Consider the following 101,389-nt stretch of genomic DNA (forward strand, 5'->3'; position numbering starts at 1 on the left):
TATCTCGCACCCAAGAACAGATGCTCTATGGTATATGGAAGCGCTTCATCATACTGTACACATTAGGTAGCTGGGGAAGTCCACCAATAAGAATTTAAAAGGGGTTTTCCAGGACTTTATACCCTAGGATAGGTCACCAGTATGAGATTGATAGGGTCGGTATACCGAGCATCTCTACTTACTAGTTACCGGGTGTAAACAGTGGAAAGCTCAGCTCCGTACACGAGTAGGGGCAATAGCGAAGAACTGAAGCTCGGCTTCAATAGCAGCCATGAACAGCCAATACTCTTATATCTGGCCACGGCCTGAGCTGAAAACCCCTAAATTAGTGGGGGTGCCGCATCCTGTAAGAGCTATAAGAATAGATCATCAATATCAGGTGCCCGGGCAACTCCATTAATATCAGTATATAGTTTGTACTATATTGTGTATTAATATTAGTTATACTCTTTGAGAACACAATAATACTACAATGGATTACAAGTTAAGACTTGTGGATTTATAACACTGAACATTGTGCAATTTGAGAAAAGTAGAGAAACATTGGAATCCAACATCCGCACTCCTTCCATTGACACTATGATGGGGCTGCACATGACTTGTAGTTCGTTAATGAAGTTGTCACTATAGAAATAGATTGTTTCCTTGTAATAACACATATTGAAATTCAAGTGGTTGTCTTCTCAAGAGGGAAGGCCTACACCCATGATGGTCCTCCTCAGTGGAGGGTGATGGCACTCATTGCAAATAACAAGTGCCACTTGTACTCCAATTCCTTTATGTAGCTTAATCTTCCAGTCGGCCATAGATATTAGATGGCTGCCAGTCAAAAGCTACCATGGCCCTCTCTCCCATACAAAGCAGTTTTTGCCCCTCCGAGCGCTCTTGCATCCTCTAAGAGAGTCTGAGATCAAACATGCCCGATCTACATCTCCCACGATTATCCATTTGGCCGGTGCCCCCATACACAAAGTCAGCAGAACCCGAATCAATGGGTTCGTCCAACATTTATCTGTGTATGGGGGGTGGGGAGTACAATATAGCAAGAGGGTTTGCATAGAGTCTGAATCAAGGGTGGGATAGGAGCTGCACACTCAAAATGTGTGCAGAATATTTTTAATTGATGTGATTGAAAACCCATTAAAACCGTTTTAAAAAGACTGTCCGACGCTAAAGACGTATTTCAAGGGAATGACGATTAAAAAACAAAAACACAGGCATACTCGCCTTCAGACACCCCTGTGAATCCAGCACAGGCCCATCGGCGGTTGGCGATGCATCTGGAAGTGACCACTGAGCCTATGACAATCCCTTTAAGTTTAGATTAAAAATTGTGTGTCCCCGTCAGTCCCGTAATGTACACAGGAAGGTCACTTGGATATGGCATGGCTTTATGGTAGGTGGAGGCCAAACCTTAGGGACCCCCAAAAATCTGAAACCAAAAGAGACTGCAGCACAGATTCAGCCGCGTGCTCATTTACTGTTTTTCAGTGCCACGGCAATGCTCCCTACCTGCAGTCGGCCCCATTAAATAGAGAAGTGATGCAGTTCCCTGCACTGCAACATGGCCGAATCAGTACTGCAGCCCTTTCAGTATTTCAGACCCGTGATAGACATTCACTTTAAGGATTTTTTGGATATTTTCCGAAAATTCATGCGATGTTACATTGCTATTAAAACATTTAAAAAAACGGAAGTTTATGAATTAGGACAACTGACAATCCTAAGAACAGATGGGGATATGTTGTCCTATTACAACCGAAATCCCGTTACCCCTTCCCCATAAATTCCATTACCAGAGTATTTTTCAATCCATTGTAATCAATAGTTTTTATTTCGATCTGCAGCATTTTTTTGGGAGATTGGTCCAAGTTCCCTACATAAGACTATATTTCCACAGGCTTCTATTCACACATGTAATATACAAGTCTACCACACCGCTACGTTTTACTATCACAGTAGTTAAGCACACTTCATTTTTTAGGATGCTGGCATGCCTGCAGCCAATGCCTGGTCCTCTCACGGATCCAAGACATAGATGGCCACTATTTGGTCCCTTAAGCAAATATTTTCATAACAAGCGCTAACATCTTCTTCACTTTGTGCTACAATATACAGAAAATAAACATTCCGTAAGAAATGCTGATAATATTATTATTCAGGCTGCTAGGAGTATGCACAATGCAAGAGTCTGCTGCAGCCATACAATACCTGGCCTATAAAGGAAAAAGAGGTTACCCTGTAGGTATCGGACACGAATCGAGGCCTAAACACCTTCAACAGGAAAATAGCAATGAAAAGTAAAATAAAACTTATTTTACTGTGGCGGGTTTTCTATCTATGCGCGGCCTTGTGATGGTCCTTTGCATAGGATGGCAGTGTATGCAGAACGCTGGGCTCTACAATAATACAGTTTGGCTTTAGTGACTGACAAGATTCCAGCTCCGGAGGAAGAGACTCAATATGGTTTCCAACCAACTCTATCTTGATGAGGTTCATCAAGTCCTCGACGCGCGCTGACAGGCTGGTCAGGCTGTTTTTTCCCAGTAGTAAATACTGTAGTTTGCTGCATTTAAACAGCCCATCTGGTAACACCTCAATCTGTAAGAAAAAGAACAAAATGTTAGAAATTCTATAAAACCAGGCATGGAAAATATACGGATGATTTGTCTCCTTGAGGCTGGGTACATACAGGCCTAGATTATGATGAAAGGCACAGCTCACTGACTAGCTGCTTAGCCTGAGCTGGGCTTGGGTTCACACAAAGCAGCCAATCTGAAGAGCCGAAGCTGCAGGGGGTGGGAGGGATCAGTGAGCTTAGCCAATGAGGAGACAGGAGGTGTGTCTCAGTCTACCTTAGACTCCCTGTGCAGTTTGTCTGATTGGGGTTTTCTTTAGTGCTTACTTCCTACAGATCATACTAATTACATAACATTATGAGGTTATAAATGGACAATCATTTTAAATTATCAATATACTTGAAATTATTGAAGTCAATCTGCAAATAAAGTATGCTCTCTAATCCCAGGAAAAAGCACTGCCGGCCAGTAGGTTTCTCCATTTTGTCTAGAGTTGGGTAGATCGGTCGCCAGACTCCAGCTCCAAGTCTTTGTCCACAGGAGACGAGGCTCACGAATCTCTTACCCTCCGGGATTCCAGAAGCAGCTCTTGATTAGCTGTGCTGGTGGGACATCATCTGTGCAATACGCCACAATAACCCCATCCAGCTAATCAACAGCGGCATCTGAGATCCAAGAAGGTAAGAGTCGTGAGCCTTTTGTCCAGCAACCAGAGACTACTCTTCTGGCCGATGGAGGTGCAATGTGTACTGGAAAGTGAAGAAACTCAAGTTCCTGCACCTATAATGCTGGCAGAACCCTAATGAAGAGAAACTGCTCACTCAAGAAAAGTGTTTAAGGCAAGTTACAGGGCATAAGAATTGTAGCATTGCCTGGACATGTCAGACTGGTATGTGTACCAAAGTTAAGTTATTGTAGGTAAGGTCAGTAATTGTGTAATGGGCCAGGTAACTTAATTACTAGTGATGAGCGAGCGTGCTCGGATAAGGTGTTATCTGAGCATGCTCGTGTCCTAATCGAGTATTTTCAGCGTGCTCAAGAAAAATGCTCGAGACCCCGCGGCTGCATGTCTTGTGAACGTTCGACAGCCACAACATATGCAAGTGTTGCCTAACAAACAGGAAATCCCTGCATGTGTTGCAGCTGTCGAACAGCCGAAGGGACTCGAGCATTTTTTAGCAAGCCGAAAATACTCAATTAGGACAGAAGCATGCTCGGATAAGTTGTTATCCGGGCACGCTCGTTCATCACTATTAATTACGAATGTAGAATACCTTTAAAATAATTTTGACTCTCCCAATTGGAATTCAATTTAGACAATCATGTTGGAGATTACATAACAACTCTGCCTATCCCGTAACAACACTTACTATAGTCAGATTATAAAATAAAAAGGTAGACTAGTTAGTCCAGAGAGCAAATACTCTCATAATAAACAGCTGGAAAAAAAAATACAGCTGTCCCGACAGGATGTGAAAAGTCTCAAGTACGTAGCGGAAGCACATCCTCTTCATTGATTAAGAATACGACCACCATCTGTCCCCATATGATAAAGGCCTTTGGTTTATATTAAATAAATGCCAAGAAGGAAACTGCCATTTTTGAGTATACAAATAAAGCTAACACTGAACATTACTAATAGAAGTATTGCAAATTAGTGCTCCTCTAGAAGGGGGAAAGAAGTATTGACCTATTGGAAGCATCCACCCAAGAAATCAATGCCCAACCCTAGCCTTGCCACATAACTTAGGATGGATAGACCTAAATATCCTCCAAAATAAGGAGTAACCCATCTGAAGACTGCTGTTTGGGGGTTTTTGCTCCTCATCAGTGAATTGCCTGGACTATTAGACTCTACTCACCTGTTCCTGGAACATGTAATACTTACACTATTGTTTGTCACAGCAAAATGCTGAAGATTTTTCAGAAGCTGGATCTCATCCGGGATGAAATTCAGATTGTTATGACTGAGGTCCAAAACCCGCAGCTTGTTGCACAGAAATAGCTGTAGTGGCATCATTTCTATATTGTTATGGTTGAGATAGAGCTGTTCGAGGTTGGCTAATGCTCCGATCTGTAGTGGTATGTAGGCAATCGCGTTGTGCCATAGTTTCAGGCAGGTCAGTTTGGACAGATGCTGAAAACTAATAATTTCTTCAACCGTTTTAAAATTATTTCCTCGAAAGTCAATTTCTCTAAGTTCTGCCAGACTAAAAATGGAATGTGGAATTCGCTCCAGGTCGCAGTTGATCAGTTCTAGGCTGGTCAGGTTGACCATTTTTTTCAAACTAATTAAGATTAATAGTCTGTTTCCTTCATTATTAATGCTAAGTTTTTGAAGAAATGGTAACATGTCTGTAACCACAGGTGGAATCCGGGGAATGCTGGTATTTAAGTGAAGGGTTGTCAGGTTCTTCAAATCCTGAAGGCCCTCAATGTGTGCAAAGCTGTAATCTTTAATAGCTCCCGATAAATACAATTCCTTCAAGTTCTTTAGGAGGAAGATCCAAGATGGTGTCTTTTCAATTGTAATAAACTTTAGATATAAAGTTTCAAGGTTGTCAGCTAGAAAGCTCAGTGCTTGTAGATCCACAGTAAGGGTTGAGTGGTAAATATGGAGTTCCTTGAGGTTGACCAGCTGTGTTACCATCGGTGTGATCTTGGCATCTGATATAAGGTCCAATTTCATAACTTCAATTTCGTTGAGCTCAAACACGTTGTCTGGCACCCCGCTTAGCAAAACAAGATGAAGCTCTATTTTGTCCTTGGCATTTCGGACCAGCTTATTACGCAGCATTTCCACTGTCCACTCGTTGTTGAGATTAATCTGTTTCAATCGGTTCTCGCTGACTTCAGACAGAAATATGGAGAAACGTTTGGCGTACAGTGGATCGTACTGGTCCGCTAAGTGAAGCATGAACGCAAAGTCATTTTGGACATCAGGGATGTCGCTGTAGTGACTCTTTTCTCGAACGGCTTCAAACGAATACTGTTTTAGAGAACTTCTCAACATCCACCACAAGCTATAAAAACAAGTAAACCCATACAAAAGCATGAGGAGAATGTAAAATGTGGCCAATACCTTGAAAATTGCAGCCAGAGAATAAACACACTGGTATCTCTTGTAACCTGTGAACGCTTGAATGTTAACTTTACAGTCAATCTCAAATGAAATGTGCGTCAAAAAATAAGACACGTATGAAATAATTACAAGTAGGGCAAACACTTTAACAACAATCTGCTTGAGATAAAGCCTATAAATGATGTCCTTCTGCTCAACGTGAAGACGGAACTTGCGGACTCTCTCGAATAAGGCCTTGGCCTGTTCACCTTCCTTCTTGTCCAGGACACTTGAAGCATCATCCTCCACGGCAGTGGCCTCGACCCCAAGTTGTACTGACTGTCTGCCTGCATCCGTGTCTTCACTAGTCAGTCGTCGCGAGGGTTTGTTTGCCCAGTTTCTCATGGTCTGCACAGCGACAGTCTCTGACAAAGCTCGTGTTGTCCATGGAGAGTCAAAGCATTTGTATAAAATCGCAACAAAGTGCTCCAATCTAGAACTTGTGCTGGGGTAATGAAGCCAGAAGTTGCTGCATACCGCAAATATTATAGTGTGAAGAAACACCAGATAGGGAAAAAACTTTGCAAACCAGTGCAGCTGTTTCTCATAGCAAACTGCATCAATATAGGAATATTGTTGGCGATGCAAGTCAGTTTGGATTCCTCTAGAGATGCTTAGATTTCCGAAATAATTGGTTGAAAAATTAATCTTTACGGTGTCTCGAAGCAGCGGATATGCACATTGATTGCCCACTTCCGCCTGACAAGGAAGGCAGAGCATTCGGCTTTGTGTTAGCTGAAGAGCACCCGCCAGAACAGCAATCATCAACATCACCGTTGTGATGTAATACCAAAACACGTCCCACCATGGCTTCAAAATGTGATACGATGAATTGGCATCTGCCAAAAATCGGAGCTCTGTTACAGTCAACATGATGGCAGGGGGAGCTGTGGCATAGAAAAAAAAATGAAATGTTAATGTGTGTGAAATGTATCAGCTCAAAATAGAAATCACTAGGGGTAGGATATGGTTAATATGTTTCTTTTACCAATCAAATGGAAATTGGCCATGGGTGGGCAGCCTTATGTCAGGCACTGCTTCAGAGAGTTTCCTCTGCTCTCACGTCTGACAATTCTAGACTCAAAAGCAGGACTCGGCAAACGGTTGCCTGCTAGTGATGAGCGACCGTGCTCGGATTAGGTGTTATCCGGTTATCCGAGCATGCTCGTGTGTGCTCGAATATTATGTTCGAGTCCCTGCGGCTGCATGTCTCGCGGGTGTTCGACAGCCGCAACGCATGCAGGTATTGAATGTTTGTTAGGCAAATCATGCGTTGCGACTGTCGAACAGCCGCGAGACATGCAGCCACAGGGACTCAAACATATTATTCGAGCACGCCGAAATCACTCGGTTAGCACCCGAGCACGTTTGGATAACACCTAATTTGAGCAAGTTCGCTCATTGCTACTGCAAACCCTTAGCAATATCCATTTGATCACTCACCTCCTGTCTGGACGGCATCGGATTGTAGAGGAATGTCGATCTGTGACAGAGTTGTGTCTACGTATCAGCACACAACTTTATAGGGTTAGTTTTTTACAGTTCTCTTTTTCACTAAACAATAAAGAATCGACCATCTCTTACTGAATTATTTTTGTAGGACTCGTTCTATTATTTTTTTACTTCTATGAGGCTGGGGTCTTTGTATGCATTTTAAAAGCAGTTTAATTTGACTAAAATAACTTGGGTCTTCAAAAAGATATTATTGTGATATGGTAATGCTAATATATTACAGCTCCATTGGTAAGGAAGGGTGTGAGATTTGGGGACCACATAAGTATATGTCAAAAACAAGAGAGTGTCTATAAGCAATAGTGAAACAGCCCAATTATAAATCCTATAGGGCGATGTTTACTAGAAAATCCCAACCTCTCTATATAGGACTGTATCAAAACTTGAGGATTTGATATAGAACCCCATAAAGATATAAAGGGCATTACTAATTTATAGGCGAGTCTATTGCGTCTAGGAGCTGTTAACCAAAGCGTCTACCATTTGTGTAACCTATAGAATAGACATTGGTAATACTGGTTAATTTAGACTGGTGATAATAAATTGCTCCAGAGAATCTAACTATTGAGGATTTCTAGAGGGAATATATTTAGTCCCAGAATATTTGATACTTTTTTGTTAAACAATCCAAATTATATGATGGGGCAATGTGCAACAGACTCGCCTATAAATGAGTAATGCCCTTTATACTGTTATGGGGCTCTATATCAAATCCTCATCATTTTTAATACAGTCCTATATTGGGAGGTCGGGATTTTCTAGTAAACATCGCCCTATAGGATTTATAATTGGGCTGTTTCACGATTGCTTAACGACTCTCCGTTGTCTATTTTACCATTATTAGTTTCCACAATATCATCTTGATATGTACTTATCAGGGTATAGTGGATAGACTGGAAACGCGCACGGAGGATAACGTTATGTATTTTAATAAATTGGTAATTAATGGATACATTTTAATTTTGTTATCCCACCACAGTCAGTGAATTCATTCATTATTTCGGTGGATACATAATTGTGATTTTTGAGGGTCCTCTATCAGTGAATGCTTTTCGTTGGAGGCAACACCTGGGACCAGTGCAGAGGTTTAAATGGCCAATTAATGGCATTGAAGTCACATTCGGGGACGTTCTACCTCTTCTGTTAATTTGAATAAAAGGTGCCGTAATTGTGCATGTGTGATACATTTATGATATACGTCCCTATAGACAATGAATACATTTTTTGTCTTTTTTATATAAAAAGGATTTCAAAATATATGTAGAAAAGTTTCCCAAATCTTATCCAAATATGCAGAGTAGATCCATGTATAAATAGGCTTGAGATGGAGATGATCTATAAACCCAAAATTCCGTATAACTAACCTGAGGTTACAAGGGAAGATTGACAAGTTCCTCAGTCAGGGGGTCTGCATCTTTTGCACAGTCTCAATATCTTCATTTCTGGTTTCATTCTGGATCATAGCACGACGCCATCTTACTCCTCCTGTGGAAAAAAAAAAGCCCAAACTTAGCAACTTTAAAAAAGGACGGACTTACTATAGACACTGATGGCTAATCGCCGACACAGGCCCCCAATGTCCAATCAATGGGAGTCCAACCACGGTGAACATCTCTGATCCCCAAAACAAGAAGGCACAGGCACTAAGAAAGAACTGGGTCTCTTGGACCATTTTTCTGCTCCTCTGATCAACTTTTTGGGAGGCAACAAAATCATTTATTAACAATAACAGCCTGACAATATTTAGTCCAAAAAGAGCCAACAGGAACGTGGCAACGTCGTAGTGATCAGTGATAACATCATCGATTGCACGTCCACATTAAAGGGTAATGTGACCCCGTTAGCTTCCAAATGCAGAAGTGAGCAGAGGGCAGATTAGCCCTTAAATGGAATATTCAAGGTTAAAAAGGTCAATATTCCATTAAAGGGCTATTCCCATTTCCAAGATCCTCTCCCAATATGTAGTAGGTATAATAACAACTAATACCAATTAAAATGTAGTGTGGTTCTTCTGATTAGCTATGTCACTTACCCCCTGTGCAGGGCATTGCAGTAGCTTAGGTATCCATGGTTACGACCACTAACAACTGAATGTCACTGCGGTCGCAACCATGGATACCTAAACTTTAATGTTCGGCATATGGGGTAAGCAACACAGCTAATCAGAAAAACTACCTTTCTAATATTATAGCTATTACATACTGGGATAGGATCTTGGAGATGGGAACACACCATTAAGACTAGCGATGAGTGGTCACGCACATGCATCCAAGTTGGGTTAGGTTTTTAACATGACATGTTTCTCAGTGTTGGCGGAGGCTGCAGTTTTAGGGTATGTCTAATGGTATTATGGCTTAATGTTATTTATTGCTACCAGCCCTTTATCCATATACCCTAAATGACCAAGGACACAAAAATGTTGGTTAATGCTTTATACGGTAAATAAAAAATGAAAGCAACACCGTGCTCAGTCCTGGATAATGTCCGATACATTTTAGATTTATGTGAGCCAAGTTGTTCTGGGAAGAGCTCGAATATGGGAACAATTGAAAGAATCCCACGGGAAAGACATCCATGTTTTATCTCTGCAGAGCAGTGCTACGTGGTAAGTCCGGGGACGGCCCCACTCACAGATGCATCTTTCAGGCTTTCCCAGAACACAAGTCAGCTGACATTCTTCTTCATCTTTTTAATCTTTTTTTTTTTTAAATTGACAGATCGCCCCAATAAATCCATTGTGGTCTGTTATATTGCTAGGATTTATCAAGGTCCAAAGCTAAATGCTGTGACTGCCATGATCATAGAGGGGGTAGCGGTGTTAGGAAAGCGCTTGCTCCTCAATCTCCAGTTGTTCTGGATAGGCTGCGGGTGCCAAGACTCCTGATGATTAGTAATTGCCGCTCTCCTCCAATGCTGAACATGGGCTCAATAGACTTATGGACCCTTTACAGATGCTGATCCAGGTCATTAAGGGTGCTGTCGGTGACTTTTACATTTATGGCCTTTTCTTAGGATAGATCATAAGTGTCTATAATCAGTAGAGGTGCAACACCCGATACCATCTGCCGATACTAAGGATAGGCCATCAATGGAAAAGTCCCGGAAACGGTCGATTAGCTACATGTAAGTCAATAAGTGGTCTTCAGACGGGCCGATAAACATTGGGCGGCAGATTCATTAAGGCATTTGTCAGAAAACTGATGTAAAACAGTTTGAAACGACAAAATTGAGCAAAAATTTTGCAACTTTTGGTGTTTTCACGCAAGTCCAGGCCACCTTTGCCAAAGTGGTAGGAGCAGATTAATTATAGGTCACACCACTTTACTGGGATAACTTACACCAGGAATGTTGCTCCAGTCGCTGACTGGAGTAGTGCTTGTGGCGAGGCGCTCCGAGGCACATGCCACAGAGGAGATTGGCTGCATTTATGAAGTGGCATGCTCCTCTAATGAGTTAGGTGCACCTTACCCCACCATACCCCTTCATTAAGTCTTGTGCGTAATTGACAATAGTGAAAAAGGTGCACATCAAAAGGCATGTGGAGATGCTTCAAATAGGAATTATTGACAGTGTCACTGGTAGCAGCCAGGGGGCGTCACACAGATTTCACCGCTGCCACCAGTTTGTTAGGGGACGCAATTCTGCGATTGGCTGACGAGTGATAGGCGAGGCCGCGTCAGCTTCCACTACTAGGCCGGTTATTGGGGAACTCGCAGAGAGCATATGGTATATACACCTACAGTTTCAGCTCATGGAAAACATATTATTATTATAGTATACAGGTAAGCTACCGTTAAAATGGATTATAACATGCACCACCATTTTATTTAAAAAACTTTTTTCTACTTTCCACCCCAAAATTTAGGGTGCATTTTATAATCTGCAAAATATGGTATAAAATAAAGGAAAATAAAAGGAATAACAAATGAAAATTACTACACCTGTGTCCCAGAAATGGCCGAGCTTAGTGGAGAAAAGTACCACCCTTAGGAAAACGGACAGAAGCCACAGCAAGTTGTACTTTCCAGTACTGACAACATGCAAAAAACCCAAATTCTGTTTTAAATTGGATCAAGGTTACGTCCTCATACCTTCCCCCTTGGTGAGCTCATATGGGGGCTGGTTGTGCGATGTGCTAGGTCTTTTAGAGTTTTAGGAGATCCTTTAACTTTCAGGATATCTTTGCCCCTTGAGGTCCGGGAGGGAGGTATTGTCATGTTTCCCATTGTGATTTTACATTTCTATAAAGATGAAACAAGGCATGAATAGCATCATCCATCAGATCGATATTTAGTTGGATGGTTTACAATGGCCTTACAGTGATGTGAGTGAATTAGTTATTTTCATCCCTTCGTTATGACGCCAAAAATATATCTCCCATAAATATCGGATATCCTGATGCAAACCCCAATATTCATCATTGACCATTGGCTCCAAAAAGTTTTTTGTCAGTACTTTGAACAGATGAAGCTCTTGCTTGGGAAGTGTAACATAGTAACATAGTTAGTAAGGCCGAAAAAAGACATTTGTCCATCCAGTTCAGCCTATATTCCATCTTAATAAATCCCCAGATCTACGTCCTTCTACAGAACCTAATAACTGTATGATACAATATTGTTCTGCTCCAGGAAGACATCCAGGCCTCTCCTGAACCCCTCGACTGAGTTCGCCATCACCACCTCCTCAGGCAAGCAATTCCAGATTCTCACTGCCCTAACAGTAAAGAATCCTCTTCTATGTTGGTGGAGAAACCTTCTCTCCTCCAGACGCAAAGAATGCCCCCTTGTGCCCGTCACCTTCCTTGGTATAAACAAATCCTCAGCGAGATATTTGTATTGTCCCCTTATATACTTATACATGGTTATTAGATCGCCCCTCAGTCGTCTTTTTTCTAGACTAAATAATCCTAATTTCGCTAATCTATCTGGGTATTGTAGTTCTCCCATCCCCTTTATTAATTTTGTTGCCCTCCTTTGTACTCTCTCTAGTTCCATTATATCCTTCCTGAGCACCGGTGCCCAAAACTGGACACAGTACTCCATGTGCGGTCTAACTAGGGATTTGTACAGAGGCAGTATAATGCTCTCATCATGTGTATTCAGACCTCTTTTAATGCACCCCATGATCCTGTTTGCCTTGGCAGCTGCTGCCTGGCACTGGCTGCTCCAGGTAAGTTTATCATTAACTAGGATCCCCAAGTCCTTCTCCCTGTCAGATTTACCCAGTGGTTTCCCGTTCAGTGTGTAATGGTGATATTGATTCCTTCTTCCCATGTGTATAACCTTACATTTATCATTGTTAAACCTCATCTGCCACCTTTCAGCCCAAGTTTCCAACTTATCCAGATCCATCTGTAGCAGAATACTATCTTCTCTTGTATTGACTGCTTTACATAGTTTTGTATCATCTGCAAATATCAATATTTTACTGTGTAAACCTTCTACCAGATCATTAATGAATATGTTGAAGAGAACAGGTCCCAATACCGACCCCTGCGGTACCCCACTGGTCACAGCGACCCAGTTAGAGACTACATCATTTATAACCACCCTCTGCTTTCTATCACTAAGCCAGTTACTAACCCATTTACACACATTTTCCCCCAGACCAAGCATTCTCATTTTGTGTACCAACCTCTTGTGCGGCACGGTATCAAATGCTTTGGAAAAATCGAGATATACCACGTCCAATGACTCACCGTGGTCCAGCCTATAGCTTACCTCTTCATAAAAACTGATTAGATTGGTTTGACAGGAGCGATTTCTCATAAACCCATGCTGATATGGAGTTAAACAGTTATTCTCATTGAGATAATCCAAAATAAGTGTATTTCTCTGCCTCTGAATAAACGAATACCAGTTTTGGTCAGTGTTTCTCAGAGTAGATTTCCTATTCTAATTACCTGGCCACTACAGGATGGCCCTACTTCACTGGAGGTTAAAGTGTCAGCTCTCTCTCGCTTCCCAAGTTATAATTAATCGCATATGTTCAATATGAGGGTGATGTGTCCCACTTCCGGAGAGATCTTTATGGATTTTAAGTTTTCTCTATGACAGACAGTATTTTAAATCCATTGGCTGCACCATGGCAAGTACAGTGTTACGTAACGTTTCGGGTGAAAAACCCTTCATCAGATATATAGGACAAGTTCACAGCATATAGATAGAAGCGACACCCCCTAGGCCTTGATACCATTGGATCCTGATTGTAGAATGTAATATGGAGTTTGGTTTAAAGATTTTCATTAGATGAAGATTTGAAAATATTATGTACATTGATAGATTAAACCATGAGAATTTGCATAATCAGCTTTTCTATATTTCTGCCAGCAGCACTGACAGAATTCTCTAATATTTTGGAGACTTCAAAGGTAACAAAAGATGATCCCTCATTCAGGATCTCAGCTACAGAATCATAGGCAGCGAGTGGATACAAAGAATTTTGCTTGTCTTGTCAGAGGACAGTAAACTGATCTTAATGAAAATGTGTAAATGTTTATTATCTGTATCATTCTGTGTGACTTTAATCATTTCTCATCTGCCAGTCACATGTCCACCAGGCGAGCATAACCCGCACTTACCCAATGGAGGGAGAGTGGGTATCACCATATTGTGCGTGCTGTTCCCCACATCTGGATTTATTCTTTATTCCTTGTATGGAGGGGCAGATGGGGAAATAGGCGCTTGGTAACGCACAACTGAACCAAAAAAAACGCCAAACGTATGCATCCATATGGCATACTGCAGTGACCCCATACAGTTTGCTTAGAGCCTTGCTACTGCTTTGTACATTATTTTGTAGGATTTCCCACAAGTTTCCCAGATAGTCGGCAATGTGAAATCATAAAAACACTTTTCAAATCCTTATCATTTGAGCACTAATGTTGCCCCAGTGTTCCCAAAAGCCAATCAACTGGTCACCTGCTGTACATCATTCAGGTAACCGCTGCAGCCATTCACTGGCCACAGGATGCTGACATGCGTGGCACATTACCACTGAGATCAGTGATTGGCTGTAGCGGTTAGGTATATGATGTTGGGCACATGACCAGCGGGGACCATGGGAGCGGTGGTGCTGACCATCAGGGGGATTAAAAATAGGAGGGAAAGAAGTATTTTATTATGTTATTTCATTGCCTGATATTGGGGGAAATGTTATCAAATCTGATAACACCCCAAAAGATAGACTTTGGTGTGGCCAACAAGACCACTTTGTTTTGGAAACAGTAAAGCAGTATGCGCTAAAAAAATTAAATGGATTTGTAAAAAAAGAATTCTGAAGAAATAAATGTATAAATATTTCAGATCATAAAACTGAGCAACATCTGCTGGTGTCATCCTGCGCTGAATGAGCAGATAATGTACATGTCATCTGTCTGCAGGAATTAGGATGTTTCCAGTAGGACAAGCTCCCACAGATCTCTACAAAATATCATACAAAAACAAACCAAAGAAACAACAACCACAGCAACCACCACAACAACAACCATAACCACCACCACAGTCACAACCACAGTCACAACAACCACAGCCACAACACCCACAGCCACCACAGTCACCACAACAACCACCACAGCCACAACAACCACCACAGCCACCACCGCAACAACCACAGCCACCACAACAACCACAGCCACAACAACCACCACAGCCACCACCACAACAACCACAGCCACCACAACAACCACAGCCACAACCACCACAGCCACAACAACCACCACAGCCACCACAACAACCACAGCCACCACAACCACAGCCACAACAATCACAGCCACAACCACAGCAACCACAGCCACCACAACAACCACAGCCACAACAACAACAACCACAGCCACAACCACAGCCACAGCAACCACCACAGCCACCACAACAACCACAGCCACCACAACAGCCACAACATCCACCACAGCCACAACAACCACTGCAGCCACAACAACCACTGCAGCCACAACAACCACACCCTGAAAGTGGCAGAATGGAAAAATACAAAACTAGGTATTGCAACATCATGGGCTTCATCAGTGAACATCTTGATGGCTTAGAAGGTTTCTACATTTTCGAACAGTAGTAATTATTGGGCCTGCCATTTTGACAATGCATGCGGTGCTATATTTTCCATAAAAAAAAATAAATTTGAATTTATAAAGCAGACTCCTCAAAGGGTATTTGATGCAACGACAGACATGGCTTTAATCCAATGTATTTACATGGGTCACTCAAACTTTTAACGGCAAAATTCCTCCAGAACGACAGGAGACGAAGTCATACAGAAAACAATTACCGAACATCAATCATTGCTGCACAGCTGGATCTACAAGCTATTGATTCATGGGGTGTACTTACATTTTCACATACTGCTTTCTGTATTTTGACCTAGTTTTTGGGTAAATACTTATTACACAATGTAATTTGTCCAGTGTTGTTCATCTGAGATTGTATTTACCTAATTTCAAGACCTTCAAAATGATAATATGTCCTGATCTGCAAAACTACAAAATTCAGAGGGTGTACTTCGTTTCTCATCACTGTATATCTGGCAGGATTCTGTGGAGCTCTGCTGTTCTTTGGAAGCTGGTCATAGGTTTCTCAGATGACAGCATGATCTTTTGCGTTTATGGAAAAGATATGAAACAGATTACAGCTTTCTGAAAGATGCTGAGTATGAAGCGAGTGAAGGCAGCAAAAAAAATTAAAAATCTTGGCCAAAACATGTTGCTGATACAGAAAAAAAAAAGGAATGAATCTGCTCACATGTATGACAACCTTCATTTGAGTAGGCCTGTCCTGATGACAAATTCTATTTAATTCCATCAAGATTACAAATAACTACAAAAGCAACAACATAGCAAAAAAAATATATACTAAGTGTATCTCAACTTATTCCCCAACTTATGAAATTTTTTTAATAAATAACAATCCTTGACATGTGATATAGTCCTTCGTCTGTGTACTGCCAAAACAACAAGACTTACCATCTACATGCCACCATGAGATGTGCTGCCTCATCAATCACTATGAAGTTATACGGGTCTGAGGGGGAAGGGGCATCCCAGAGGGGAAGGGGCATCCCAGAGGGGAAGGGGCATCCCAGAGGGGAAGGGGCATCCCAGAGGGGAAGGGGCATCCCAGAGGGGAAGGGGCATCCCAGGGGGGAAGGGGCATCCCAGGGGGGAAGGGACATCCCAGGGGGGAAGGGACATCCCAGGGGGGAAGGGACATCCCAGGGGGGAAGGGGCATCCCAGGGGGAAGGGGCATCCCAGGGGGAAGGGCATGGATTTTTCCCAGTTATTAGTTGAAACTACGTGTCTGCATGTCATCTGCCACTTTGTACAGGTTCACTGCATTTATTTACATTTTCTTACACCTTGTTGGCTGCAATGATGCTTGGATCATTTAAAGTTAGGCCGTGTTCACACACAGAGGTCATGCTGCAGCTTTTAACTACAACAGGCCTTCTTGTGTTTCTCTGCTCTTACAGAGACAGTTTCATCTGGAAACCTGCATGGCTGTTCATAATGGATAGCTAAAAAATTGTTTTTACTGTACAACTCTGTTAAACAGATCTCCTAGACCTAATGAGACTGGTGTAGTTACTTTGAAAATCCATGTCAGAATTAATTAAAATGAGCATTTTGAGTTTGGATAGAGTTAAACTTTCACAAGGAATTACACAGTCATTCGGACAAGGTTTTCCATATTAAAAACACCAGCCTCATCAGGTCTATAAGATATAATAATATATTTAATAATGTCTGAGTTTTGCATTGTAAGATCTGCTTATAGATCCACTTTAAAGGGACTCTGTCACCTGAATTTGGAGGGAACAATTTTCAGTCATATGGGCGGGGTTTTCGGGTGTTTGATTCACCCTTTCCTTACCCGCTGGCTGCAATATTGGATTGAAGTTCATTCTCTGTCCTCCGTAGTACATGCCTGCACAAGGCAATCTTGCCTTACGCAGGCGTGTACTATGGAGGACAGAGAATGAACTTCAATGCAATAATGCAGCCAGCATGCAGCCAGCGGGTAAGGAAAGGGTGAATCAAACACCCGAAAACCCCGCCCATATGACCCAAAACTAGTCCCGCCAAATTCAGGTGACAGAGTCCCTTTAACTAGAAGTTGAAAATCTGCAGTGGCCACCAGCTGCTGGGGTGTTCGGTTCCTCGGGCCACTTCATCTGGTCTTACCCCAAAGTATTTTGCTGTGTCCACTTGCACCATCACAGCCAGACTGCAGAAAATATGTAACAAGGCAATAACCAACAAGTGCGTGAATGTCTGTTCTGCTGGATAATGGAAAGTAGCCGAAGACTAGAAGAATAGCAAACTGTTACAGCCGCAGAGCGCCATGCTTGTATTATGTAACGGTTACAGGACACGGATATAAAGATATAAATCAATTTAAAATAAAAATAAACTCAGCCTGGGACTTGTGCCAGAGGATCGGGATGTTGGCCACTGCGCCAAGTCTTTGCTAACCACTAATATATCATTGGGATTTTTAGCATCTGAACCTTAAAGGTTTTTTTTTTCAGGATCAGTTTTCTTTTTCTACTACATTTCCCAAGGGTAAAAATAAAAATTATACTAATTCACCCTATGTAGGTCCACTGATTGGTACAGTGGTTTATCCTATCAGTGACTGACAGCTCTCTCTGCATGTACACTTATACACAGTAAGCTGTCAGTCACCGATAGGACCGCCCACTGGACCAGTGACTGACAGCTCACTCTGTGTCCACTTAGTCAGCTGTCAGTCATTGATTGGTCCAGTGGGCGGTCCTAAAGATCCAAGAAAGAGCAGATTAAATGGTGAAAACACAGGTTAAGCTAAATCTTATCTTACAAAACTATATATAGCAATCGACCTGCTCAGCTCATCCTGCTCTATAACATGGTGCCTGCAGATTGGATGGCATTTTCATGGTGACAGGCTCCTTATAAAAGCCAAACAATATGTAGCTCCTTATTACAGTCCAATTTAATTGTATAATTGTATAGTCAATCTGTGACCATATCCTGAAGATATTTGGGAATGCAGGAACTGTGATGGGAACTTCTAAAATATTCTGACATTTCAAAAGTTTAGCACAACAGGAGGAGTCTTGTAAGTGTTCCGAGTATTGTTGCTCTCCATCTTTGGCCACACTTACAATTTAGGTTCCCACAATGGTGCGAATTTGGGCTTTTAGACCCACAGTTTGGCTGGGATTTACAGATGTAACATGATGTGAAAAATGTGTCCATAATTAATATGACTTTATGATGCCAGACAGCAAGAATAAGATGTGCGTGAGCCTGCTAACAATCTAGATTTTATATGGATGTGTCAAATGTAGAGGTATTAAGTGGCCACCACTGCACTGGAAAGAGGTTTCTTTATCTGGTAATCTGATGGGTAAGTCTGGGTTTGGAAAATGCCAGGAGAACGTTACCTGCTGGTCTACATAGTTATAACAGTAAGGTTTGATGGAGGTGGGATAATGATGTGGGGGTTGCTTTTCAGGGGTTCACCCTAGGCCCCTTAGTTCCATAGAAATACATCTTAAAATTTCGGCATGCCAAGACATTTTGGACAATTTTAGCTTCCAACTTTGTAGGAACAGCCAGACTGAGGAAGGACTTTTTCTATTTTAGCAGGACGGTGCCCAGGGAACAAATCAAGATCTAAAAGAGACATGGTTGGGGGAGTTTGGTGTGGAAGAACATGACCATCAAACAAATCAAGACCATCTAAGACCTTTGGATGAGCTAGAAAAGAGATTGTGAGCCCGGAGTTCCCCCAATATCAGTGTGCGACCTCACACATATGCTCCTCAGGACACCCAAAAAATCTTGTACAAAGAGCTTAAAAAAAAAAAAAACAGGAGTGATTATAGAAAGGGGCCTAACTCCATGGTAATGTGCATGGATTTAGAAGGGGATGTCATTAAAGCTCCTGTACATGTAATGTGTATATGTCCTAATACTTCAGTCCTTATAGTGTGTAGTTTTGTGGGAAATGATTCATTATAAATATAGTGCCACATAGTGATTTTGGTTGCAACACCTGCCATGTGACTAAAGTCTGCTGGGTGTCCCTGCTGTATCGCAGCGTAATACAAGTGAATGTGTTTGCACTGAGACCCTGAGGACACTGCAAACCTAGAAGCAAATCACAATAAAAAACAACGAGGTAGGACTTCTTGCGACTTGTCTGTCATGGCCTGGTACGCTTCATAATGTGAACACAATCACTTGTATTGTAGCAACAACATCTAGGAACCTTAAGTGGCGCAACAAGTTTTTAAGATTGCACTATACTTGCTAGCAAATGCTAGAATGCTGACAAAGAAAAAGACAAAAAAAACAAACAAACAAAAAAGAAACAAAATAAATAATCCACAAATGAGAATACAGCCTTGTCTTACAATTCATATAAATATACACTGCTCAAAAAAAGAAAAGGGAACACTAAAATCCCACATCCTAGATATCACTGAATTAAATATTCCAGTTGTAAATCTTTATTCATAGTAACGTAGTTAGTAAGGCCGAAAAAAGACATTTGTCCATCCAGTTCAGCCTATATTCCATCATAATAAATCCCCAGATCTACGTCCTTCTACAGAACCTAATAACTGTATGATACAATATTGTTCTGCTCCAGGAAGACATCCAGGCCTCTCTTGAACGCCTCGACTGAGTTCGCCATCACCACCTCCTCAGGCAAGCAATTCCAGATTCTCACTGCCCTAACAGTAAAGAATCCTCTTCTATGTTGGTGGAAAAACCTTCTCTCCTCCAGACGCAAAGAATGCCCCCTTGTGCCCATCACCTTCCTTGGTATAAACAGATCCTCAGCGAGATATTTGTATTGTCCCCTTATATACTTATACATGGTTATTAGATCGCTCTAGTTCCATTATATCCTTCCTGAGCACCGGTGCCCAAAACTGGACACAGTACTCCATTTGCGGTCTAACTAGGGATTTGTACAGAGGCAGTATAATGCTCTCATCATGTGTATCCAGACCTCTTTTAATGCACCCCAGGATCCTGTTTGCCTTGGCAGCTGCTGCCTGGCACTGGTTGCTCCAGGTAAGTTTATCATTAACTAGGATCCCCAAGTCCTTCTCCCTGTCAGATTTACCCAGTGGTTTCCCGTTCAGTGTGTAATGGTGATATTGATTCCTTCTTCCCATGTGTATAACCTTAAATTTATCATTGTTAAACTTCATCTGACACCTTTCAGCCCAAGTTTCCAACTTATCCAGATCCATCTGTAGCAGAATACTATCTTCTCTTGTATTAACTGCTTTACATAGTTTTGTATCATCTGCAAATATCAATATTTTACTGTGTAAACCTTCTACCAGATCATTAATGAATATGTTGAAGAGAACAGGTCCCGATACCGACCCCTGCGGTACCCCACTGGTCACAGCGACCCAGTTAGAGACTATACCATTTATAACCACCCTCTGCTTTCTATCACTAAGCCAGTTACTAACCCATTTACACACATTTTCCCCCAGACCAAGCATTCTCATTTTGTGTACCAACCTCTTGTGCGGCACGGTATCAAACGCTTTGGAAAAATCGAGATATACCACGTCCAATGACTCACCGTGGTCCAGCCTATAGCTTACCTCTTCATAAAAACTGATTAGATTGGTTTGACAGGAGCGATTTCTCATAAACCCATGCTGATATGGAGTTAAACAGTTATTCTCATTGAGATAATCCAGAATAACATCCTTCAGAAACCCTTCAAATATTTTACCAACAGTAGAGGTTAGACTTACTGGCCTATAATTTCCAGGTTCACTTTTAGAGCCCTTTTTGAATATTGGCACCACATTTGCTATGCGCCAGTCCTGCGGAACAGACCCCATCGCTATAGAGTTCCTAAAAATAAGAAATAATGGTTTATCTATTACATTACTTCGTTCTCTTAGTTCATTACATACTGGAATGTGTTGAGAACAATAAAACCTAAAAATTATCAACATAAATCACAATTAATATCCCACGGAGGTCTGGAGTTGGAATGATGCTCAAAATGAAAGTGGAAAATTAAGTTACAGGCTGATCGAACCCCAGTGGAAATGCCTCAAGACAAGGAAATGATGCTCAGTAGTGTGTGTGCCCTCCACGTGCCTGTATGACCTCCCTACAACACCTGGGCATGCTCCTGATGAGGCAGCGGATGGTCTCCTGAGGGATCTCCTTCCAAACCTGGACTAAAGCATCCGCCAACTCCTGGACAGTCTGTGGTGCAATGTGACGTTGGTGGATGGTGTGAGACATGATGTCCCAGATGTGTTCAATCGGATTCAGGTCTGGGGAACGGGCGGGCCAGTCCATAGCTTCCATGCCTTCATCTTGCAGGAACTGCTGACACACTCCAGCCACATGAGGTCTGGCATTTTCCTGCATTAGGAGGAACCCAGTTCCAACCGCGCCAGCATATGGTCTCACAATGAGTCTGAGGATCTCATCTCGGTACCTAATGGCAGTCAGGCTACCTCTGGCAAGCACATGGAGGGCTGTGCGGCCATCCAAAGAAATGCCACCCCACACCATTACTGACCCACTGCCAAACCGGTCATGCTGAAGGATGTTACATGCAGCAGATCGCTCTCCACGGCGTCTCCAGACTGTCACATGTGCTTAGTGTGAACCTGCTTTCATCTGTGAAGAGCACAGGGCACCAGTGGCGAATTTGCCAATCCTGGTGTTCTGTGGCAAATGCCAAGCGTCCTGCACGGTCTTGGGCTGTGAGCACAACCCCCATCTGTGGACGTCGGGCACTCAGACCATCCTCATGGAGTCGGTTTCTAACAGTTTGTGCAGACACATGCACATTTGTGGCCTACTGGAGGTCATTTTGCAGGGCTTTGGCAGTGCTTCTCCTTGCACAAAGGCTGAGGTAGCGGTCCTGCTGCTGGGTTGTTGCCCCTATGGTCCCTTCCACATCTCCTGCTGTACTGGCTTGTCTCCTGGTAGCACCACCAGCCTGTGGATACTACGCTGACAGACACAGCAAACCTGCTCGCATTGATGTGCCATCCTGGATGAGCTGCACAACCTGAGCCACTTGTGTGGGTTGTACAGTCCATCTCATGCTACCACAAGTGTGAAAGCACAACCAACATTCAAAAGTGACCAAAACATCAGCCAGAAAGCATCGGTACTGAGCTGCGGTCTGTGGTCCCCACCTGCAGAACCACTCCTTTATTGAGGGTGTCTTGATAATTGCCAATAATTTTCATCTGTTTTCTATTCCATTTGCACAACAGCATGTGAAATTGATTGTCAATCAGTGTTGCTTCCTAAGTGGACAGTTTGATTTCACAGAAGTTTGATTTACTTGGAGTTATATTCTGTTGTCTAAGTGTTCCCTTTATTTTTTTGAGCAGTGTATATTATTTGGGTGGCAAAAAGGGAATGTTTCTCCTTGTGGAAAGTACTAGGGCATAAGAAGACATGCAATTCTGCTCTGGGAATTTAAATATGTAAATAGCCTCTTCAGAGGGAGAAGAAGACAAACTCTAGCATCACCTATTGGCTGTAGCAATCCAAAAGTGAATATCAACAACCCAAGGAGCCTTTCCATATGACTTCGGAAACCTAACCAGTTCTCCTGCACTGATGAGGGAAAATCACCCAGAAACAAGCATCTGCAAACAGGATAAAGGCCAATCCAGTTACTCCAAGTCATGTGGCAATGCTCATTAAAAAGGTCAGTATTAACATGTAGGATTGCTACATCCATTAGGTGGCACTAGAGTTCAAGTCCTCAATAAACATACATACATAATATATACACATACCTTTTTTATATATTGAACCTAGAAACACATCCTTTGGCAAGTAGCCAGAGAGGTCCCTGCTCTGGATCTTGTGAATGTGACACGTGTTGGTCGTAGACTTGATGTCCTTATTAGGGTAACAGCATCAATCATGCTACATTCCACCCATGTTATTTTGATGGCAGACTTTTTCAAGGTCTGATGACTGTCTTCGTAATACCTTGCTTAAGATGGGTGCCTAGAGTCCAGATCACATTCTCCCTTTTTCTGGTATCTGGACTTAGGATGGGTGTAATCCATTATACCAAACAATGTGCAGGTCCCAAGACAAATCACGGCCTTTCCAACACCAGGTTAGATTACCAATGAACTGGCAGGATGCAGCAGACCCCCATGAAATGTTATTTAAATGCCGCTGTTAAAAAGATTGATAGTGATATTTAAATAGTGAAATTGCATCGATGGGAGTCACCTCCAGTCGGTGAAGTTAGCCAGCATCTGCCTGTATGTAACACACCCGGAGTCTGGCTTGTATTAAGCAGTCCCTGCTGTCACGTAGGAGTCCTTCCGGATGAAGGAGTCAATCCACATACATCCTACATCAGGTCCTCAAATATGACGCTGACTCAGAAGCTGTTACATAGCTGGAATCTGCCTGTAGCAGCAGCAACCAGAGTCGGGGTCCTATCGGATCTATGTACTCATTTCATTGCACCCATCAATACCTGACAGCTGAATTTAAATAGCAAAACTGCAGGTGCGCCTAAACACTGGTTCCCATTGGTCTCACCATGTCGTGACCACTGGGTGCGGAAGAGCTGTCATGGCAATGGGTGGCCTGAAGTGAAGTCCACCCCAAGACTGCCAAGATAGCTGTCCTGCGCAGTCCAGTCAGGGCTTCATAGAATACATAGAAAAAGCAACCAGACCATCACAGGTTCAAGTTGCCTAGTGGAGACTCCAAATTAATATGAAAAAAAAAAAAACCTTTCAAAAGTTAAATTAAAAATTTTCACACCTCTTTTCCTAGTGCTAATTAGATATCATACATATTGAACAAGCTACCAATTTTCTAAGTAAATATATTTCTAAAGGTGCTGTTGACATAAAATTCTCACAGATGTCGGATCTCAACCCATCCAATCCACACGTGCAAAGAAATCAAACCATAGATGTCCATAAAATTAGGTTGTGTGTAATAATAGGAAATAAACATAAGGATGAATGACCTCGGGGAGATCAAAACATCCAAAACCGCGGAGACACCATCACGTGTTTCTCAACGCAGTGATCCAGAACACTGCCCCCATCCCTTATGGGAAATATACAAACGCATGTAGGATAGCTGCGGAGACACCATCACGTGTTTCTCAACACAACCAATGAATAGCCAGGTCCTTCACTGGGAAGGAACAACCACGGGAAGGGCAGCATCCAATAAAGGAAAACCACCTATGCCAAAACATGGTATCCATCCACAGACAGCTGTTTCGGGGTATTTGCCCCTCATCAGTGTGGAGTAGGAAACGACACAAGGAGAAAATAATTTACGCATGAAGAAAGAGGTGCAAAAAGCCATGGAAAATCTTGGCATCAGGTGAAATCTATCAGCAATTAGAAAGCAATCCTGCCACTTAGGTTGGGGCCATAATCCGGAAGTGGAGCAAAAACTGTCGAGCAATACCATGAGACGAAAAAAGAAAAGCAACTTTAAAAAAAAGATAAAAATAGTGAATTGGGCGCTTTCTGACTATGTCCTCAGATGTGAAGATCTTCCCTTGAGAGACATGTTTGATTCCTTGTAGGAAACCAGGAAAAGTGCCTAATAAGGATTATAGCAGGCTATTTTGAACAGGACAATTTTTGGTGATTTTTCACCAAGTCTCTCCACTCACCAAAGACTTTCCACATTGGGATGTGTGAGCAACAGATTTAGCATCATTTCCTATGGCCAGTTTCACACGTACGACATTCATAGAGTACGGACCGTGATGTCTGCTGGTCTCACAACCCGATCAACAGTCTCAGACATATAAAAGGCTGAAGAGTTTGGATCAGGAGATCTGTGGCCGGTCCAGACTCAGACCATGAATGTTGGAGGCATGAAGCAGACTTAAAAGTGATTCAAAAGGAAAAAGGTAAATAAAATATGAGAAAAACACGATCTATACAGACTTGAGTCACCAAGCCGCTAATTGCATCCTGATCTAGATGTAGATAGTGAAGCCAGAGATTTTTAGAGTAAAAGTACTTTCCTAGGTCTTGATGTGGACATGATGAGCTAGTTCCTGTCAAGGGCATTACGTGCTTTATGGTTATTGCTCGGCCATAAAAGCGTGCTTTCTGAACTGCAAACAGCAAGTACTAGAGCAAACTGTCCTGACTTGTAGACCATTTATTATAGACAGCGCTTAATGTGACTCTCATGCCCAGAATTAACATTGGCCTAGAAATACCTAATGTGTACACGACGTATTCTGGTTCCCCCGCCATTCCCAAGTTCTGCGGCTGCTTTATCTGCATCCAAAACGGCCCTTGCAGTTGTCCGGGGAGTGCAGTGATTACTGCTCATTCACTGCCAAGGGATATCCCAGCACCGATGCCACCGGCACTGCACTGTCCCGCCTGTCGATGACTGTTGTGGTTGTGTGGAGAAGTAATATTTCCACTTGGGCTCCCTGTGTACTGGGCCATTTTGGACACAGAAAAAAGCAGTCATACCCTACAGCATTTTCCAAGTGCTATTTAAATGTACGGTAGATATTGATACAGAAAAGATTAAACATTTTTGATAAATGTAGTTAAAATAAAAATTTTATTTAAACAATATATGTTATTTTCAGAATGCACCATATATAAAGAACTAGAGTCTCATGGGCCCGATACAAGAATTGGACCGAGGCCCCCCATCCTGATTGAATACAGTGGGAACGGAAAGTATTAAGACCCCTTTACATTTTTCACTCTCTTTGCAGCCATTTGGTAAATTCAAAAAAGTTCATTTTTTTTCATATTAATGTACACTCTGCACCCCATCTTGACTGAAAAAGAAACAAATGTAGTAATTTTTGCAAATTTTATAAAAAAGAAAAACTGAAATATCACATGATCATAAGTATTCAGACCCTTTGCTCAGACACTCATATTTAAGTCACATGCTGTATATTTCCTTGTGATCCTCCTTGAGATGGTTCTACTCCTTCATTGGAGTCCAGCTGTGTTTAATTAAACTGATAGGACTCGATTTGGAAAGGCACACACCTGTCTATATAAGACCTCACAGCTCACAGTGCATGTCAGACCAAATGAGAATCATGAGGTCAAAGGAACTGCCCAAGGAGCTCAGAGACAGAATTGTGGCAAGGCACAGATCTTGCCAAGGTTACAACAGAATTTCTGCAGTACTTAAGGTTCCTAAGAGCACAGTGACCTCCACAAAACTTAAATGGAAGAAGTTTGGGATCACCAGAAGTCTTCCTAGACCTGGCCGTCCAGCCAAACTGAGCAATCATGGGAGAAGAGCCTTGGTGAGAGGTAAAGAAGAACCCCAAGATCACTGTGGCTGAGCTCCAGAGATGCAGTAGGGAGATGGGAGAAAGTTCCACAAAGTCAACTATCACTGCAGCCCTCTACCAGTCGAGCCTTTATGGCAGAGTGGCCAGATGGAAGCCTCTCCTCAGTGCAAGACATATGAAAGCTTGCATAGAGTTTGCTAAAAACACCTAAAGGACTCCCAGACTATGAGAAATAAGATTCTCTGGTCTGGTAGTCAGTGGCTTCAGAACAACTCTGTGACCGTTCTTGACTGGCCCAGCCAGAGCCCTGACCTAAACCCAATTGAACATCTCTGGAGAGACCTGAAAATGGCTGTCCGCCAACGTTCACCATCCAACCTGACGGAACTGGAGGGGATCTGCAAGGAAGAATGGCAGAGGATCCCCAAATCCAGGTGTTAAAAACTGGCATCATTCCCAAGAAGACTTATGGCTGTCCTAGCTCAAAAGGTGCTTCTACTCAATACTGAGCAAAGGGTCTGAATACTTAAGACCGTGTGATATTTCAGTTTGTCCGTTTTAATAAATTTGCAAAAATTACTGCATTTTTTTTTCAGTCAAGATGGGGTGCAGAGTGTACATTAAAGAGAAAAAAAATGAACTTTTTTTGAATTTACCAAATGGAGGGAATGAAACAAAGAGTGAAAAATGTAAAGGGGTCTGAATACTTTCCGTACTAACTGTAGAGCTATACATATCTACTGTAGGCGAGCACTAAGTCCCTGACTCAGCAAGACTAGCGATTTGTACAGCAGTCTTGATAAAGTGTGCACTGGAGCAAAGCTCGCCATACACATTAGATGACTGATAGCCGGCACTCCCATACACAGGACTGATCCTGTGTTCTCTAGGAGACAGAAGGCACCAGATATGGTGGCAGTTATCTCCAGGAGAACAGCGATCTGATCTGATGAAGAAAGGGCAAAACGTACGTCAGGGTGGCGGGGACTGCACACAATCAGCGGCATCACATATAGACCTTGTATGTGTGTATTACTAAGTATAGCACACGTCAGTTAGTGTGATATATATCATCCAATTAGGTTTTCTTATGTACTGATTCATGAGTTGCTTACTTAGCTGCTATGATGCATAGCCTGTCCCCGTACTTCAATAGCAGCACCTGTTTTTATATTGTTATGATATGAATATTTGATTATTTAATAAATAATTATTTAGGTTTAATATACTCTCTTTGTTTGGGTTATTCGTGCCCTTCTGTATAGGTATAGCTGCATTCTTGAGTTGTGGCCCCTGTTACTTTGATGTGATTCAGTATGGAATATACATTCAGTGGCTGGTACTGTAAACTGCAACCTTGAAAAAAGCAACGTGTGAACAAGCCCTAAGGATCCAACTCCTGATGGAGGATTTCTACATCAGAAAATCAAATGTGCATCTAAGAAATTATTCCCTGTGTGACTACTACAGTTTCTGGGCAGAATCAGCCTTAATAAGGGACATGTAATTAATGGAAAGATCTGCAGCTGTATGAACAGCAATGGAGATTTCCCCTAGCAAATAATCGAAAGTTTTGTATGGCAGTTTTGTGGATATTAGTGCGGAACAGAAGAAAATAAACTTAGGCACTCAACTTATGCAAAGCTTTTTGTGGTTTTTAATGTATTCATCAAATAAACGTTTTGGCCACAGTGAGCGGCCTTCTTCAGTAACGATTAGTATCAGAAGATAAAAGCGTGGGTGAACGCAATTATATAACCGCAGCACGTTAGCAGTAATATGTAGGTAAAGGTACAATGTCCAAACCGGTGTGACCGGTGTATTATGGAGGCCCAGGAGGGACAGCGTTATACACCGGTTTGGACATTGTACCTTTACCCAGATATTACTGCTATAAACTGATGATGACCTTTGACAGTCTTAGTGCAGGAACTAAGGAGTTTGCCCCTCAGACCATGTGGGGTCATCACAACAGAACCAGACCCCAATCAGAGGACAATAAAACATTCCTTATCTAAGAACTGGCCCAATATTTATGGACATAACTGTTTATCACTCATGGTAATTCTGCTTCATGTCACCTGTCTTACCCATGTTTTTTTCTTTTTTTTTTGTTGTGTGATGTCTTGTGCATAAATATGTGATTCTCCAGAATTTCTTTTAGTATTTGCCTGATGAAGAGACCTGTGTAGTCTCGAAAGCTTGCAATTTGTTACCGGCTTTTCAGTTAGCCATTAAAAGGTATCAACCACTGAGGACTCTCAATTCTAAATATTTTTCTATCCACTGGCTAACACAGTACCAAGATATATATCTTTCCTGGACCCTACTTAGGCACCTTGTCTGGTAGTGCATACGGTGTTTCCTTATATTAGTGCGGAATAGGCCTAAAAATCAGCGTTGGAAAAATAAAAAATCCATTGGAACCTTGAAAAGTTTTAGTTACTTACCGATAACGGTATTTTTCGGAGCCCATAACAGCACCATGAGAGAGGGGATCCGCCCTTCAGGGACAGGAAACCTACAGGCACAAAAGGGTGGAACCTCTCCCACGCATCAGTTGGATTACAGAGCTCGAGAGGACCATCATGGTTAATGGCAAAAATATGTACAATACTCGAATGACTAACTATTTCACACAAGTGAACCTAATAAGAGAAAAAAAGTGTGCACCCAACGTGAAAAAAGGGAGGGAGTGTAAGGGTGCTGTCATGGGCTCTGAAAAATACTGTTAACGGTAAGTAACTAAGACTTTATTCGGTCGCCCATGACAGCACCACAACAGAATTACAGAGAAGTAATAACTACTTAGGGAGGGACTACAGCCTGCAGCACCCTTATACCGAAGGAGAGGTCTGAGGAAGCACCCAAATCTAACCTATAATGATTATAAAAGGTGGAAGGAGAAGACTAAGTATCTGCCTTACATATCTGGTTGATGGATACTTCCATCCTCTCTGCCCATGAGGCTGCCATGGATCGAGTGGAATGCACCCTCAGCCCTTCCGGAGCCGGCTTCCAATTGATGTATATGCTAGAGAAATAGCCTCCCTAATCCACCTGGCTAATGTGCCCTTTGACACTCTAAGGGTACCGTCACACAGTGGCACTTTTGTCGCTACGACGGTATGATCCGTGACGTTCCTGCGATATCCATACGATATCGCTGTGTCTGACACGCAGCAGCGATCAGGGACCCTGCTGAGAATCGTACGTCGTAGCAGATCGTTTGGAACTTTCTTTCGTCGCTGGATCTCCCGCTGTCATCGCTGGATCGTTGTGTGTGACAGCGATCCAGCGATGCGTTCGCTTGTAACCAGGGTAAACATCGGGTTACTAAGCGCAGGGCCGCGCTTAGTAACCCGATGTTTACCCTGGTTACCAGCGTAAAAGTAAAAAACAAACAAACCGTACATACTCACATTCCGGTGTCCTTCAGGTCCCTTGCCGTCTGCTTCCCGATCTGACTGACTCCCGGCCGTAAGGCAGTACAGAGCACAGCGGTGACGTCACCGCTGTGATCTGCTTTCACTTTACGGCGGCACTCAGTCAGAGCGGGAAGCAGACGGCAAGGGACCTGAAGGACACCGGAATGTGAGTATGTACGTTTTTTTTTTTTTTACTTTTACGCTGGTAACCAGGGTAAACATCGGGTTACTAAGCGCGGCCCTGCGCTTAGTAACCCGATGTTTACCCTGGTTACCCGGGGCCCTCAGCATCGTTGGTCGCTGGAGAGCGGTCTGTGTGACAGCTCCCCAGCGACCACACAACGACTTACCAACGATCACGGCCAGGTCGTATCGCTGGTCGTGATCGTTGGTAAATCGTTTTGTGAGACGGTACCCTAAGACTTTCCTGGCACCTTGAAAGGAAACAAAACAAGGCATTGTAATTACTCCAAGACCCAGTGACTGCTAGGTCTAGTAGGTACCTCCTGACATATAAAATTGTGGAGCTTCCTTTCTTTCTGGTTAGTAGAATTAGGAAGGAAAGAAGGAAGAACTATCTCTTGTGTTCTGTGAAATCTGGAGGCTACCTTGGGCAAGTAAGCTGGATCCGGCCTAAGCACTACCCTGTCATCCTGAAATTGTGTATGTGGAGAGAGCCTAGACAGAGCTTGGATATCACCCACCCTTTGCATTGACGTTAATGCCACTAAGAAGGTTACCTTGAGGGAGAGTACTTTCACTGAGGCAAATTAAATGGGCTCAAAAGGGGCTTCTGTCATGGTCGAGAGTACCAAGTTTAGGTCCCATGGCATAAACTATTCTCTATGTATGGGTCTGGACCTGCCTGCTGCCTTGATAAACGTGGAGACCCAGTAGTTATTATCGATATTGCAGCTGAATTAGGCCCCCAGAGCTGACACCTGTACTTTAAGAGTACTGGTTGAAAGACCCATATCTAGACCTTTTTGGAGGAATTCCAGGATCTGGCCTATCGGCATCCCCTCCCTGCTCTAAACTCTGTGGTAGCTAGAAACTTACTCCAGGTCCTACCATAGATCTTGGTCGTAATTGTCCTCCTATTTTTAAGAAGGGTGGCTACGAAATTGGGGGAAAAACCCTTATCTCTCAATAGCGCCCTTTCAAACTCCATGCCGTCAGGTGGAGTCCGGATGCTTGTGGATGGCAAACTGGGCCCTGGGAAAGGAGATCCGGAAGTACTGGCAATACCCAAGGGTTGAATAGTGACATGGTCCTCAGCCATGAGAACCAAGCCCTTCTGGGCCAAAAGAGGGCGATCAGTATAATTCTTGCCCTGTCTTCCCTGACCTCTCTCACCTCCCGTTGTCACAGGGATAAGGGGGGGGGGGAAAGGTGTAGGCTAGGTTGAAGTCCCATTTTATCAGGAAGGCGTCCACCGCTAAAGGATACTCTCTGGGGTTCAGAGAACAAAATTGTTCTACCTTTCTGTTTCTCCTGGTGGCGAAAAGGTCCACATCCGGGCGACCCTATAATTGCACAATCTGGTTGAAGATGGTACTTTTCAGCAACCATTCTCCCTGCCTTAGCAGGTTGTGGCTCAAAAAGTCTGCTCTGGCATCGTCTTTTCCCTTCATGTGCAGTGCAGCCAAAGACAGAAAATGCTTTTACGCTAACCAAAACAGGCACTCTGTTACATCCATAAGGGGTCTGGATCGAGTCCCACCTTGGTGGTTGACGTAGGCCACCACCACCTGATTGTCGGAGATGATCCGAACGTGATGGCCCTGTAGATGTATAAGGAGTCCTTTAACTGCCAACTCTACCACTGTTATTTCCTTCAGGTTAGAAGAACCTTCTATCTGTTGATGATCCCATAGGCCCTGGACTACGACTTCACTATGAGCCCCCAACCAGAAGGGCTTGTGTCCATGGTGACTACTTGGGATATGCGATTCTCCCAGGGAACCCCTCTGGACAAATTACCCCAGTCAAGCCACCATATAAGGGATTTTACCAAAGCCTGAGATAAAGTCAGCCGACCCTGCAGGAACCCCCCAAGGGCTCTATCATTAATTAAGACGTCTCTTTGCAGCGTTCTGGTGTGAAATTGTGCCCTCTGGACCGCCGGGATGCATGAGGTTAAGGAACCCAACAGGGACATAGCTTGCCTAAGGGACACGGTGGGATTGTTGGATGCTTTCAAAATTTGGTGACGAAGGCAAACCAACTTATCCGCTGGTAGGCAACACTCCTGTTTTTCCAAGTCAAAAGTAAGGCCGAAAAATTGTGGAACCTGTAAAGGCTGAGTCACACATAACGATATCGTTAACGATATCGTTGCAACGTCACGCTTTTGGTGACGTAGCAACGATCCCGCTAACGATCTCATTATGTGTGACAGCGACCAACGATCAGGCCCCTGCTGGGAGATCGTTGGTCGATGGGAATGATCAGGCCTTTTTTTTGGTTGCTGATCACCCGCTGTCATCGCTGGATCAGCGTGTGACGCCGATCCAGCGATGTGTTCACTTGTAACCAGGGTAAATATCGGGTTACTAAGCGCAGGGCCGCGCTTAGTAACCCGATATTTACCCTGGTTACCATTGTAAAAGTTAAAAAAAAAAAACAGTACATACTCACATTCTGATGTCTGTCACGTCCCCCGGCGTCCACAGGGTTAAAACTGCTTTCGGCAGGAGCGCTGCTAATATGCACGCACTGCTGCCGAGAGCTTCCCTGCACTGACTGTGTCTTCACCGCTGTGCTCTGCTTTACGGCCGGCGCTGACCCATTCAGTGCAGGAAAGCTCTCGGCAGCAGCACGTGCATATTAGCAGCGCTCTTGCCGAAAGCAGTTTTAACCCTGTGGACGCCGGGGGACGTGACAGACATCAGAATGTGAGTGTGTTTTGTTTTTTGTTTTTTTTTACTTTTACAATGGTAACCAGGGTAAATATCGGGTTACTAAGCGTGGCCCTGCACTTAGTAACCCGATATTTACCCTGGTTACCCGAGTGCTGCAGGGGGACTTCGGCATAGTTGTAACTGTTTTCAACGATGCCGAAGTCGTTCCCCTGATCGTTGGTCGCTGGAGAGAGCTGTCTGTGTGACAGCTCCCCAGCAACCACACAACGACTTACCAACGATCACGGCCAGGTCATATCGCTGGTCATGATCGGTGGTAAGTCGTTTAGTGTAACGGTACGTTAAGGGTTGTAGCCGGGACTTTTTTATATTCAATAACCACCCTAAATGCTCTAGAGTGGACATTGTCCTTTCTGCCTGAACCCAACAATGGTTCGCTGACCTGCCTACAATGAGGAAATCGTTCAGGTAGGGAATGACGAGTGTCAGCCATGGCTTCGGCGACTACCTTAGTAAACACCAGAGGGGCAACTTCAAGGCCAAAGGGGAGGGCCCTAAACTGGAAGTGATGAACCACATCTCCCATGGATACCGCCACCCTGAGGAACCGCTGGTGATCTATATGAATGGGCACATGGTAGTATGCATCTTTCAGATCTAATACCGCCATAAAACAGTTTTGAAAAACCAGCTTTATTGCAGAGCTAATTGATTCCATTTTAAAGAGGTGTATTCTCAGAAACTCATTCAGGGCCTTAAGATTAATGACAGTCCTAAATGAACTATCCGGTTATCGAACCAAAAAACAGAGAGGAGTAGAAACCTTTACCCTTCTCAGATTCCGTAACCTCTGTCAGGACCTCTTTAAGATGTAATTCACAGACTTCTGCTTCCAGGGCAGCCTGCTCTGAAGGAGAGGACCGGAGATGAGTCACTTTAAATTTATCTCGTGGAACCGAGGGAAATTCTAACCTGAGCTCAGATAATATTAGACTCTGAATCCAGTCACTATTGGTAATTCGTGACAAGGCTGGAAAGAAGGCAGCTTCTTATGATCTCGTGATGGGCTTCCAAACATAAACCCCGTACCTCTTTTCTTCCTCTCATCCCACCTAGCTTGGTCTCTGGAAGGCCTCCTACGGCTAAATCTCTTTCTGCTAAAGGGACGCAGATAGGAAGGGATCAACAAACTGGGAAACTTCTTCTTATCATCCCCAGCTTTTTCCAACAGCTCATCTAGGACTGGGCCAAAGAGGTATTCCCCCTCACATGGGATGGAAAAAAGTCTGGACCTGGCCTGAATGCCCCACGGCCAGCATTTTAACCATAACGCCATGCGAGCCGCGTTGGAAAGCCCTGCTGCTCTAGCCGCCATCCTGACCGAGTCTGCTGAAGTGTCGGACAGAAATGCCGCAGCATCCTGGATCACCGGCAAGGCATTCAGGATAAATTTCACGAGGGGTTCCCTCTTTCAATTTAGATTCTAGCTGGTCCAGCCAAACAATCATCGATCTGGCTGTACAAGTGGATGCCACCGCTGGCCTAAGAGACCCGGCCGACATCTCGCAAGCCCCTTTAAGGAAAGTGTCAGCTTTCTTATCCAGAGTATCCTTCAGGGTCCCTAGATCCTCGAAGGGCAAGGAGGACATTTTTGAAGCCTAGGCCACCGCCGCATCCAGTTTCGGGGCCTTATCCCAGTAATTTAAATGCCGGAGGCCAGGAGCCCTTTTTTGCGGCCTCTTCCATTCTCGGCGAACTAGGTCCTGAATCTTTTTGTTCAGGGGCAAGGATCTATGTTTCTTTTGATCCAATCCACCAAACATGATGTCCTGTACAGAACATTCCGGGCCTGGACTCGGTCATCCTCCATAGTCCCTCTGACCGCCTTTACTAATTTGTCCACATGGACTAAAAGAAGACAAAACGGCCAGAGTCTTCATCTGAAGAAGAAGATGAAGGGGAGAGATTGCGGAATACTGCTTTCCCCCGTAGTCAATAGAGGGGTCCGAATCAGAGAAGCCTGCTCTATGTCCTGACTCCTTGTCTTTGGAACATTCTCCCCGTGAAAGGGACCTCATGGACTCCCTCATTTCCGTCCTAATGATTTCTCTTAGGCTTGCGGTGAAGTTGGGCGTTTCCTCCGCAACCTGTGGAAGGGGTAACCATGAGGTACTGTATTCTACCTAGCGGGAGATACCCTCTTCCCTGAAGACCTCACCGTCTGCTGGACACAGGACTGACAATTTTTTCTGACAAGAGTCCTGCAGGGGGCATCTGCAGGCACATTCCTTGGGTCTCGTCTTCCCGGTACACTTCTTCCCCTAGCAGGATAGGAAAATAAGGGGAAGACTGCATCACTGACAGAACATTCATGAAGATCCCTTACCAGTGAAGCAGTGAGTAGGTACCAGATCACAAGGGTGGCATCTCTCAGCCGACGCTGCTGACTCGTCCATCCTGGAAGAGCTCCTATGGCTGGACCGACCACTTGCCTGGCCATCACCTGACTCCACTCGAGTCTTTCGCCGGGCAGTACGGGGCTTCTAAGTAGCATGCTGCTGAGTAGGGCTCTGCTGCTGCTCACCTATGTCCATTATGCCAAATGGCTCAGAAGCACAGATGCATGTGCATTAAATGCATCAACCCCCCTCCCCCTGGATTTTCTGGGTCAGCAGGTACTGGCCAGGGAGCGCTTCCTTCCCCCTGGACCCCGCACGCACCGAGCGTTATACCCCGGCGTCCTCGACCCCGGCTGCAGCCCCAGGCGCCGCCGAGCGCATGTGACCAGAGCTCTGAGAAAAAGCCGAAAGGCACCTGGACACACCTCCAGGCTCTGCTCCCCAAATGCGACGATATGGCAACCCCAGATGGGGACGCCACCGCGTCACCGCTGAGCCCCAGCCCGCCTCCGGATGCCTGGCCAAGCGTCCACCACGCCAGGAGCGCCCACTAGGAGGATACCCGGACCCAGGGAATACTTACCTCCGACGTCGGCCCTCCGGAGACGGAAATCCTCTGGACACCGCTCCACCTGCCTGCTCACTACCGTGGAATTCTCCCCGGACGACTCCAAGTATCTTGTAGGAAAGGGTCCCTGTCTGGGAAAGGAAACCAACTGATACAAAAGGGTGGCACCTCTCCCACGCATCTGTAGGTTTCCTGTCCCTGAAGGGCGGATCCCCTCTCTCTCGTGGTGCTGTCATCGGCGACCGAAAAAAGTGTACATTAAACACTGAGACCCCCCACCTAAAATAGAAGAGACCAGCTAGGAACAAGACAAAAAATGCTGCAGATCATGTTGAGGTTTGGAGACCTGTTGGCGGTTCATTCAGAGTTCACATGAAAAATAGTGCAGCATGCAGTCAAAACAATAGTTCCCAAATTGGAACCCAGATGAACCCTATTATAAGTTAATGAGGTACACAGATCGAAAGATTGGAAGTTTTGGTTTTGTTGTAGATGATGGTGGCATGAGTGGCCTCCAAGCTGCACTGGCACCAGCGCTTTTAGCTATTCCTCCGTCTATAGCAGGTGCTCCAAGTGTCTATTGGATGACTCCGTGGGTGCCACATTAGTTAATAATGGCAGAGGCATCTTCCAGGAATGCTTCTGGTGGATGTTGTGGTTGCAATCTCGTGACGCAACATTCAGGGTCGTTCAGTATCTTGTTATATCCAGCTGCTCTTTATAATAAAACCACTGTATAGACTTGGAAATCCATAACTTATTGCACACGTGACCGGAAAATTAGAGCATGTGCTACATACAGACTCACATGCATAATGCTTCCATGACTTTTACTGGCTTTTGTATCCAATTTTTCACGGCAGAGACGTACTGATCTGGAAGGAGATGAAAAACTTGAAAGCAGAAGTGGTTAAATCTACGGCCAAGCATTTCTAACGTCGTAAGCACATGTGCCCATAGGGCAGCCCCGGATGTACTGACTTCTGACCAGGACTGCACCCTACGTTGCACCCTCCTCTACTGAGGCACAGCAAATCAAGGGTGCAGAGAAGTCACCCGAACATAAGCAGCTTGGACCCTAAACGAGAGGCAAGAACGGTCCAGAAGGTCTCAGCTGGAGCTGAAGGAGATAAACGCCGCCACTCATCACTGGAAGAAGCCATTACATTCTGTGCAAAACTGCACACATTCCTAATTACAGGAAAGAAGCAGAGACATGGAGTTGTTTGCTTATAATCTGCGAGACAAGGAAACCTTAATGCTTCAAAATGATGTTAGCATTTCTGCATGAGGAGCCATGGACCGGGCACAGTGCAATGGGCACATTCTGGTTTGAGAAGCGCACGGTGACTGGTCCCATCATCGCAGACTTATAACAGAGGCGTACTGTACATTTAGTGAGATATCTTACAACATGTAATCTCCGGTCCTCCCTAGACCTCCTTCACACTTATGCTGTCCTCACCCAATCACCCTCACTTCTCCCGAGTGTCCCCCATCCTCTGGAGCCCTGTGCCCAAACACGGCCAATTATCCACCACTCGGAACTTGAAAACGCATCTCTTCAAGAAAGGACCCCGCTGCCACCTCACCACCACCGCAGCTGCCGCAACCCTCCACCCTACTGATTCCATCCCCATTACCCTGTAGACTGCAAACCCGCAAGGGCCGGGCCCTCTCCCCTCTGTACCAGGCTAGCACTGTTAGTTTGTTCACAGCAATCTATATTGGGTTTTGTATGTTACCCCTTCTCATGTACAGCACCATGGAGTCAACGGTTCTCTAAAAATATATAATAATCATACAGTTGATAAAGCAACCAAATCATAAGTACACTTTATGGGAAGTCTACCAGTAAGATCAACTCCCTCTCCCAAATCACATATATGGGGAATGCAGATCTTTAAAATGTAAACCTATCAACACCTTTATATCTTTTATCTGTTGCTGCATTCCCAAGTAATTAGTGTTTTAAGTCATATGCAAATCAGGTGTTAAGTACTTTGGGCGAGAGAGAACACTTACTGATACATTCCCTTTAAGTAATGGAGAATAGGACTTTTAAAGGGAACCTGACAGCTGATACATACCCGAACCACAGGCAGCATGTTTCAGGCATTGGCTGTATGATTTCAGCCAGGTATGTTTGCTGCAGTTTTGGCATCCAGGTCTGTTCCTTTAAAAGGCCAAGGGGAGCAGGTAGGTGAGTGCCTTTTCGACTAGTCTCTTGTACCGATAAGACCCTGATGGCTTGTAAGGCATGTATGTCTTTGAAGCTCTGCAGCGTTTCAGAGTCAAACACACCTGGCAGAGATTGTACAGCCAGTGCCTGATAAATACTTCCACTGGATCGGCCATCAGGTTCCCTTTAAAGGGAACCTGTCACCAAAGAAAACGCTATTGACATGCAGATATGGGGCTAATCTACAGGTTAAGAGCCCGCACTTAGCTGAATGCTGCAGGGAGAAAATTAACTCGGCAGTGTTGGGCTAAGACCATTAACCTGCAGATTAACCCCATGTCTGCACATTAATAGTGTTTTTTTTTCTAGTGTCAGGTTTGCTTTAATTTGGATATTTAGGATAAGTCTTCAAAATCAGGTCACTTATATGTGAGAAAGGTGCAAATCATACCAAATCACTATGCACCAGGCTGTGCCATGGACGCCTAGGTATGTGTATATGTTGCCTTTTTCAGGAGAATACTGCCTGAAAAAAAAAAAAAAAAAAGGTCTTAAAAAATGCCAAAAACAATGAACATATGTGCAACAATGTCAAAACAACGTTCCATACATATGTTCAGTTATTTGTGCTTCTTTTAAACCACTTCAGGCTTAGAAAGCCATGAAACAGATAAAAGAAGTGACCGGGCCCTTCTTCAGGCTGTAACTAGTATATATACACACAGTTTAAAGAAACAAAAAAAAAAAAACCCCGCCAGCTGTATGGCCACTGCAGGAATAATACCGCCGAGTGCACATAGTCTACTAGGGATGGTGCGGCCTATGATGTCTGCTGTGAGGATATGCATATTAGGCATATGACATCCCCACCGATCAGCTGGTCTCAGCACATCTCCATTCACTCTGTATTAGTGGCTGCTGCCAAAATCTGCAACGTGGCTCATACCCAAAGGAATTGGGGCCGCACTGCGCTTCGTGGTCCTGGCCAGTACATGGTGAGCAGAGCTGCTCCACTCACATCCAACCGCTGATCGGTGGAGGTGCCGCACACTGACTGAGCATCTGATGCTGCAGACAGGTCTTCAAAACCATGAGGATGGACAATTCCTCTAAATCAGCTGATAAGAGGCAGCGCCGGAAGTCCGACCTCCCCACCAAGCGGATGTTGATGCTCTTTCCTTAAAAAAAAAAAAAAGTCAAGAAACCCCCATAATTGTCAATGTAGCCAGTCTGTACATCTATCTGTGATTGATAAAGTTGCATCAAATTTGTATGGGACTGGAGGGATAACTCATGAAACTGTACAACAGCCCTGTCCTTGTTCCCCATAGAAACCAATCACATTGCAGCTTTCATCTCTTACAGCGCTCTTAAAATGAGAGCTGCACGGTCATTGGTTGCTAAGGTCAACCACTAGGTTTCCACTTGACAGTTAAAAAAAGACAGTTGCCCCAAAACAGCCAATCAGATAATTTCTTACGTTTTCTAACCTATGCTAGAAAAATGAAAGCTGTAAATTGATTGGCTGTAATGGCTCCATGTATCTCTGCCCAGTTATACCGGAGACTGACCACATATTACTGTTACAGCCTCCAGGGTCATGTTACACAGGAGCCTGAATACAGTCGTACTAGATACAGAAGGCATAGCACGTTTTGTCACTCGTGTATACCGCGCCGCACTGACTTATAGCCGGGAGGCGGCTGTGTCAGCATAGTAACGCCGGACAGACACACCTAGGAGCTTTCACTTACATGGCTCAGCTGACATCCATCCCATCTGTCTGTGGCCTCTGTCACTAGCTGCTTCCTACTCCCTTCACAAGCGCTAGACACGGCAGCCAATAGAATCTCGCTGTGATCCCAGTGCATCATTCTATTGGGTGCTCTGGCTGTCATTCAACTTGCATCCACCAGTGAGGAAAAAAAACGGGCGGTGCTCAGAGCTGAGCTCTGCTATTGGCTGATGCGGCCGTCACTCACACTTTCCTCCTATCAGCTGTGCTGTCACTGCAGTCCGCCCTCCCTTTCCTCTCATGCTGTGAAGTAGTTCACACACACACACAGGGATAGAAGGACGCAGCCAGTAAGTAAAGAATAGCGCTGTGCAGCCTTGTAGTGAGGCAAGAAGTGCTGCAGCAGCTGTGTCCTGCACTCTGCCTGTAGCTGGTGGGCAGCATCCTCTGTATGTTCTGGGATTGTTACCAGGGTGTATGGGGGGATCCTCCAGGTCTCTCATGCCTGGAGACTGGAACACCCCTTTAAGTATTGGGCATTGGTCACTATAAGAATCATGTAAGTAAATGTTTATTGTAGAGAGCACCTGACCCCTCTCCTGAGGATTATTGGGGACCCTCTCAGTGCCCCCCGGATCTATCGGTGCGTCACACTCAGGGTATGTGTGTATGGGGCCTGAGCCGTGTCGCCCCTTTTTCACCCAAAAATGCCAACTCAGGCTGGACACATAAGGGGGCACTGCCGGTGATTAGACTCCTACTGATTAGAGTCCTTCCCAGCTGGACGATTGCATCCTCCTATGGTTTATTGTGAACGGTGACCGTGTTCTGTAATGTCGGCCGTGGACTCTGGCCCGGATTCATCACGTTGTGCCAGAATACTGGGGTAAACCTGCTTAGAATGATTCCACCTCTTGCTCCGGCCCCAGACGGCTCTGACAACTTATTGAAAAGTGTGAGGAGCTTTTATCTTAAATTATACCCCCAAAAAGTGGCCTAAATGACATCAGAAATGTACGTGGCCCCTTGTCTGGAGTAACATTTTTGGCTGTGGCCCACAGGTGTTGGAAGAGGCGCAGCAGATCTCCTAATGAATTCTATCCTCCTAGGCCGGGATTACCGTACAGCACATTGGTGGCTCCATCTAAAGCCAAACCAAAAAAAAAAGGACAAAAAAATGGCCATGGAAGAATGTATTAAATATTAACAAAATTGGGAGAACACCATGAAAATCTCTCTATCAAACCATAAAATGTAGCTTTTATTAGTAATTGTGTAAAAATAGTTAAGGTTATAAAAACTTGTCTCTAATCTGCCTCTTAATTAATGATTTCTGACAATTAACACTTATATGTATTCATTTGATGACACCCTGGGGTGTCATCACCTCTATAGCAAAATAGGGCAATCAGAACTTATAGCACAAGTTTCCCCAAAATGTGTCACCGCAGGTGCATAATCATCAGGGGACGAGACACTGGCAGGAACCATGGCAGTGTCCCCTGATGATGCGGTGAAACATGTTGGGGGGACTTGTGCTATAAGGTCTGATTGTCCTCTTCTGCTATATAGGTGATGACTCTCCATCTGAAGGTCGGGATTCACGGGGATCCGCTGATGGGCCGTTCATTTTATCCAAGCAGTTGGAGCCAATTTGTGCTCTGACTACGTTTTTAGTAGTCAGTCTTTTTTTTTTTTTTTGAGAGAGGCACAAAAAACGCATTTTAGCCACTCTTTTATTATGTCTCTCAAATAGGCTGACCTTGTCGACTATCGGGTCAGGCAGAGCATAAAGTGATTCCATCCCCTTCAGTAAAGCCAATTGCCCCATGGACGGATCCACCAGAATTCTTACCCAACACCCCTGTATAGAACAGCACAGCAGTGTGCACTGCGCCTTCCAGCAGATATATACTGGCCTGGTAGAGGCCAATAGACCAGATCTACTGAAGGCCGCCATCAGTGCCATTAATGTCGCTATATACCGCAGTACTCTAGTATTACTGTATGGTACAGACACTCCGATGACTATAGGGTCCAGTTCCTTAGGTGGACTAAAAATAAAGTAAAAATTAATGAAAAAAAAGTATAGAAAAGCTTAAATCATTCCCAGTTTCCCAATTCATATAAAAAAACATTTGTGGTGTCTGAATTTGTCAAAGTCCCTACAATGAAAATATAAAATGAATTAACCAAAGGCTAGCTGCGTGAAGAAAAAAAACATCGAAACGTCAGGATTGCCATTTTTGGATCACTGTACTTCTTCAATAAAAAAATGCAATAAAAACTGATTAATAGATTATGCCAGCAGGTTTTTGCTATGTAATCTGGGATTAGCATGATGTAGGGGCAGAGAGCCTGATTCCAGCAATGTGTCACTTACTGGGCTGTGTTTTGCTGTTTCAATAAAATCAATGTTTTATCAGCAGCAGATTATCACAAGTGGACTGTGTGCGACCCCCTCCCCCACCACTGATTGGCGGCTATGCACAGTGTACACAGAAAGTGGCCAATCAGTGATGGGGGCGGGGTTATACACTGCCTAGCATTCAGAGAACTGCTATGTCTGCAGCAGAAAAACCAGGGATTGTAGCACAACTGCTGCACCCCGTAAGGTAAGCGACACATCGCTGGAATCAGGGTCTCTGCCCCTACATTATTTTAATGCTAGATTACATGGCAAAACCTGCTGACAGATCCCCTTTAAACATTATATGTAAAACGTCAGCTCCCCAAAAAAAATAAAAAATTCAGTAACATGGTAAAGTGAATATCGTTTTTCAATCTTCCAGCCCCTTGTACAAAAAATAATCTTCCCTACGGATATGTCAACAGAAAAAAAAAAAAAAAGTTGTGGGTTTAGGAAGACGAGAAGAAAAAAATTGAAATCAGAAATGAAAAATGGGAGTAAATTGGTTGTATGAGGCCTGCGTTCTGACTATTCAATTAGTGACGCCAATATTAAATTGTGCAGGGACGTTTTTTTTTTGTTTTTTTTTCCTAAGGCGAATTCTCCACCCAGTTGTCACTTTCTTCATACATTTCTAGGAGGAATAAAGGAAACGTCACATGATCCAGAATTACTATGTTTTTTTTAGAATTGAGAGTCCTCAGTGGTTGATACCTTTTAATGGCTAACTGAAAAGATGGTAACAAATTGCAAGCTTTCGAGACTACATACGTCTCTTCATCAGGCAAAGACTAAAACAAATTCTGAAGAATCACATATTTATGCACAACATAGTATAGAGAAAAAAAAAAAAAAAAAAGGGGGGAAAAAAAACCATGGATAAGCTAGGTGACATGAAGCAGAATTACCATGGGTGATAAACAGTTACGTCCATAAATATTGGGCCAATTCTTAGATAAGGATTGTTTTATTGTCCTGTGATTAGGGTCTCGTTCTGTTGTGATGACCCCACATGGTCTGAGGGGCAAGTTCATTAGTTGATGTAAAAAGACATAAATCCGTGTGACACATTCATTCCTGCATTTAGAGTGTCAAAGGTCGTCATCAGTTTATACTCCCAGACTCTTCTGTCTCTCTGAGTTTTGAAGTTACTTTTCAATACAAGTAATTTCATGTCCATAATGCTATGATTTGGGAGACAGAGATGTATTGCCACAGGTAGATCCATTCTTTTTTCTCTTATTGTGTGGCGATGAGAGTTCATCCTTGTTCTCAGTTTCTGCCCTGTCTCCCCCACATACAGACCCCCAGTTGGACATTTAGTACAAATAATTAGGTACGCCACATTAGAAGTGATGCAGCTGAATGTACCTGGTATCTTGTAGTCCTAGTGTGAATTGGGGATCTTTATCTTGTCCGTGGTCATTATAAATGGACAGGTTTTACATTTTTTCTGATTGCAGGGAAAGGTACCTGCAGCTGCTGGAGAGGACAGGGAGCTTCTGACAATGATGCTTCTTAGATTTGGGGGCTGCCTAAAACACAGTAGTGGGGGGTCTGGAAAAATGGATTGTAAGCGGGCATCTTTTTGCAGTAAAGGTTGTAATTTCCGTGCAGCTCCCCTTAGCGCCTCCAGATTTGGATTGTAGGTGACCACTAGAGGCAGCCGGTTATTTTCTTCTTTAGTTTTGTAATGTAGCAGGTGATTCCTTGATATTCACACCAGGACTACAAGATACCAGGTACATTCAGCTGCATCACTTCTAATGTGGCGTACCTAATTATTTGTACTAAATGTCCAACTGGGGGTCTGTATGTGGGGGAGACAGGGCAGAAACTGAGAACAAGGATGAACTCTCATCGCCATACAATAAAAGAAAAAAGAATGGATATACCTGTGGCAATACATTTCTGTCTCCCAAATCATAGCATTATGGACATGAAATTACTTGTATTGAAAAGTAACTTCAAAACTCAGAGAGACAGAAGAGTCTGGGAGTATAAACTGATGACGACCTTTGACACTCTAAATGCAGGAATGAATGTGTCACACGGATTTATGTCTTTTTACATCAACTAATGAACTTGCCCCTCAGACCATGTGGGGTCATCACAACAGAACGAGACCCTAATCACAGGACAATAAAACAATCCTTATCTAAGAATTGGCCCAATATTTATGGACGTAACTGTTTATCACCCATGGTAATTCTGCTTCATGTCACCTGGCTTATCCATGGTTTTTTTTCCCCCCCTTTTTTTTTTTTTTTTCTCTATATTATGTTGTGCATAAATATGTGATTCTTCAGAATTTGTTTTAGTCTTTGCCTGATGAAGAGACGTATGTAGTCTCGAAAGCTTGCAATTTGTTACCATCTTTTCAGTTAGCCATTAAAAGGTATCAACCACTGAGGACTCTCAATTCTAAATATTTTTCTATCTACTGGCTAACACGGTACCAAGATATATTTCTTTCCTGTATGTTTTTTTTGTTTTTTTTTGGCCAATGTTTCAAAGTAAAAATTCCTTTATGATTTTTCCTAAAGAACGGTGTCGCCCTGGTATCGGTGTATATATTTGTCATGTGCCTCGCTGGGTTATGTCATCGCTCGCAGCTTCATTCTACATGTGACCCCCCAGTCATGTGTGGCTGCCGATGTAGCGCGGCTCCAGGGTTATTAGTGTTTCAGGCTCGTGACGGGAACAGTAGAAGTATTGGATGACACTGACAACTACTCCTCTCCTCCATTACTGAGGAAGCAGATAATAGGCTCTAATGGCCTAATGGCTTTCAAAAAGTAAGAAATCAGCTTTGGAGACCAGGAAAGTTGAGTAGTGACCCTTCTTTCTCCTTCCGCACCTTTGGTAACCATTTTTTGCATGTATTTCGGGCTAAAAATCAATTTTTTAACTTTTTTTTTTTTTGCACCATTTGCCTTCTATTGCTGGCTGCAGAATGAGTTAACTGAGAACCTGCCAGTGAGCTCCCTGTGATGATCTGATGGGGAGTTTGTGGCTCTTTTGTCTCTTTTTCTCACCTCCTCTCGGCTGATTTGTGATCAATAGTTAAATGTACAGAGAAACGAAGAGTTTGGAAAAGCCAAAGGGTTCAAAATGTTTAATGCAACCTAATGGCAAAAATGGTTTTTAACCCCAAACATACGCGCATAAAAAATAAATGTCCCCAAACGTGGACCACCCGTGGAGGTCGGTGCCACGGGCAGGCAGAGCTGTACACAGGGGTCTCCTCCACTTTGGAGGACTTTATATTCTGGAAAATAAATGGAAATTCTCTTGGGAACATTTAGCCCTAGGGAATTACATCGAGTCTCCTCCGTGGGAAGACGGCTCCATAATGTCAGATATGGAGGCTGGGGATTAAGTTTTCATAGTGGGGTAATGATATAAAGTCAGACTTTTAAGTATAAAATGACAAACCATCCAGGACCTTCATACCCTGGAATAGCATTTATTATCGCCCAGAATATTGATTTCCACTATGGTGTAAATGGTGCAGGGATGTCATAAAATACTTTGTGATTTCTTAAAGAGGGTCTGTCACCCGGTCAGAAGTAGCCAGTTTTTGCTCTTCTTTTATTTCCAATGCCCCGCTTTAGTATTCCCTTTTTTTTGCAGTTCCTTTTTATTTAATGCTTCTTTTTGTGGTCTTTGAGGGGGAGTGGCTCACAGGGTAATAATGACACGCCCCTGAGGATCCTCAGAGCCGCGCCTCCTTACAAGACCAATAAAAAGGCCCATATCTCTGGATCCATACGGTGGATTTAAAAAAAAAACAAAAAAAAAATACTTTTGAGCAGCATAAATAAAATCCAAGCAGAAACTGGCCACTTGACCCGGGGACGGGTCTCCTTTACATTCATATAATCTGATTGTGCGATTTCTAATAATTCCGGTCATAATTGCTTCCCGTTTCCCTAATTGTGTGCCTCTTTATTGACCTGTTCTGCAGGCATGATTGCTTTTCGTGCTGTCTGCCGCCTTGGGCATCGCTCTCCATTGCTGAAGGCAGTCCGCTCCGCTCCGTTCCTCGGCTTCTCCACTACAGGAGTATGTATCGCTTTTCCTACTCCAATGGACTCTTTGCAGAGTTGATGTTGGCTGCGATGGGGCCGCATTATACTGGGGAGGGTAATTTTTGAGAACCACAAATGTTTCCTCCGTGACCAGAAATACCCCATTTGTTTCTCTTGCTGGGAGATATTTTGTTGCTGTTTTTGTGTGATTTTTCCATTATTCTGACCTAATAATAATAATGTTTACAACATGTCGACATTGACAGCAGCGCCCCGGGGAAGTCAGCGGAATTTACTATTTGTTGATTTATTTTCCTGTAAATATTTGTGGCTGACGTGCCGTCCGCTCCGTGTCCGAACATCGTCCGCCGGAAAATGCTGGAGGAGAATCCGGAAAGCGAGAGATGCGGAGAACGTTGCATATTAATCCTAGGACCCTGTGTGTCTTGTTCCTTGTTTCCCGGCTGGTGGTTAGAAAATTCCATAGTTTTCATGTTTCCAAGAATTTTAATTTTGAGACCATAAATGCAAAATGTATTGGTGACGACCATCTACGAATCCCATAGTTCGGTCCCAATACAGCTTGTGCATATTCAGCGGCACGTCGCCTGTTTCCATGGGGGGCTACGGACATAACGATTTGAAAGACCCCCTTACATGGCTGATAAATGGCCACATGAGCAATCCCAGGACCATTCGCGCCCAATTATACATAAAGGATCCGATACTCTCGAAATAATGCTAGGTGGATTCCACAGCTAGCACTTGTACATATATCATATGGGGATGTGCACAAGTCCGATTTTCTTTTTTTTTTTAATTTTCTTGGACCAAAGTGGCGGATCAAAATCGGCACTGCAAATCTATGGGTATGTGAAAAAAAAAAAAAATCAGACTGCACTCTGATGACATCTGAGTGCAGTCTGATTCTCACGGACTGACAGAATGGAGCGGATGGAGAAACTTGTTTTTTTTTTTTTTTCTCTGCACTTCCAAGAAAAACTGATGCGACTTTGATTAGTCTGATTAGAACAGACAGTTTTTCTATGTAACAGGCAAACACTCATTTGTCAGCTGGTAGCATCTTTTATCCGGCCTACGGGTGCCAGTACCAGTTGATTGGCACTGTTATAAAAGCCCTTTTACTAAGTAGCATGAAAACTATTGGGACTTCGAAAGATTTGTCCCCATAAAGTTTCTTGTTAGCACCACAACATGGCGTCTCCTCGGTTTTCAGAATTGGTGGGGATTAGTGATGAGCGAACGTGCTCTGGTAAGGTGTTATCTGAGCATGCTCGAGTGCTAACCTTGTGTCTTTGGTGGCTGCATGTTTCACTGCTGTTAGACAGTCACAACACATGGGGGGATTGTCTGCCAAATCAAAGAATGACTGTTCAAACCAAGCACAGACGCTCGGGGCACCCTTGCTGCGGCCAAATATTTAAGTGCACCTTTCCACCTGCTGGTTTTCCCTCTTTCTCTCGCCCCCTTCTTCTTTGATTGACAGCTCTGTTTTTATTAAGTCGGAAAAAGGCGTAGAAAGATGGAAAAGAGGTAGGTGGGAAGGTGCGCTTAAATGTTTGGCCGCACCAAGGGTGCACCCATCCCATGTGCTTGGTTTGAACAGTCATTCTCTGCTGACAGACTTGCTTTGATCAGTTTTTGCACCACGGGATTTGCTTCACTTAGCGGTAAGTGCAGTTATTAGAAGTTGTACAAGCTTATAGGGAAGGAGGCTGAAGTACTGAACCATCGCACGACATAGCGAGCACCGCAGTCTACGGTGGAAGCTGGAGTTATTAGTCCCTAATCCTTCATTCCCCACTGTCACATTTGGCTTCAGAGAATCGCGTCCTCGTCCATCATATTGATCATGGACTGTCACCTGAGCGCTGTGGGTGGCACTTTCCTAGTAATACATTTTTGTGGTGTCTTGTTTTCAATTAGTTTTTGCTTTTCCAATAGACTTCTGTCCTGTAGATACATCACTATGATATAAGATGGCAGCAGATGTCCATTGTGAACCTGTCACCTGCTAGATCCATGACTCTATCCAGTCCTAATCCGAGCTCATTTCTTTACATCAGTGTTTATATTCCATAGATGTATAAAAAAAAACAAAACCCAAAACAATCCTTATAACAGCGCCAGGGGTCACCAAGAGCGCTAGTCATGTTGGGGATCCTATACAAGAGGGGACATTGTGAAGAGGCATAATCCAAGTTATGGAACAACGTGGTCACCATTCCTCCTATCGGTGTCCTGGAAGCAGTGAGTGACAGCTCAGCCATCCAATCCAGGACAGGGGAGTGCTGAGCTGTCAGTATGTTAAGTGACAGTTCAGCTGTCCAAACAGGGCTGGAACGTGCCGGAGCTGCCTCCCTGTGTCTGCTATTCTAGTGATAACCTGGCTATTTAGCTGGCTGTTTGCCTCCAATTACTACCAGTTGTAGCTTTGATCAAATGGTGTGTGCGCTTCCTCTGTTCTCTGTGTTCTTGTATTTGATCCTTGTTGCCTGACCTTTTCTTGACCATTCCGTTTGCCTTGCTCTTTTGTCTTGATCCACTACCCTCCCGGAATTCTGACCTCAGACTGTGACCTGACTACACCTTTGCCTTATCCCTTTATATATGACCCCGGAGCTCTTGATTACCCAGCCTCACGGCTTGTCCATGAGTAGTGACTAATGTCACAAATGTATCATAATTCCATATACTCTGACTGATGAACGTCATGCCTTGGATCCTCTGGTTTCTGTATGTTGTGGTCCTAGGTTTGGTGATTGTGTCCGTCTGTCTTGCTGTGGACGCCCCTTCCTTCCATTCATTTCTGCGTTTTTAACCATACCTATCTTTTGCAGTGAATGTGATCTCCTTGTATTTTTTTTCCGTTTGTGTTTTATGAAATTGTTGCATCTCATTACCCCAAATCCGTGTTTCAGTGTTACATCATCTGGAAATCTTTCTACCCTCCTGCTTCCGAGGTTCAGTCTTCCAAACCAAATCTAAAAATTTGCCGTGCACTTTTTTTTTTCCCAGACTGCCCATCTTTCTGCCAGCGGTTACATTGATAAACTTCCATGTTTTCACATCCTACAAGTAATTTATTTTTAAATTGAGAAGAGAAAAAAAATCAGTAATAAATTATTAATTGCCGTATCAGACTGTACACCCCCGCCGTACTCCTGAATGTCGGGGTTTTTACTGATGGATCTAAGGCACATCCCCCGAGTCCGTGCTCCCCGGATTTTGGCTCCTGATGTCACAGCTTTAATTCCTAAGCATTTATACAAATCTTATATATTTTGATGACAATTCTTTCTCTTTTCAGATAATGTCTTCAAGACACAAAAACGCTAAACGTATCGAGGGGATTGATGGCAATGTCTGGTAAGTATACGGCGTGCATTATGTCATTTCTAGCTGGCTCAGAGCGGTCACTGACTGATCCTGCCGGCAATTCAGCAGCTCCACGTCAACTGAGCAGCTCTTCTTCTCCTGGGCTTCTCTGTCTGACATCGTGCTGATTGACCGCTGGCTCCCCGCAGTAAGGCAGCGGGGAGCATGACATCAGCAGTCACACCCGTCATCCAGGTGCTTTTGCGAAGTGACCTCAGTGAAAGCCGCAGGAGCAGTCTGAGCGCTTGGGAGAGATCTGCGCTGGGCACAACAGGCAGGTACTTAGCAACTACTTAACTATTAGGCCCAGGGTAAAACCCCAGACTTTTAATGCTTAAAAAAGCCCCAAAACTGGTCCGTTACAAAAATTAAAGTACTTTTTTGCTTTTGCACCACATTCATGAGCCACCTGCTCATGGCGCAAAAAATGACTATGAATGCCACCAGTCAAAAAAAGAAAGGTGACTTTACTAAGTTGCAAAACGATGAATCGGGGCCCTGGTGTTTTTTGCAGATTGGTATGTGCAGCCACGTTTCCATTGACTATCCACTTTGGCATCAGCTCTCTAAGATCTGGGAGGTATTAGCCCCCATTTACCAAATGTATAACATCTGATTCACTTGTCATAAAAGACATTTAATACAGTCAGTTCCTTAAATTTAGAGCTTAAAGTTGGTACTGAATGCAACGCAATTTTTTTTCCATTATATATGACTGCATCTGTGCAGAGGTTCCAATAAAAGCAAAATTAAAGCATTTGCTGTAGTCAGCAAACCTGACCTTTAAAAAAAAAAAAAAAAAAAAAAAAAAAAAGTCAATGGACACAGGGAAAAAAAAAAAAAATTTCATTCAAGCCGAATCTACAGTTACTCTTTCTAATTCAATAGTGCCATCTGGTGGCCAAGAAAAATAATTCTACTCTTGTATTGTAATTTTAAAGTAAAACTTTTCATAATTAAGATAGTGGTACAGATTATGTACCCTGCCAGGTCATTAATTGTTTTTTTTTAATGTTTAAATTGATTTTGCCATTTTTTTGAGATATAAAACGTAAAAAAAAAAAAAAAGTTACATGTAAGGTTCTTATGAAAACAAGCAACTTTGCAATTTACCACTTCTTAAAAATCCTCTCTCTTTTCATTAAGCACCCCTCCAGCGGGTTTTCTTTTTTTTTTTCCCCAGCTCTGGAGTGGTGCTTTCAATGTAAGCCCCCAGTAATATATTCACTCCCAGCGTCTTCACAGTTATTTCTGTGCCGCTCCGGTCTCACAGCCTTTTTGCCCTCTGCACATAATACCAGTATTACTGAAAGCTCTCTGCTCCATTTCAGATAATTGCTTGTTTTCTGCTTCCAAAAGCAGAAGGAAACGGCTACAATAGAGCGAAGAGTATTCCAGAATTCAGTGCAGAGCGGGATGGGGACCACTCATAATAGAAGTGAATAGGCACAATGGCTGTGTGGCTGTCCTGTGGTCTTCTCATGGTCTTCTAGTCCTGTGGTCTTCTCGTTACTGCTGAGCCTTTACCTGTCACCAATTGTTGGGGTGCAATTTGGATTAATTAATCTTTTTCCTGGAGTGTAATAGGCCCATTTGTATATGGACGAATCTAAAGGCCCCATATTCACTACCGTAGGGGCATGCAATCTTGCCTCTGACTGGCCAACCATCTGGTGGGTTTGGGGGACCTCATGAACCGACCTCCCCCTACTGATTGTTTTGGGGTAGAGAAAGATGGGGCAGTTGGATCTTGAACACCTGATCATTGTTCTCATAGAAAATGGCAATAATGATCATTTTTATTTCTCTGGCGCCAACATATTCCGCAGCGTTTCACAGTTCAGAGGCGACATGTACAATCAATATCGAAAATTAACACATTCTACAATTTCTTGCTCACAAGAGCTTACAATGTAAGGCAACAACAGCAGAAAGTGCTGCTATTGTACGGCCCAGCTATCTTTATAGTCTTGATGATTAGCCCAAGTGCATTCAGTGCTGCAGAACATTCCTCAGACGACCATTAATGATCTCATTGATGGCATCCGAGGCTGTCAGTGCGGGGATGTCAGCGAGTGATACACATACTCCATACTGAATACATTGAAATGTTTTGAAGATATAGTTTCCATTTTTTCATCATGATATCCGTCCATCCTGTGATTTCTGTAATCTGACTGTTCCTTCTTGGTGTTGCAGTTGGGGATTGTGTATACTATTTGTGCCGTTTATGATAGTAATTATGTCCCGTCTGCTGTATCTGCACGAACGCGCTGGCGTTTATCCCGCTAACCATTGTACGAGTGTCTTGTGTCCACTTACAGGGTGGAATTCACGGCACTGGCTGCAGATCCCACCGTGGTTAACCTCGGCCAGGGCTTCCCGGATATATCCCCTCCTTCCTATGTACAAGAAGGTCTCGCCCAGGCCGCGTTTGTGGATAAACTGAATCAGTACACACGCGGCTTTGTGAGTAAAACATTTACTTTTTTTTCCGGAAATAAGTGGCGCATTAACCGTGACTTGGCCAGTGATTTACTACCGAACCAACCGGTTAGCTGATTATAGGTCAGCAGTACATCGCCAGGTGCAAACTGGTAACGTCCAGCGGTAAATCGGATCACTGGGTAACGTCCCGTGCCCGGTTACATATGGATCCCTGAGAGACGGGGCTGATGTTTTACAGAGATCTAGGGAGAGGTCTACATGAGACAAAAGGCTGCAATGTCGGGAGGTCGCCGTGTAGCCCTAACAGGCTGCGGAGAGAGACCGAAGGATCTGCAGGACAAAACATGGGGCGCACAAACATGGGGAGCACAAGGCTCAGATGATTGCCAGCACTTACTGGACTGCTTGCGGCTATAAAATCACTGTTTTATCAGCAGGAGATTATCATTAGAGGACTTGTAGACCTACTGCCGTGTAGTCCTCCATATTCAAGAACTCTGTATAACCCCACCCCCCAACACTGATTGGCAGCTTTCTGTGTGCACACTGCATAGGCAGAAAGGTACCATTCAGTGGTGTGGGCGAGGTTATACAGAGCTCAGTATTCTGAGCACTGCTAGATCTGCAACAGATAAAACAGGGATATTATAAAAAAGACAGCAAGTGACACATCCCTGGAATCCGGGTCTCCGCCTAAAAAATAAAAACAGCTTCTTGATTCAGACTGGCTGCTCCTCCATACTCTGTCCCCCATTGGTCCCCCTCTACATCCGGCAAAGGTATCATCCATGTATTCTTTTTGTTTTTTACATTTTTTTTTTCCTTTTTCTCTAGGGTCACCCATTGCTGGTAGATGCTCTGTCTCAAGTGTATGGTAAAGTCACAGGAAGGCAGATTAATCCAACCAAAGATATCCTGGTGACGGTTGGAGCATATGGCTCCCTCTTCAATGCTATCCAGGGCCTGGTTGATGAAGGTGATGAGGTACGTCACGTATGGAGCAGGCTCAGGAGCTCTAACAGCCCGCGATCCACTTGCGTTTTGTAACATATTAAATGCCGCTGTCAATTTTTGACGGCGGCATTTAATAACTTGAACAAACCAGAAGCACGTGACAAGACCGGCCTATCTGCACCCCTGTCACATCATCGCGGGGCGCCCATGGGTTGTAATGACAGCCAGGGGTCTGCTGAAGACCCCTGTTCCTGTCATTGTAAATCTCCTGTGAATGCCGGCGCGTGACCGGCCTTCATAGAAGATTGTGACTTATGCTACACATAGCAGGGCTAAAGCACACACACGTAGAACAGGCGACAAGCTCATCTTTGTTTCGTTATGAAGTGAAAAGTTAAAAAAAAAAAAAAAAAGTTAAAAAAAAATTATAAAACCTCCAGAAAAGTTTAAATCGACCCCCTTTTTGCCAGATTCAAATTAAAACAATAAAAATACACACATTTGGTATCGCCGCCTTCAGAAATGTCTAATATATCAAAATATAAAGTAAATTAATTAGATCTGTAAAGAGCATAACGAGAAAACATCAAAACCCCAGAATTATGGTTTTTTTTGTTGCCGCGACATTGCAATAAAATGCAATAATGGCCGATCAAAACACTGTATCTACCCGAAAATGGTATCAATAAAAACGTCAGCTTGGAGCGCAAGAAAAAAACTCTCACCCAGCCCCAGATCATGAAAAATGGAGACGCTATGGGGATTTTTTTTTTTAGGTGGTCTATTGTGGATTTTGACTTGTGTTTAGGATCATTATCCATTTGTAGAAGCCATCCTCTTTTCAACTTCACCTTTTTTTTTTACAGATGAATCCATTCTTCCCTCCACCTGTGAAATGTTCCCTGTGCCAATGGCTGCAACTCAACCCCAAAGCATGATTGATCCACCCCCATGCTTAATGGTTGGCGAGATGTTATTTTCCTGAAATTCTGTGCCCTTTTTTCTCCACATGTATTTTTGATCATTGTGGTCAAAGAGTTCTATTTTAACCTCATAAGTCTACTGATCTTGTTTTATGGTGAGGATGCAGGAGAGGTTTTCTTCTGATGACTCTTCCATGAAGGCCATATTTGTGTAGGTGTCTCTCAACAGTAGAACAATGTACCGCAACTCCAGAGTCCACTAAATCTTTTTTAAGGTCTTTTGCTGGGGGTTGTGATTTGCCTCTATAGCAGGGGTGGGGAATCTTTTTTTTTTTTTTTTTTTTTTCTGCCAAGGGCCATTTGGATATTTATACCATCCTTCGGGGCCGTACAAACTCCACCCACAAAGTACATCCTGACTCTGGCACTGGTTTCAGGATGTAATCTTTCATTGCATGCCCTTCAGTGTTCAATAGTGAACACTGCGTTTGTGTGCTAACAGCAAGAAGAAATTAATGAGCTGGTTGTAATCAAAATACAGCTGCCTGCCCAAGAATGCGGTCCCTGAGAATCTGCCCGGGTGCCTTATAAAAGGTCATAAAGGGCCATAAATGGCCCTGGGGCCTGAGGTTCCCCACTCCTGCTCTATAGCAATCCTACGAGCAGCTGTCACTGAAATTTTGCTTGGTCTTCCAGACCTTATATTGACCTCCACTGTTCCTGCCATTTCTTAACTACATTTCAAACTGAGGAAAGGGCAACTTGAAAACACTTCTCTAACAAATGAGTTTTTCTCTCGCGCTCTTTTTTTTTTTTTTTTTTTCTTTCTCTCAATCTCTTTTTTTTCTTTTTCCCTCGCTCTTTTTTTTCTCTCTCCCTTTTTCTCTCCTTTTTCTCTCACTTTCTTTTTTTCTCTCTTCTCTCTTTCTCTCTCTCTCTCTCTCTCTCTCTCTTTCCCTCTTTCTAATTTTCTCTCAAGGTTGTCTCACGGTTTTCTGTTTGAGGCTTTTTTTCTGCAGGGGCTTACTGATGCTGGTTAGTGCAGATACAATCTGCGATCACTTGATGCTGAAGATGAGTTACAGGATATTTTTCTTTTTCTCGTGTTGTATATATTCATTTTTATTCCTTTTTTCATAACAGGTGATAATAATTGAACCATTTTATGACTGTTATGAACCCATGATAAAGATGGCCAGAGCCACTCCTGTGTACATCCCGCTGCGATATGTAAGGATCCTGTTGTACTGCATGTATACCTTTTAGATCAGGTATAAAGCTTGTGGGTTTAGTTTTTGGGTTGCATTTTGTATCATTTGCTGCTTTTCTGGTGTTCCTTTTTACATACAGCGCTTTTAAAGGGAAGATTTCATCAGAATTTAACCTATTGCTTAAATCATATTTTTTTGCGTGATTTAAATTTAAAATTAAAAAAAAAAAGTCAGTGTTTTTCTTTGCACACATATCAAAATCTGTGTTTAAAAATAAAAAGTAGAAATCATGCAATTTTTGAACTGACCGCTGCGGCTTTTTAATTATTATTTTTTTTTTATATACAATTAACTTCCTGTTGTTTCAGGAAACAACACATGTACATAGCTACAATGGTCAGTTAACCTGTCTTAAGCGGACAACCCCTTTATATGTTTTGGGATTCACAGAAAGAAAGCGGCAAAGTGACTTTATCAAGTGGTGACTGGACTATAGATCCTGATGAACTGGCCAGCAAATTTAGTCCTAGAACTAAAGCTATAATCCTAAATACGCCAAACAACCCTATAGGAAAGGTAAGAACAATTAAACATTGTAATTTTTTGGTGAAAGTGGAGGACTACAATAGTTGTTTTATTGGGTTATGTGGCTGCTGCCGTGCCTTTACTGCTGCACGGCTTCTTTATGCGTTCCCTATGGGTATGTATACGTACACTGACGAGCAAAAGGGTAAAGATGTTTCAATCTTTAAACTTTCCATATCTCACCATCCACTGCTGCTTCAAATGTGAGACCACCATCATTTTATAGACCATCATCTTGGATACATCATACATCATTTTGACTTGCACCTATTTAGCATATGATTAGTTATGCAGATTCTTGCCATCTCACTGCATTGTTACTGTTTTGCTCCTGGTATTAAAAAAAAAAATCTTTTTCTTCCTGTATACTACAAGATACAACCTGTTCTCACATTCCCTAATAGCTTAGTGTGTTATTAGGATGATTCCAAAGTTAAAGATTTCACAAGAAACTGCATCATCCAGCTCATCGATAGCCGTCTCTTGGCCAGGAAAATTGCCAAACTGCATCATATGAGCGCCATGATAGTTGGAAGAATACAAAATGAAGTCCGTCCATTCAGAAGCCAATAGGTGGACATTGAGGCAAAATATCGGAGTCAACAGGTTGTCTCATGCCAAGGTCTACCTGTTCTGGAGCGACAAACACGGCAGTGGAGGAGGCTTGTACACTTTATAATAGTGAGATCACAGATGTCCATGCAAGCACCGGGCGACGCACGTTACACAAGTCTGTAATGGTGGCCCGAAAAAAGGTGAAGAAGCCTCAACTTCAATATCGTCATAAGAAGCATCGGCTCAAGTTTGCAAAAAAGTGTTCAGCAGAAGATAGGAATTTGGAGACTTGTAGTGAGGAGACGAAGGTCAATAGACTAGGCTCTGATGGGTGCAAATGGGCCCGGAAGAAGCAAGGGAAAAGGGGCTAATGGATCGAGAAACCAAAGGAACTGTTCGGTGGAGGAAGCCTGATGATATGGGGTTGTTTCACACCCAAAGGCATTGGATAGTTGACCAGGATTGATGGTGGTCTCAATGCTGAGCTATATGTGAGTATCCTACAAGAGGAGTTACTTCGTACACTTAAGTGCTATGGGTATGAAAAGGATGACATAGTGTTCCAGCAGGACAACGACCCAAAGCATACATTGAGATTGGCGAAGAAATGGTTCAATGACGATGAAGTAGAGGTGCTGGATTGGCCCTCACAGTCCCCAAACCTCAACCCAATCCAACACTTGTGGGTAGAGTTGAAGAAAAATTTGTATACATAATGAAAGTGAGGAGACCGGTGTGCACCAACTTTGGGAACATTTAGAAGAGACCTGGGATCAGATTTTGGTCAAAACATGCCTGAATCTGATAGAGAGCAGCCCAGAAGGAGTCAGGCAGTGTAAAAAGCCAAAGGTGGATTTACAAAATACTAACAAAATAACACAATTTAATTTTTTAGGAGGAAAACCGTAACAATGCAGTGACATGACAAGAATCTCCATAAGTAATCATATGCTAAATAGTTGCAAGTCACATTTATGTATGAGATGGCCAAGATGATTGTCTATAAAGTGATGGCAGTCTCCTGCTGCAAACAGAAGTGGACGGTGAGATATGGAGCCTGAAGGTCACAAGCTCCAAACACTGTTCCCCTTGTGCTCGTCGGTGTATAATCTGTAGTGACACGGTATCGGCTGCCTGCGCCGTGTTCTCATGGCGTAAAGGAAGCCGGATGGGATAGTAACGGTTAATTACCCTTACACTTTTGGTAATAAGTTCATCATTTTCCATTTGTTGGTCTGAATAGAGTCTAACATTCAGGAATACATCAGGGTCTTTATCTCTGCTGCTGCTTTCCAGGTTTACACAAAGGAAGAACTGCAGACGATCGCTGAGCTGTGCATCAAGCACGACGTCCTCTGTATCAGTGATGAGGTGTATGAATGGCTGGTGTACGCCGGGAGCAAACACACCAAGATAGGTAATACCCGAGGGGTCCTCCAAACTGATATCCTATCTATCTATCTATCTATCTATCTATCTATCTATCTATCTATCTATCTATCTATCTATCTCATAATGGGGGAAAGAAACCTCTTATCCGAAGCAATTCCATCAGCCCTAGTTAGCAACTCTTCTCCTTGGATCATCACAAGCAGCTCACTGACTCATTCTCCATTAACTCATTCTGCAGCCAGCAATAGACAGTGCAACTCACCAATGCTGCCCGATTACCGAAATTATTTTTTATTAAAAAACACATGCATTTAAGTAAGAAAAAATGTGTTTCCAAAGGTGGACAACCCCTTCAACCTGCGCCAAGATTGCACCAAAATGTAAGTCCACTAATAAGTGGTCTACACTTAGATGTACATATTGTTAGACTGTCTATGTCTCTAGACTATCAAGCTTGAGCCTCTGTGATAAGTTTGCTGCATCTGGTTAATCTGGATTTGCATTGGTGATGGTCAGAGCGTGTGGGACACTTTTAAGGACTATTTTATTAATTTTTTTTTTTATTTTTTACTTAAGGACATGCATTTTGGGCCAAAAATTATTTTTACAGTTGTTACATTAAAAATTTCCACCGTTTTTGGCTGTGATAGGCTCCTTGATTTCCCGTTCATTACTGGCTGCAGGATAAAATATGCGATAATCCATCAGTCTGCTCGTTGTAACTTTTATCAGCCTTTTTCTTACAGGGATTCTCAGCATGTTTTTCCTGTGTTTTCTGAGAGCAGCATAATATAGGGCAAGAAAGCCTGATTCCAGGGATGCATCACTTTCTCGGCTGCTTTGGTGCAGTTTTGATAAAACAGGGATTCTGAGCACTGCTATAACAGACAGAAGTCGGAGCTCTGCATAACCCCGCCCACAGTCCTGATTGGCAGCTGTGTCAGCAATCTGCTAATCAGTGATGGGGGCGTGGTTACACAGATTAGCTGGACTGCCATGCATGTGAGGCCTAGTCAGGTAGTGATGATCTCCTTCTAATAAAACACTGATTGTATTGAAAGTACAACACCCAGTCTAATAAGTGTCACATCCTTGGAATCAGGCTCTCTGCCCCTACATTATGTTCTCAGATTAAACAGAAAAAACCTGCTGACAGATTCCTTTTGACTCGTTTCTCAGCTGATGATCATAGTTCAGCACAGATGACCCTTTTTAGGAGCACAGAGGAGCTTTTTTAATGTATCCATATACAGCCCGTTGTATTTTGTGAATGTGTATGTACCTTTACAGGATTAGTAGATGTTTTTTACATTATTTTTTAGCACTGTTGCCAGGTATGTGGGATAGAACGATAACCATTGGAAGCGCAGGGAAGGCCTACAGTGTAACAGGATGGAAGGTAAGGATTGGAAGATTACATTCTTGTTTTCTGTATAAGTCAAAGTTACTTTTATTTTATTCCTTTAGGCCACAAATTTTAAATTCTGAGAATAAATGCTGATATAAATCCAGTAAGCCAAAGTGGGAAGAGAAAAGCTCATGTGCACTGTAGGCGTCCTGTTTCAGGTTGCACATAGACATTAGTGGAACGATCAGTCAGTCTTGTACAAATCCTGCATAGAACAAATGGTTAACCTGATGAGCAGTTTACTTTTTGGCGGTGGCCTGCTAAAGCCCCATCCCTTGGTTAAGGGATTCCGCTTGGGAATATTTTATTTTACAGGACACAGCAGGGAGGCTGCAGTCAGTTGTCTCACAGCCACACACAGGACAGGAAGGGCAGGGCTGTGATATAGAGAAGATTCCTTTTATAAATGTCTCTATGGAAAAGGGAATGTAAAGATTAAGGGAGAAATTATATTTTTAGCATTTTCCGTGTAACTTTTTTTTTTAATAAGTTTTGATGAAAATGTAGAGAACATTGAATAATAATTATTTCCTCCAGCTTGGTTGGTCCATTGGCCCTGCACATCTCATCAAACATTTGCAGACGGTCCAGCAGAACACTCTGTATACCTGTCCTACTCCACTACAGGTAACTATTATTGCTATGGTGGTGTTAGTCAGTTCTGGGCCTTCCAAAGACATTAAACACCCAGGTGGCCCGCACTTTACTCTGCACTGACGTTTTAAAACGTCAGTGCAAAGTAAGGAAGCTGCTTTACACGAGATTATACAGCTGAGGGTTGGGGAGCTGGCGGTCAGATACAACGGCACTACCCATAGAGAAGGAAGAGATGATTAATTATGACGCCTGCCTTCCTGTCAACGCTTGTCCCTCCAGTCCCAATGATAATGTGATCGCTGGGTCCTAGGAGACCTCCACTATGCAGAAAGGATGCTGAATTTTCACTATAAGGGCGCAGTCAGACGGCCATATAAATCAAAACGAGATCAGAACGCAAAGCTTGGACTGGCCGGCGGCTCTCCCCACCCGAGCATGACCGCTTCATGTATTTCTACGCAGCTGTCACACTCAGGTTGCTAGAGCCGCCAAACAGTCCTTGCATTGTGTTCCTATCTCATTATGATTATTTGGCTGCACCCCACCTGGCACTAATATACCAGCCTGAGCTGAAGGGAAAACCGCAGTAACAATAATGTACTAATATGTTAAAATGCCCACCCCCCCACTAAAGGTCTTTTAAGGCATTATGGGGGACAGTAAAATAAAAAAACTAAGAAATAATAACAAAACTTTAAAAAAAAAAAAAAAAAGACACCACCAGTCCTAGATGCTGTTCCCAGCCCCACCCACGTCTGTTGATGGGGAAAGCAATTTAAAATGTTTTTAGCTGTCCTATGTGGTCTAAAAATGTGTAAAATAGAGAAATAGATGTTTATTTCACATTTTCTTTACATTTACCTTTACATTTTTACTTTACTGAGAGGATCCGTGTCCATCCATGTCCCTTTAGGAAGCCTTGGCACATGCTCTGTTCAAGGACTTGAAAAGGATGGATTCTCCGGAGTGCTACTTCTCAGCACTACCCAGGGAGCTGGAAGGGAAACGAGACCGAATGGCTGGATTGCTTCAGGCAGCCGGGCTCAAGCCCGTCATCCCAGAAGGAGGATATTTCATGGTTGCTGATGTTTCTGGGCTGGGTAACCAATGCTTTCCCGTATATAAACCTCCACTGGAGAACCACAGTGGGAACCCAAACAATCACCCCAAAATGTTATCAGTGTCCTATACTGTGCGTGGCAGGATGTGTGCCTCACCATTGCTCAGTGCAAACTGCTAACTGCTGATGAAGGGGTTAATCATCAAAACGGAGGACTTCGTGACCTTGGGATTTTCCATTTTTCCGCGTTCGTTTTTCGCTCCCCTTCTTCCCAGAGCCATAACTTTTTTATTTTTCTGTCAATATGGCCATGTGAAGGCTTATTTTTTGCGGGACAAGTTGCACTTTTGAACGACATCATTGGTTTTACCATGTCGTGTACTAGAAAACGGGAAAAAAATTCCAAGTGCGGTGAAATTGCAAAAAAAGTGCAATCCCACACTTGTTTCTTGTTTGGCTTTTTTACTAGGTTCACTAAATTCTAGAACTGACCTGCCACTATGATTCTCCAGGTCATTGTGAGTTCATAGACACCAAACATGTCTAGGTTCTTTTTTATCTAAGTGGTAAAAAAAATTCCAAACTTTGCTAAAAAAAAAAAAAAAAAAAAAAGCGTACTTTTTCGAGACCCATAGCGTCTCCATTTTCTCGGGTCGTGTGAGCGGCTTATTTTTTGCGTGCCGAGCTGACTTTTTTAATGATATCATTTTGGTGCAGATACGTTCTTTTCATCGCCCGTTATTGCATTTTAATGCAATGTCGCGGTGACCAAAAAAATCCGTAATTCCGGCGTTTTTAATTTTTTTTCTCGCTACGCCGTTTAGCGATCAGGTTAATCCTTTTTTTTATTCATAGATCGGGCGATTCTGAACGTGGCGATACCAAATATGTGCATGTTTGTTTCTTTATTGTTTTATTTTGAATGGGGCACTACTTTTATTATTTACTTGCTGTAGGGTAAATGCTCACTTTGTTTTGTTTTGTTTTCTTGGATTTTCCTGCAAATTTTCGTGCAGTAAATATGCTGCGTCTTACTGCTCCAGAAATTTTTTTTTAATGGTGTACAATTTTTTTTTTTTTTAATCCATTTTTCTTGCAGCAATTATGCTCTTTATTTACAGATTTTTCCTATAGATTTGAGCAAGATGTGAAAAATCCACTGTTAAAAAAAAAAAAATGCATGTGTGTTTTTATTGTGTTTCTGCAAAGGAAATGCTGTAATCCAATAAGTCTGAAGGTTTTTGGGTGAATTTTCCATAAATCCACTGCATTATTATTTGCTGCTACCTAGAGGACTTCATTTGGTTCCTCTGAAATCTTTGCACTGCTGTAAATAAAACGGCTACTTGGAGGCTCTTTCTGGTAGGACCCTCTCACCTGGGGCTATACTGTTAGGACCCCATTACCTGGGGCTATACTGGTAGGACCCTCTTACCTGGGGCTATACTGGTAGGACCCTCTCACCTGGGGCTGTACTGGTAAGACCCCCTTACCTGGGGCTATACTGGTAGGACCCCATTACGTGGGGCTATACTGGTAGGACCCTCTTACCTGGGGCTATACTGGTAGGACCCTCTTATCCGGGGCTATACTGGTAGGACCCTCTCACTTGGGGCTATACTGGTAAGACCCCCTTACCTGGGGCTATACTGTTAGGACCCCATTACCTTGGGCTATACTGGTAGGACCCTCTCACCTGGGGCTATACTGGTAGGACCCTCTCACCTGGGGATATACTGGTAAGACCCCATTACCTGGGGCTATACTGTTAGGACCCCATTACCTGGGGCTATACTGGTAGGACCCCCTTACCTGGGGATATACTGGTAGGGCCCTCTTACCTGGGGCTATACTGGTAGGACCCTTTCACCTGGGGCTATACTGGTAGGACCCTCTCACCTGGGGCTATACTGGTAGGACCCTCTCACCTGGGGCTATACTGGTAGGACCCTCTCACCTGAGGATATACTGGTAAGACCCCATTACCTGGGGCTATACTGTTAGGACCCCCTTACCTGGGGCTATATTGGTAGGACCCCCTTACCTGGGGCTATATTGGTAGGACCCCCTTACCTGGGGCTATACTGGTAGGGCCCTCTCACCTGGGGTTATACTGGTAAGACCCCATTACCTGGGGCTATACTGTTAGGACCCCATTACCTGGGGCTATACTGGTAGGACCCTCTCACCTGGGGATATACTGGTAAGACCCCATTACCTGGGGCTATACTGTTAGGACCCCATTACCTGGGGCTATACTGGTAGGACCCTCTCACCTGGGGCTATACTGGTAGGACCCTCTCACCTGGGGCTATACTGGTAGGACCCTCTCACCTGGGGATATACTGGTAAGACCCCATTACCTGGGGCTATACTGGTAGGACCCCCTTACCTGGGGATATACTGGTAGGGCCCTCTTACCTGGGGCTATACTGGTAGGACCCTCTCACCTGGGGCTATACTGGTAAGACCCCCTTACCTGGGGCTATACTGTTAGGACCCCATTACCTTGGGCTATACTGTTAGGACCCCATTACCTGGGGATATACTGGTAGGGCCCTCTCACCTGGGGCTATACTGCTAGGACCCTCTCACCTGGGGATATACTGGTAAGACCCCATTACCTGGGGCTATACTGTTAGGACCCCATTACCTGGGGCTATACTGTTAGGACCCCATTACCTGGGGATATACTGGTAGGGCCCTCTTACCTGGGGCTATACTGGTAGGGCCCTCTTACCTGGGGCTATACTGGTAGGACCCTCTCACCTGGGGCTATACTGGTAGGACCCTCTCACCTGGGGCTATACTGGTAGGACCCTCTCACCTGGGGCTATACTGGTAGGACCCTCTCACCTGGGGCTATACTGGTAAGACCCCCTTACCTTGGGCTATACTGTTAGGACCCCATTACCTTGGGCTATACTGTTAGGACCCCATTACCTTGGGCTATACTGATAAGACCCTATTACCGGAGGCTATACTGGTAGGACCCCGTTACCTGGGGCTGTTATAACTGGAGGAAGATCTGATCCGCAGATCAGGGGATTTAAAAAGTTTTTTTTTTTTTTTGTTAAATACATTGAGGACAGTTATTATATCTCTATTATTCTTTATTGTGTGTCTTGTTGAAGGTGTGGACCTTTCCAATTTCAAGAGTGATGAAGCTTATGATTACAAGTTTATTAAGTGGATGATCAAAACAAAGGTGAGCAGCAACAAACAGTCGTTGTGTGATTGTATTGTATCACGGGTGCCAATAGTCACATGGTAAAATTATTCAATCAAGCTCAAAAGGGAATCTGTCAGCAGTTATTTACTACCTCATCTGAGACCACCATAATGTAGGAAAAGAGACCCTGATTCCAGGGATGTTTTAGTTTACTGGGTGCAGCAGTCGTGACACAATCCTGGCAGTGATAATCTCCTGCTGATAAAACACTCATTGTACTGAAACAGCACACCACCTAATAGTTGACACATCCCTGAAATCAGTTTCTCAGGCTCTATCTCATGCTTTTCTCAGATTGCATAGGAAAACCTGCTGAGAATCTGCCTTCAGGGTTTATTTTAAATTATAGGGGACATTACCAGTGTGAGGCATCTAATGACTGACAGTCTGTGCTCCTGAGCTACAGGTCTCACACTGGTAATGTCTACCTTTCATTTATAACAAGCTCTGGAGACAGATTCTCAGGGATCTATGCACGGGCCTATAGATCTGAACAGCTCATTTACATATTAAGAAAAATGTGGATTTCTCTGGCATAAGACATCGGATCACAGATATTAAGGTATCATTTTATTTGATTTTCTTTGATCTACATGATTATATAAACTGCTTAGGAGGCTTGATCACACTGTCAGAAGTATGTGCCATAAATCGGTGCTGGATTCAACTTTCACACCTGTTGACACAATAGGACTCTCGTTCCTGAGTATTTGCCCTCCAGGAAGGAGGAAGCCATGCATGCACGGGCCTTTCAGTATGCTCATGAATTTCCAATGCAGATAGCCAAATGCTGCATTCATCTTTTCTGCTCCTTACTGGAGTGCCACAAGGGGGTCCGGAGACCTCGATTCTTCTGATAGATGGAGATCCCAGAGATATGCACAACATGCACGATTAGCACTTGCTCATCCCTGCATCGGCTGTGCTCCACATGTCCAGCCACTGACACCAGCCAGCATGTTCTGCCTGCAAGCAGTGGTTTACACTGGGGTCTTGGCATCTGTCTTTGTTGTGGCCTGCACACATCAGACATGGCAGGATCCTGCAGGTGCCGTCATTTTTAGGGAGGAAGTGGGGCCGCGATGCTTACGTCTCTGTTCCAAGTCGGTCACTGCAGATGACGTCTAAAGTTTCAGTTCTTTGTGGCATTTCCCATTCACTCTGCCTTTAAGTGTGTCTTATAAAAGCGTAATGATTTTATACCCGGCTTTAAAGAGAAACCATCATTGTAATTTTTTCATTGAAGACAGTTTTTTCCCCTGAATTGAGAACTTTGAAAATGCACAAGTAACGCAAAGCAGATTTTACTGATAAGATGTATTATAAAGTTGCTTATCTTCATGTTGTCCTATTGCTTTATGAAATAAAAGTTGAAACGACAGGTATTCTTTATAGCACCACTCCATCTGTTGTTGTTTTTTCAGTGCTAGAGTGGTGCTTTAAATGTAAGTTCCCTGCCCTGATCATATACTCACTCTCTGGCGTCTCCACAGTTTTTTTCAGGACCGCTCCGGTCCGTGGTGCTTTAAATGTAAGTTCCCTGCCCTGGTCATATACTCACTTTCTGGCATCTCCACAGTTTTTCCGCACCGCTCCGGTCCGTGGTGCTTTAAATGTAAGTGCCCTGATCATATACTCACTCTCTGGCGTCTCCACAGTTTTTCCGCACCGCTCCGGTCCGTGGTGCTTTAAATGTAAGTTCCCTGCCCTGATCATATACTCACTCTCTGGCGTCTCCACACTTTTTCAGCACCGCTCCAGCCCCTCGGCGCCATCTTGTAAGCACAGTTTCTGACTGGCTGAAAGTCATTAGGCTACGTCACAAGAGCGCAATGCAAGTCTGAGATCCAGAACGACGTTGTCATAGAGATGTATTGAAAAGTGACCTCTACCAAGCACTGGAGCAGCCGGCGGGTCACTTTTCACCGCAGATCGACAGGAGCGACTCTGGTAAACGATGAAGACAGCGGCAGGTGAATATGAGACAGGGGGCAGGGGAATTACAGTTAAAGCACCACTCCAGCAATGCAGTATAAAAAAACACACTTTAACATTAAGGTCGAAACCTATATTTTACTCGTATGCTATTTTTTTAATTTTTTTTTTTTAGAAACTGTCCGCTATCCCGATAACAGCATTTTGTGGACCAGAAACGAAGGACCAATTTGAAAAATTTATACGATTTTGTTTTATCAAGGTAAGACAAGAAGTAAAGTTACTTCACTCATTTACCGCTAATGGTGAAAAAACAAAAAACCCAAAAAAAACCCAAAAACTTTGACTAAAACATTTGTGCACAGATTGAGGCTAGGGTTACATGGCGGCACTGTGATTGAAGAATGGCATCTAATTATTTCTTATGGCGTCGAGAATAGTAGTGGGAGAATGGAGTCCGAGGACGCTGGGCTATTTGCCAGCTGGGTAATCTGTGGCCGTTGGCTGGGCGGCTATAACCTCCCAGCACTCCTGGCTCTACTTTAATGAGCTGGGCTGATACAACATTGCACTGGCTCGGCTAATCTAAAGAGGAGCTGCAAATGCCGGGAAGTAACCAGAATCTCACCCTTCCCGTCCAGCGGACACAGATTACTGACATGGACAATCGATTCACTCCTCTCTGGTCACGACCTACTGCGACGCCGAGGATGGCCCCCGAGCGTGCTCTGATGACCTCTTATCCGAGCACATTCACTAATGGAGACATAATCCTAGACATCCCTTGATTAATCCCAGGTACAAACCCTACAGGCTGCCGCTATCCTTGTTCCTTAGAAGTGGGGATCAGACCAGCTAAGAGCTGGTTCACACATCGATTTTTCTAACACATTTGATCCGTTATTTTTGCAGACAGATCAAAGACCACCTACGATCAATGTGCCTTTTGTCTGCAAAAAAAGTAAATGTATGAAGACATGTCCTACTTTGATTCATAATATGGAGCAAACGCCCCGATGCATGTCAATGGCCCCCTCAAAAACAGAGAGGACGGCACACAGATGGCATCCACGTGCTCTCATATTTTACACTTTAATGGGGACCTAACCTGTTAAAAATGGTATCCTACCTGCAGACCGGATGTTATAGAGCAGGAGGAGCTGATCAGACGGATAAACATTTTTATAGGAAACGTTTCAGTAGAACTTGCGTTTTATTCATTGAAATCGCTGGTGTATATATGTATAGGAGTCCAGTGGGCGGCCCTAGTCGGTGAATGACAGTCTTCACTGTATGCAGAGATGGCTGTCAGTCACTGAGTAGGACCGCCCACGTGACTCATGTGCATACAAAATATGTAGATTTCTTTTAATGTAAGAAAAACTGACACCTGGACCAGAAATGGTAAAACACGTAACATTTATAACTTATTAAAAAGAAAACTAACATATGAAACTGACCTAAGGCATCGCCCCAAAGCTGCATTCACAAGTCCGTGTGTCACTGTGCCTATAGGGAATGCAATACCATAAGATGCGCACTCAGTACACAGTAAGCATAGCTGTATGAGTTTAGCCTTAACCCCCCAAGCCTCTTTGCACCTTCATGACCAAATTATACAATTCTGACCAGTGTCACTTTATGATATTGTTTTTTTTCATGACATATCGTACTTCATGATAGCGGTAAAATTTATTCGATAGGACTTGCGTTTATTTGTGGAAAAAACAAAAATTTGGCCAAAATTTAGAAAATTTTTCAATTTTCAAACTTTTAATTTTCATGCCCTTAAATCAGAGAGCTGTGTCACACAAAATAGTTAATAAATAACTTACCACATGTCTACTTCACATCAGCAAAAAAATTTAAACAATTTTTTTGTTGGGAAGTTGTAAGGGTTAAAAGTTGACCAGCGATTTCTTTTTTTTTTTTTCAACAAAATTAGCAAAACCATTTTTTTTTTTTTTAAAGGGACCACATTATATTTGAAGTGACTTTGAAGGGTCTATATGACAGAAAATACCCCAAAGTGACACCATTCAAAAAACTGCACCCCTCGAAACCACATTCAAGAAGTTTATTAACCCTTCAGGTGCGTCACAGGAATTTTTGGAATGTGGAAGGAAAAAATGAACATTTTTACTTTTTTTTTTTTTACAAAAATTTACCTTAGACTTTTTTTTTTTTTTTTACAAGGTTAACAGGAAAAAAATGGACCTCAAAATTTGTGGTGCAATTTCTCTCGTGCATGCAGATACCCAGTATGTGGGGGAAAACCACTGTTTTGGCGCATGGCAGGGCTTGGAAGGGAAGGAGCGCCGTTTGACTTTTTGAATGCAAAATTTGCTGGAATAATTAGCGGACGCCATGTTGTGTTTGCAGAGCCCCTGATGTGCCTAAACAGTGGGAAACCCACACAAGTGTCCCCGTTTTCCCGTTTTGAACACTAGATCCCTCAAGGAATTTAACTAGATGTATGGTGAGCACCTTAAACCCATAGATGCGTCACAGAATTTTACAATGTTGATCAGTGGAAATAAAGAAAAAAAAAAAAATGTAACCCAAAAATATTGTTTTAGCCCCACATTTTTTCATTTTCACGAGGATAGCAGGAGAAAATGGACCCGAAAACTTGTTGTGCAATTTCTCCTGAGTACACCGATACCCCATATGTGGTCGAAAACCACTTGAGGCACAGTGCAAAGCTCAGAGGGAAGGAATGCCATATTGGAGTTCAGACTTTGCTGGGCTGGTTTGAGGGTGCCATGTCACATTGGCAGAGCCCCTGGGGTGCCAGAACAGCAGAACCCACATAAGTGACCCCATTTTACCAATTAAACCTCTCAATGATTCATCTAGGGGTGCAGTGATCATAGAGACACCACAGGTGGGTCATAGACTTTTATACTATTGGGCTGTGAAGAAAAAAAGTAATAACATCTTTACCACCAAAATTTTGTTTTGGCCCCAGTTTTTACATTTTCACTGCGAAATGGGTGTAAGTAGCACCAAAATGTGTCCCACAACTTCTGCAGAATGTAGAAATACCCCACATGTGGCTGTGCAGTACTGCTTAGCGGTGAGACTCGGGAGCGACTGAGCGCTATTTGCCTCCTGCACCACAGATTTCCTAGAATAGTTTTGCAGAGCCCATATACAGAGCCCCTAAGTGCTATAAAGAGCAGAAATCCCCTTCAAGTGACCCCATTTTTGAAGTTATACCCCTTTGTGAATTATTCTACAGGTGTAGTGATGATTTTTAGGCCGGCGTCACACTCGGCGTAAGACAATACGGTCCGTATTTTACGGCCGTACTACGGCCGAAATACGGTGAAATGTTCCCAAAATAGTGATCCGTAGTCAGGGTGTGTCAGCGTATTTTGCGCATGGCATCCTCCGTATGTAATCCGTATGGCATCCGTACTGCGAGATTTTCGCGCAGGCTTGCAAAACCGACATCTAATGGATTTATGTGCTCAAATGTTCATTAAAACATATATACAGTATGTATATATATATATATATATATATATATATGTCATTGAGACACATATATATATATATATATATTCTGTATTTATATTTCATTCAGCGCGATATCTGTGAACAGCCGGTAATTCAATTGCCGGCTTTTCATTTCTCCTTCACAAACCCGACAGGATATGAGACATGGTTTACATACAGTAAACCATCTCATATCCCCTTTTTTTTGCATATTCCACACTACTAATGTTAGTAGTGTGTATGTGCAAAATTTGGGCGCTGTAGCTGCTAAAATAAAGGGTTAAATCGCGGAAAAAATTGGCGTGGGCTCCCGCGCAATTTTCTCCGCCAGAATGGTAAAGCCAGTGACTGAGGGCAGATATTAATAGCCAGGAGAGGGTCCATGGTTATTGGCCCCCCCGTGGCTACAAACATCTGCCCCCAGCCACCCCAGAAAAGGCACATCTGGAAGATGCGCCTATTCTGGCACTTGGCCACTCTCTTCCCACTCCCTGTAGCGGTGGGATATGGGGTAATGAAGGGTTAATGCCACCTTGCTATTGTAAGGTGACATTAAGCCAGATTAATAATGGAGAGGCGTCAATTATGTCACCTATCCATTATTAATCCAATTGTAGGAAAGGGTTAAAAAACACACACACATTATTAAAAAGGATTTTAATGAAATAAACACAGCGGTTGTTGTAATAATTTATTGTTCTCGCAATCCATTTGCAGGCCCTCACTTGGCAAAATAATTAACGCACAATATACATACCTTCTGATGTCAGATCACGTCCCACGAAGTAATCCATCTGAAGGGGTTAACTAATATTACAGGCAGAGCTGCGATAAACCACTCGCTCGTGCCTGTAATCCCCGGGTGCTGAAAGGAAAGCAGGATCTGTACTTACATTGAGTCGCGGTGATGCGCCCATGCTGGATGTTCTCATGAACTGCAGCCTGGGAACTTTTTCCCACGCTCCAGGTCATATGAGGACATCCACCAGGGGGCGCATCACCGCGACTGAAGGAAATGTAGGTCAATGACCTACATTTCATTCATTCGCCGGGGATTACAGGCACGGAGCACCGCTGCATTTGCAGGGCTCCTGCCTGTAATATTAGTTAACCCCTTCAGATGGATTACCTCGTGGGACGAGACGGTTCACCAGAAGGTATGTATCTTGTGCGTTTATTATTTTTCCAAGCGAGGGTTTGCAAATGGATTGCGAGAACAATAAATTATTACAACAACCGCTGTGTTTATTTCATTAAAATCCTTTTTAATCATGTGTGTGTGTTTTTTAACCCTTTCCTACAATTGGATTAATAATGGATAGGTGACATAATTGACGCCTCTCCATTATTAATCTGGCTTAATGTCACCTTACAATAGCAAGGTGGCATTAACCCTTCATTACCCCATATCCCACCGCTACAGGGAGTGGGAAGAGAGTGGCCAAGTGCCAGAATAGGCGCATCTTCCAGATGTGCCTTTTCTGGGGTGGCTGGGGGCAGATGTTTGTAGCCAGGGGGGGGCCAATAACCATGGACCCTCTCCTGGCTATTAATATCTGCCCTCAGTCACTGGCTTTACCACTCTGCGGAGAAAATTGCGCGGGAGCCCACGCCAATTTTTTCCGCCATTTAACCCTTTATTTTAGCAGCTACAGCGCCCAAATTTTGCATACACACACTACTAACATTAGTAGTGTGGAATATGCAAAAAAAATGGGGATATGAGATGGTTTACTGTATGTAAACCATGTCTCATATCATGTCGGGTTTGTGAAGGAGAAGGAAAAAGCCGGCAATTGAATTACCGACTTTTCACTAACACCGCTGCGTATTTCTCACAAGTCACACTGCTGGTCCGTGTGGAATCCGTATTTTTCTCGCCCCCATAGACTTTCATTGGCGTATTATTTGCGCAATACGCTGACAAACGCAGCATGCTGCGATTTTGTACGGCCGTAGAAAGCCGTATAATACTGAACCGTAATATACGGCTAATAGGAGCAGCCCCATTGAGAATAATTGTGCCGTATGTAATGCGAGTTTTACGGACGTAGTTTCTGCGCTCTTACGTCCGTAAAACTCGCCAGTGTGACGCCGGCCTTACTCCATGGGTGTTTGCCAGAAACAAGCAGCAGTGAATGTTGCTGATTTGCAAACTGCCATTGTGGTGACCAGTACATTGTGCCCAGCTCGTGCTTCTGGATACACGCACCTGTAAATAAGGCGGGCTCTCATCACTGCAGAAATGCCAGACATGTGGGCGCCAAATGTAGTTTAGGCACACTGTGGAGCTCAAAAGGGAGAGGGGCATTTGGATTTGGGAGCACAGAATTTGCTAGATTTCTTTTGGGGCGACGAGCCATTTTTCTTTTCCAGAGCCTTTTTACTACCAGTAACATGGAAGCCACCTACCATGTTTTTTGGACCATAAGACGCACCTAGGTTCTAGAAGAGGAAATTAGGAAAAAAAAAATTGAAGCAAAAAATGTGGTCAATTCTTTACTTAATATCCCCTATCCTGGTATATATGGTCACCTTATCTCCATCCTGATACACATGGCTCCCATCATCCCTACCCTGGTATGCATGGTCCCCCTCATCCCTACCCTGGTATGCATGTCCCCCTTATCTCTAGGCTTGTAGGCGTGGCCCCCTCATCCCTATCCTGGCAGGAATTGTCACCCTCATCCCTATTCTGGTATGCAGGGCCCCCCATCTCGTTCTAGTATGGATGGCCCCATCCCTATCCTGGTATGATGGGCCTCATCCCTATCCTGGTATGATTGGCCTCATCCTTATCCTGGTATGATTGGCCCCCACCCCCATGATGGTATGCATGGCCCCATCAGAAAACATAAAAAAAAAAACACCAAACCATTACACTTACCTTCCCGGCGCTCCCTCGCAGCATCTTGTTCCGACTCCAGCAGCTGCTTTATGCTTGTAAGCAGCGCATGGCAGGGACGTCATGCGCTGCTTGTAAGCCGAAGGGCAGCTGCCGGAATACTCACTGCTCTACACGCCGGGACTGTGTGCATGGACAGCAATGAGTATTCATTGGTCTTTAATAGCCAGCACAATGTCAGCCAGAGCCTTCCTGCAGCTGCCGGCGGTCACATGTGCCGCTACTTAAGAGAAATGAATATTCACGGTATTCCACTCCAATGGTACGTTTTATTTAAACACATCCAATAGTGGAAATTATTATTATTCCAAGATCTATTGATTATAGAGTACTTTGTGGGAAAACCCCTTTAACGCCAATGATTCCTGGAATATATGGAGCAGCGCATTTACTTTTTAGTTTTTCTCATCAATGAAAATAAGTGATGTTGACTGACACACAGTAACTCCATTCACTATAACATCATCCTTTCTTATTGGTTCCTACAGCGAGACGGAACCTTAGATGCAGCCGAGAAGATCCTGCAGAACTGGAATAAATGAGTGTTCTATATGTAATATCTGTATTTATTGTACAGCAAGATTCTGATGACTTGTAATATTGGATAAGGCCTCATTCACATTACCAAAGATTAAAAGTAATTTACACAATCCAGTCTGCCATTTCCCCGTGAAGCCCTAAAGAAGGAGGAATAAATAAAAATGACCCATTTTTCATGTCTGTTGCAATGCAATCGTGTACACTTCTTTAGCTGTATTGTCAATAAGGCCTTGTATCCCATGATTTATTTTAATACATTTAATTGTAAAATAAAACCAACTGTACATAATATAAAATCTGATCTTGAGGACTGTGTTTTTTGTGTGCCGACTTCTTGGTATTCACACTGTCTGCATTTTTCCCCCTCCATCAGTTTGCGCTCGCTGCCCCATCACTATTATATCAGGGTCACACGATCTTATATCGTATGATTTTTTTATCGGACAGCACTCGGACCAATGTTATTCAATGGTGCAATGCTGATGACAGACTGTCTCTGAAGAAATCACATGCTGTGATTTTGCTCTGAAATTGGAAGACACCCACTTAAGTCTATAGTTGATTGGAATACATTATACTGCACTTGGATGACATCTGAGTGCATTCTGATTCCTGTTGACTCACAATGGAGAAGACGGAGAAATGTTGTTCTCCATCTTCTCACCAGTGCTACGGTTCCCTCATCCGAGAGAATCTGATCACACTATGCCGACACTGCTCAGAGTGTCATTAGCATAAGCGACCCGATTCTGAGAATCTAGAATCGTGTGACCCCGGCCTTAGACAGCAATCACCTTCTTTCCCACTCGCCGAACAGAGAAATTACTAATGTAAGATCTCACAACTGCATCTTGTCTCATCACACCATTTACCACAAGTGAAAACTGCTACACGATAACAAAAAGTGGTGTCTGGACAGTTTAGCGCATAAGCACGGGAAATTCTACACTTGCATGGGATGCGTTTAGTTGCTGATGCCGCCAGGAACAGCTGGGGAAGCGTTAATGGAGGTCACTCGCATTACTGTCGCCATCTTGCATCCTATGCACGAGAGATGGTCACTCTCCAATATTAATTATTATTCATTTTTTATAGCGCCTTTATTCCATGGCGCTTTGCACGTGGATTTACAGGCTGAACCCAAGGTACTGTAGAAGGAGCCTTGAACCGAAGAGCTAGGGCACCAGGGCATTTACAGTATTACGTGACCTAACCTAACTGATCACAAGAATAATTTGTAAAGTACCATGAAGTGGCACGGCCATTTAATTTCCTTTTCCTGCAGCTTATCACTCCTAAGGCCTGTTTCACACGTCAGTGTCTCCGGAACGTGTGGTGACAGTTTTCTCACGTACCGGAGACACTGACTCACGTAGACACATTAAAATCAATGTGTCTCTGCACATGTCAGCGTGTTTTCATGGACCGTGTGTCCGTTTGCAAAACACGGAGACATGCCAGTGTTCGTGGGAGCGCACGGATCACACGGACCCATTAAAGTCAATGGGTCCGTGTAAAACACGTACCACACACGGATGCTGTCCGTGTGCCGTGCAGGAGACAGCGCTACAGTAAGCGCTGTCCTCCCAGCTTGTGGTGCTGAAGCCGCCATTCATTTCTTCTCTCCAGCAGCGTTCGCTGTAGCGCTGTCTCCTGCACGGTCCGTGTGGTACTCAGTCGGCACACGGCTGCCGCACGTGTGCCACACTGATGTGCCACGTGAGCTCACGGACACGGATTTTTCCGGTACCGGAATTATCTGGACGTGTGATACTGGCCTAAGGCTGCTTTCACACATCAGGCTTTTTGTTTCAGGCTAAATCCGTCTCTTTAGAGAAAAACCGGAACCGGTTTTTCCCCCATTGACTTGTATTAGCGCCGGATCGTGCCGCATGGCCCAGCGTTCCTTCCGTTATTTTCCGGATCCGGCTAAAATTCCAATTCTGGCGTCTGGAAAAAACGTCTACTGCAACGGTTTTTGTCTCCGGCGAAAAAGCCTGAAGCGCCGGATCCGGCACATCCGGCTGTTTGCTACAATGAAAGCCTATGGGAGCCGGAAGGTGCTGGATCCGGAAAAAGGCGGATCCGGCGGCCTGATCTGGTTTTTTAAACTGAGCATGCTCCAAATTTTTTTTTTTATCCAATAATCTAGATAGGCTAGCCGGATCCGTTGAAAAAACGGATCCGTCGCATCAGTTTTTCACAATCTGCGCCGGATCCAGTTTTTCCACCATTCGCCGGATTTAGCGTGACACTGAAAACCTGATGTGTGAAAGTAGCCTTAGGCTACTTTCACACTAGCGTCGTGCACTGCACATCGCTATGCGACGTTGCGGCGCACCGCCGCTAGCTGTGAATGTTTTCCAACGCATCCGCTGCCCCATTGTGAGGTGCGGGGGGGCGGAGTTCCGGCCGCGCATGCGCGGTCGGAAATGCTGCAGACAACGCACCAAAAAACGTTACAAGCAACGTTTTTTGGTGGCTACAGTCCGACGCAACATGACGCAACCGTTGCACGACGGTTGCGACGTGTGGCAATGCGTCGCACTGCGTTGCTAATAAAAGTCTATGGAGAAAAAAACGCATCCTGCAAGCACTTTTGCAGGATTCGTTTTTTCTGCAAAACGACGCATAGCGACATGCAGTGCACGAATCTAGTGTGAAAGTAGCCTTACTGACTCCTCTGGGAATCTATCAGCAGGTTTTTCCTATGTAATCGGAGGGCCGCGTGATATAGGTGCAGAGACCTTAATTTCAGTGATGTATCCCTTACTAGGCTGTGCGCTGTCGTTTCAATACAATCCTGTGTTTTATCAGCAGGAGATAGTGTTTTTATCACTGCCGGACTACCGTAGCTGCCCTCGCGCCTCCTGGTCAAACCACGCCCCCAGCAATGATTAGCAGCTTACTGTCACTATGCAATGTACATGGAAAGCTGTGGTGTGAGCAGGATTGGGTTTCTGAACTCTGCTACATCTACAGCAGAGAAAACTGTGGCCGTATCACAAGTGATACCACACTGGAATCTGAGTCTCTTTCTCTACATTATTCTGCTCTCAAATGAAGTAGCAAACCTGCTGACAGTTTCCCTTTAATTACGATGCACCATTACCTTGATTATTGCTGTTGTAGTGCATTTTTTGCCGCCTCATATGCCTACTGTTTATTCATATATAGTCACAAAATATTGGGATGTACTGCGCTGTTTTGACAGAATTGCGTACTCACCACTTTGGTAGTAGCTATAATTGCTTTTGCTGCACTTTGTGTCCTGCTCGCTGCCAATTTGTACTAGTGTTCACTCGTGTGTGTGTGTGTGTGTGTATATATATATATATATATGTATGTATGTATGTGTGTGTGTGTATATATATATATATATATATATATATATATATATATATATATATATAAATTTTTTTTTTTTTTCCCTCTTGCTGTGTTTTTTTTTCTTTGTATCCTATCATATGATGCCATTTTAAAGTTTTGTGGTTTTTTTAGCATGATTTTTTCATATATGTAATAACGATTTTTGAATATTACTTGTATCATCGTATGTTAATATAGGATTTTGGGTTCAGTTCATTCAATCATTGTAAAACTTGGGCAATTCACATCTGCAAATTTCCAACCTGTCTCCATGTGCAGCTCCCTGCCCTCATCCACATAGATCTGTTGGGCAACTGATACAAACCGGAGCAGAGAGACCCCCTCGATTATTATGGGGTCTATCTGGTTTCCATTTGGCGTTTTGTTTTTAGAATGGGGCGTGGAAGCATCATGCTGAACCTTCCTCTCTTCTAAAAAGTGACAAGTAATGGAACCCTGGAAGACCCCACAAGAATCAGTGGTGCCCCTCTGCTTCTATTCGCATCTGTTACACATGAATTCTGTTTATCTGGTTCTGCTTAAACAAAAATAGAAACTCCACCTCCACTTTTCATAGAACTTGTACCCATAACAGTGTGTGCGGTTTTTCACATGTTCGTGCATTTTTGCAGAGCGAGTTGCGCGCCCCAAAACATGGAGACATGGTTTAATTTTGATCAAACTCTCCAATGGAAATATATGGGTCCATGAAGAAAAAAATCAGACGGCACGCCGATGCCATCAGTGTGTTGTGTGATTTTCATCTTTCTTCTAAGTTTTCTCAAACTTCTATAAAACCTGAAAGTCTGATGGTAAAAACTGACATAAGGATTGAAGAGTGATGAAAATCTGATCCAAAACTCAAAAAAACAAACAAAAAAAAAACACAGATGTCTTTGAGCCATAAGAAATACCGGTCTGCACCCATTTTTTTTTTTTTTCCCTGAAATTTCAGGTATGTGCACACGGGATATTCTGTGGAACCTTTAAGAGCAAATTACTCAAAACAAACGATTGTTTGACTCTTTGTAACAGCAAAGATATTTTGTAGTAGAAAACAATCTGTGAGGAAATGGGGGAGATGCAAAAATGAAAATAAAGTGGTTATAGTGTAAGGTCCACCATCAGTATAATAAATAGGGGCATGTAAAGAACGCTGCACGAAGTGATCACCAGCCAGTATATGTGTAGTACTGAGAGAGTGCTGCCGAGTGCGTGGAAGGGAGAGCGGGTATTAGTGATGGTGACTAGTGAGGAGCGAGTGTACTCGTTGCTCGGGTTTTCCTGAGCACGCTCGGGTGATCTCCGAGTGCTTGTGACGGCTCGGAGATTTAGTTTTTGTCGACGCAACTGAATGATTTGTGGCTGCTAGACAGCTTGAACACGTGGGGGATTCCGTAGCAACCAGGCAACCCCCACATGTACTCAGGCTGGCTAGTAGCTGTAAATCATGCCGCTGCGTGGACAAAAACTAAATCTCCGAACACTAACAAATACGGAGACCACCCGAGCAACGAGTATACTCGCTCCTCACGAATCACTGTGCCTTGTGTAAGACCTCAGCCCCTTGGATGGGAATGGTGCTGGGCTGCAGTACCGGACCTGGCCCCGGGCTGGGGATGGCGCTGTGCTGACACCAGACCCATTGATTGTATTTTAGCAGAAGTCTTCACACCGCGGCTCATCGGTGAGGATTGGTGACCGCCGCTGCTAGATAATGGGGGTAACCGTAACCGTGGCACGCTGTGACCTGTAAAGTACCACGACATGACAACGGTCCATCCTTTTGCGACTTGGTTGTCACGGTGACGGTACCGTGCTTGTTGCGGCATTATGCTGTGACGCAGCGTGCAGTGATGTGTCCACCATGTAGCCGAGCACATTATTATGGCACTATCACCGCACTTGGGGCTCTATAGATGCATTTGGCCCCGGTCTGTGACCTAAATGGAAGGTTTTCTATTAACTTGCATTAAGCAACAAATATTTGTTAAACTACGACTTCCATCTTCCTGTTCGGACGCTGTGAGGGTTGTAGTTCCATAGAACACGCAAAGAAAAACTAAAATGGAAACCACGAGGAAAGTGAAAGCTGCGAAGCACGTATACTCAGCAGACAGTGACACTTGACAGCACTGCGCATGCGCACTGAGTAGGGTCGCAGACACTCAGACGGTCCCACTAGAGACCTGCGCACTGGGGGTCCAGTATACGGAGAACGTCCTGCCAGCGCATGCGCGAGGGATAACAATGAGCCGTCGTCGTTCGTGCTGAGCGCGTCTTCGCTACCACGTGATCGAGCTCTATATAAGGAGGAGCGCTGAGGCTGTTGGTTTACTCGTCGGGTAGAGCGGACGCCTCCATAATGGCGTCAACGAGTCGGTGAGTGACCCGTCTGGTTTTACAGCTGTCTGACCCGTTCTATGTCGTTGTGTGCTGCCGGGTGAGCGGGCTCGCTTTCTGGCTGCTCGTTGTACTGGGCGGGGAGCGCTGGCAGTTGGCTCAGGGGTCCTGAGGTGATATGGCAGCTCCCAGCTGTGGAGCCAGGACCACCCGGCGGCTCCCACACTCCTGACCCCATATGTGCTGACCCCGGAGTCCCCACACTCATGAACTAGTCTGTTGTCACGTGACTCCCAGTTATCTAGGGGCAAGCTGGGTGACCACCAATATGGCGGCCTTAAAGGGACAGTACCCAGACTTTTTCAGGTTTTAGTTCTGCTGGAAGCCTCTTATCTAGTGATGGCCGCGTAGCTGAGACGAGGGGTGCGTAAAGGGAGCGTCACAGCAGAGCTGGCACTGTGGTGGGCTTTCAGGAACGACATTTTAGTCCCCGTGCCGCTTTCTTAAAGTGTATGACCACTCTCAGATTGTGCAGCGGAAATCGCAAGGCCGGATCCACATTGCATCTCTGTGGATGAGTTTTCGTAAAATCGTAAACCGCCCTGATCCTATAAGGGTCACTTTAGAGAAAATCCTCCGTGTACGACCTGTGAGGACCCCCGAGCTGTTCTGGTCAGGGGTCTGCACGGCGCCATACGAAGGGACAAACCTAAAAAGGTCTGCAGTGAAACCTGACGGAACACAACAGGCCGAGCACGCAACTTCATTATCGAGCACAGCAAATCCATTTTTTGTTTTAGGAATGGTGAGAGGGATTATTTTTTTTTTTTTTCATGTCATTATTTATTTTTCCTCCTATGTTTGTACTACATGCTGCAATACTTCACCCTGTGGCTGAGCTTTACTGGAGCACCGGGATGGCGGCCATGGGGTCTTTCATGCGGCCCCTGTTTCTATGGCAACACATCCATGTAGTGTCCGCTGCGCATCGTTTTTCTGTTGGTTTTCACCCTTTGCAAATTTTGACAAAATCCACATTTATTACCTGCACATTCGTTGTAGACAGTTTTTGTCTCCTTGTGACTGGGCCCTGGGCTGTTTGGTCCTGCAGGACTTGGTGCTCTCACGTCACGCGGTCCCCATCGTCTGATCCTGGGGCGCTGTATTGTTTGGTTTTACTCTTTGCACTTAGTGGTAATGGTTTATACTAATCGTAGTTATAGGTTCTTTATTTTTTGCATAAATGAAAAGTTCCACAACTTTCCAATGTCACCACTTTTAGATTTTAGGTTGCAGTCAGTGAATAAGGACACTTGCATACCTGTGTATCCAGTCTCGGGTTGGCAAAAAATAACTTTTTCTTAATGGGTCTGTTGGGGTGGGGGGAAAAGTGGCTGCAATGGTAATGGGATACCCCCCACCAGAAGAAGTCAGGAGCCCGGCTGGGGACACCGTACAGAGCTGTGCTTGTCTGGTAAGACAGTATCCTGGGCCTATTTATGATAAGTAGTGGACAGCCCCTTTAAATAAGGCTGAGTTCACATCTGCGTTGGAGGCAGTCACAGATCCAGTCATAGTTGATGAGAATTGACAGATGCCCCAACGGACCCCCAACATTCTACATAAGTTAGTGGGGTCCATTGTTTGATTTTTTTTTTTTTTCCCAGCTTTCTGTCACTTTTGGTTCCTTGCTCTTTCAACGGGCGATGACCAGAAATTAGTTTTGCACCAGTCATGTGAAATCGGCCGTCATCAGCAGCTGCACAGATCTCACGTCGAATTTCCTGCAACGCTTTATACTGAGGTCTATTTGTGCTTTTGTACTGAACATGGGAGCAGAAGCACAAAATGAACCTGCTGGACCTGGCACTTGGTAGACCTCACGGCTGCCCGACTGTCGATGACTTTAACAGTCAGCTGCTTTCTGGTATTTTTGGCCTCTAATGTCAGAGCCTCCAATACAGATGTAGATACTGCCCTAAGCTACGTTCATACGTGAACTTGGACATTTTATTTTGTGCTTTCTAAGAAACAAGCAAAATTCATGTTGAAAAGAGTTTTTTACATAACTGATGAGTACAGGTGCAGTGAGGCCCCGTGTACAAGTTCTGAGACAGGCGAAGTTGTGCCTTTTTCCATTCTAAAGATGTTTCAGCAAACCTTTTTCTTCCCTAATCCCTCATATATAATCTTGTATTAAAATCGTATCCATCAGTCTTCCTTGGTTTCCAGCTCTGCTCTGGTCCTCATTTGCACAACATGGCAGCTTTTCAATTTTGCTGGCCGACTAGGTGTATGGAGCCATAGCTGCTTTCCATGTCCGAGACTGAAGCCCCATAAACCTAAATTGAGAAAACTATTTCTGGTCCAAATATAAACCTCTTGTGTGAACAGGCTAGTCTCCGGTGACGTGGGCCATAAGAGGACCGAGGTGGTGGCAAAAACCAAGCAAGACAGCGATTGACTAAGTGTCTTAATGCACTTGGAATGGGAAGTTTTTTTTTTTTTATAGTGTAAACGGATACTGCGGTACGTTTTTTAAATCTGCAACATGTAAATTAATTTGCCTAATGAGACAAAACAAAATCCACAATTAAAAATCACATGCGCTTTTTTTTTTTGCTCACTGGCCACAGAATTTAAACAAGATTGCCAGTGTGCCCCCAGCTGCCATTGGCCTCCTACAATGCTATCGCAGGGTGCTAATGGGTTGTCATTGTAGCTGGAGTTCTGGTGAAGTCCCTATGGTTGCCATCTTGGGTCTTCTGTGAAGCTCGGTCTGTGGCTGAGCTTTATGGGACTACTTCATTTTGTATTTATACTGCACAATACATTAGACTTGCAGAATATAGAGGAAGTGGTCAAAGGAGTTGGAGGTTAAAGTCTCTTGGAAAGACTATAAAAAATAAGTTTAACATATTTTGAATTGCACCCTCACTTTTTCAGTGTTTTAAAAATAAATAAAAAATCAATTGTTGTGCTTGTAAAAGTCTGATCTATAATATAATTTTTTTTAACCCATGCAGTAAATGCAAATCCCATACAATGAGAAATAAAATCAAAATACCAGAATTGCATTTTTTGGGGGGCGCGAAATAACCCTAATAATGCCATAAAGAGGGTCAAAGCATTAGGTCATGTACACTGAGTGTTTTGTCACTTTTTTTCCATCCGTATTTGTAAGCCAAAACCAGGAGTGGGTGATAAATACAGAAGTGGTGATGTGCTTCTATTATACTTTTCCTCTGATTGTTCCACTCCTGGTTTAGGCTTACAAATACTGAGGTAAAAATACTGACCAAATACTGAATGTGTGAATGGGGCCTTGCCTAAGAATGATAACATATGGCAGCTGCCATGTGTGTAGAGAGAGAAAAAATCTCCTTTTATTAGTGCGGACTTGAAAATTCATGTCGCTGGGTTATTTTTATCGCCCAACAAACTCCATTTAAAAAAAAAAAAAAATGGAAATTGCAATTTTTATCCAGTTCTCTTCTCTTGGATTTTTTTTTTTTACATGTTTTTCGGTACGTTATATGGGGAAGTGAATCGTGTCGTTCAAAAGTTCAACTTCTCCCACAAAAAAACCTCATGTAGCTGGAAATGGAAAAGTAAAAGTTAAAAAAGATGAAAAAAAACACAAAAATCCTAAATACTGATGGCGGAAGGAGGTTAAATCAGTGTAGTCCCTTGGCTTCTGTTATAACAAATGAGTCGTCAGGTGTGAATGGAGCCTGAGCTGACAGCGCACTGTGCAGACACTGACGAGCCGCCACAGGACCAGTGCTGTATAGGTCCTCATTCACTGATGGCAAAATTGGACCTCTGATGATGGGAGCGGAGCCATGTGAGCCATGGCACTGTGTGATCTGTCACTATCGCGTGCTCTCCTGGAGGAGCCCATGGTAATTCTCACTGCAGTGTGACATGGAGAACATTTTTATTGACTTCTAGAAGTACAAAGCATCACATGAAATATTTAGGGAGGGGTATCACAGCTTTGTTCTTAGGGTATGTTCCCACAGTTTTTTTCATGCCATGTGAGCATACCCTTAAAGGCAATGTTTTATTTTATTGGAGCGATATGCTGGTGCCCAGATCTGTGCTCACCAGTAATTGTGATCTGAGCACCGCAATAAATGATATAACTGCTCCCCTCAGATTGCCGGAATTGTCAGCTAAGCTCTGTATCTAATCCGATGATGTGATAGTCCGCTGAGCCGTGTATTCAATCAGATCATGTGATACTGACTGCTGAACAGAGTAATTACTTAGATCTAGGTGCTGCATTCCCAATATGACATGACTGCTCTGCTCCGATCTCTGTAGGGATTCCTCCCTCTATTCAGCAGTTGAAGATCCTAGTATCTATTCCTGGGGCCAGCTTTCCCAAGTCGATAACAAAATAAACTTGCGTGGCATCATCGCAGCTGTAAGAGGTCTATCAAAGCATAAAATTAATTCTCCCTTATTTGAAAAGGCATAAATCGAAAAATAAACGAAATGCAATAATCAAAACTTTTTCTGTACTACAAATAAACACGTCACTGCTTTATCCAAAAGAAAAAGTCCTCACAGAAAAACTGGAAAATAAAAACTTTACGGTTCTTAAAAAAAAAAAAAAAAAAAGCTTGACACGTGTATACACGTACCGTATACTTGCACACACAAACTTCTGTATTACAGGTTAGATATCAGACACATGCTGACTGTTGCCATACAATGAACGTCTTAAACCCCCCCCCCCATAAACAATGGAGGAATTGTTTATCCAATGCCTGTTTACATTGCAATGTGGGAAGGGGGCGCTATTTAAATTTCTGCTTCAGCAGGAAAACCAGAATCTGCTCTTCCAGCTGTCCTTGGCGACAGTCTACTATCCAGTATCACATTGCAGTCACAATCATCAAAATGTCACTTCATCCTCCCTTATACTTTTGCAAATGCCCATAGAGAAGAAGAGTGACATCCATCACGAGCTCAGATCCCGCCCACTTTTACTGCAGTTGTAAAGTGAGCTAGTGTTGCACTATAATTTCATGGCAAATTTCAGCTTTTGCTCCCCCTAGTGTTTAAAAGTATCACAGCTTTTTTTTTTTTTTACAAAAAAAATTCCTATTAATACCATTAAAACACTTAATACTTTTACATTTTTTTCAGATGAGAAAATTATTTTTTACACATTCCCTTTAAATAAATTTAATCTGTTTCTAGCTTTTGATTTACCAATGTGGTTTCATATAGAAGCAATGCTCTGATATTTAATTTTTTTTTTCTGCTCCTCTAGACAAACGGCAAGGATTGTGGTAAAAATTAACTCTAATTTTTTTAGCAGTGCAGTACTAGCTTTTTGCACCTACAGATTTTTTTTTTTTTTTTTTTTTGTGATGACAGCATTGTTCCTGTCCTGGGTGTAACATATCTGACCCCTTGGCTCTACTGAACCTGTTTCTGTAGGTGGTTGTGGTGCGCTGTAAGTTTGGGTCAGTAGAGCCACATGGTGTTGGCTTTTGATTCTTTGGTATGATGCATCTCTTTTTATCACAACCGTTGCACCAAGTAAGCGATCAGTGTTCTCTGCTGCGGAGCTCAGAATGCTGAGCCCTGTATAACCCCGCCCACACCACTGATTGGCAGCTCTGTGTACTCTGTGTATTGGCAGAAAGCTGCTGATTAGTTGTGGGGATGGAGTTGGACCAGGGGACACAGGGCCAGTTGTCATCTAGTGGTAAACTCCTACTGAAAAAACACTGATTGCATTGAAGCAGAAAAACACAGCCTAGTAAGTGACACATTGCTGGAATCGGGGTCTCTGCCCCTCCATTATGCCGCACTCCGATTACATAGGTAAAAGCTGACAGGTTCCCTAAAACAGGTTTACACCAGCAGATTTTGTCCCAAGATGAGAGCAAATTAACAATCTGTGCTTTTTTTATAAGGGCCGATACGAACTACATGGTGACAAATGATTAAGGCTATGTGCACATGGTGTGGATTAGTCTGAGGAATTTCTGTTGCGGATTCTGCATCTCTTGGCAGAAAACGCAGCTGCGGATTCTGTGCGTTTTTGGTGCGGATTTGCTGTGGATTTTTGGCAGATTTCTTGTGTTTTTTACCCCTGCGGCTTTCTATAATGGAATGGGTACGCAAAAAAAAGTGACATGCTACTTCTTTTAATCCGCAGCGTTTCCGCACGGAATTTTCCGCACAATTAGCACAGCATTTTTTTTTTTTTTACAATTGATTTACATTGTACTGTAAATCACTTGTGGATCTGCAGCGTTTCTGCACCGCAAAAAGCGCTGCGGATCCGGTTATCGCAGGTCTCGACCTACTCTCTGAGTCCACTGTAGAGATGACGTCACGGCACCGGAGAGATAAGACACAATACACCAGGGCTGTATTTGAAATATCTCTAGTTTTTAATAAGCTTACACACACTTTTATGCATTCTTGTGTTGGAGGCGGATTCTCCATATATTGGCTAAGCGTCGGAGTGTATTACTCCCTTGCCTCCCTATGGTTTCGCAAACACATTTTTGCACAGTACATTATTCGTTATTTTACCAAGGACATTCCCTGCTACAATTAGTTCTTCTGAATCAGCGATAACAGCACAATGAAGAATAGTGAATTATGTCTTTGTTTTTCTGACGTTTAATAACACTTATACAAAATGGAGGCAAACAAGATAAAATGGATCCTGCTCTAACAATCCGCAGGAAATCCGCAACGTGTGCTCATAGCGTAAGGGGCTTCTCTGTGCTTATTTTGATGACTTATTGGATGAATCCGACACTGGCTACTGAAATAGCCACTACAGAGTGTGGAGTTGTTGTTTTTATCTCTGTACACTATTACATCCAGCCACAGCTGATTTTGGGTGGTGACAAAGGCAACACACACACACTTACTTACTTGGACCAATGTTGTTCTATGGGGCCGTGCACATGTCTGCGATTTATTTATTTTTTTCTTTTACCAAGGAAAAAATCGCAGTGTGCACGATTTATATCCGATATTCAGATCGCACTCACGCAAGTCAATAAATCTGTGGAACACATTAGACTGCACTCAGATGACGTCAGAGACTGACAGAATGGAGACATTTTTTTTTTCTCACCTTCTCCACATCTGAGAGTCAAATCACGCTGATCAGTGTGTGATAAACACAGTTGGCCCGATTCTCTCAGATCAGACCCTAGCCTAAAGATCAGCCATCAGTGTGAAGGTAATGGGCAACTCCTTTAAGTTGTAAACCAAAAATACTCAATGACTGGAATAAGCTTTACCTTGTGTTCAGCGACTAATATGTTGCACTGAGGACGGTGTAGAGATACAGCTTCCACATTAGAGCATTTGTGGACTCCAGCACATCTACGCTGAGCCATGTGTCGTAGTCGCTGTGCTCCTGTGGCTCGTCCTTAGAGGTCTGACATATATAGCAGACCTTTCTCATGATTTTTTTTTCTATAACTATTTGCTCAAATTTACCCACATTTATGACTAGAGCACGAGACTGCTGCACCAAACACTGGCTTCAGTGCTGATGTAGACGGCTCGAGCCCCCCGAGCCCAGTGATTGCCACTTCTTCTGAAAGCCCTGACTGTATGAAAATGTGTTTTTTTGGGGGGGAGGAGTTGTAGTTGTGAATGACACTGTTCATTTTTTTAACCAAAATAGAAGTGCTGTGAAATGTTGAAGGGGAAAAATTTAATCCCGCCATTGTTTTGTTGATGATGTGATTGTTGTTTTTTTTTTTTGTGACGAGCTGACCTTTTTATACTATTTTGGGATTTTATTTCTTTCCACATGCAGATTAATTTTATATTTTGATCGCCTTTACAGACCTAAATGGATTGCTTATTATGTACTGTAATTCAATATATTGACATATTGAAACTGATGCTCTTATGAAGCCCAGACTAGGGCCAAGCTTCATCGGAGGACCAAGATTGTCAGTGAGGTGGGGGAATAGTTGCTGATGTTGGTGCCACTGTACGCACACAATGGCAACCAGTTAATTTAAATGTCACGAACAGAAGTGTATAACATGGTTACTCGACAGCTATCTGCGCCATCTTCCATCACTGTTGTATAGTGTAGCACAGCCAGGTACACTGCAGGCTCTGCTCCTGAGCCCGCTCTATACGCTTGCACCCAATGTAGGACTTGCTGTTATGTCATGGGCAGGGTAAGTCACTTCCTAATTTCAGATCTGTTTATCACGTGGCCTCCATGAACCGTGCTCATGGTAAACTATAAAGGTATTTTCATAGATTTGAACGTAGAGGCAAGGTGTTCTCTATATACACATATAATGTTGTGTAATTGTTTGCTGTCGGTGAATAGAGCTATAATTTGCATTCCATGGTGTAAAACCCTGTCCTGACCTAACAATATATATTGTGTGTGACTAAGATGGCTGTTGTGTGGAATCCAGAATAGCAACAGTCCAAACAATAGCCGACACTCGCATCTTCTGAAAAGAATTACCTTATTGAGCCAGTAGTATAAAAGGTGCAAAAATAGTTGAACACAATAGCACAAAAATTAAGGCAACTTTCCAATATTTCACATTTTTGAAATGCACGGATATCGTACCACCATACTTGTATATATTCTGAAAATGAACACCTTGCACGTTGTGGATAAACCACTGATCGAACTACTTTCATGGGATCTTTTATGCTATGTTAAAGGGGGTTTCCACACCCAGGGAAGAAGATCCAAAGAAAAATACTTAAAGAAAGAAACCTAGTATTGGGTGTACTTGCTTTCACCCTGGGTCCATCACTGGCTCCTTGCTGCTGCTCTGGTATCTGTTGTGGCTGCAGCGGTGACAACACGTCGACAGTGCACATCACTGCTGTAGTTGAGCCGCTGTTCTCAGTGATGTCTGCTGTCAAGGTGATGTAACCGCTGCAGCCACATGACTGCTGTAGCTGAGCTCTGTGTGCGCTGTCAGTGTGATGCTACTGCTGTAGCTGAGCTCTGTGATGTGCGCTGTCAGTGTGATGTGACTGCTGTAGCTGAGCTCTGTGATGCTACTGCTGTAGCTGAGCTCTATGATGTGTGCTGTCAGTGTGATGATACTGCTGTAGCTAAGCTCCTTGGTGTGCGCTGTCAGTGTGATGTTACTGCTGTAGCTGAGCTCTGTGATGTGCGCTGTCAGTGTGATGTTACTGCTGTAGCTGAGCTCCTTGGTGTGCGCTGTCAGTGTGATGTTACTGCTGTAGCTGAGCTCCTTGGTGTGCGCTGTCAGTGTGATGTTACTGCTGTAGCTAAGCTCCTTGGTGTGCGCTGTCAGTGTGATGTTACTGCTGTAGCTGAGCTCTGTGATGTGCGCTGTCAGTGTGATGTTACTGCTGTAGCTGAGCTCCTTGGTGTGCGCTGTCAGTGTGATGTTACTGCTGTAGCTAAGCTCCTTGGTGTGCGCTGTCAGTGTGATGTTACTGCTGTAGCTGAGCTCTGTGATGTGCGCTGTCAGTGTGATGTTACTGCTGTAGCTGAGCTCCTTGGTGTGCGCTGTCAGTGTGATGTTACTGCTGTAGCTGAGCTCCTTGGTGTGCGCTGTCAGTGTGATGATACTGCTGTAGCTAAGCTCCTTGGTGTGCGCTGTCAGTGTGATGTTACTGCTGTAGCTGAGCTCTGTGATGTGCGCTGTCAGTGTGATGTTACTGCTGTAGCTGAGCTCCTTGGTGTGCGCTGTCAGTGTGATGTTACTGCTGTAGCTGAGCTCCTTGGTGTGCGCTGTCAGTGTGATGTTACTGCTGTAGCTGAGCTCCTTGGTGTGCGCTGTCAGTGTGATGTTACTGCTGTAGCTAAGCTCCTTGGTGTGCGCTGTCAGTGTGATGTTACTGCTGTAGCTGAGCTCTGTGATGTGCGCTGTCAGTGTGATGTTACTGCTGTAGCTGAGCTCCTTGGTGTGCGCTGTCAGTGTGATGTTACTGCTGTAGCTGAGCTCCTTGGTGTGCGCTGTCAGTGTGATGATACTGCTGTAGCTAAGCTCCTTGGTGTGCGCTGTCAGTGTGATGTTACTGCTGTAGCTGAGCTCTGTGATGTGCGCTGTCAGTGTGATGTTACTGCTGTAGCTGAGCTCCTTGGTGTGCGCTGTCAGTGTGATGTTACTGCTGTAGCTGAGCTCCTTGGTGTGCGCTGTCAGTGTGATGTTACTGCTGTAGCTAAGCTCCTTGGTGTGCGCTGTCAGTGTGATGTTACTGCTGTAGCTGAGCTCTGTGATGTGCGCTGTCAGTGTGATGTTACTGCTGTAGCTGAGCTCCTTGGTGTGCGCTGTCAGTGTGATGTTACTGCTGTAGCTGAGCTCTGTGATGTGCGCTGTCAGTGTGATGTTACTGCTGTAGCTGAGCTCTATGATGTGTGCTGTCAGTGTGATGATACTGCTGTAGCTGAGCTCTGTGATGCTACTGCTGTAGCTGAGCTCTATGATGTGCGCGGTCAGTGTGATGTTACTGCTGTAGCTGAGCTCTATGATGTGTGCTATCAGTGTGATGATACTGCTGTAGCTGAGCTCTGTGATGCTACTGCTGTAGCTGAGCTCTATGATGTGCGCTGTCAGTGTGATGTTACTGCTGTAGCTGAGCTCTGTGATGTGCGCTGTCAGTGTGATGTTACTGCTGTAGCTGAGCTCTGTGATGTGCGCTGTCAGTGTGATGTTACTGTTGTAGCTGAGCTCTGTGATGTGCGCTGTGTCAGTGTGATGTTACTGCTGTAGCTAAGCTCTGTGATGTGCGCTGTCAGTGTGATGTTACTGCTGTAGCTAAGCTCTATGATGTGTGCTGTCAGTGTGATGATGCTGCTGTAGCTGAGCTCTGTGATGTGTGCTGTCAGTGTGATGTGACTGCTGTAGCTGAGCTCTGTGATGTGACTGCTGTAGCTGAGCTCTGTGATGTGCGCTGTCAGTGTGATGTTACTGCTGTAGCTGAGCCGCCGAGCTCTGTGATGTGCGCTGTCGACGTGATGTCACCTCTGCCGCAATAAACAGACTGAGGAAGAGAGCCTCTCTGTTTGTTTTGTATTGTTTGGGGTCCACTTTCCGGACAGTGGCAAACCCCAATTTAAAGGAGTTGTCCACTGCTGACAACCCCTTTTTTAAATACTATAGTCCCCAGTGTCAAATGAAAACTACGGGTGCACTGCTTACCTCCCAACGATGACGGCGCAGAGTTTCTGGTAACATTAAGTCTGAGCAGTGACTCTCAACGCCTGACAAAAATAAAAGTAGAAGCTGAGCGGAGATCATACATGGCACTTATGTCTCTACGAAATCATTAAAGCTGCAGAGGAAAACCCTTTGATCTAGTGTCGATGCCGGTAAATATTTGCGTCACGCAGCTGACAAGTGACCTGATTATATACAGATATTTACAGCTTCCTCCTCCCCCACCAGGAAGAACAAATGTATATTCTGCTCCCCGGCTTCATACAAGGGCTCTGAATATTCCACCGAAAGGGTCAATACTGGGGTCATGTAAAGGGCGAGGAGGGCTCTAATCTGACCCATTGTGTTCCAGCTGTAGCAATTGTTCTAGGACGATGCCCCCCTTTCACATACGTGGGTGTATAATTTCTACATATGTTTGTGGTGAACTGTACTGAATAGAATTGTCTTAATGGGCTGATCCCAAAATAAGTCCTATGAATAAGAGATCATACTGACTGCTGGGCGTCCGACTGAGTAGGGCTGTAGTAATATGGCCCTGTGGAGTATGCACAGACTCATTATAGGGCTGTAGTAATATGGCCCTGCGGAGTATGCAGAGACTCATTATAGGGCTGTAGTAATATGGCCCTGCGGAGGTGGAGTATGCACAGACTCATGGTCTATAGGGCTGTAGTAATATGGCCCTACGGAGGTGGAGTATGCACACTCATGGTCTATAGGGCTGTAGTATTATGGCCCTGCGGAGGTGGAGTATGCACAGACTCATGGTCTATAGGGCTGTAGTAATATGGCCCTACGGAGGTGGAGTATGCACACTCATGGTCTATAGTACTGTAGTATTATGGCCCTGTGGAGTATGCACCCTCATGGTCTATAGGGCTGTAGTAACATGGCCCTGCGGAGGTGGAGTATGCAGACTCTCATGGTCTATAGGACTGTAGTAATATGGCCCTGTGGAGGTGGAGTATGCAGACGCTCATGGTCTATAGGACTGTAGTAATATGGACTGCAGATATGGAGAATGCAGATACTGTCTATATGGCTGTAGTAATATGGCCCTACGGAGGTGGAGTATGCACACTCATGGTCTATAGTACTGTAGTATTATAGCCCTGTGGAGTATGCACCCTCATGGTCTATAGGGTTGTAGTAATATGGCCCTGCGGAGGTGGAGTATGCAGACACTCGTGGTCTATAGGACTGTAGTAATATGGACTGCAGATATGGAGAATGCAGATACTGTCTATATGGCTGTAGTAATATGGCCCTACGGAGGTGGAGTATGCACACTCATGGTCTATAGGGCTGTAGTATTATGGCCCTGCGGAGGTGGAGTATGCACAGACTCATGGTCTATAGGGCTGTAGTAATATGGCCCTACGGAGGTGGAGTATGCACACTCATGGTCTATAGTACTGTAGTATTATGGCCCTGTGGAGTATGCACCCTCATGGTCTATAGGGCTGTAGTAACATGGCCCTGCGGAGGTGGAGTATGCAGACTCTCATGGTCTATAGGACTGTAGTAATATGGCCCTGTGGAGGTGGAGTATGCAGACGCTCATGGTCTATAGGACTGTAGTAATATGGACTGCAGATATGGAGAATGCAGATACTGTCTATATGGCTGTAGTAATATGGCCCTACGGAGGTGGAGTATGCACACTCATGGTCTATAGTACTGTAGTATTATAGCCCTGTGGAGTATGCACCCTCATGGTCTATAGGGTTGTAGTAATATGGCCCTGCGGAGGTGGAGTATGCAGACACTCGTGGTCTATAGGACTGTAGTAATATGGACTGCAGATATGGAGAATGCAGATACTGTCTATATGGCTGTAGTAATATGGCCCTACGGAGGTGGAGTATGCACCCTCATGGTCTATAGGGTTGTAGTAATATGGACTGCAGATATGGAGAATGCAGACACTGTCTATATGGCTGTAGTAATATGGCCCTGCGGAGGTGGAGTATGCAGACACTCGTGGTCTATAGGGCTGAATGCTGCTTGGTGGTGTACCATGGAGCTGGTTATAGATGAGAGCGGTCCACTGTATTTTGGCGAGATCCGATGTCTGTGATGGTCGTGCATGGAAGCCGGGCATCAGATCCCCACAAATGAGTGACCTCTGTCCATGGATTGCTGTTAAATATCCAGAAAACCCCACGCCTGAAAGCTCCGTGTGAACGTGCCCCTCAGCGCTGCCTGTAAGGCCCCGTCTCACATAGCGATTTACCAACGATCACGACCAGCGATATGACCTGGCCGTGATCGTTGGTAAGTCGTTGTGTGGTCGCTGGGGAGCTGTCACACAGACAGCTCTCTCCAGCGACCAACGATCAGGAGAACGACTTCGGCATCGCTGAAACTGTCTTCAACGATGCCGAAGTCCCCCTGCAGCACCCGGGTAACCAGGGTAAACATCGGGTTACTAAGCGCAGGGCCGCGCTTAGTAACCCGATGTTTACCCTGGTTACCAAAAAAAACAAACAGTACATACTCGCCTTTCGGTGTCCAGGTCCCTTGCCGTCTGCTTCCTGCTCTGACTGAGATCCAGCCGTACAGTGAGAGCAGAGCGCAGCGGTGACGTCACTGCTGTGCTCTCACTTCTCACTGTACGGCGGCAGTCAGTGAGAGCAGGAAGCAGACGGCGAGGGACCTGGACACCGAAAGGCGAGTATGTACTGTTTGTTTTTTTTGGTAACCAGGGTAAACATCGGGTTACTAAGCGCGGCCCTGCGCTTAGTAACCCGATGTTTACCCTGGTTACCAGTGAAGACATCGCTGGATCGGTGTCACACACACCGATTCAGCGATGTCAGCGGGGCCTCAACGACCAAAAAAAGGTCCAGGCCATTCCGACACGACCAGCGATCTCGCAGCAGGGGCCTGATCGCTGGTACGTGTCACACATAGCGAGATCGCTACTGAGGTCGCTGTTGCGTCACAAAACTTGTGACTCAGCAGCGATCTCGCTAGCGATCTCGCTATGTGAGACGGGGCCTTTAAGTGCGCTGCTTTGCTGCTTGTCTTTTGTGTTCAGTCTGGTAATCCCCCTGATGTAGGTGTAAATGCCGCCCCCCTATTGTAGGTTGGGAGCTCTGAGAATCACACAGTTCCCGGTGAAGACTACATAGATACAAGAATAGTTTCCATTCATTAGGGAAACCCTGTGACCTCCGAGGCCTGACCGGTGACTGCATGTAATTGCTGTGCCGCACTTCATTTACCGAAATATGAGCCAAAAGGCAAGTCAAAGGGAGTAGCCCAAATGTGTAAGATGTCAGGGTGTGTGCCTCGCTCCAGTGCCTTTGTCTGATTTGACAGATGGAGGCAATAAGGAGGACACATTCTTCTGTGTTATGACTGGGTGCAAGCAAAGTGCGGCATTACTAGATTCCGGTATTTCAGGAATTGGGCAGATTCGGCTTCTGTGGACATGGAAGGTATATCGGTAAGAGGTGATAGGAGTGCGGTATACAGGGATGGGGCTGACAGATGCCGCATGCTGGTTCTGTACATATCCAGTAGGAAATGTAACGGAGCAGCGTTCACACAACCAATCTGCCACTCCATCTGTGTATAGTTGATGGAGTTGTAACCTGTCCAGCGGATAGGTGATAACTAGTGGTGAGCACAAGTGCACGTTACTAGCGTTTACCTAGGGTGCTCGCGTACGCGCAGCGTGGGTGCTCAGGTGAGATGTTTGCATCCCCACGGCTGTTAGCCACAAAACAGCCGTGAAACATGCGGCCGCAGGAACTCTGTAAGGAGTCACTCGAGCACCCTCAATTCTTGGGGCAAACTCTAGTAACATGCCCTTGCGCTCATCACTAGTGATAACCTACTTTTATTAGTGGGGTCCTACTGCTGGGCCCACACTGATCCCAGAACAGAATTTTTCTCCCCATCTCAAAATGGCCGAGCAGATTGTGTGGCTGAGTGCTGCCCGTCCGTTCTCTATGGACCTGCCAAGCCCTGCACTTTTTCCTGGCAGCCCCATAGAGAATGAATGGAGTCACGGTTGAGCATGTGCATTTCTCCTGCTTCACACTGGTTCACAGCATTTCAAAGCAGAGGAGATCTGGGTGCAGTCACGGCAGCTCTGGTACATGCAGGTCAGGCACCATGAATCTAATGAGGAGTTCCCTCAATTCTGTCTAGGCCGTGACCTCACATACTGCTAACAGGAATCCGGGAATTGTTACATGGTGGAATGCAACGATTTACTAACACATGTCAGGAGAGATGCGTCCTCCTCACTATATGCACCCATTACTATAGCAATGCAGTGCACCTTTTCAATACCTGAAAATGTAACCCCTTCCCGACCCATGACGCCTATGTGGCGTCATGGAATGATCGCATCCCTGCAGATCGGGTGAAAGGGTTAACTCCTATTTTACCCGATCTGCAGGGAGAGGGGGAGTTGTACTTCAGCCTAGGGGGGGTGGCTTTGCCCCCACGTGGCTACGATCGCTCTGATTGGCTGTTGAAAGTGCAACAGCCAATCAGAGCAATTTGCAATATTTCACCTATGAAAATGGTGAAATATTGCAATCCAGCCATGGCCGATGCTGCAATAGCATCTGCCATGGCTGGAAATCATGTTCTGGCCCCCCCACCGCCCCCGATCTCCTCCCCAGTCCAACGTTCTGTCCGGTACCCCCCTCCGTCCCCCTGTTCGCTCCCCCGTGCTCCTGTCCGCTCCCCCCGTCCTCCGATCCCCCCCCTGTGCTCCGATCCACCCCCCCAACACCCCCTCATACTTACCGAGCCTCCCGAAGTCGGTCCGTCTTCTCCCTGGGCGCCGCCATCTTCCAAGATGGCGGGCGCATGCTCAGTGCACCCGCCGAATCTGCCGGCTGGCAGATTCGTTACAAGTACATTTTGATCGCTGTGGTAGGTTCTATCACAGCGATCAAAATAAAAAAAATAATAAATAAACCCCCCCCCTTTATCACCCCCATAGGTAGGGACAATAATAAAATAAAGAAAATATTTTTTTTTCTTTTTCCACTAGGGTTAGGGTTAGAACTAGGGTTAGAACTAGGGGTAGGGTTAGGGGTAGGGTTATGGCATGTGCACACAGTGCGGATTTGGCCGCGGATCGGCCGCGGATCCGCAGCGGATTGGCCGCGGATCCGCAGCGGATTGGCCGCTGCGAATTCGTAGCAGTTTTACATCAGGTTTACAGTATCATGTACACCTATAGAAAACCAAATCCGCTGTGCCCATGGTGCGGAAAATTCCGTGCAGAAACGCTGCGTTGTATTTTCCGCAGCATGTCAATTCTTTGTGAAGATTCCGCAGCGTTTTACACCTGTTCCTCAATAGGAATCCGCAGGTGAAATCCGCACAAAAAAAACACTGGAAATCTGCTGTAAATCCGCAGGTAAAACGCAGTGCCTTTTACCTGCAGATTTTTCAAAAATCGTGCGGAAAAATCTCACACGAATCCGCAACGTGGGCACATAGCCTTAGGGTTAGGGTTGGAATTAGGGCTAGGGTTAGAAATAGGGTTAAGATTAGGCTTGTAGTTAGGGTTACGGATAGGGTTAGGGGTGTGTTGGGGTTACAGTTGTGGTTAGGGTTGGGATTAGGGTTAGGGTTGGGATTAGGGTTAGGATTAGGATTGGAATTAGGGTTACGGGTGTGTTGGGGTTAGGGTTGTGGTTAGGGGTGTGTTGGGGTTAGGGTTGTGATTAGGGTTATGGCTACAGTTGGGATTAGGATTAGGGGTGTGTTGGGGTTAGTGTTGAAGTTAGAATTGAGGGGTTTCCACTGTTTAGGCACATCAGGGGTCTCCAAACGCAACATGGCACCACCATTGATTCCAGCCAATCTTGCGTTCAAAAAGTCAAATGGTGCTCCCTCCCTTCCAAGCCCCGACGTGCGCCCAAACAGTGGTTTACCCCCACATTTGGGGTACCAGCGTACTCAGGACAAACTGGGCAACAACTGTTGGGGTCCAATTTCTCCTGATACCCTTGCAAAAATAAAAAATTACTTGCTAAAACATAATTTTTGAGGAAAGAACAATTATTTTTTATTTTCACGGCTCTGCGTTATAAACTTCTGTGAAGCACTTGGGGGTTGAACGTGCTCACCACACATCTAGATAAGTTCCGTGGGGGGTCTAGTTTCCAAAATGGGGTCACTTGTGGGGGGTTTCTACTGTTTAGGCATATCAGGGGCTCTGCAAACGTAACATGATGCCCGCAGACCATTCCATCAAAGTCTGCATTTCAAAACGTCACTACTTCCCTTCCGAGCCCCGGCATGTGCCCAAACAGTGGTTTACCCCCACATATGGGGTATCAGCGTACTCAGGAGAAACTGGAAAACAACTTTTGGGGTCAAATTTCTCCTGTTACCCTTGCAAAAATAAAAAATTCTGGGCTAAAAAATATTTTTGAGGAAAGGAAACACATTTATTAATTTCACGGCTCTGCGTTATAAACTTCTGTGAAGCACTTGGGGGTTCAAAGTGCTCACCACACATCTAGATAAGTTCCCTTGGGGGTCTAGTTTCCAAAATGGAGTCACTTGTGGGGAGTTCCTACTGTTTAAGCACATCAGATGCTCTGCAAACGCAACCTGACGCCCGCAGAGCATTCCATCAAAGTCTGCATTTTAAAACATCACTACTTCCCTTCCAAACCCCGACGTGTGCCAAAACAGTGGTTTACCCCCACATATGGGGTATCAGCATACTCAGGAGAAACTGGACAACAACTTTTGGGGTCCAATTTCTCCTGTTACCCTTGGGAAAATAAAAAAATGTGGGCTAAAAAATCATTTTTGAGAAAAGAAAAATTATTTTTTATTTTCATGGCTCTGCGTTATAAACTTCTGTGAAGCACTTGGGGGTTCAAAGTGCTCACCACACATCTAGATTAGTTCCTTCGGAGGTCTAGTTTCCAAAATGGGGTCACTTGTGCGGGAGCTCCAATGTTTAGGCACACAGGGGCTCTCCAAACGCGACATGGTGTCCGCTAATGATTGGAGCTAATTTTCCATTCAAAAAGCCAAATGGTGTGCCTTCCCTTCCGAGCCCTGCGGTGCGCCCAAACAGTGGTTTACCCCCACATATGCGGTATCATCGTACTCAGGACAAACTGGACAACAACATTTGGGGTCCAATTTCTCCTATTACCCTTGGGAAAATAAAAAATTCTGGGCTAAAATCATTTTTGAGGAAAGAAAAATTATTTTTTATTTTCACGGCTCTGCGTTATAAACTTCTGTAAAGCACCTGGGGGTTATAAGTGCTCACTATGCATCTAGATAAGTTCCTTGGGGGGTGTAGTTTCCAAAATGGGGTCACTTGTAGGGGAGCTCCAATGTTTAGGCACACAGGGGCTCTCCAAACGCGACATGGTGTCCGCTAATGATTGGAGCTAATTTTCCATTCAAAAAGTCAAATGGCACGCCTCCCCTTCCGAGCCTTGCCGTGCACCCAAACAGTGGTTTACCCCCACATATGAGGTATCGGCGTACTCAGGAGAAATTGCCCAACAAGTTTTAGGATCCATTTTATCCTGTTGCCCATGTGAAAATGAAAAAATTGAGGCTAAAAGAAATTTTGTGTGAAAAAAAAGTACTTTTTCATTTTTACGGATCAATTTGTGAAGCACCTGAGAGTTTAAAGTGCTCACTATGCTTCTAGATAAGTTCCTTGGGGGGTCTAGTTTCCAAAATGGGGTCACTTGTGGGGGAGCCCCAATGTTTAGGCACACAGGGGCTCTCCAAACGTGACATGGTGTCTGCTAGCGATGGAGATAATTTTTCATTGAAAAAGTCAAATGGCGCTCCTTCCCTTCCGAGCCCTGCCGTGCGCCCAAACAGTGGTTTACCCCCACATATGAGGTATCAGCGTACTCAGAACAAATTGGACAACAACGTTCGTGGTCCAGTTTCTCCTTTTACCCTTGGGAAAATAAAAAAAATTTTGCTAAAAGATCATTTTTGTGACTAAAAAGTTAAATGTTCATTTTTTACTTCCATGTTGCTTCTGCTGCTGTGAAACACCTGAAGGGTTAATAAACTTCTTGAATGTGGTTTTGAGCACCTTGAGGGGTGCAGTTTTTAGAATGGTGTCACTTTGGGGTATTTTCAGCCATATAGAACCCTCAAACTGACTTCAAATGTGAGGTGGTCCCTAAAAAAAATGGTTTTGTAAATTTTGTTGTAAAAATGAGAAATCACTGGTCAAATTTTAACCCTTATAACTTCCTAGCAAAAAAAAATTTGTTTCCAAAATTGTGCTGATGTAAAGTAGATATGTGGGAAATGTTATTTATTAACTATTTTGTGTCACATAACTCTCTAGTTTAACAGAATAAAAATTCAAAATGTGAAAATTGCAAAATTTTCAAAATTTTTGCCAAATTTCCATTTTTTTCACAAATAAACTCAGAAATTATCGACCTAAATTTACCACTAACATGAAGCCCAATATGTCACGAAAAAACAATCTCAGAATCGCTAGGATCCGTTGAAGCGTTCCTGAGTTATTACCTCATAAAGGGACACTGGTCAGAATTGCAAAAAACGGCAAGGTCATGAAGGGGTTAACATTGGTGTTTCATTTTTTTTTTTCCCATAGTGTGGAACCGAGAGTGACTTGTCCAAATCATCCTGAAGCCATTTTGGTTGAAGATTATAGAGCAGGGGACATGATCTGCTCAGAATGTGGACTTGTTGTAGGTAAGATCAGTATAATGGAGGACGGCAGATCCGCACGGGGAAGGGAAGTGATATTGTCAATTCATGACCTCCTGTTCCAATCACAGGCCTTGGTCCGCCAGGTGGCTGAAGAACAATAGTCACCCTGGTACAGACCACCCAAGTGGCCACGACTGGACCCATGGGGTTTAGAATAAAACAAACTTCATGTTTTTCTATTTCTGCCTCTCTGGAGTAAACTCCTGTTTATTACTTCAGGTGATCGAGTTATTGATGTTGGCTCTGAATGGAGAACCTTCAGCAACGACAAAGCTTCCAAAGATCCATCCAGAGTTGGAGATACCCAGAATCCTCTTCTAAGTGGTGGAGACCTGAGTACAATGATCGGGAAGGTACTTCTTATGGAACATTCTGGCTTCTAGACGTATGCATGGGGGGCTTATTGGTAATATAAACTGATGTCTCGTTCCACTCGGTGACCACCTGAAGACAGCGCTGCTGCCCAATTCAACAAGACCAGCTATTTTTCTTGTCCTCCTTGATGAGGGGGCACGGTGGAGTCAGACTGCTGATTCATGAAGAGGTGCATGCTTCTGTGTGTGACAAGTGGCGTGCACCTGCCTCACTACGCCAGAAATCTTGCTCTATTCAGGGACTGGAGTAAGATTTCTGACCTATGGAACAGCACACCTCGTCATGAATTAGATGAATCATAGAATGGTAGGAATGTAAGGGACCTCCAGGGTCATCATGTCCAACCCCCTGCTCGATGCAGGATTCACTAAACCATCTCAGACAGATGTGTGTCCAGCCTATGTTTGAAGACTTACATTAAAGGAGAACTCGCCACCTCTCATGTCAGCCTGTTCCTCTCCTTGATCATCCTCACTGTCAAAAACTTTTTTCTAATCTCTTTCAGTTTCATTCCATTGCTTCTCGTGTTTCCATGTGCAAATGAGAATAATGATGATCCCTCTACACTGTGACAGCCCTCCAGATATTTGTAGACTGCTATTAAGTCTCCTCTTGGCTTTCTTTTTTGCAAGCTAAAGATTCTCAGATCCTTTAACCATTCCCCTCATAGGACATACTTTGCAGTCTACTCACCATCCTGGTAGCCCTTCTCTGAAAAACTGGAGCAAGTTCAATATCATAATTTATTTATTTATTTTTTTTTAAATGTGGTGCTGAGAACTGGACACGGTATTCCAGATGAGGCTAAGCAGGAGTAGAAGGGGATAATTACTTCACGTGATCTAGACTCTGTTTCTGTTAATACATCCTAGAACTGTGTTTGCCTTATTTGCTGCTGCATCACACTGGTGACTCATGTGCAGTCTGTCATCTGTTAGTATACCCAAGTCTTTTTCACACGTGCTGTGGCGTCATGCCCCCGCAGATCCCCCCTCCCCCATCTCACCCTTGCTCCACACATTTTGTCGGAACTACAATAAACTAATGTGAAAATGCCAAAGGCCTAAAAAAAATAAAGTGCCATTCATATCTTATGTATTTTTTGTCATAGGGAACAGGTGCAGCAAGTTTTGATGAGTTTGGAAATTCCAAATATCAGAACCGTAGGACGATGAGCAGTTCAGACCGCGCCATGATGAACGCGTTTAAGGAAATCACAACTATGGCAGACCGAATAAACCTCCCACGTAATATTATCGTAAGTCAGCATCTGGCAATGCAGAGCGTGAACGCCAGAAGTATCCAAGTATCTCTTCTCTAAAATACTTTGTGTGTTTTGTTTAATTTTTATTTCTTTTAAAGGATCGGACTAATAATTTATTTAAACAAGTTTATGAACAGAAAAGCCTGAAGGGTAGAAGTAATGACGCCATAGCTTCCGCATGTCTGTATATTGCATGTAGACAAGAAGGGGTACCCCGAACATTTAAAGGTAACTCTGCCAAACTACTGTATAGCGCTGCTGGGAATTGTGTAACTTGATCATGGCTCTTGTCTAAGGTTTCTAATGATGATAGTTGGCCTAGGTGTGGCTTTGCTACACAACCGCAATCTAGTCATAAGCTACATGTTGCAGAAAACTCCTTAGCAGTGAGCGGTGTTGTCATGGCTCAGGGGACCCCACTGTGAGGGGGTAGATCCTGTGGTCCGGGCTGTGGGGACCCCCACTGATTGCTCACAACACTGTCCCAAAGTGTTCTCTTCAGGAAGGCACGAGTGCATGCACAGAGCCGTGATCAACCCTTTACGCCCTCGCTCATGCAGATGCTGAACTCTCCTGCTTCCCTGGAGTCAGAACATCAGGGGTTTGGGGCTCGAACCAGCAGAATCTACAGGATGGAGGCCCAGACCCCCGTCTATTTGGGGGACCATGGGTACACTTAAAACATATGAACACATCTGCTCTGTTCTGAGACAAAGGCATCACTGTCATACTTGGTGACAGTCACCCAGGCAGAACTTTCTTTTTTTTTTTTTTTTATCCTTCCCCTGAAAGATCCCACTGACCTAAAACAGGATCCATAATATAAAGGGGCCACTGCACAGAACAAAGCATTCGATTATGTTCAGCTTTTTCAATTGAAGGAGTTATTTAATACATTTAGTTAATGTACAAATGTTCCGCACTCACCGGCTGCCCTGAACTGTGCTGGGCCCCCTGCTGGCCTCCTGGTTTCTTCATTGGTGACTGCTGCAGACAATCACTGTGCTCCCATCTCATTAAAGTGCCTTTGCAGCGTGTGTTTTGTCTTTCTTTCATCACTAGAGTGGTGATATTAATGTAAGTTCCCTACTAGTGATGAGCAAACGTGCTCAGATAAGGCGTTATCTGAGCATGCTCTGGTGTATCGTCATTGTGCTCGAATAATATCTTGGAGTCCCTTTAGCTGTACGATTCGCAGCTGTTGAGACGGCTGCAGGGATTGTCTAACAGTCGCGAATCATTCAGCTGCAGGGACGTGAACATATTATTCGTACACACTGATAACACCAGAGCATGCTCAGACAACACATTACCCAAGCACGTTCGCA

General features: G+C 44.1%; 3 protein-coding genes across 11 annotated transcripts in view; 2 read left to right on the forward strand and 1 right to left on the reverse strand.

Moving 5' to 3' along the window:
• Nucleotides 1-1,803: 1,803 nt before the first annotated feature.
• LRRC8B (leucine rich repeat containing 8 VRAC subunit B) lies at nt 1,804-39,859 on the reverse strand. Of its 3 annotated transcripts, XM_077276034.1 has the most exons (5): nt 39,722-39,803; nt 38,419-38,493; nt 8,577-8,697; nt 4,468-6,587; nt 1,804-2,601 (listed from the first exon to the last, which is right to left on the reverse strand). In XM_077276034.1, the coding sequence occupies exons 4-5, from the start codon at nt 6,571-6,573 to the stop codon at nt 2,335-2,337; spliced, it is 2,373 nt and encodes a 790-aa protein (XP_077132149.1). In that variant the 5' UTR covers nt 6,574-6,587; nt 8,577-8,697; nt 38,419-38,493; nt 39,722-39,803; the 3' UTR covers nt 1,804-2,334. The 3 variants fall into 3 exon arrangements, with proteins under 3 accessions (XP_077132149.1, XP_077132148.1, XP_077132150.1); XM_077276033.1 differs by lacking the exon at nt 38,419-38,493 and having other exon boundaries at nt 39,722-39,859; XM_077276035.1 differs by lacking the exons at nt 38,419-38,493; nt 39,722-39,803 and adding an exon at nt 21,002-21,096.
• A 102-nt stretch (nt 39,860-39,961) lies between these two features.
• Nucleotides 39,962-73,094, forward strand: KYAT3 (kynurenine aminotransferase 3). Of its 5 annotated transcripts, none has more exons than XM_077276036.1 (14): nt 39,977-40,052; nt 46,083-46,180; nt 49,478-49,536; nt 51,870-52,014; nt 52,828-52,977; nt 55,014-55,100; nt 55,532-55,657; nt 57,518-57,638; nt 58,936-59,012; nt 59,559-59,648; nt 60,532-60,718; nt 63,813-63,886; nt 66,021-66,107; nt 72,743-73,094. In XM_077276036.1, exons 2-14 carry the CDS (start codon nt 46,085-46,087, stop codon nt 72,794-72,796), a joined length of 1,353 nt encoding a protein of 450 aa, XP_077132151.1. In that variant the 5' UTR covers nt 39,977-40,052; nt 46,083-46,084; the 3' UTR covers nt 72,797-73,094. The 5 variants fall into 5 exon arrangements, with proteins under 5 accessions (XP_077132153.1, XP_077132151.1, XP_077132152.1 ...); XM_077276037.1 differs by having other exon boundaries at nt 40,041-40,261; XM_077276038.1 differs by lacking the exon at nt 46,083-46,180 and having other exon boundaries at nt 39,962-40,052.
• Nucleotides 73,095-78,294: 5,200 nt separating this feature from the next.
• The window catches only part of GTF2B (general transcription factor IIB), a 25,698-nt gene continuing 2,603 nt past the window's right edge, over nt 78,295-101,389 (forward strand). Inside the window, exons 1-5 of one of the 3 annotated variants that reach the window (XM_077277538.1) lie at nt 78,295-78,545; nt 98,304-98,404; nt 98,642-98,775; nt 99,909-100,055; nt 100,160-100,289. In XM_077277538.1, the coding sequence (XP_077133653.1) occupies nt 78,529-78,545; nt 98,304-98,404; nt 98,642-98,775; nt 99,909-100,055; nt 100,160-100,289 (529 nt within the window). In that variant the 5' untranslated portion in view covers nt 78,295-78,528. The other 2 variants (XM_077277539.1, XM_077277537.1) reach the window with 2 other exon arrangements.

The sequence above is a fragment of the Ranitomeya variabilis genome, chromosome 8, assembly GCF_051348905.1.
Source record: "Ranitomeya variabilis isolate aRanVar5 chromosome 8, aRanVar5.hap1, whole genome shotgun sequence".
Lineage (NCBI taxonomy): Eukaryota > Metazoa > Chordata > Amphibia > Anura > Dendrobatidae > Ranitomeya > Ranitomeya variabilis.

Excerpts from the sequence above, each read along its gene's own strand:
- LRRC8B (XM_077276033.1), bottom strand. The coding sequence starts at position 6,573 with ATGTTGACTGTAACAGAGCTCCGATTTTTGGCAGATGCCAATTCATCG. Across the intron at positions 2,602-4,467 it reads TTGCTGTGACAAACAATAGT|ATTGAGGTGTTACCAGATGG; the intron begins GTAAGTATTACA and ends TTTTTCTTACAG.
- KYAT3 (XM_077276036.1), top strand. The coding sequence starts at position 46,085 with ATGATTGCTTTTCGTGCTGTCTGCCGCCTTGGGCATCGCTCTCCATTG. Across the intron at positions 57,639-58,935 it reads GAGCAAACACACCAAGATAG|CACTGTTGCCAGGTATGTGG; the intron begins GTAATACCCGAG and ends ATTATTTTTTAG. Across the intron at positions 66,108-72,742 it reads TACGATTTTGTTTTATCAAG|CGAGACGGAACCTTAGATGC; the intron begins GTAAGACAAGAA and ends TGGTTCCTACAG.